Source organism: Polypterus senegalus, chromosome 6 (assembly GCF_016835505.1).
Source record: "Polypterus senegalus isolate Bchr_013 chromosome 6, ASM1683550v1, whole genome shotgun sequence".
Lineage (NCBI taxonomy): Eukaryota > Metazoa > Chordata > Cladistia > Polypteriformes > Polypteridae > Polypterus > Polypterus senegalus.
Window position 1 is genome coordinate 126,436,990 of NC_053159.1, and position 144,179 is coordinate 126,581,168.

The following is a 144,179-nucleotide window of genomic DNA, read 5'->3' on the forward strand; positions in this document are numbered from 1 at the left end:
TGCCTCCCCGTCCAGGATTTCTACTTGCTTTGCTTCTGATACTGCCAGTTGAGATTCAGTCTACCGCCGCAAAAGTATAAAGCAGTTTCGGTCGTTAGTGGCTGGGTGAATACTTTAACTTTTTGAAATCGTGACCTCCCCGCTGTGAACCGCAAAGGCATCGTGAGCTCCCCCGCAATCTGCGCCACACGGGATTAGGCTCACGCGAAATCCGTGATTTGAAGTCCTGAGTTAAAGTCACGTTCGTGACTCATCCCGCCGAGCAGCCGCTGTTCGTGAAATGCCGTAGGCGTGCGCCTGTGATCGTGGACTACTTGAAGCATGCGCTACCTAGCGCGTGACTATTAAGTTTTCATGAATTTAGTTTGTAAGAATAGCTAATATAATTATGTGGTTTCCTTTTTTTTTGAAGGTAGGAACCATTTACAAGAGAGGCAAAGGTAGGGGTGGACCGTATTGTCTGGTTGCACCAACGAGAAGCAGCATGGAAGTGTGAGTGTATTGCTTTTATTCATCTAGTTGGGGGGTGTTTTCGTTCAGCTAAAACCTGCGACTCTTACTGTATTTTGTTGTTAGATTTCTGATAAAAGAACTGACAGCTGATGCAAGTCCACCGCCTCTAAGCGAAAAATTGATGGGTTTGTAGAAACCAGAAAGTAGGACAAGAAGCGACTGCCAGCGATATTGAAAAGCAGTATAGATCAATTTTTTTAACCCATTTGTCCATTATAAGGATGACTGAACATGGGACATGAACCATTTCTCCAGGGCACATTAACTGCAGAGACGTTCTAGTGTTGTAAGAGATGTGAAAATAAACCGGGGAAAAATATCACACAGACAAGGAATGTGTGAGCAAACTCCACACATGTAGTGCTGGGGCTCGACCTGCAAAGCCGTGAATCAGTAGCTGTACTAACTGCTCAGATGTTTAGCAATACTGTATGATGGAATTCATGAGGTTTGAAGAGATCTTTTTAAAACGTGTTGCAAATCTCGCCCCCTAAAGTACTGCACTTCGCCAATCATTCATTCCCAAAATCACTTATTGCAATACAGGATATGTATAATAGAGTGGTGCCTTGCTACTGGCTAGTGAGTACTCCCTCAACTAAATTACTATGGCTCAGTTGTTTATATATATATATCACTGGTTCTGGTAGCCTGATATATAATATTTTACAGCTGAATTACAGATCAAACGCTTTACACAACATGACACAATAAATTACTGGAAGAAACCGAATTGGCATCCTTGCAGTTTACAACCCAGCAGTGGCGTTGATAGTGGGGATGCCGGGCGACACTCAAGTGACCGCCTATACATTTTTGTGCAGTGTTTCGGGCTGAAAAGACCAAGAGGGAAGGTCGATGAAACGATCGCGTGTCCGCGGGTTCAAATAACCAAAGGGGACGTCTAAACCCCCAAGCCCCCAGAATGAAAAGGCTGAGCACTATAATTTAATAATGAGGTATTAAAGCGCTTCGTTAAATGGTCGCAATGCTTAAAATGCGACAAACTCCCCGTTAAGGAGCACTGTTCATCAAATTGCCCAGGGGGTAATGTGGGGGTCTTTAATCCGCCCGAGATTAGCGTGAACTGGGTGACATACCTTGTTATGGCACAACAACACAGTATGAAAAATATTGTTTTTTAAATCAAAAATGTTTTTTTTACATCTACGGGTTTATAACGTCTGATCATTATTATTAAAATCTTTTTCTTATATATTGTTTTTCATGGTAATAGAGAGTGGCGTGTTACGTGATATTTGGACATTAAAAGTGCGAGTTACTCTCTAAATGTAATGCCACTGAAAAGCAATGGTGCAAAATACAGAGCTACTCTGCCTCTGCTGAATGAGCTCCTTTGAAAGGATCATTTTATGGGGGTGGGGGGTGGAGAATCACAAAAAATACTGTTAAGTGATCGTTTAAATTGTCACGATTAAAAAATAAAGATACACAATCAACTCTTTTTTTCATATGTCAATGTAGGCTACAATTTAGAGTGACAATATTCCGTTTTTCAAAAAATGAACTGGGGATGAACACTCACATTTTCTAATCAAAAATTCAATCAATAATCTCATAGTGTTCATTACACCTCTCTTCCACTGTGGCAAGAAAGGAAAAGAATAGCCTTCTGTTAAACTTATTTTTTTTCTCCTTTTCTCACAAGTTAACACAGCTCTCCTTCTAGTTGTCAAGTGACTAATGGCATCTCTGTCTTAAGGGTGAGGTGGGGCTCGGTTCAGCTTGCAAAATGGGGAGAAGATGGATGTTTGGGGAGGAGCAGAATGTTTGTGACGCACCATCACAAACCATTTTCATTGGTCATTCCTTTGCAGATTATCTTGTAGCACATATTTAACAGTGTTTTATGCTAAGATCCGTACACCTTTTGTAATTTATAATGCTGATAAACAATCAGTTTCTTATAACATTATATGCTTCATCGTTTCACATCCTTCCCTTCCTTTACACTGTCATTCACCCAATGTAACTTCACCAATTCAAATATTATTTCTAGAAAGTTTTCAAATCAATGTCAAATTACTCTCTAAATAAGTTCCCCAGGCAGTGTATCACATACATGCCATGCTGTGTCAAGATCTGTTTGAAATATACACTTAGCCACAAAAATGCAACATACAGTTTGAAGATTGTCATATATTACAAAACCTGTTAAATCCCAAAGGTGTCAGGAAGGAAAAAAAAAATATGTCTGAATGGATTATTAATTTGTCAGAACATTATTTTTATTTTTCATTCTTGACACCTAACAAGCCCCATAGAAAGCATTTAAATGTGGTTTATTTGTGTTTTACACTTAAGGCAATAGAGTTAGAATGGTTCAAACTGATCAAATAAACTGCTCAAAAAAATTAAAGGAACACTTTGAAAACACATCAGATCTCAATGGGGAAAAAAGAAATCCTCCTGGATATCTATACTGATATAGACTGGGTAATGTGTTAGGAACGAAAGGATGCCACATCGTTTGATGGAAATGAAAATGATCAACCTACAGAGCCCTGAATTCAAAGACGCCCCAAAAATCAGAGTGAAAAAATTATGTGGCAGGCTAGTCCATTTTGCCAAAATTTAATTGCAGCAACTCAAAATTGTACGCAGCACTTTGTATGGCCCCTGTGTTCTTGTATACATGCCTGACAACATCGGTGCATGCTTCTAATGAGATGACAGATGGTGTTGTGGGGGATCTCCTCCCAGATCTGGACCAGTGCATCACTGAGCTCCTGGACAGTCTGAGGTGCAACCTGGTGGCATTGGATGGACCAAAACATAATGTCTCAGAGGTGTTCTATTGGATTTAGGTCAGGAAAGTGTGGTGGCCAGTCAATGGTATCAATTCCTTCATCCTCCAGGAACTGCCTGCATACTCTCACCACATGAGGCCAGGAATTGTCGTGCACCAGGAGCCACTGTACCAGCATAGGGTCTGACAATGGGTCCAAGGATTTCATCCTGATACCTAATGGCAGCCAAGGTGCCTTTGTCAAGCCTGTAGCGGTCTGTGTGACCCTCCATGGATATGCCTCCCCAGACAAACATTAACCCACCACCAAACTGCTCATGCTGAATGATGTTACAGGCAGCATAATGTTCTCCATGGCTTCTCCAGACCCTTTCACTTCTGTCACGTGCTCAGGGTGAACCTGCTGTCATCTGTAAAAAGCACAGGGCACCAGTGGTGCATCTGCCAATTCTGGTATTCTATGGCGAATGCCAATCGAGCTGCATGCTGCTGGGCAGTGAGCTCAGGGCCCATTAGAGGACATTAGGCCCTTGGGTCACCCTCATGAAGTCTTTCTGGTTGTTTGGTCAGAGACATTCACACCAGTGGCCTGCTGGAGGTCATTTTGTAGGGCTCTGGCAGTGCTCATCCTGTTCTTCCTTGCCCAAAGGAGCAGATACTGGTCCTGCTGATGGGTTATGGACCTTCTATGGCCCTCTCCAGCTCTCCTAGAGTAACTGCTTGTCTCCTAGAATCTCCTCCATGCCCTTGAGACTGTGCAGGGAGACACAACAAACCTTCTGGCAATGACACGTATTGATGTGCCTTCCTGGAGAAGTTGGACTACCTGTGCAACCTCTGTAGGGTCCAGGTATCGCCTCATGCTACCAGTAGTGACACTGACTGTAGCCAAATACAAAACTAGTGAAGAAACAGTCAGAAAAGATGAGGAGGGAAAAATGTCAGTGGCCTCCACCTGTTAAACCATTCCTGTTTTGGGGGTCATCTCATTGTTGCCCCTCTAGTGCATCTGTTGTTAATTTCATTAACACCACAGCAGCTGAAACTGATTAACAACCCCCTCTGCTACTTAACTGACCAGATTAATATCCCATAAGTTTCATTGACTTTATGCTATACTCTGATTAAAAAGTGTTCCTTTAATTCTTTTGAGCAGTATATAATATATGTACTGTGATTCTATCCGCCTTGTTCAATATTCACTTCGTCCAAATGTTCATTAATAATGAGTTTACCTGTCACCTAATATTTATTGCTTAATTTATAAGACATTAAATGTCTTCTCTGCTGTGAGACATAAACGTTTCTTATTGTAAAGTTAATCATAATATTTTAGCAAAAATATAAAGCATACGCTTAAAAACATTCATAATTACAATTGTATCACTGGTCTCTTATAAACTATCAGGATGGTTGACGAGTTTACAAATTAATTTTTATAAAGTAAGGAACTTTGGTTCTCTACGTTTACTTAAAGATAATTCAAATAACTTTCTGTACTGTATGGAGCCAACATCAGGCACATTACAAGTTTGGGGCTGTTTAGGGTGAAGCCCATGGAACACAATCATCAACTGCAAAGTAATTTTTATATTGATTTAAACGGCATAAAGATCACTCTCTTCATTTGTAATATGGCTAGTGGTATAATTTGTAGAATGCTGTTTACTTAATTATTTGTGGCTTCTTTCCAGACTTTAACACTGTTACTTGATTCAATTAAAAAAAAAACACACAGACATTATAAGATTATAAGATTTCTGATGACAAACGACAGTAGCCAAATGCTTTTTTTACAGCAGCTTTGTAGATATAATTCAGCATAATTACTGTAGTGGTTTTAAAGTTACCTGATAGCTACATTATTTTCTTTCTCAATACAACAGCTTTTCAGTTGATGCTTTAGCTTTTGTTTTCTGTAGTAGGTAGACAGTGATATGGTAGTTCTGTAGGTTAGATATGCAATCAGAAAAGAGTGTCCTGCAAGCAATCCAGTGGCAAAACCTATGAATAGATCATTTGTTTAGTTTTAATCCAGTTATTTGCCAATAGATATTTTGAAACCTTGGGATCTGGTGGTGCATACCCTGAACCTTTGGAGACTCAGGTTGGGGGACTGAAAAAGGAAATGGGTGTAATTTACTTCATAGCACATGAAGGACTAAACTTCTTTTCTTAATTGAGAAGTATTACTGATCCATTTCCAGTGTTTAGTATTAAAACAAGTAATCATACACGGAACATAATAGAACATTTTTATATAGCACCTTTCCCATGCTCAAAGTGCTTCACAGAAATTTTGAAAGATCAGCAGGTATACACACTTACTAATAATGATCAAACCAGAAATTCATGGGGAGAACATGCAAAATCAATGCAGACCCTGGCACTGTGAGGCAGGAATGCTAGCTCTGTGCTGTTACTCTGTTGGTGTTAAAACACCTGCACTGACCTTGCTAAACTTTAATATGATTAAAACTAAATGTATACCTGCAATGTTTGTTTAGTTTTTGTAAATTGATTGTAAGCTACATACACCCTTAATCTCTCCATCAATATCTGTCACTAGATGACTGAAACATGCATGTGCACGATAAAGGCAGCAGCAAGTGAGAAGATGTTTGCGAGATCATGCAATGCTATTTATCTTCTGAGTGGCAGGTAATAGCTTGAGTAGATATGTTCAATGCAGTTTCATTTCTAGATAAATATTTCTTTTTGAAGTATGTGAAATTTTCTTTATAATTGATGCTAGTATCCTATTTCTGCTTTGCTTGGGCAAGCCCTCGGCCCTTGCACTTCAAGACATATTTTTGCTGAAGTGTGCACATGTGCTGCCTGAACTATTCAGTTCCACTTGAAGGTAACAGCACTTTTTAGCAACCCACTGATTAGGTGTGTGAACTTAGAAATTTTGCTGTTTGGGTGCAGTTGCTCTTGTTATTATGAATGACATTATTTACCTATATACAACACAATTTAGAACTTTTCTGAATGGAAAAATAATGCAAATGTATTATTTTGCACTAGTGCGTTTTGTTTGAGTATTAGATTTAGATGTTGAAATATTTTAATGCTGTCCTTTGGTGGTTGTCCGTCAGCAGGTCATTGTCCAATCCGCTATATCCTAACACTTGGTCACGGAGGCCTGCTGGAGCCAATCCCAGCCAAAACAGGGTGCAAGGCAGAAATAAATCCTTGGGCAGGGCACACACACACAAAGCACACACTAGGGACAATTTAGGATCGCCAATGCACCTAACCTGCATGTGTTTGGACTGTGGAAGGAAACCGGAGCACCCAGAAGAAACCCACGCAGACACAGGGAGAACATGCAAACTCCACCCAGGGAGGTCCCAGGAAGTGAACCCAGGTCTCTTTACTGCGCCACCGTGCCACCTTTGGTGGTTGTACTATTTGTTAAAGTAATATGGTGATAGATCTTTAGCTTGTGTATCTTTTTAGGGTGTTAATGGCTGAGATTTTACCATCACTGGTTCTGGTAGCCTGATACATTATGAAACACCACGTCTCCTCTCATTCCCTCACGTTAGAATTCCTTTCCTTGGCCATCCTCCAACAGTGCTGCCTCCACTCTGATCTTCCATGGCTCCTTCCATTAGTCTTCAGTGATATTTTTTTTCTGCTGCAGTCATTGCGTATTTATGCTCCTGCCTTTGCTTCTCACCATCTGCACTTCCCCAAATCCATGTACCAATCCAGACCAGTTTTTTTTTTTTTTTGTTCCCGGCAACGAAGTACCCAAGCATAAGGATTTAAGCAGAAGGACGGCTCTTGTTATTGCATCTCTACAAGTACTTGATCTTCTCTCTTTCTCTGTCCCCCTCCAACACTCATTCTCTCACACACCTCTTCTGCACAGGCCAATTTTATAGCTGGCTTCCCCTGTTTGGTAGCTCACTGACCTATTGGTAGTGTCTGTCTCTCTCCTCTTTCTCTTTCTCTCCCAGGTCCATGTGCTGCCCCAAGAGATTTTATGCCAAACACACTACTTCAACCAAGACAAACTGCCATGCAGGCTTTTCTTTACACAAACCACTCTGTGATTTCTTTCAGCATCTAAATGTATGGAATGAAGGAATATATAGACTTGTGATTGTTTACACAGTCTGTGTATTGAGCAATACAAGAATCATTCTCGGTTTTAATAATCCTGACTGGTTCAATTTTTTAAGCTTCAAGAAGAGGACATCTGCATCTTCTTTCAGTTCAATTTACTGCAGTTATACCTGATATGACATTCTCAAACTTGCCTGATCATCTTCAGACTCTTGGGTTACCATACCTTATCCCAGCAACACTGGGCACAAAGCAAGAAGCGAACCTGGGCGGAGTACCAGTACATTTCAGGGCACACTTATGCATATGCCCACATAAACACAGGGATTAATTTGGAAAAAGAAAAAAAACTTAACCTAGACTACAGTAATCCCTCCTCGATCACGGGGGTTGTGTTCCAAAACCCCCCGCGATAGGTGAAAATCCGCAAAGTAGAAACCATATGTTTGTATGGTTATTTTTATATATTTTAAGCCCTTGTAAACTCTCCCACACTGTTTATAAATATTCCCCGCACAGTTATACAGCATAAACCCTTTGTATTCTCTTAGATATTAGGTAAGATTCATTGAAATTATGTATGTAAATACCCTGTTTATATACAGTAAAACCTAAATATTATTTTATAGATATCGAGCGTCTCCGATATCAGAAATGTTACAGCCATTACGATAGACGGACCACCAGCAATAAATACGTACAATGCAAGAAAAATTGTATACAGTAAATGTGTGTACAGTGACACTAAACGTACGTACATGTACTAAGTACTGTAATGGTTACTCACCAACAATGACACGACGACTTGTCCGATAACGATGAGTTTAGTTTTACTGCACAACAAAGGACAGCATTACAGCTCTTCTAAAGGAGCCTCTTCAGGCGACTGTGTAGCAGCGCTGTTGTTCTTCTTCCGGCAACCTTCAATCCAAATCCCTAAAGTAGATTCCATCCGTACTACTGCCTTATTACGTCCACTTACAACTCGTTTTGCACACTGGTAAAAGGACACTGCGGCCATAAATCTTATATTCTTTTCCTCCTTTTTAAATAAAAAGAATCATGGACTCATTGATGCCATAATGGCGTCCTACAGCGGTGTAGCTTTTCCCTTCCTTCAACATATCCAAAACTTTTACCTTTTCGGCAATCGTTAACGTCTTCCATTGGTGCTTGGGCACGGCCCCTGAAGCAGTAGCAGGAGCAGATCATTTTGGAGCCATAACGAAGGGCTTGACTACGCACAAAGATAAGCACAAAAGAGCAGAAAAGTTAAATCTTTACACAGCGAAACACGTTGATGCTGAATGAGCGAGACGAGACTTCCTGGTTAACGCTGCGGAATCGAATTCGGCGCTCCTTCGAGGAACTTAACTGCGTGTTCTGATTGGTTAGCTTCTCGGCCATCCACCAATCGTCCCTTGTATGAAATCAACTGGGCAAACCAACTGAGGAAGCATGTACCGGAAGTAAAAAGACCCATTGTCCGCAGAAACCCGCGAAGCAGCGAAAAATCCGTTTTATAAATTTAAATATGCTTACATATAAAATCTGCGATAGAGTGAAGCCGCGAAAGTTGAAGCACGATATAGCGAGGGATTACTGTACACATTTTTGAGAATGGGAGGTTAACTTGCAAAGACTCAGAGAACAACAGAAACATTTATTAATAGACATGCTTACTGGAGTAGTTTGAATTGCTTGGGTTGGAATTCACAATACAATACAATACAATTTATTTTTGTATAGCCCAAAATCACACAAGAAGTGTTGCAATGGGCTGTAACAGGCCCTGCCTCTTGACAGCCCACCAGCCTTGACTCTCTAAGAAGACAAGGGAAAAACTCCTAAAAAAAACCCTTGTAGGGATAAATGGAAGAAACCTTGGGAAAAGTAGTTCAAAAAGAGACCTCTTTCCAGGTAGGTTGGGCTTGCAGTGGGTGTCAAAAAGAAGGGGGTCAATACAATACAAAACAATACACAGAACAAAACAAATCCCCAATACAGTATAAAAATAAAAAAATTACAAGTATGGAGCAGAATTTAACAGTAGATGATATCACATAATATGATTTGTAAAGTGTATAAAGTGCAGGTGCAGTCACTAAAGAAATTCCCTTTGTGGAGAAACAAAGTTTGGCTCCAAACCGAAATTTCACTGACTAAACCCACCGTAGGCAGAAACTTTGCATACCTGTGCCATGCTCTAAAAATCCCTCCTAGTGACACCTCCCTTGGTGGGTGCAGTTACTGCATAAATGTTTCCCATAAACTAAATACAGCCTAGTGTCTTCCTCTCTACAAATGGGAAATATGTGCACATTATTATTGATAGGTTCAACAGTATGGATTTGTATATCGGACCATTAGACATGCATTCAGCTTTATATATTATAGCCAAAGTACCCAGATTTGTCTGATTTTATGTGCATAACTGGTTAAGGTTAGAAAGCAAATATGTGTTTTTAAACCCATAAACAATAGGTGCTGACCCTTTTGTAATTTCTGACTGAAATGCTAGTGTCCCATCCATCATCTACACTACCTCTTTATCAGTTTGTCTGCATTAATGAGTCAAGAGTTTCTTCTTTTTGTATATGATTGTCTCATGAAATTCTGAAATCTCGCTTGAAGCTCTGCCAAGACGTGGTGAGAGCAGAATAATCAAATTATCTATCGGATTTAATTGCAAATGCTGCCTCGAGACCTAGTGTGCTTTCTAACACCATCAACACTTTCTTAAACCGCTTCCCTGTGAGCTCACCTGAGACCTGTGAGTTATTCTTAAACTTTTTTTATAAATAAAATTCATGTTATTTGTTCTGATATTATTCATCCAGCTTTGGATAATAGTATGTGAAATTCCAGCTCCCCTTGGCCAGTGCATAGCCAGTTTACACTGTTTCAACCAGTTTCCTTCTACCACCTAGCCAATATAGTCATGCATTTGAAACCTTCTCACTATCTTCATGTTATTTTACCTGCATGCCTGTTTAAATATTCTTTTGGAGTCATCAGTTCACTTCTTTTGGCCATAATTAATAACTGTTTAAAAGTGGGAGAAATGCCTGACAATTTCAAACATACAATTGTTCAGCCACTACTGAAGAAGACTACTCTGGAGTCCCCAGTGCTGTCAAATTACAGGCCTATCTCCAAGTTCCCCTTCCTGTCCAGAATTCTGGAAAATGTTGTTTATGTGCAATTACTTTCATATTTGAAGGAAAACAATTTATGTGATCTGTTTCAATCTGGTTTTAAAAAACTTCATAGTACAGAAGCTGTTTTGTTGAAGGTGAATAATGATATTTTATTAACATTGGACTCTAGTTCTTGTGTTTATTTTAGTGCTTCTGGACCTTAGTGCAGCTTTTGATACTGTGGACCATGGCGTTCTGTTAAAATGGATGGGGTTCAGCATTCAAGGATATGCACTGAAATGGTTTGTGTCCTGCTTAAAAGAAAGATCTATGTCGGTTAATATAGGTGATGATTTCTCTGAGCCAGCACAATTCATACAAGGTGTACCACAAGGCTAAGTTCTGGCCCTCTCATTATTTGCCTTATGTCGGCTCTATCTGGTGTTGATTACCATTGTTATGCTAATGATACCTAGCTTTATCTTAAAGTTAGCCCTGACATTGCTTAATCTGTAAGAAAGCTGATGTAGTATATTGATGACATTAAACTTTGGATGGTGCAAAATTTCCTCCAACTGAATGAAAATAAAACAGAGATCATTATCTTTGGCCCTACTTGCTTTCGGTAATGAAATTGGTACTCACTTAGGCTCCACTGACAGCAAAAAATTCAAATGATGTCAGGAACCTGGGTACCATCTTTGAGTCGTCACTACGTTCCAACAAACAAATCGCCATGGTGGTAAAGTCCAGTTTTTACCAAATTAAGCAAATCTCAAAATTAAAATCCTTTCTTTCACAGAAGGATTTGGAAATAGTGATTAATGCTTTTATTACATCTCATCTAGATTGTTTCAATTCTGTATGTGTGGTATTGTCCAAATCTGCTCTGTTGGGCCATCAACTGGTTCAAAATGCAGCAGATGGATTTCTAACCACCACTAGAAAAGAGAGCATATCTCACCTGTACTGGCCTCTGTCCACTATGTACCAATGAGATTTTGGATGATTTTAAAATGTTATAGTTTGTTTTTAAGGCCTTGCATAGTTTTACCCCAAAATACATATGCAGTCTCCTTCATCCCCTCTCGGGAAATATGCCTTTGAGGTCATTTGCTCAACTAGTTCCAAGTTCCAAAATCACAACTGAAGTCTAGGTGTGACAGGGCTTTTCAGTTGTTGCTCCTTCTATTAAGGTTTTAAACACTCGGGTAAAATCCCTGTTTTTGTCTCTCGCCTTTCACTGTGAGTTAGGTAGTAAGGAGGGGTAGGATGGAAATTAAATAATCATTAACAAACTGTTTTACATAACTGTTTGCTTTACAGTAGTCTTACATGTTCTTTTGTACAGCACTTTGGTACAACTTCTGTTGTTTTTAAATGTGCTTTTATAAATAAATTTGACTTGACTTAATTATTGTATTCCAAAATTGCGGTAACTTCTTTCTGGGTTGGAGGTATGAATGCTACTTTTTATATTTGTTTAGTGTGATTTGACAAGAGTGATTTAATCCTGCATTATCAAATGGAAGTCTTGTCAGATCAAAGATTCAGTTTTTCAAAATGTAAACACCAAAACTTCACCTTTTTTGATCCCTCTATTACGATGTTTGCAATGAAACCTTTAAAACTTCATAATGACTCTAGTTTAATTTAAGGTAACTGTGATAAACATGCAAAGTTACATGAAATCTACTCGGCTGTTTTGGCCCTCCTATTATGACTCCCTGTGAAACCCTATGAAGTCTATATTTTAACCTGCATGAATAACAGTCTCTCTATTATAAAAAAAAAATATCTTGTAAAGGAATAGCTGGGCGACGAGACGTGATCTTCTAGGAAGACACTTAAAAGACCCGCGAGACGCAAACTATATCAAATAAGAGCATGGTCAGCAAAACACTCAGTCGTGTAAAGGCACGTAGCACACATAGATCCTGTGCTCTCAGCACATATTAAGCGTATAAGGACAATATGTTATAGATGAAACGTCAACAACTAAGCAAAGAAGAAAGAGCAGTGTGGAGAAAAGAGACGTTTGTTCAAGTAAAACTTTTTTGACACTTTATTATGTCAGTTGCTACAGTATAAAAAAAAATATAGAAAAGATTGCATTACCGCAAACAAAAGGAAATTAATCATCAGGACCAGGTGTATTTGAAAAAATAGCAGGGCAAAGCGAGGTCAGAAATAAAAGGCAAAAAGCTGAAAACAAAGTCTTTTCTCCTTCAGTGCACAAAACGTAGATTTACACAATAATGGACCATACGCTATGAGAATCTGTGGTCCCACAACAGTTAAAGCAATAAGTTTAATTTCAAAGAAAACACAATTCGGTCAGGTGTATATTTATTATCACGGAGAAGCGATGCAAATTTTAACAGGCGACTAGAAAGGTAATGTATATATTCTGCGAATAACATTAGACACCAAAGGAGATCTTGATATGCCATTCGTATTAAAATGTTTACAGTTTCCTGTGAGAAATGCTTTTGCTATGACAATTAACAAATCACAGAGACAAACATTAGAATAAAGTTGGATTATTTATTAGAGAAACAAACAATAGTCACTCACGGGCAGTTATACGTTGCGTTGTCACAATGTGTCTCAAAAAATGGAATCAAAACTCAATGCGATCTTGAAGAAAAGGTAATTCCAAATATTGTTTTTAATGAAGCTTTAAAGTAAAATTGCAAATAATGAAATTGAAACAATTCCAAAGGAAAAAAAAAGCTTTTAAAATTGTCTATCTGATTACCCGTGAGAGACACTTTAACTTGCTCCTGCTCTTAAAACAATGACAAGCAAAACATGTAGCTCGCAGGAGATGATCCGACCCCTTCTCCTTACATGCGTTCTGCCAGCCTAACCCCCTCTCTTCACAACGTGAGTAGCAGAGACACGAAGTGGCCAAAAGGACAGCGGCTGTACAGGCTTTAAAATGATCGATGGGCAGCACGACAGCAGCTGCCCCCACTTCACAACGCAAGCAGCGTTCTACTTCCTGCGAGAAAGAGATTTAACTATGCCCGGGGCCGGAAATAAAGGACAAGTATTGCTTTTACAACGTCACGCAAGACAAGGCAGTGAGCCATCATTTAAAACAAGTCCACAGACATCTAACCTAGCAGTTGTTGGATTGTTTTTGGCAGACACAAATCATGTGCTCCCAGCTCTTAAAACAACGACATGCATCAAGCAGAACAGGCAGCTCGCCAGCAGCTGAAAGACAGCAGATGATCCGACGGCATCTCCTTAGCGTGCGTTTAGCCGCCCCCGCCTTCAACGTGAGCAGCGTTATACGTCCTGCGAGAAAGAGATGTAACCACGCCCGGTGCCAGAAATAAAGGACAAGTATTGTTTTTACAAAACTTTTTAAAGTAAAAGTGAAATTATTGCATATGTAACAATTCCCATGAAAATAACAATCTCTTTAAATTGTATATCCGGTGAACCAAACACGGGTGTGGGCGAGCAAAGCGAGCTGAGGGCAAAGCCCCCTAGTAAATACAAACTTTTGTGAATTATACATGGCCATTTTTGAGAGATGTATGAGTTAGCGTTGGTTTCCCATGTGGAAGGTAGCTTTCACTTTTAAGTAGGGACAAAACTAAACAATATGCCAAATCCGTTACCATCCTCTGAACGATTTTGTTGTAAACCCTTGGAACAATATTTCTTGAAGGAACTTTTGAAGGGCCCTAAAGTCTAGATTTTAAGTTGTATCAACTGTAATATGTATATAAAATTTCATTAACTTTGTTTCAGTCATTTTGGAATGATGCATTTTTTTTACGCCAAGCCAGTGAAATTTTTGAAACAGTATAGCCTGGATTTTAAGTTGGTTCAGCTTTATTTTCTATGTCAGTGGGCCTCAGTTATAGTGCTGCTGTTTAATCAGATGTATCAGAAGTACCAACAGTAAGTACATGTAAGTACATGTTTACAATATTTGCATTTTTTTTTTTTTTGAAACCAAAGGCTTATATTATTAGTACACGTGAGTTGGTTACAGCCAATAAGTGTTGGTATACAGGGGACTGCAGCAGAACACCATAATAAAGGAGTATTTGATAATGTTACAAAGGGAATTTAAAGCTGATGCATTCAAAGCTAAAAACCTTGATGCTCCATTAGCATCAAAGCCTACAATTAGTACTGCTTCAGTGTACAGTGGGTTTGAATAAAAGTCTATCAGTAAAAAAAAAATAAATAAATAAAAGTTAATTAGTTTGTTCACTCAAAAACACCATCCTGTTCTCATATCACATTCTGGAAAAGACCATCTCCATCAGCTATAGAAAAAAAAATCACTTCATTCAGTTCAATCGTGAATTGGCTTCTTCAGTTAATTTTCAGTGTTTTTTTTATTTTCTGTATTTTATTTTCATAAAGCTCTGATCATTTATTGGTGTTGAGAACTTAACAACAATACGCAGGGGGCAACAGTGTTGGCTTTTTCAAAAACGCAAAGCTATGCAGTGACAATGTAGTGTAATCGATTCTTCTCTGATTTATTGTTGCATATGGCGGACATAATAAAATGAAGTGCGCACATTGGCCAGTTGCATCATGCTGCCACTGTCTGTTTGCCCAAATCTTGATTCGTAGCTTATGTTAAATATAATGTCACAATAGGTAACAAAAACAAAACTGCTGAGTTTACTTTTGAATACATTAAGTTTCGCATGCAAGGTTGAAATAGCTAAACTTAATGAAAACAGGTGTTTGGGTTTGGGAGGTTTCACTTTTTTTATACAAAGGAAGAAAGGCAGTTAGCTCTTTAAGGGTTTGGCCACAATGCGTAAACTGCTTTTGGAAATGCATTTTTCAGAAGAGAGTCAGGGCTAAAATACACGTGAGAAAAGTGTCTTTTGTAAATGCATCATGTCTAAACACAATCCAAAGTGAGATAAAAAGACAAACTCCAAATGCTATAATCTATGATGAAATTATTATCCCAAAGTGACTTAGAAAAGCAGCACAATGGCTGATGGGAACTGTAGTTCCCACATCAGCATTTTCTACAAGGTTGCAGATGAGATTAGGGGAGGAGGGGGGTGTTAAATACCATTCTTTCTGAATCAGTTACATGAAGTTGACTACACTCACAGCCACAGCATCTGGCAAGCACTGGAGCTCTATAGCATGCTTGTTAAAAGTGTTTTCTTCAAGCTTTGCTGAGTTTTGCTCATTTCACTTTGCTTCTGCAGACAGCCTTCATTTACACAAACCAGCATTCCCCATTTATCCGTGTGATTGCTGTCAGCACGTGTGGCAAAAAAGGGGACATGGTGCATTAGAATGTCCCACTGAATAGTGATCTAATAATGAAAGATATCAACAAATTTTAATCGAATCCATCAAAGCATTTTTGAGATTTTGGGGTATTTGGTATTTCTATTGGGGATGGGGGTAACTCCTGAATAGTGATATATTCTTTCTTGGTGCATACATTTGATGTAGGTTACTATCCTACCAAATTTCAGCTTTTCAGTTAGATAGTTTTGGTTGATGTTTGAGTGAGTGAGCCAGTCATTCAGCTTTGCATTTTATATTACACACAGAATTTCATTAAGATCAGCTAAGCCATTTTGGATTAATGCACATTATTAGGTTGCCTCCCTATTACAACTCCTCTCCTCTCCTCCGATGAGGTTTTTAAATGCCATTTAGCCTGTGTTTTAAGTTGGAGCAATGGTAATTTACTTGGAACATTTCATAATGATTGTTTTAGACGTTTTAATGTTTTTGGCAAACAGACAAGATTCAGTCTGAGGATTGAAGTCAGGCCATTAATGTGCAAAATGGATAGTAATATGAGAAGCCCAAAAATTCAAAAGATAAATATTTACAATTTTACAATTGTTTTTCAATTTTATTTATGTAGATTTTCAAAGAGGAAGTGTAGCGCAAAATGTTTTATAAATAATAATTAGGTAACCTAAATTGGTTTTAGTTTTTAAATCATGTCTTAAAGTGTATTTATATAGACTCGCTTTTGTATTCCTAATGTTTTATTTCCTCATTTCAGTTCTTGATTTTAAGTTAGGTTTTACAACTTTTAGTTTTGTATGCATTTTATGTTTGGGTATGAGAAGTCCAGGTTACCCTCAGCTGGCATACTTGTCCTTGACCTGCACATAAACAGTAAAAAACCCAGATGGAATAGGTCAAATAAGAACACAGAACAACAAGATTGGTGCAAAAGTGCTCATTAGCTTTATTTTCCAAACAATCCCAAACAGTGTGCAAAACCAAAGTACAATGCTGATATTCAAACCAATAAATAATCCAAAATCAACAATAAATAATCCATCCAAAAATATCTTAATTAGGTTAAAACTAAGGAGTAAAATACAGTCAGATCCATTTAAAACAAATTATTAACTGCCGTCTGTGCCTCCTTTTAAACAATGTCTCCTCTGCTCACTTTCCAAGGTCTGCTCAGTGAGGAGAGATGTCCTCCGGCAAGAGCAGTCAACCATTATCTGGCTCATGTCCCTGCCGCCATCCCTCAGTATCTGCGGAGACCCTGCAAGCCCTGCTGTCCTCTCCCACCACCATCCCTTGCCATATGTGGGATCTGACAGAATGCACTGTTTTTAACTAAAACCTGAACCCTGCCATGGACTCCCACCACACATCACTTCAGGGCACACTGTGCTTTTGTATAGTTAATCATTTTTTATTTTTCTTAATTGAAAAAATGCATTTTGTTTGAAAGATCAGTACTGACAACTTAAAACGGTTTTGAAATTGACTAGTAGAAACAGAATGAATGTGAATATGAAACTATAAGGTGACTATAAGGACATGCAGGTTAGGTGCATTGGTGATTCTAAATTATCCCTAGTGTGTGCTTGGTGTGTGTGTGCCCTGCGGTGGGCTGGCGCCCTGCCCGGGGTTTGTTTCCTACCTTGCGCCCTGTGTTGGCTGGGATTGGCTCAAGCAGACCCCCGTGACCCTGTAGTTAGGATATAGTGGGTTGGATGATAGATAGATGGATGGAAGAAGTAAAACAGAAAACAAAAGTGAACAGAGGAGAAATTAGAAATCTAAACCCATTATAGTAATTGTACAAGGCTGGCAAGGTTGCAGAAACAATATAAAGTGTTCTTTCTTTTACAGCAGCTTCTTACATGAATTTATAAGAAGTAAATTTTTAATTGTAAAAGAGATGGGCTGTGTTCGGTGATACAAGGTCAAGTTTTGAAGGGGAATTTTAAATTATAATCCCGGCAGCATTTTAATACAACAACACATGGAATCCTCACAGTGTCTCCAAGCCACGATAGTAAGCCAAAGTTATGGATGTTTTATACCTTATCTCATTTTACTGGTGAATATTATTTTGCCATATAATACAAGTTTATAATACTGAAATATTGTTGAGGATTAAAATAGCAACCATGTTATTTATATGCATTTATCTTTTTTAATAAGGTTTCATATAGTAGTTGCATCCCAGCAAGCTGGTGATATCAGTTTTTTGCTTTTTGGCAGATGTCCTGTTAAAGACTTCCAGATAAACTGATGGAAACTGAGCTGGACGAGATACACATTTGTTAAGCTGTTTCCATAAAACTGCTTTCATTCTTGTTTCTAATTTATTTCACTGGTTACAGCATCTGTGGAAACATATTTACATAGCCAAATTTCTTATTTATTAGTTTTCCTTTTAGTTTTAAGCAAGCCAGGCTTTGACAAAAAAAAAACGTGAAATTTGTCATTCACACAAATCATTTAGTTTTTTTGTTAATAAAATTTGTTGTGCATATCACAATGATCCTTAATTCATATTTAACATTTTTCTATTAGTCTTTCTTGAGTTGTTTCTGCTATTATTAGTTCCACAAGGGTCTCTTATACGTCAGTCTATGCCAAAGGAAGATCTTCATTTTAATTTTTTTAGGTTAGTGTTTTAGTGGCAGCATACCAAGCTGCAAAGACCAGGGGCCTCATGTATAAACGGTGCGTACACTCAGAAATGTTGGGTAAGAACTTTTCCACGTTCAAATCGCAATGTATAAAACCTAAACTTGCCATAAAGCCACGCACTTTTCCACAGTAGCTCATACCTTGTTGTACGCAAGCTCTCCACTCGGTTTTGCCGACTGGCGGCACCCAGCGTCAAAGCAGTGCTACTGTTCCTGTGTGATTACTCATTATTTTCCTGACGCGGCTTTATAAATACACTGAAACTGACCACATATTGTTTATTAGTGTAACGCATCTGATTGTAATTAACTTGTAACAATATAATGGTCCAGGGAATAGCCATAGTATTCCAAATACCATAACTGCTTTAGCATTGTTACTCTCACTGTATCTTCTTCTTCTTCTTCTTCTACTTCGTCTTTCAGTTCCTCCTGTTAGGAGTTGCCACAGCGTATCATCTTTTTCCATATTACTCTCACTGCACCACTCGGAGTATTTATATCACTGTATATTTATATCACTGTATCTGAGTGTGAATCACAGCAGCAGCTGATCGGAAAGAGAATTATCAGTATACAGCTTCAAGGACGCGCTGTCTCAGCCACGGCAAAACGTTTTAAAGCCTTTCCTGTACAGACCTTGCAGTTCAGAAACAGTTTAGCCCCAAGAACTTTAAATGCACTTAATCAATTGCTCCTTGTAGAACTGTTTGTACTTATAAGTACAATCACCCCACTGTAAACTTGCACTACAGTTATATCGCACAACCTGAGCCACTTTATAAAGCGCGTATTTGCATATGATAACGATATCATACTTAAGGTGAAATGCAGCAAAATATGTTTATTATATTATACAGATAAAACTTTAACTTCATTTAAATAATCTATATTCCTCACTGGGAGTGTCGTGAAGGATAGAATAATTAAACATGTACTACGAAGATATTTCAATGTTCCTTAAACGTTTTGAAGAATTGGCGCTCTAAACTTATAGATGGCTTAACTTCTATTACAGAGCTGATTGTGTGGTGATTGGGTATTTGGGGAAAGAAAAGCAAGGACTGCTGTGGCGGCTACACCAATATATATTGAATATAAAACAGAAAGAGAAAATAAAAACACAGCTAAAACCGCAACGACAAATTTCGGCAAAAGTTAAATGCTTGTGTCTGCAACGGACGTGGCCATCCATCGTGCATAAGATACCTTACTGACATTGGCGGGTGAAGGAGCCACCGATTCTCTCTCTGCCCAGTGCCACCACAAGCCTAGAGCCGCCCCTGAGTACTGCTGCAATAAATTATTTCATCGAAGGTCGCACACAATCACTGCACCGTGAAACTCATGTTTAATAACATGCTTTAACTCCTATCATCATAAAAATGATATCATGTATACATCTCAGTATTTTAGTTATTCAGAGAGCTGTAATATCACAAATGTAATGGGCTCTGTGTCCAGATGGAGGAAGAGAGCCGGTTTAAGAAGCAAGTAGTGATTCACACACACAGAGCACATAGAAGAAAAATACAAAACAAAGCATTTAATGTGCTACTTTAATTACGATGTGATCTGAGAAACTAGTAAATTAAACAATTTTAAGGTGAAGTTTATGATGTTCTACTTTAATGACAAAATAAACTACGTGATTAAAGTGGAAATGTCGAGATTGAAGTTGACATTTCGTGCTTTTTCCCCACTGTGTGCCTTTTTTTCTCTGTACCCTAATAAGCTTTCATATTACACTCAGACAGTGGGCTACAACTCGCCTTTTCACGGCAACTTTGATATGTGACTTCTTTTTTATTTCAGGCACTGTGTGATTTGGTGAACGTGAGCTTTCAAGTTTCACCAACACGCTATGTCACTCGATCATCTTCCTTTTGTTGATTATACCACGGTTTATTTGAACAAATAGTATGTTTTTTCTTTGCCTCCACTTGGCATTCACTGAAATTCTTATATTTTCCCCCATGCTTTTCCCATTGTCTTTTCACAGAAGGCTGAATTTAAGGGCGATTTATATTCATTTGCATATTCAAAGAGGCGTAATTCTGGGAGGAGTTGTGGCGTTACATAAACCGCGTGCACGAGCGTTACTTTTCACGCTGATTGGGATTTATGTAGCGGAAGAACGTGGAAGTTGGAGTACACACAGATTCCTGCATCTGGATTTTTCTGTGCGTAAGCACATTTCGGCTTTTGTGCTTTCGCCATGTTATAGTGCGAGTTCTATGCACGGCGTTATACATGAGCCCCCAGGCCTCCCTGTCCTCCGCCATAAGCTCAGACTTCTAATGGCGAATTTCCAGAGACTTCTAGGCCGGTTTAGTGATATCATCTCTCTAGTGTCCTCTGTGTCTTCTGCTAATGTCCATGCTTTTACACCACTTGTGGGAGCTGCCCAGGGTACATCCTAACTACTTGCTGAACCCACCTCAGCTAACTTATCTTGATTCAGAGAAGAAATAATTTTCTATATAACAGAGCGTGAGTCCAGCAACCATGCACAGGAACCTCATTTCAGCTATTTCTACTCATAATTCCATTTTTTTCAGTCATTATCCATAGCTCATTAACAAAGATGAGGATGGAAATATTGTCTGGCTGGTAAACTTAAAGCTTTGTCCAAGGTTATATTTCCTGCTTCATCACCGTGGTCTGGTACAATTAGGTTAGGAAGTATTTTTTCGGGGACAAATTTTGCCTTCACTAATTGAAATCCAGAAGTATTAAAAAAAAAAATTGGTGGCATTTTTCAAAATAAATTAACATTTTATCCCATCAGTATACTGAATAGTGACTTATTTAGTTTTACCATAGCAGAAAAAGTTACAAATTAAGTAGTGTATTGATTCCTTTCTTTTTTTTATATAGAAAATGATAAATATAAGCAATCTATTGATTCAAGCAAAAGAAAAATTAGTAAGTGCATTTTTCAATTTGGGAAATTTTGAGTTTACCACTTATGCACAAAGTGTCCCGCTGTATTTCAAAGCTGTTTGTGTATATTGCAATAAACCCCTACGTCAAATCAAAAGCAGTAATGTCATGCCATTTTCTGATACACTTAAAGCTGACCAGGGTCACAGGGAGGTACTGGAGGCTATCCCAGATAGGACAGGGTGCAAGACGGGAACAAACCCTGGACAGGGCACCAGTCCATCGCAGGGTGAACACACACTGGCCAATTTAGTGTCACCAATTCACATAACCTGTATGCCTTTGGACTGTGGAAGTAAACTGGTCCATCCAGAGGAAACCCATGCAGACATGGAGAAAACATGCAAAATTCACAAGTGAGGACCCGGAATGTGAACCCTGTTCTTCATAGCGCGAGGCAGAAGTGCTACCATTACGTCTCTGTGCTGCCTCAAAAGCAATGCCGGTATATTTATGTACCCAAGGGTGTTGTCCTTCAAATAAATCAAAAGTTCCCATGTTGTCTGTGCAATTTGCACACATATATGCCAAAGTGAGCAGCATGTCACTGCTGAAAGAATCTCTTTTTATTAAAGAACAACATCAAGCCAAATACAGTGAGACTCATTACCAATGGATAGCTGAGTTTCAGACCTTTCCAATATTTTATAGTTGTCTGTGATTGGTAATTTGCACTACATGTCACAGCTGTGCATCAAAGACGGGAAATAAATTGCATATGTACATCTTATCTTTCTGCACAAGCATCTATGAGAGTGCATGCAGATTGTTTGGTTAACCTGCGATAAGACTTGAAGATTGTACTAGGTCAATGTCGTCTTGCAAAAAAAAAAAAAATCTATGGTGGAGAAAGGTCGGCACGGTGGCGTAGTGGGTAGTGCAGCTGCCTCGCAGTTAGGAGACCCGGGTTCGCTTCCTGCGAGGAGTGTGCATGTTCTCCCCGTGTCTGCGTGGGTTTCCTCCCACAGTCCAAAGACATACAGGTTAGGTGCATTGGCAATTCTAAATTGTCCCTAGTATGTGCATGGTGTGTGTGTGTGCCCTGCGGTGGGCTGCCACCCTGCCCGGGGTTTGTTTCCTGTCTTGCGCCCTGTGTTGGCTAGGATTGGCTCCAGCAGACCCCAGTGACCCTGTGTTAGGATATAGCAGGTTGGGTGATGGATGGATGGATGGTTGAGAAAGTCCTAGAAAAGTTACAAAATACTAGTGATGAAGAATATGAAGACCTTTCTACTGAGAATAACGTGTTTGCTGAAGGACTCAATGCTATGCTTGATTTGTCCGTCCTGCTGCATGTTCTCTCTGTGTTATTTTCTGATCAGTGCTCTTCCAGTTTCATCTTTTTAGCATACTGGTAAAGTACCGTTATGCTGTCCCCGCTTGAAGTTTCACATGAGGAATCATCCCTCTTTTGTTTGGCTGAGCAAACATTCACAGGTGGCCGGCCTTCGATAGAATGTTTTGGTGTTGCACCATTCCTCACTACCATAGTTTTATGTGGGCATTCGCAACCCAATTAAAAAAACACAAATTAAAACAAAAAACACACTAAACTTTTGTGGGGCAACTAGAAGACAGGAGAAGAAGTGTGAAATGCAGCGCAAAAACCCCAATCTGTTGTCTCTCTGTGTCTAGTGGTAAACAGAAATTGTTTCAAGGACTGGCATGAAAAATAATTTTGAAATTAAAGGTTTGGATGAATACATAACTACAAGTACATAGTTAAAAAATGTAATTGTGTGTTATATATATATATATATATATATATTTTTTTTTTTTTTTTAATTATTATTTATTTATTTATATATTTTTTTCTCTCTTAAAAATATAAATGCACAGACATTGTTTAGTTGCAAGAGACAGAATGTTACCAAAAAAAGGTACCCTATGCTTCCAAACATGGGGATAACTTGTACCAAACATTGTAACTTTGCAGTGCTGTGGGTTATGCAATTTAAAATTGCTACAGTGATAGCGGATAGATTGGAGCACAAAAGAAAATTGTTGCCAGGGTTGTGCGTCATAAAATTTGGGAGTGAATGAAAGTTGCTGTAAAAAAAAAAAGAAAAAAGTTGCAGGCCTTTATTGATTTGTAGCCATTTACATATAAAAATAATGGAAAAAATCAGTGCATGTGGTTCTTTTTTCTTGTGTGTTGCTGTTAAAAGTGGGACTGTCAGTCCTCATTATTTTTTATTCTTGTGTCCCATGAACTTTAAAACATTACTTTGATAGTTACAAGAGAGACATTTCTGTCCTCAAGTTGTCCATGTGTACCCATACAAAAAGTAGAGTTGTTAAGATCCCACAAACCTCAAACACACAATGGCATGTCCGTCCCCCATTTCCAGCAACTTAAACAGGACTCCTTGTCTTTTTCACTCTGGTCAGTATTCAATTAATGTTTGCTTGGACATATTTAATTTCTAAAAATTGGCTATGAAATTGTGCAGCAGTAAATCCCTGAATGTAAGTGGCTGCTAGAACTTTTGACCCTGACTCTTTCAAGATTTGTATAACAGTGTGACACATTTCACATTGCACATATCTTAGAATAACTGAAATAACTGCCTATATGCCAAATATATGCATTAAAAGGTTACTCAGCACTTCTAAATTTGTCCAGTTTGGGTTTGTGCAGGAGTGTGTCCTATGATGGACTGGTGCTTCATACAGGACTGGCCTGATGCTATCACTGTAGCCACATTAAGTAGATTCAAAACATGGATGGATGAATTAACTCGAAACTATCCTTTGACTGCAGGCTATTTTAAATTGGTCCACATTAAAAACAAAAAAAGTCCCTTCCTCCTGAATTGTGTATGTGTAACAAGAAAAGGGGGAGTGGAGCACAGGGGGGTTTTAAGCATAGGATTCAATGAATAATGGCACATACTGAATTTATTCATTGACATTTCTGTTCCTTAACTGAAAGTTAAATAGTGCTCAAAATCAATACTAAACAATATAAATTCAAGCAGTATTATAATAGTGTTACATTAATTAATGAATAATCAATTTTTACAATATTTTCATTGACACAAACTCTTTAGATTTGCTTTTGTAACACTAGTGAAAACATGTTTGACAGCAAGTCACTTTTTCAAGTTCATGACATTAGCAAATTTCAAATATCATAAACTACTGAAACTTTAATTTTTCAAATCTCTCCATCTGTTTTTTACTGTTGTCTCAATGTTAAGGATACCTTTATGAAATCAAATTTGTCAAGTGAAGTTTTTACATTTTTTTCCAGAATTTACATTAGACAGCCTTTGTTATGTAAGTTTAAAGATGCCTCATAAAAGTGATCAGATTTTGTTATTGCTTTTAACTTTTTTGTATATTTTATGTCATCTATACTAATAAAAGGCAAAGCCCTCACTCACTCAATCACTCATCACTAATTCTCCAACTTCCCGTGTAGGTAGAAGGCTGAAATTTGGCAGACTCGTTCCTTACAACTTACTTACAAAAGTTGGGCAGGTTTTATATCGAAATTCTACGTGTAACGGTCATAACTGAATCCTACCTATGTACATATATACGTCCATAGCCTGCAGCTCAGTCGCCGTGTGAGGCGGTGTTGCGTCCCCCATCCCCACGCCACCCACGTAGTTGGCTACCTGCCCATATAAGGCCGTCTGTCACTCCAGTCTCTTCATTCCCTTCCTTGCTTTGCCACAGTATTTATGTCTCCCTGCTGATAACTGCAGCCTTTTTATTTAATCCACAGCTTCTCCGCTGTTTTATTGTTCGTTTATTACAATTATAGTTATTGTGTAGGTATTTTAGACTTAGTTTACTGTTCAGGTACCCATTTCCTTTACAGTTCCAACCGTAACCCCATTATCATGTCTATCAAGGTGATCACCATCAATCAAAGAACTGTCACTTACCGAGTGGTTTCCATGCCCGGAGATGCCGCCTGCCTTTTCCATTCTCTGTGTTACATATTGCACGGCCATATCAGGCATACTCTTGATATCCGGAGGAACATTGTGTCTTATGTATTGAATGACTGGGACAGGTTCAAGGTGTGGACTGATGACGGTATAGGAGATATATATACTACACAGGAGCACTATAAGAGTGAAATGCTTAAGCCCTTCACCTATGGTTCTGTATGTGACTTGATGGCTGCCGCTGAATTGTTCGGTTGTCGCTTTCAACTTTACCAAAATGGCCAAATATTTTACTCCTTTGGAGAACTGCCAATGCCTCTTAAACATCTTAGATTCACAGGTGACGATTTGAGTAGTGGACACTTTGATGTTTATGAATGTTTCAACTCTCAAAAGCTGGATGCGAAGTTATCGATGAAACCAGTTGTATGCTTACAACGCTTGACAGGTGCCGAATGTCATTTCAACACAACACGTAATTGAAACAAACCATGAAACTAAAACCGATTATGACAACAGCAATCCAAGCTGTGAGAAAACAGTAAAAAGGAGGCATGTCAGACATCGTGGTACATTTTCTGATGCAGCTAGACGTAAACAACTTCGTGATGCTGCCGCCAAATACTCGCAGAAAAATCCACAAGTTAATAGACACACTATTGCTAAATACTCACAGGCAAATCTACAAGCTCATAGAGACGCTGTCGCTAAATACTCGCAGGCAAATCCACAAGTTCATAGAGACGCTACCGCTAAATACTCGCAGGCAGATCCACAAGCTGATAGACACGCTGCCGCTAAATATTCGCAGGCAAATCCACAAGTTAATACCGGGAATGCCTGTTAAACATCTCGAGTACCGATTTGGGTAGTGAACACATTGATGAGTGAAACCTGTTATCTTTACAACGGTTGACAAACACGGAGTGTATCTTGAACACAACATGTCCTTCAGATACGAACCTGATTGAAAGAAATAATGATAATCAAATCCTTGATGACAGCAACACTCATAACGGTGACAAAACAATTACATTGACAATCATGTTACGTTATTTTTAAAGGGTTTCCTTTTCTTTTTCATAACTTCTTTAACACACTACTTCTCCGCTGCGAAAGGCGGGTATTTTGCTAGTTGATTATAATTGTGAACAAATCCAGAATTGACCTTTGACCTGGACTGACTATAACCACAGTAGTTAGTATTAATTGGACAGTGCATCCCATTCTCTCCTGTGCCTCTATGTTCATTACATTTTAGTTGTTATATTAATGAACATTACATTGGCAACAAAAATCACACTAATGATATAAATGTAATATTTGCTAACTGTTCCCCCCACCCCCAACGGTGGCTTCTATACCTGTTAACTGTGCAGTCAATATAGGCACTTACTTCCTGTGGTCACGACCCAGATAAGACTGTTACAAAGTGGATGGATTGTTGGACAGACAACTATTGCCATATCCATCACATTCAGAGGGTGAATAAGAAATAATTCTGGCCTTAATTTCTGACTCTGCCCTTTAAATGCATGATCCTGCAATTTAAAGTGATTACAACCCACAAATCATGCACAAATCGTGTATTTTTACTTCAGAAACTAACTCCATAATGGGATAAAAATGGAAATGACAAAAGCTTTTTTTGCATTGAAAGAGCTGCATCAAATTAAACCTTGCTGGACTTTTAAGTAATTGGCACAATTTCTGCAGTCTAACTCTGTAATTCAAGCCATGTGTTTCTTTTTTTTCTGACAAAAACAATAACACCAATATGAAACATTTCTATTACTTTTTATCCTTAAATTATCACATTGTGAATATCAAAGTTGAGGATATCATATTGCCTTCCTTAATGATTTTTTATTGAAAAAATTGAGTTCAGGTTTTCTAGTTATACAAGTATCTATAGTATATATCTATAGTTAATATTTGTTTTGCTCATTATTGTTGATGACAGTGTTTGTCTATGAACTCTTATTTTGCTCATTATTATATAGTAATCATTACAATGCAACACTAGAAATCCTTTGGTTCAGAATGTCTAATTATTGGTACTTTTATTGTTAATGCCTCTTTATATTTTTTATAAGTCTGAAAAAAACAGAGCTGTAAATCAACAGTTTTACTAACCAGCTGTTTATAAGTAGCCACCCATCACTAATTTTCTTAGTCATTCTGATGCTAAGTCAACCTTGGGGCAAAAGTTACATTTATCATATAACCTGAGTTAGTGTGGAGCTATAGTGCCAAACATGGTTTTGTAGGCTTTAACAAGTTTCTGCAGCAGTGCATCCATCTCTAAACTTAAAGAGATACTACTCAAGCCCTTAAGAAAACTTGTTTTTAATGCAGCACATTACTTGACAAATACATAACATCTGTTCAACACATTCTTTCACAGGCATTTGATGTATTTCCAACTTACTAGCCCATAGTGCATTCATATTTGTGTTTAGGCATATGCATGTCGAGTCTAGATTGTGTCAAAAAAATAGGGTTAAGTTTGGTGACTGATACATTGGCCTTTACAGAGAATTCCCTTGAGAAAATGCAGCTGTGGATTGGGTTTACCTCCAAAAATGAAATATCTGAATACTCAAATTTCTTTCCCATTTTGTTAATAGAATATACTGTATTTCTTTATCTTCTCAGAAAATAAAAATCAGTTTCAACGATTCAGTTATTGTTCAGTGGAACAATTAACCTAAAGCAAAGAATATTAATAACGACTGTAGCCGAGTTTGGTGAAGGTGTCCAAATGGTTCATATGGCTACTAGATAGGCATTCTGGCACTAGTATGACTTGCTATGCATAAAAAGAACTCCTCAGTCCAAGTGTCTTTGTTTTTCAAGATTTTAATGAAATTCAGTGCAAACAATTCAAAATGTTCATGTGTCTTTCTAGCTGTTTAACTTCTGCTTTCACAAAGAATTAAAATTAACATTCCATTTTCTGTAACTTATAGAGGGTTAAACTGGATTTTCCACTGTCTATGTTAACCTATATTATATTCAAGTTCAAGTAATTCACTCTAAGGAAAATTTACCATTAACATTAACTTAAAGGATTTGGCTCTTACAACTACAAATACTGATATTCCCAGGTCGTATATTAAATATAATACTGACTTCTTGGTGCCTCAAAACACAATGAGATTCCAGTTACATCAAAAAGGTGTGTTTGTTTTTATGAAACATTCACAGAACATGCAAAGTATAAAAGTAAATTACCATATATACTTGCGTATAAATGACTTTTAATTTAAAACCAGCTTTGTATTTTCTTCTGATCGAATGCTCCATTGTAGATAAGCGATGCTCTTATGATAAAGGTGTATGAGGGTGTGAGATATAAAAAAATACTAAACAGTGCAAATGTCACTTCTGAATAGTTTGGGTATTACCGTGTGGTCACGTAGGCACAATACATAGAAAAAAAGGCAGTGTGCTCTGTGGTTACTCTCTCAGGCATGGAAGCGTATTAGGGCCACGGAGAAGACAAAAAATACAGACGCAGTGAAGGAAAAAAAGTATATGTCGAGAACAAAGTCAAGGAGAGCATGTCAGTTTAAGAAGCATGTACCAAGTAACATGGGCCAGGGAACACTTAACACAAAGCATTTAATGTGCTACATTACTTATGACGGGGTTTGAGAAAATCTAGTAAATTAAACATTGATTTTAAAATGACGCTTACAACTTTCTACTTTAATGACCTAATAAACTACAAGAATATAGTGAACATGTCAACGTTAATCTAGACATAAACTTTGAGATTAAAGTGGAAATGTCGAGAATAAAGTTAACATGTCGAATTTATTCTCAACATACACTTTTTTTTTCTTCACTGTGTTCGTATTTTTTTTTTTTCTTTTCCATGGCCCTAACGCTTCCGTACTCAGTTGGGCGTTAGCATATCATAATCTCTTGGACCAGCAGCGTGAGTTTTCCACATTTAATTTATAGGACCGACATTATAAAATACTGGAAATTATAATGTAAAATCAAGCCCTGACTTATCTGTGGGTAAGCTTAAATGCGAGCATATACAGTAATATAAATTTAAAAATTCTATCCCTGTGGATTTGCCTTTACTTTGTGTTTAGTTGGTTGGCTCATCAATTTGCCCACATCTCAAGAAAATTTCCCTTTCAGTTCCTATGCATCTGTCTCTTTCTCTCACTCTCTGCACACCCATGACCATGGCGGCTTCCTTCCATTAGTGAGTGTACTCCCCAGTCTATGTGAGAGGGGACCATGCGAGAGTTCAGCTTTTGACTTTTAATAAACTTGCAAACCTTTTTAAAAACATGATTTCACCTTGTCATTATGGGTTATTGAGTGTAGATTGATGGGCAAAATAGCACATGTATCTAATTAAAATTAATTCACAACACATGAAAGTGTGTGGAATGTGAAGGGGTCTGAATACTTTTAGTATACACTGTAGATAATGGTTTGCCTCATTGGCAAGGAGATGCTCTATCTTTTTATTAACCTTTTTGGTCGCATCATTTTTCTAGAGGTACTTGATAAAATGACATTTGGACGCACACTATATGTGCAAGATCTCTCTTGTTAAGTTAGTGCCCCACACATCTGACATACAGAGATACATTCCTGTTCCCAGTATTTGTATTGCTGATTTTCTTGGGACCCTTGTTTGTCCCTTCCATTATTCTGTGCCCTCCTGGTATTTTAAGCAAACATGGCACATCTCCTTTCCAATTTCAAGACCCTTTATTATGTCCAGTTGCTACCATGGCTTTGTTCTGTCCACACTCCTCACACACTTGGACTATGCCAACTTGTTCTCTGGCATTTCCCAGTATTAACTCTTAAGTTTAATGATGGTGCGTTTTGGGTGGTTTGCAAAGCAATGCCTCTTAAAGTTTGTCCACTTTTGTCCACAAGACAACATTGAACAAATTATTTTCATATATCCATTTTTGAATGCATAGTAGTGCTGGGAGGTATGACCAAGATTCTTTATCACAGCATTTTTCAAAATTATACCGGTTTCCCAATATTCAACTGTATTTTTTTCCCATGGCTAAGAATAACCTATTCCACTGTCATAAGAATTGTACATTGTACAAAAATTTTTTTTTAATGTGCACACAAGTATTAACACAGGTTTGCATGGCCCATAAAGTGATAGTTTTCAAGGGGGTGACACTAAGGAAGAGAAGGAATCACATTGCATGACAGTTGCAGTCAAAATATAGAACCTTTTTATTGAACAAATTTTGCAAACAACTTAAACTAAAATTTTTGACAACATATTTTCAACCATCCAAAGAGGCATTTAGACAGTAAAATATCCGGAGGTGCTTGTCAAAAGTTGTATTGCACTGAACATGTCTTAGAAAAGGAATAAATAGTGAATAAACCAATTACACCTTGTTAATGTTAACAATCTCTGTCCACTGACATGTTAAAGTGACTTTTTAAACAACTTTACCATCATTAAACTGCATAATATTTAAACTAATAAAATAAATAGTACAACTTGAAGTAATAGTATTATTACTAGAAGACTTCAAGCCCAGGTGCATTACACAGTACAGTATTCACCAAATAAAATAAAATAAAACAAGTGCAACTTGGTGATGACATGTTTACCAACTGAACCATCATTAAGGCAAATTGCATAATATGGACCTTGCTTCAAGCTAAGCTATATACATAAATAATACAACTACAACTTGCATTTATAATGCTATTTGTGATATAGCCCTACGGAATGGGGCCACAGTGAAGAAAAAAAAAATACTATATGTCAAGATTAAAGTCGACATTTCCACTTTATTCTCATAGTTTATTTTGTAATTAAAGTAGAATGTTGTAAACTGAACTTCATCCTATAATCAATGTTTAATTTACTAGATTTAATGTAGCACATTAAATGCTTTGTGTCAAGTGTTCCCTGACCCAGTTGTTAAACGCTACGCGCTTCTTAAACTGACTTCCTCTACACTAAGAGGAGGCACAGGCAGCGATCACTGCACAGAATCCATTCACTTCATGATATTCCTGCTCTCTGAAAATTTAGAATGCTAAGATAAATACTTGATATCATTTTCAGGATGAAATGCATTAAAGCAGGTATTGAACATGCACGGTAGTGTGGCGGTAGTGCTGCTTAGACCACGGAGTGTTCAGAACTTTAAAAAAAAAAAACTTCCTTAAACAGTACATGTTTAATTATGCCATCCTTTCAGGGTTGCGTCCATTCCAGCAAGCATTGTGTGAGAGGCAGGAGCAAATCCTGAATGGGGTGCCAGCACATCGCAGGGTGATTACGAGCAATACATACACTAGCATGGTTAATATAGCTTAACAAAACCCGCCATCCTAAATGGCTTTGAAAGGAAACTGAAGCACGCAGAGTAAACCCACCAGAAAAACATGCAAATTCAAAGCAGGGAACACCCGGGACCCCATTGCTGCGAGGCAGCAGTGCAACCTCCACGCCACCGTGCCCCCACATGATTAATACATGCTTTAATGCATTTCATTATCAAGTATTTATCTTAGCATTCTAAATGTTCAGGGAGTAGGAATATCATGAAATTAATGTATTCTGTGTGCTGCCTGCGCTTCCTCTTAGTGCAAGAGGAAGTCAGTTTAAGAAGAATGTAGCGATTAACATGGCTCCGGGAACGCTTAACACAAAGCATTTAATGTCCTACATAACTTATGACAGGATTTGAGAAATTCAAGTAAATTAAATATTCATTTTAAGATGAAGTATAGTTTACAATGTTCTACTTTAATAACAAATTACGAGAATAAAGTCAACATGTCGACTTTAATCTCGACAAACAGCGAGAATAAAGTAGAAATGTCGAGAATAAAGTCAACATGTCGTCACACTATTACACAGTACCCAGGTACATTACACAGTATTGAAAAAAATACTGTCAAGTTCAACTTGACTTACAGTATTATCCAGTAGTATAGAAACAGTATTCACACATTTGAACATAATGGTCCAGATCCAACCTTTTGAATACAAAGTATCTCCAAACAACAGACGTGACTCCTTTTTCCAGCAAAAGTTCTTCTGTGTCATCATGTTCAACTTTATCGTCTGCTACAGCTTCAGTTTCGGAATGTTCCCTGTCCATTTTCACCGCACAATACCTCCACTACTACAAGTACTCCATTGTATGTGTGTTTAGCAGTGTAGCAATGAAAAAGAGCCTCCGCACAACACCTCCACTAACGCATGTACTCCATTGCATAGACATAGAATTATTAGACGCCGCATGACCAGTAGCATCGTACGTCAACGTCGCTGCCATATTGCGTGTGGCACTGCTGTGGAGTGAAGTAATTGATAAAGATGCCTCATGCATGTGCTGTTTGGGATTTTACAAACCGCTGTACACTCCAAACCAGATCCCAGGGGATTACATTTCATAGGTAAGGCTGAACAATTGTTTTGATTATATTTGGCCATTAGAAAATCCCGTTTTATAATCTTAATTTTAGCTACTCCAGGCTAAGATAGCAAAGCTATGCATTCATGTGCTCAAGTGAGCCTCCAAACAACGTTTTGGCTAAATGTATTTAGTCACTAACTATGTAGATTATATAAATACATTTTATTTAATAGGCGCCTTTCTTAGCACTCAAGGTCACCTTACAGTAAAATTAAGCAACATTAGTAAAATTAAAACAAGAGAATGATAAATCAAAAAGCAATAATTAGCAAATAAACAAAGATAACTGGCAGTAACAGTGCAAAATTCACAATTGGTTTGCCAGTTTGAAAACATAAGTTTTGAGGTAGTTTTAAAATGTGTTATTGAATCGAGCTGACGTATATGACAGGGAAGAGAATTCCCGAGTTGAGGAGCACCATGAGAGACGCTCGAGCTCCCATAGAACAGAGTTTGATGTGTGGTACAGAAAGTCGAGCAGCAGATGAGAATCTGAGTGAGCGAGACGAGTGTCAGTCTGTAGGAGATCAGTGAGGTTGTGGAGAGCTTTAAATGTTAAGAGCGGTATTTAGTATTGTATTCTGTAGTTAACAGGGAGCCAGTGAAGCTGAGAGAGAGTAGATGTGATATATTCAGTGGATTTAGAACAGCAGGTTATTATCCTGGCAGCAGAATTCTGAAGAAGTTGTAAGTGATGGATAAGGTTTTTTTTTTTTTTTTAAACAGTAATCTGTAAGTGAGGTAACTAGGGCATTAACCAATACTTCAGTACTGTGTTGCGTAAGAACAGGACAAAGTCTAGAAATGTTTCAGAGATGGAAGAAGGCAGTCTGAGAAATGTTACTTATATGGGAGGAATTATTTAATAATAATAATTATTATTATTATTTAATAATTGCCATTATTAGTGTATAAATGGATATAAATAGTTGCATTGAAATGATTCGCAAAATCTGTTGAATGTAAACCATACTATTTTAAACGTTATTGTTTTTTCATCAGAAAGCCCGGTTTCTATGTCTACCTGTATTAGTTTAAAAGGCACTTTTGCCACTTGCAATATGGTGGATGCGCTGACATATCGTGTCGACTGGGCAACACAGTGAATGTGGCGTCTACCTTTATATAGCTATGCTCTGTTGCATGTGCTTAGCAGTGTAGCAGTGAAAAAGGTCCCCCTTAAACAGTTTCCCGCTGCGCCAGGTTCTGAATGTTGTTTAGGCAATTTAAACTGGTGTTTTGCGGTATAAGAAAAATCCATATCATAACAAAAATAAAAAACAGTTTTCAGTATGAACCGGTATACCGCCCAGCACAATGCATAGCATTTTTAGTTATGCCACCTTCATAATCACCTCTGAGAGCAGTTAGGTTTGTTGCTTAGGCAGCTCCTGAAAAACAGTTTATTACTTTGTAAAAGTCACCTTATGTTGTTCTATTGGCATTTTGTAACTGTAAAAAGAACGTGAAAATTCTTCTCTTTTCTAGGAAAGATGCCAATTCTGCCATGCTCAGCAATTATGAAGTAAGTTTATATTTTTGTCTTTTTTATTTTTAAACACTGAATCAAGAATGGCACATAATTCTAATGTCTTACTTATTGCTTTTTAAGAAACCATATCAGGCATAGCAGAATGTATATATCTATGTTTACAGTGTCCAATATACTAAGCTCACTAATGCATACTATAGGGATACAACACCAGCTAGGAAACTGATATCCATCCATCCATCCATTTTCCAACCCGCTGAATCCGAACACAGGGTCACGGGGGTCTGCTGGAGCCAATCCCAGCCAACACAGGGCACAAGGCAGGAACCAATCCCGGGCAGAGTGCCAACCCACCACAGGACACACACAAACACACCCACACACCAAGCACACATTAGGGCCAATTTAGAATCGTCAATCCACCTAACCTGCATGTCTTTGGACTGTGGGAGGAAACCCACAACTGATATTTTACATTATTTTAATGTGGCATTCCTAGCTCGTTAAAAGCAAAGAACTAATCATTTTATGGTTGCATTATTAAGCAGGTAAAAACTTGCATCTAATACATCTTGTAATCTACAGTTCATATATTTTACACTTTATACTGGTTTTATGAATTTACTTTGTTTTTTAGGTCTATCAGCTGTTAATGGACTTGAAGGAGCAAAAGAAAGAGAGTGGAAAAAACAAACACAGTGCTGGTCAGCAGAACCTCAATACAATCATGTATGAAGTAAGCAAATAAACTTTTGTTGATGTCTTGAAGAGTGGTTTTCGTAACTAGGTTGCATCCTAGCAGCCAGTATAAACAGTGTGTTAGGTAAAAATTCAGACATGATTATTGTAAACCTGTTTGTCTTGAAGTACATGTACTAGGTGATTTCTGCTATGGTACAAATATAACAAAGTAGTATATCTTTTGTTATTGAAGTTATTCATTTGTTAATTTAACATATTAGGCCTTACTAGTGAAAATGCAGCCGCACATATTTAACCATTTATACTCAGCATATGTATGTATGTCTTTACATGGCACCCAGTAAATCGTAAATTTTCAAGATAGCCCAGACTCTTCAACTCACACCTCCAACCACAAGCCCCTGAATTATGCCACTGGGTCCAGGGGACTACCACTGGTATACCATTCAGTTTGCAATTCTTCTTTGTGAATTTTAACCTCACTTTCAGGATATTAGGTGCCTCAACATATACTATATTTGCAAATATTTACAGCGGGAAGTGATTGAACTCCATTGCAATAGTAAATTAAAAAATAAGTTTACCAAAGTGTCTTTGCTTGATTTTCACAGACTGTAAATGGCCATGTTGTGCTCATGATATTTCTTTTTGGTAGTACTTATAGTTGAAAGTAGGACTTCTTACAAATGAAAATTTCTAAAAGCAGGTATAGAACCACAGTAACAGGTACAAACCTTTGCAATTAATTAACTTTTGTGATGTTCAGCATCACAGTTGAAATTAGCAAACACAAGCAGAAGAACAATACTATATACTGTATAATATCTCACACCAAAATGGATTATATTGTAAAGAATATTAGTACAAATAATAGTAAAATTAAAATGATAAAACCATGTTAACATATGATCATGACCAGCTACAGGATTTAAAAACAACAAAGTAATAGATCTCTAACAAATGGCTGGTCACTATTTTTCCTCCACAACAAGGTGAGATATGTGAAAAATAACCTCTCAGTATTATATTTCTAAATATAATTTGCTGTTTACATAGCATGAAGCTAATATTTTCTTACTCCGCAAAATGATTTCTCTGCTTAGTGGCTATCCTTTATTAATCAAACATAGTAAAACGGTCTGACAGGCAAGTAAGAATTTTACTGTAATCTGTACACATGACAATAAACTTAATCTGTTGTTCATGGTCCATTTTTATGCCTTCAAGTCCTATGTTAGTTATTGTTGTGAAGTGCCTGGAATGTCCACAGTAGAGTATGTATTTCCTAAAAACGGTTTATTGTGTGGATTAATGGTTACCACCCACTAGGGATGTCATGATACCAGACGTTTTGTATTTAATACAGATACCAGTGAAATTACTTATTTGATACGACAGCAAAAACAGAAATCCCTTTCCTCAGCTTTTAAACTAAACATGCCTCCCTTATTCGAGTAGACAATATTGTGCCTTTTCCTGTAATAGAATATTTAATATATAAAAACTAGTAGGAACCTAAAATTTAAAATAGTATTTTGTCCGTCAAGTAGTTCCCAAGGTATCATTTAATTAAACTATTATTGGCATTCATAAATATCAAATTGCAATTCAAGACTTCATTTTATTTTGTGATAGACAAGGGGATTTCTCCAGTGTAACAGGGAATGTTATAATCTTGGGGGATTTCAGCATAGGATTTATAAAGAATGATATCACCATGGAGTACCTGATTTATCTTACCATGTGCACATTCTAATTTTATTCTCTGAAATTTTCTCTTCAGTAACTAAGAATACTGTTTAAAATCAATACTAAAAATATAAATTCAAACGTCTTTTCTGTTTAATTGGTGAATTCCAAGATAATATAGAATATTTTCATTTAAACTTTTTAACTGCTTGCTTTTAAAATCTAATATATCATACATAGAGTTACTTTTTTAGGAATGTAATTTACATTTGCATCATTAGCTGGTAAATAAAACTTACTGATAGAGTAATTAGGGATGTTCCAATTAGTTGTTTTAATCAGTTTCATGTTACTGAATTGGTCAATTCCAATTTTTTTTCTTTAACCCTTTGAAAAACTTCACTAACCTCCTGTATAACCCTGTATAAGGCCTTATGTTCTTGAAGTGTTAACTTTGACATTTTTGCAATAAACTATAGACCAGTATTGTTATTTTATTAACAACATCTACTATATTTATACAGTTTATTTTTATTTGTGTTTTTCTTTTACAGAGTACCAGCAAGAGATTCATAATTCTTGTGGTGTAATTATAAATATAAATTAACATTTTAACTATGCAGTACTTGTTTCTTACCCAAACATATCTTATATGATACACAAACAGAAAATAAACACAGTATAAATCTTTTAAAAAGTCTCAAATCTATCAAATGTTCATAAAATGTTTATCTAGAAGATACAAGGCTAACATGCTTAACAAGTTTACAAGTAAAATAGACAAATGTTGTTAAGCTAACAAATCACTTAAAAGCTGCATTTTGTGTTTACTTGGGTTATCTTTGTCTAATATTTAAATTTGTTTCATGATCTAAAATAAAAAAATAAGAAATCAGGAAGGGGGCAAATACTTTTTCACAGCACTGTACAGTATGTCATATTACTAGAGAGACATGCTTTGTGCTTTGAAGCATTGAAACACTAAATAAATTTTACTTTTGTGTTTAAAAGTAGAGCAGGTAATTTCATTGGTGGTGTAGACAAGTCAAACAGCTAGTTTGTTTGAATTTGTCTCAATTTTTATTTACTACAACTGTTGTTAGTACTGCAGGTGTGCAGTTTCCTCCTATATCCCAGAATCCTATTTGCATATCTGTGCATGTGTGTGAGTGCTTGGACGGACATCTGTAAATGTCCAATCAGAGAATGAATACAAAGTCTTTGTTCCTTATGGGAACTGTGTAGGACATGCTATTAAAAAGCAATTAATCTCAGCATCTTCAAGTTAAACAGTTACAACTCACATCTAGTTGGTCATGCCATTGCTGTAAAGCACACACTAATTTACTTCTGAGCTAGCTCCATAATGGGATAGAAATGGCAATAACAAAAGCCTGTATGAGTGTGTTTTCACTTTTTTTTTTTTAATGACAAGCATAATTTTGGCAGTCTTACACTGACATTCTCCTATATCAAACTCAAAGCATTTCCAGACACAACCTCTGTGGTATTTCAGTTGTATTCATGTGGTGCTGAAACACTGTGAGCCATTTTCATATGTTGTTTTTATTCACAGTTTTATCACGTATTATTGTACCTTCCAAACTAATGCATCTACTTCCTGTCATTCAACAGTGCAGTACTGACTTTTATTCAGTACTACTAATACTGTAAAAAAGCTAGTACTGATTACATTTTTGGCATTTTTGTATCAACTTGGTACTGAAGTATGGGTTCTTGTGACATCCTCCATAAATTTAATAAGTGTGTTTTTGACATTTTATCTGTAAAGACTTGTGATATCTTTCTGTGATGGTCCATTTAATTAAGCATCCAAACCAGGCAAAAGTCTGACTGTGAAACTTGTTCCGTCTTTTCATTTTAATAGCTGTAGCTATTTATACGCTCATTCAATACAGGATTTTTTGTATACTATAATGTGCATTTTTAGTGTTCCTTAGGTTAATGCAAATGCTGAACTTTAGTGTAAAATGCACACTTCTTTCTATTTTTCAGACTTTAAAGTATCTATCAAAGACACCTTGTAAGCTCCAATCCCCTGTTGTAGTGAGAGACTTTCTGAATGCTATGCTTTCTCACAAGCTTACAAAGTAAGTGGGTTAGTAGTTTTAGATGCTTACCTCTATGTTTCCTGTCTCTCTTTTTGTAGAATTATGCTGTAATTGCATGTTATGACAATATTTTAGCACAGCAGTAAAATTAAATATTGATTAAATATTACCAACTTTTATAGTCTACTAATTACTGTGTATCTTTAAAAATTCTTCAAAATTGATGGGTTGTTTTTCTTTTTATTTGCAACAATATTCTATAGGGTGTTCCAGATCTAATTATGCATTTTTCATTACGCTATAACTTAAGTTTATTACATAGAAAGTCACCCGAAAAATCCCAGACCATCGAGAAGTGTGCAAACTGACGACATGAAGAATCGCCTTTGTGCCGAACTGGAATCGTCCCCGCATAAATCAAAGTCATCCACACGATCTGGATCTGCATAATTACATCTGGACCTTCCTGTACTATATGGCACCTATCTTTTACACTTCTAAAATTATGGAATATAGGCAACTGTATCAGAAAGGATTACTTGTGTATATACACACTGTTTTAGATTTCAGGCTTTTACATTTAATTCATGTTACAATGTTTTTTTAAACGTCTACAATATTCCGGACTTTACAAGTTAACAGACAGTAGAGTGTATAATTTATAGCAGAGTACAATTCTTTATTCTAGGAATAAATAATAAGCTAGAATAATAGCTGAGTGTTGGAAAAGAACAAAAAATGTAGTATTCAGGAGGAGAGCAGCTTCCCATGTAGCTAGCGGGGTGTGTAAAATGTTAGAATTTCTTAGGTTATTTTTGGAAGAGGTTCAGGCACATCTTGAAGGTTCAAAACAGTACACACTCAACCAAACCATTTAAGATGGCTGTGGAGACCTCACGAATAGAATATATATTTAGTTCTTTTGGTAAGAGGAGGAACCTTTTCTAGTCAGGCTGAAGTAAAACAAATATCATGAAGGTAATATGAAGCTACCAGAGAGAGTGAAGAAGAAGAGCAGTGTGGCTCTCGCAAGGGGCAGATTACTCTATTCAAGCAGCATGTGGGTATGAGCTCTGCCTGCAGAAAAATGTAGTAGTTTAAATTTGCACAAGAGTATGAACCAGAAGTCGAGTCATAAGCAGTGCAGAAAATTTAAATCGTATAGAATAAGATTAGAAAGAAAGGCCTGAATCTGGTTAGTGAAGGCATGCTATATGTTGTTTAAACAAATTTGTCAACCAGTATCACACACTCATTTTCTGGGAGTAGCTAATGGTGGGGGAGTACAATGTTTAAAGAAAAATCTGTGTAGTAGAAGATAAGTAGCTACTAGTTGTTGAATTTGAGTGTTTTTCATTAAGATGATGTTCTTTCATTTGCCGGAGCATCACAACAAGGTAGTTTGAGCATTGAGAGACTGAACTGAAATGTGGGAATTGAAATCAAGTAATGGAATGAGATCTTACTGTAATCTGCATTGAGAGATGATACGAAAAGTCTTAGGAAAATATTAATGTGATAAGAAGGAAGGATCTTTCCCTTGGCTATAGCTATAGAGAGTTACCAGGAAGAGAAAGGCAAGTTTTGCCTGGAGACCAAAGAACTAGGAAAGAGTTGGCATTTTAACTAGTCCCAGTACAGAATGCATTTTTCAAGTTTACATAGGGAAAATATATTTGCTATTAAAAGCAGGACAATCTCATTAAAATGACCTCTGTGGAAACCAAAGTGTAGAGGATCTTTCCATCCATCCATCCATCCATTTTCCAACCCGCTGAATCCGAATACAGGGTCACGGGGGTCTGCTGGAGCCAATCCCAGCCAACACAGGGCACAAGGCAGGAACCAATCCTGGGCAGGGTGCCAACCCACTACAGGACACACACAAACACACCCACACACCAAGCACACACTACGGCCAATTTAGAATCGCCAAGCCACCTAACCTGCATGTCTTTGGATTGTGGGAGGAAACCCACGCAGACACGGGGAGAACATGCAAACTCCACGCAGGGAGGACCCGGGAAGCGAACCCGGGTCTCCTAACTGCGAGGCAGCAGCGCTACCACCGCGCCACCGTGCCGCCCCAGAGGATCTTTCCATTAATTTTAATTGAAACAATGATTTCTTTGACAGAGAGGAGGGAGAGACATACATTTCATGGTGGAAGGGTTTTCCCTTTGTTGCAGACTTTCAGTTTGCATATCAGTTCTCTGCTGAAGAAAAAACAGATATTAGACAGTGCTGAGCAAGAGTTGAAAGATTAGAGGTCAGCATCATTGTAAAGAGAAAAGGAGGTGTAACAAACGCTAGTCATAGATTGTGCAGTGTGCATGGCCAAGAGTCCTGAGGAGGAGAGATTAAAAAGAACTGAAGCAAGAAAGGCAACAAGACACAAGGAAGAAACATTACATCAAAATAGGAAGCTTTTGCCAGAATTTTCTATGTACTGCTGAAACAAAAAAGTGTTTTGGCATAAAAGTGAACATTTAAGCTTACCAAAAAAGAATTACTGCATTTTAATAACAATCTCCTCCCAAATGTGAAACGTGGCAGTGGGAATATTATGGTTTCAGAGTTTTTGAACACCTCAGGAATTGGACAACTTGCAGTTATTGAGTGAATATTGAATTCTTGACAGCACTATCTAAATCATGCAGGCAAAGGAATGGGCATCCATCTGTATGCTTAATTGTGTCTATTAACCAAAAAACAGACAGAAAAGAAACATAAAGGACAAAACTTGTGCTGCCTCTAGCCATACAGAATCCCCCCAAACTGCACAACCTGCCACTCCCTGTATCCACTACATAAGTAGCAACAGCTTTAATCTGAACAATAAATATATTAAAAAAATAAATAAAATACATCACAAACTTAAGTATAAATTTTAAACATCAAATAAAAATACTTTTTTTAAATAATCAAAACTTGAAAGTGAATGTTTTGGGGTTTCTTCAGTCTCTTTGTTAAATATCACATCTATTAAGTCATCTATTAGGTCAACACATAACAGCGTATGTGCAAGGTCTGAGTTGAAGCTTGTGACGTATTACAAAACCAATAATTTTAATACTACTATTACAACTACTCCTAATAGTAATATAATATAAAATTCAAACTAGAACTACTACTGAACATGCTTAATAAACTTACTTGTGCAATAAATACAGAGTCTAAATGAAACTGAAAGTTTACATATTTTAAAAAAATTGAATGAATCATCTACACTTATCAATTTATGTAAACTTAATTTTGTCCATCCATTGACAACGGATTGCAATAAGGCATTAATTAAATCAATAATGTTAGCTACTCATATAATCATCAACTGAAGTTAATATGAGCTTATTATTCCTTTTGTATGTCAAAGTTGCTTGCATGGTGCTTTTCCACAATTCAACTAGTAAGCAAGAGAGTCCATGGGTTGGTGAAATTTATAAGTGTCCTCAATTCAACAGTACTCGGAGAACTTCATATGTCGACTAACGTTAGCAGCCTTTAACAATGTGTTGGGGTCCTGAGTTCTATATGGCAGTAATAAATAATCATCAACCCTGTGTCAGCTAGGTACTGTAACATCAGATAATATCTGTTAAGCACTCGATATCAAAATTATTACACATAATGCTATTGTTCCTGTACTGTTACTCCTGGGAACTGCTAGCATTAGTGTAGTGCCGATTGATGTAATGTGATTTCTAGATATACCTACAAGTGTAGCACAAGCTGCTTCTTCATGCTTTCATTTTTTCTTTTCTGTGTTCCTGACTGGTGTTGACCTGAAGCCATCTTTCTGGTGGATGATGGTAAATTATCACAACAGGTGACTGTCAAAAGTGTTAAATAGATGATTCATGAAACAACAATAACCTCAAAAGACTCTTGTTGTGGAACTACCCCCAAGCCCCCCCATACCGCCACCCCCATCCTTCTATTGTGGTCTGTGGTATACTTATAGGAGGGGGAACCTCTGGACAAAACTTACTGTGTGAAAATTTATCCAAACTGAAAAAAGTTATGACTTATTGAAAATGATAAAGGGAAGTAAAATGTCAGCATCTATACATCTTTCAAGAATGATAGACAAGATAGACAGTAGAGGAAAGGGTGAAACTATTTGTTAAGTTTATGAATATATTGTCATGCATTGTTTCATGTTTGCAAGTACATACTTGGATCCAGTTTTGAAAGGACAGTAAAATGTTGGTTAGAGCAAATGACTTCTTCCTTTCCCTATTTGACTCAAACTCAAAGCTGGATGATAAATTATTGAAATGTTTTTCTAACAACAAAGACTGTGTAAGATAAATAGAAATAGGAATGACTGATTCTCTAAACAGCAGTGATCACAGTATTATTACATATAAAATACTATTTGCTACTCAACATATTATGACCAAAGTACAGACATTATTTGTGAAAAACAAATTTGGAATTAAGCAACTAGAAGATGGTAAAATTGAAGAGAGGCAATTCTGTAATAGGCAGTAGATAGTGTCATTTCAGAGACATTGTGATTTATTCACAGAATAAATACATGTCAAAATTTATGATATTGAAAACCTTGCAGTTAAGTTAAACTGCATTGTTCCCATTTAATGATCATATATATATATATATATATATATATATATATATATATATATATATATACACATACATACATATACAGTGCATCCGGAAAGTATTCACAGCGCATCACTTTTTCCACATCTTGTTATGTTACAGCCTTATTCCAAAATGGATTAAATTAATTTTTTTTCAGAATTCTACACACAACACCCCATAATGACAACGTGAAAAAAGTTTACTTGAGATTTTTGCAAATTTATTTAAAATAAAAAAAAATGAGAAATCACATGTACATAAATATTCACAGCCTTTGCCTTGAAACTCAAAATTGAGCTCAGGTGCATCCTGTTTCCCCTGATCATCCTTGAGATGTTTCTGCAGCTTAATTGGAGTCCACCTGTGGTAAATTCAGTTGATTGGACATGATTTGGAAAGGCACACACCTGTCTATATAAGGTCTCACAGTTGACAGTTCATGTCAGAGCACAAACCAAGCATGAAGTCAAATGAATTGTCTGTAGACCTCTGAGACAGGTTTGTTTCGAGGCACAAATCTGGGGAAGGTTACAGAAAAAAGTCTGCTGCTTTGAAGGTCCCAATGAGCACAGTGGCCTCCATCATCCATAAGTGGAAGAAGTTTGAAACCACCAGGACTCTTCCTAGAGCTGGCCGGCCATCTAAACTGAGCGATCGGGGGGAGAAGGGCCTTAGTCAAGGAGGTGACCAAGAACCCGATGGTTACTCTCCAGAGGTCCTCTGTGAAGAGAGAAGAACCTTCCAGAAGGACAACCATCTCTGCAGCAATCCACCAATCAGGCCTTTATGGTAGAGTGGCCAGACGGAAGCCACTCCGTAGTAAAAGGCACATGGCAGGCCGCTTGGAGTTTGCCAAAAGGCACCTGAAGGACTCTCAGACCATGAGAAACAAAATTCTCTGGTCTGATGAGACAAAGATTGAACTCTTTGGTGTGAATGCCAGGCATCACGTTTGGAGAAAACCAGGCACCGCTCATCACCAGGCCAATACCATCCCTACAGTGAAGCATGGTGGTGGCAGCATCATGCTGTGGGGATGTTTTTCAGCGGCAGGAACTGGGAGACTAGTCAGGATAAGGGAAAGATGACTGCAGCAATGTACAGAGACATCCTGGATGAAAACCTGCTCCAGAGCGCTCTTGACCTCAGACTGGAGCGATGGTTCGTCTTTCAGCAGGACAACGACCCTAAGCACACAGCCAAGATATTAAATGAGTGGCTTCAGGACAACTCTGTGAATGTCCTTGAGTGGCCCAACCAGAGCCCAGACTTGAATCCGATTGAACATCTCTGGAGAGATCTTAAAATGGCTGTGCACCGACGCTTCCCATCCAACCTGATGGAGCTTGAGAGGTGCTGCAAAGAGGAATGGACGAAACTGGCCAAGGATAGGTGTGCCAAGCTTGTGGCATCATATTCAAAAAGACTTGAGGCTGTATTTGCTGCCAAAGGTGCTTCGACGAAGTATTGAGCAAAGGCTGTGAATACTTATGTACATGTGATTTCTCAGTTTTTTATTTTTAATAAATTTGCAAAAACCTCAAGTAAACTTTTTTCACGTTGTTATTATGGGGTGTTGTGTGTAGAATTCTGAGGAAAAAAATTAATTTAATCCATTTTGGAATAAGGCTGTAACATAACAAAATGTGGAAAAGTGATGCGCTGTGAATACTTTCTGGATGCACTGTGCGTGTGTATATATATATATAGATATATATATATATATTACAATTTACATGAAAAATATTGATATCCTGTTGAACAGATCATGTTGTAGCAAGTAAAAGATTATAAATGCAAAGCAGAAGTGTCCTCAATGCCATTAGCAGAGTTGTTGCATTCAGTACACCCTAATACTTCATACTACATTAAAAAGGCAAAAAAGCAAATATAAAGTCAATGCAAAATAATATTAAAATAAACGAACCGGTTTTTCTTTAAAAAAAAAAACAAAAAAACTTTGCTTTGTTTTTTTTATTTATTTGAGCTCTGTATTTGTCTCAAAGCCCTAGGTAGTCACAAACACTTAGTCTAGTCAATTGACCCTTTACCATTCAGTTTGCCTTCTTTATAGCAAAATTGTGCCAAAGTCACTCCTCACACCACACTGCTTAGGTAACTATGCTTGACTTTATCATTTTAATACAACCTCTTTCTTAATATGTCTAAGAAAGACTTTATTATGAAATGTGAGGTCATTTAGCCATACATTTATCTGCCAGATATTTATTGTCACTATATATCTGTAATAGAGTATGTATCCACTAGTCCTCTTTACACTGTATGTTCTCTCATAACTATAGTCATTACCAGTTAGTGCTAAAGGATATGTCGTTATGCTTACTACACAAAAGGTTTCCTAAACTGCAGTGAGCTGGATATGTATCACATTTAAAAGTATTTTTTGTATCCAATGCAAGTTCCTTTCTTCAGCTTAAGCTTTATACCCTTAACACAAATACTGAGGCTTCCACCTTTTTGCTTTCTTGTCACATACAGTATATAACTTAGCTGAGGGAGATGCTTCCCCTGACTTTGTGGAATGCATGATTTATTTCAAGTTGGATGTGACATCCCAGCCTGTCCTTGAGCTCTATAAAGCAGGTATTTTATTGACCGAAGTCTGTCTAGTTGCAAGAAAGCTCTGCAAGAACTCTTTAAACAAATACCCTCAGGGGAATGTCAAAGAAGACAGACTGTTATGTATTAGTTTTGTGATAGTTAACTGTGCAGATGAATGCAGAATAAACTCCAGTTATGTTTTTAAATGAGGAATAAAAAGCCTCACTGTTTCACATTATGCTTTCTCAAAACCTGTGTTGCCCATGCATTTAAACTTAATTTTTCTGGGAAAGGCAAAATATTTTTTCAATCCATGTCTACATATAGTTTACATCAGTAATGATTGTAAATATATACTGTGACAGATAGGGATTGCTATCGCTCCCTTGAACCCTTGTCCACGACTCCAGACACCAGGTAAAAGTCCACAAGTTGACTTTATTTAAATGCCGCAGTGCACAAAGCACCCTCTCCTCCACTATACTCATATAAATCACCAATAAACACAATAATGCAATCCTCCAACTCCCAAACGCGTTGCCACCCTTCCACCCAGCTCAGCTCGCCGTCTGGGAGCTCCCACAGTCCTTTTAAATACCCTGACCCGGAAGTGTTCCCAATCCCCAGGCCATGTGATCTTGTATCACTTCAGGGTCAGGTAGAAAGTCCTTTTCTTCACCCATGAAGCACGTCATTCCCCTTGTCCATGTGACTTGGACGTACTTCCAGGGCGTATGGTAAATACTCGTTCCCCCCTGCAGCGTCTCCTAGTGGCCCCCACGGCATCCAGCAGGGCTGCGTATAAAAACTGCAATGTCCATGATGCCCTTCTGGTCTTCGGGGAACCTCCATACTGCAGGGAGGGCTCCACCTGGCGGCTTGGGGGTATTGGCCAGGATAAACGGTCGGCCATACACCACAATACATATACAGCGCATCCGGAAAGTATTCACAGCGCATCACTTTTTCCACATTTTATGTTACAGCCTTATTGCAAAATGGATTAAATAAATTTTTTTCCTCAGAATTCTGCACATAATACCCCATAATGACAATATGGAAAAAGTTTACTTGAGGTTTTTGCAAATTTATTAAAAATAAAAAAAACTGAGAAATCACACGTACATAAGTATTCACAGGCTTTGCTCAATACTTTGTCGATGCACCTTTGGCAGCAATTACAGCCTCAAGTCTTTTTGAATATGATGCCACAAGCTTGGCACACCTATCCTTGGCCAGTTTCGCCCATTCCTCTTTGCAGCACAGCTCAAGCTCCATCAGGTTGGATGGGAAGCATCGGTGCACAGCCATTTTAAGATCTCTCCAGATATGTTCAATCAGATTCAAGTCTGGGCTCTGGCTGGGCCACTCAAGGACATTCACAGAGTTGTCCTGAAGCCACTCCTTTGATATCTTGGCTGTGTGCTTAGGGTCGTTGTCCTGCTGAAAGATGAACCATCGCTCCAGTCTGAGGTCAAGAGCGCTCTGGAGCAGGTTTTCATCCAGGATGTCTCTGTACATTGCTGCAGTCATCTTTCCCTTATCCTGACTAGTCTCCCAGTTCCTGCCGCTGAAAAACATCCCCACAGCATGATGCCACCACCATACTTCACTGTAGGGATGGTATTGGCCTGGTGATGAGCGGTGCCTGGTTTCCTCCAAACATGATGCCTGGCATTCACACCAAAGAGTTCAATCTTTGTCTCATCAGACCAGAGAATTTTGTTTCTCATGGTCTGAGAGTCCTTCAGGTGCCTTTTGGCAAACACCAAGGGGGCTGCCATGTGCCTTTTACCACAGAGTGGCTTCCGTCTGGCCACTCTACCATAAAAGCCTGATTGGTGGATTGTTGCAGAGATGGTTGTCCTTCTGGAAGGTTCTCCTCTCTTCACAGAGGACCTCTGGAGAGTAACCATCGGGTTCTTGGTCACCTCCTTGACTAAGGCCCTTCTCCCCCCAATCGCTCAGTTTAGATGGCCGGCCAGCTTTAGGAAAAGTCCTGGTGGTTTCGAACTTCTTCCACTTACAGATGATGAAGGCCACTGTGCTCATTGGGACCTTCAAATCGGGCAGAATTTTTTCTGTAACCTTCCCCAGATTTGTGCCTCGAGACAATCCTATCTCGGAGGTCTACAGACAATTCATTTGACTTCATGCTTGGCTTGTGCTCTGACATGAACTGTCAACTGTGAGACCTTATATAGACAGGTGTGTATCCTTTCCAAATCACGTCCAATCAACTGAATTTACCACAGGTGGACTCCAATTAAGCTGCAGAAACATCTCAAGGATGATCAGGGGAAACAGGATGCACCTGAGCTCAATTTTGAACTTCATGGCAAAGGCTGTGAATACTTATGTACATGTGCTTTCTCAATTTTTTTATTTTTAATAAATTTGCAAAAATCTCAAGTAAACTTTTTTCACATTGTCATTATGGGGTGTTGTGTGTAGAATTCTGAAAAAAAATTAATTTAATCCATTTTGGAATAAGGCTGTAACAAAATGTGGAAAAAGTGATGCGCTGTGAATACTTTCCGGATGCACTGTACTTAAGTTTTCTTTTTGTTATACACGTGACCTGTAGGCTCACTTGTCAAGAAGTATAGCTTCTCTTTTCACTGCCATGCTGATGACACTCAAATTTATTTTCCATTAAAATCAAAGCTGAGTGAGACACTACAGACCCTGCCCATGCGTGCTTGAAGAAAAATAAATTATTCTGTATGAGCAGATGGCATTTATTTGTCAGCAATGAGGGCTGATGAGTAACCTGATGACTTGTGGATGTGAATTTATGGGTGTGACTGCTGTTTGTCAAGTGACTTTACATCATGAGAAGAATTTTATGGTTGGAAGCTGGTGTAACAATTTAAAAACTGGAGTTCTATGGCTCTTGCTTGTTTTGAATTAACAGTTGAGAAGTGAATGATTTGAGCAAACATAACAATAAATTCTTACAATAGTTAATTGTACAGTGGCCCTGTAGTGCAAGGTGCAAAAACAAATTGGAAACACAAAATCAAATCAGAATATGCAAAAGCAAATAAGAAAACACAAAAAAGAATTAAATGTACAAAAACAAATGAGAAAATACAAAACAAATTGGAAATGGAAAACAAATCAAAATATGCAAAAGCAAACGAACAAATGCAAAAATGAATTGAATACACAAAAGCAAATTGAATACAGAAAAATAAATGTGAAAACACAAAAACAAATTGAATACGCAGTAACAAATCAGAAACAGCAAATGCAAATGGAGCAGCATGCAAACAAATCGAGAAGCATGAATGCAAAAAGAGCAGCACATAACCCAAATCAAACAGAAAAACCAGTGAAAGCTAAACGTACATCAAAAATCAATCCCAGGTTTTCAACGAGTGGTGTGGTGGGATCTAAGTTTGTTGTTTACACAGTCGTTGTTTTGTTTACATTTTGCTCCATTTGCATTTGTTGTTTCTGATTTGTTTTTGTGTATTCAGTTTTTTGTGTCCTCACATTTGTTTTTGTGTATTCATTTCGTATTTGCAGTTTCTGGTCTGTTTTTATGCTATCTTATTTTTTTATTATTTTGATTTGTTTTTGCATTCCCAATTTGTTTTTGTGTATTCAATTTTTTCTGCATTTTTGATTTGTTGCTGCATTTTCTGCTTTGCTTTTGTATATGCAATTTGTTTTTGTGTTTTCTGATTTGCATTTGTGTTTCCAGTTTGTTTTTCTGTTTTCTGATTTGTTTTTGCATGATATTAGTTGTTTTAGCTCATTACACCTCAGGCCTACCATATAGTTGTCCTTGAAATAAACAGACCAATAAGCAGACAGTAGACACATTGGTGCACGGATAAGAACATCTGATTAACAACTCTGGGAGACAAAGTCGAATTTTCACTTTGCCACTGCGCATGTGTAGTTTTCACATTCCCGTTGTGTTTGTGGGTTTTTCTCAAAAAACTCCTGGTTTCTTCCTACGTCCCAAAGATGTACATGTTAGCATAGCTGACATTTCTTAAATTGGACTTTGGTGAGGGTTGCTGTGAATATGAGTTGGCACAATGGCAGGGTTGGTTCCTGCTTTGCACCTGATGCAATTTTATTGTATATATTTATGAATGCTGTCATGATAATTGCAGAATATTAAACCTTAACAGACTTTGTCTACTTGTTGTTGATTAAACAATCAAAGATTGCATCTTTAAATCCCTGTTGCTGTGCTCCACTATATAATCAGTTTTGCCAGTTTATATTTGGGAGATTAAGGTCCCAAATTTGTGCTTTACTTGAGATCATTCTGTACTCCTGTCCTTAAAGGTTGTGCACTTACTTTGAATTGGTAATTGCTAAAGCATTGTATGAGGAATTAATTTATGTTTTAATGTAACATTTGGAGCAGTTTTTTACTTTTTACTTGTTTGTTTTCTTTTTTATGCAGGGCTGAGAAACTGCAACTTCTGAATCACAGACCCCAGACAGCTGTTGAGATTCAACTGGTGAGCTGTTTTTAAAATTTGACCTCTGTATACTGTTGTCATTTTAAAGCTCTGTTAATTCTGAATCCCAGTAGTGCCAGGATATTGGGGGACGGGGGGGATTCTGGGGTTCAATATTAGACAACAGTAAGAAAGATTTGCAAAAGTATTGACTTCTCATAAACACTGCTTACAAGCTGTGTTTCAAGAAATTTGGTGCATCTTCTCACCACTTTGTGATGCTTTCATGTGATCAAGTCTTTTCTGTTCTTATCGTGCTCCCAGGCGAAATATTTCTTGCTCTGCTCATAATTAGTAATTATAATAATTATAATAAATAATAATAATTATAACTATAATAATTATCATAATTAGCCTTAAACCCATTTCTTTCCTCAGGCTACTTGGGACAGAATTGATTAAGAAAATAGATGTTTTTGTCTCTGCTCTGCAATTACCCAGAAGGATTATTTTTAAGGTTTTTCTCCACACAAAAATTGCCACAGAGACTTTTAATTATTCCTACATGCCATAGTTCCATGAACAAAATGATAGCACTTTTTTTCGTTTACAAATATTATATAATTGAAAACAAAATGTATGAAATTCAACCGAGCACATACAAAAATGAACTGAATGCAAAGCACCATTGAATGTGTTCGTAAAAACAAAGGAATATATGCATGTCTATTTGCTTCAGAAAATTAATTAGGTTCTTAATGCATCTAAACAGCTAGCAGTATCTATTAACTAGATAGATAGATAGATAGATAGATGCTTTATTAATCCCAAGGGGAAATTCACAAACTAAACCTGTTTATTCCATTCAATTGTTGCTTTTGCATAATTATTAATATTTGAATGAAAATTAATATGAAAAACAACTGCCTTTCAACATAAAAGACAAAAGCAAATAGATCTCTTAGAGAAACTATTTTGGCATTCCATCCAGGTCTGGTTATTGCCCTGTGGCTGATAAAGTCAAGATAGACTTGGCTTCCTGCAGTGCTGTAATGCGCACAAGAAGCTGGTATGGATGGAAAATGAAAATGTTCATTACAGTATACATTTTAAACAGTGGTACTTTATAATTTTCTGCTGCAATTCTGTTTAACTTTCTCACACCCCCTGTGACTATGTATCAATTCTGACATTTATAATGTGTTTTTCTTTTAATTTGTTTTGTGTTATATACAGTATGTAGTCATGTATTTGAAGGCCGTCATTTAAATATCAATATATATAGACAGTAGTGTTACTGATGGGATAGATTTAATTTATAGCAACCCTGAATTGAAATAAATGTGTTTAGAAAATGGATGAATTATTAGATTCAAAAACTGATAGCTGTTACAGCTGCGATTCTCTATGAAATCTCTTTTTCCAAGTTCTGATTGTTTTAAAACTCTTATTTGATTAAGTCTTGTGCATTGTCCAACATGAGCCCCTATGACCTTCACAATATTATTTATACAAAGTCCTTAATTAGAAGGGTTTACTCACTACACCATCGTGAATTTCACACAGATTGAGTATTCTTCTCTGAAGTGTTGTGGAATCTGGTGAAAGCGCTTAGAGTGAAACTAGAAAGAAGACCCTGTGTACCGCTGTCACGGTGTATTTTGTGGACCCCTACTCCACATCTAATGAATACTCTTTCATTTGTATTAAGTGAAACTAGCCGAAGCCAGCCATAGCATACGGCGGTGTAAGAACAGGAACGGAAAACGGTGAGAAAGGAATTCAGTATAACAAAGGAATCCACTGTCGCAGTATAACGAAAATAGCAAGGAGCGAAACCAATGCCAGTGGTCGAGAGAGTACCTTTCTGTAGCAGGCTACAGGAAACATAGACATTCACTGTGTTGCCCAGTTGACACGATAAGTCGCCGCATCCGCCTTATTGCGAGTGGTAAAAGTGCCATTTAAACTAATATGGGTAGACATGGAAACCGAGTTTTCTGATGAAAAAACAATAACGTTTTAAACAGTATCGTTTACATACAACAGATTTTGGAGAATCGTTTACATGCAAGTATTTATATCCATTTATACACTAAATGCGTGCGTATCCCATGGTCTTAGAGTTGGTGGGCAGGGCTCTGTGAGTTGGCGGACGTGGCTCTCTGTCTGGTTTGCCCTTAGTTAGAGTTGGCGGGCGGGGCTCTGTGAGTTGGTGATGGTGGCTCTCTGTCTTGCGTGCAGTGTAAAATCAACGTGGCTCAGAGGTGCATGTGGACTTTTGCACAGATGAAAGCGACTGAGGCTGTGTTTGGTGAGTTGTTGCGTGCCTTGAGAGTGACACTGGACTTGGGAGGACGGTTACAATTGGCGTACGTATCCCATGACGCGGTAGGAGGGTTAGAGTTGGCGGGCGAGACTCTGTCTTGCTTGCCCTCACTGTCTTGCGTGCCCTTAGTGAATTATATATATAGATACTTGTGGAGTAATTGATGATAGGTATTTGTTGGATGCAATGTGGAGCAACTCAGCACAGTTCATAGAGTTTGGTTTGCATTAGCTCCACTTCTGGCTGCACTTCCAGGTGTGGTGAAAAAAACTGCCAACACGGGCTCAGGAACACCTGCAGCATGCCCTGGCAGCACCTCCGGTTCCCAACAGGGTTGTAGAGAACTTCCTCTCCCATGAAGTTCCGTGGGATTCCAAGCCATGACTGCAACCCATGGGGGCTGCCAGCTAGCATCCCAGGGGAGGTACTGTTCTGGATCGGCTGGCTCCCCCAGTCCTCCCAGCATGGAGGCGTCCTGACCATCCGCCACAATATATATTGATTATTTTTAGCCCGTCTACAGAACTGGACAAATGTTTCCTGTTTTAGTTGAGCCAGTATAGCACAGCTGTTTTCCTAGTGTAGATCTAAATAACAAGATGAGCAGCCAATAGAAAAGCGTAAAATGCATTATATTTACAGTAATGTGTTAAGCCAACAGTATTTTATAAAGTGTCTTATACATTTTAGTTATTTTACATGTTTCTATGATGCATCGACAGTATTGTTTACCCTCCAGCTGAGTCTTAATTACAAAACCACACTTTGCCTTAACGTTAGCTTAATCTCTAGTTAGCTTCTGTTGATTTTTAACAATGCTGTCCTTGTGTTTAGATGGTGGAAGAGAGCGAAGAACGTCTGACAGAGGAACAAATAGAGCAACTCATTGAAACAGTAACAACAATTCTGCCAAGTGATCCTGAAGAGGAACAGTTAACTGCTGCAAAGGAGGACGAGGAAGAAGTTGTGGAGGAACAGCATTAGACCCAAAAAGATACTTAAGCTGAAAGAGATAAAATTGGACCAATGGAACTTCCTTCATTTGCTGTCCGAGCATGACCTTGTTGAGAAGAGATTACTTGCCAACTTAAGTCAAAGTGTGATCATACGCAAGTTAACCTTGCCTAAATTTAACTGTTTGGCACAAAGCTTTAATATAATAGTTTAGTACAGCAAAGATTGGCAGTGAAGGAGTTTTGTAATTCTTTCCTGGAGAATATACACTGCCAGGCCTCAAGAAAAATAAAAGCTAAATATTATTAAAGTGAATATGTTTCTGGGGTGAAGAAGAGCCAAGGAGGCAGAGCTTATAACTCAGTTATCTATATTGTTTTTCTCATGCTATTATTTTTATTCTGTTTGGAGCCCCATCTGATATAGTAGTACATTGCCACCCATTTTGCTTTATATAGCTAAAATCAATTAAACATTCAAGGTGTATGTTGAGAGAAACAGAACTATCTTGGCTTAAGGATTAATATTATACAGAATTTGATACAGATGCACTGCTGTTTGGATCTTATTTATTCTGCAGGTTGTTAGGCCATGAGTTATGTTAACACCATGCTAAGCTCCGTTTAGGACAAAGAAAATTGAAAAAGGCTGAGAGTGCTTTTATTTCCAGAGATGTTTTTTTTTCTTTATAATTTATATATATGTACTTATCAAAGAGCACTGGGAGATTTTTTTTTTTTTAATGTAACCAGAATGCAAGTATGGATCCATCTGGATTTGAAAACCTTAGTCAAGGGAGGGACTTGAAGGACTGTGAACAACGAAGTGATATAATTTAATAGGCTATCACTCACACTTTAAATAAAGCATAGGAGAAAGAATAATTCAGCTTACTGGATCTTGTATTTTAATTTTCGAAGATAATTTTATGTTCCAAAAGATGTGTGTAAGTGTCCAGCAGTAACATGTCTCTGGTATTTCTGTAACATCATCCGTTTATCTGTCTACTGGCATATAATAATAATAATAATAATAATACATTTGTTTTTATACAAGGCACCTTTCTAAACACTCAAGGATACCGAACAAACAATAAATAAAAAAGCACATTATAAACAATACGTAAAACATCAGAAAATATAAAAACTAAAACCAAACAAAGCCACTATAATCATAAAGAAAAAGACATTTTAATATATAGAAACGTCCGTATCACCTTGTTCATTTCATTACATGAGCACCTTGCTAATTTGCACCTTACTGCGTGCATGTGCTACTGTTATTGGTGGCTGGATTGTTTTAAAATCACTTTTAAAATACCATGTAACCCAGTACCTTGGCCTCATTGAGCTGTTGTGTCTCTAGGGGTCTGAATCACCAAACCTTATTCACAGATCAATGCTAATTGACGCAGTACTTGTGCTGCAGAGTAATTAGATGAAAGAGATGAGGAATCCGTCCGCCAAGTCATAACTTCTGTACTTGAGAGTCTTACTGTTTGATGTTTGTGCTCGTGTGTTAGGTTTGCATCATGTGAGGTCTGGCAGTCTAAGGAGAATCAGTGGGTGTTTTTTTGTGTTGACAAATATGTTTTATTGTCTTAGAGAATGAAAAGTAAAATGTGGAAGTCAGATGTTCGTGGTCAAGTAACAGGTGTGAACAGAAGTCCTTTACTACTATGTTGCGTGCTTTTGTTTATTGTCTTAACTTGATTTTTTTTTTTATATATATACATGCTTTCAGTTACACAGTTTGCACTTAAAAACTGAACCTACAGAAGTGACTTGACATTTGCAGAGAAATATTAATAGCCATTAAAAAAGGGAACATTCAGTTTCCAATCCATCCACTTCAACCAGTACATGTTTCATCTATTTGTGTATAGCACAACTTTACACACAGGGAATCGATGACATCGATGGAATGTGAAATGTTTTCCTTGAAAAACCTTCTTTGCATGAACTTCACGCCAGCTAGAATGACCATAAACTATTTTTGCTTCATCATTATAATTATAAATATTGTATGATGGTAAATGAGCAATGCGCCTTTTTATTATCATGAAATTCTAATTATGAAAGTTAATTATATTAATCAAAATGTTATATATTGTCTTGTATCATGTTGGTAGGTGACTTGCCAAGGATGTGCTGAACTAAATCCATAATACTGTACCTTGATAGTTGATAGCCATCACGCTGTGCCTTGGCATGGTTGGCAATGTGGCTCAATTACTGTAACTTCAGCTAGTAAAAGCAATGGAGCAAGGGCTCTCACGTACGTTGTGAAAATGGCAGGTCCAGATAAACCACAGACTTGGTGATATCTAGCTTTATTTGTGGAAATCTTCAACAGGGCCTTTAAGACATGGAGTAGATGGCTGGTGGCTGCTTCTAGATTTTCACAAGTCATTACAGCTTAAGCTGATGTTAACATAACTTGTGTGGAGAAGTTGGTAACATTGCACACCATAAACACTTATTAATCTGCACTTTTTTATGACAAAGTAAAATAATTCACCTCCAAAGAAGTCTAAAGGTCAGCACATTTGGATTATTATTAATATATTGCAGTATTTTATTTTAAAGTTGAATGGTTAGATACAGCTGAAAAGATGGACTGGACATTGTAATCGATTTACATGTCACACCTTTCTACTGTGTCTTATGTAGCAACACACATTAAAAAATGTAAAATTCCATATTTAGTGTTTAAGGGTAAATCTTTCAAGTGTAGCCGTAATATTTGAGCTTCCCTAATTTTGAGTTCACAGAGCATCTTTAACATACCAATGCAGTCTGCTAGACATCTTGCTATGTTTGGCATGTTGTCAGCTAAGCAAAGTGAAGGGCAGCATTTACTGGTGACCAATGTTGGCCACCCCATTACTATGTTTGTAACAACCATTTACACAGAAGCAATTTCCGGTCTCCACCATTGCTTTCCAGGATAACTTTGCAGGCTTTTGGCAGCAATATCTAGAACAAAGAGCTCCCAGGGTTTATACCCTGTAATTACTGGCAAAAGGCCCAGTGGAAAGATTATGACCTAAACCAAGAAGAAAGGAGAGCTGTGAGGCCCAGCTGTACAGAGAAGGCTACCAACAAAGAGGTTTCCTTAGCTGCCAACCCCCAACTACACCATGAGTCACAAATTTGGAATACAGACTGCGATGGTATAATCAGGGGTGTCCAACGCCAGACCTGGAGGGCCGCAGCGGCTACAGGTTTTTATTCTGACCCTTTTCCTAATCAGTGACCAGTTTTCACTGCTAATGAACTCCTTTTTCCTTCATTTTAATAGCCCTATTTATAAAGATTCAGTCATCTGAATTGATTTGTTTCTTCATTAAATGGCAGCCAAATAGAAGTGAAATGTGAAACGAGCCAACAGATGACCAACTAAACTAGGATTTCAAACTCCAACCAATTTCACTTCAACCAGTTTCTTAATGAGAAGCTGATTCTTGCTGTTAATTAAACCTGTTATTTAACTCCATGGCTCGCTGATGTTTTGGTGACCTGAGAGATCAACCTTACCGAGATTTTCATATTTCTTTATTTTCAGATATTGTGTGATGGGCACAGATGAGCAGGTCATATGGCAGCTTGTTTTGTGTCTCATTATTGTTTGGTGGTAATTAAGGAAAAAGAGACAACTAAGGGACCTGAGTTAAGTTAATTAAAGCTTAAGGCAAAAGAAGTTAATTAACAGCAAAAACTGGTCACTAATGAAGAAGATGGTTAGAATGAAAACCTGCAGCCACTACGGCCCTCCAGGACCGGATTTCGACACCCGTGGTGTTATGGCTTTGAAAAATTATTTAAACAGTCATATGTTTTCTTGTCAATCCATCCATCCATTTTTGTGAGCCACTTATTCCATTAGATCATGGAGAGTCAGAATAGTGTTGGGCTTTAAACAGGATCAGTCAATAGTATTTTTCACTAGAAGTGGACAAAAAGAAAATATGGTACAGGTTATGCAGTCACTTATGGTGGACATCTCAGAGCTATGAAAGCCACTAGCCGGCATCTTGAGCAGCTTTATAAGAAAACAGGCCTCGTAATTCACTCACAGCTTTACACTGAGCACATACTCACATATAGGGATGCCCTTAACACTGCTCACTCCAACTATTACTCCTCTGTTCATAAATGGTGCTACGTCTAGGCCTAGAACTCTTTTTTGGACTGTTAATAAACTCTTCCAATGATGCCCCAATACAGTCAAACAGTGTCAGGTTTTTTTACATTTCTTTAATACACAAATTGATCAAAACTATCACAGTTTCCCCCTCCACACCTCAATCACTCACTCATTACAATCTGCCATCTCCATCATCGAGACTCACTTGTTTCTCCCCTGTTGACTCTCTTGCCATCTCTGAACCCATTAATAAGTCGAATTTCTCCTCCTGTCCGCTTGATCCTGCCCCCACTTCTCTGCTTAAGACACGCTCATCCATAATTAGTATTCCTTTTTCCTCTTTGATAAATGGCATGTTTCATTTCAGGTTCTGTTCCTACTGCCCTCAAAACTGCTACAGTTACCCCAATCCTTAAAAAACCTAACCTGGATCCTTCTTCTCTCTCCAGTTATAGGCCCATCTCTAAATATCCTTTTTTGGCTAAGGTGATGGAACGTGTGGTTGCGACACGATATGCAGACGATATACAGTTATATCTTAGTACAGATTCTCCTACAGATTCACCTCCCAGCACACTCACTGACTGCATCACTGATCTTAAGCTATAGATGGTAAATAACTTTCTCAAACTTAATGCCAAAAAAATTGAAGTGTTACTGGTAGGTCCAAACTCCCAACTTTCTAAGGCACAGGTTTCAAACTCCAGGCCTGGAGGGCTGCAGTGGTTGCAGGTTTTCATTCCAACTCATTTCCTAATCAGTGTCCAGTTTTCACTGCTAATTAACTCCTTTTCCCTCTATTTTAATAGCCCTGTTTTTAAGGATTAAGTCTTCTGAATTGCTTCTTTGCTCCATTAAATGACAGCCAAACAGAAATGAGACGTGAAACGAGCCAACAGATGACCAGGTAAATTGGGGCTTCAAATTCCAACCAGTTCCTTAATGAGAAGCTGATTCTTGCTGTTAATTAAACCCGTTATTCAATTCCATGGCTTGTCGCTGCTCTCTTTTTGCCACAGCAGACATTTCCAAAACTGTTGATATTCTGTTTTTTTTCCAAGAACTCCTAAAATGTTTTGGTAACCTGAGGGATCAACTTTACTGAGACCACCTTCTTTATTTTCAGATTTTGTTTGATGAGTACAGGTGAGCTGGTCATGTCCTGCTTGTTTTATCTCTCATTACTGTCTGGCTGCTAATTAAAGAAAAAGCAACTAAGGGGCCTGAGTCAAGCTAAATAAAGCTAAGGCTAAAAAAGTTGATTAGCATCAAAAACTGGTCAGTAATGAAGATGGTTAGAATGAAAACCTGCAGCCCTCCAGGACTGGAGTTCGACACCCCAGTTCTAAGGCATCCAATTTTTCTGTCTCTGTTGATGGTACACTTGTCAAATCTGCTCCTGTTGTCAGAAATCATAGTGTTTTGTTTGATTCATCACTTAACTTTGAGCTACATATTAGGTCTCTTTCCAAAATTTCATTGTATCATCTCCGTAACATTGCCCACCTCCGTCCACTTCTGTCCTTTAATGATGCTAAAACTCTGGCTCATTGTTTTATAATGTCTTGGGTGGATTACTGTAATTCCCTCTTCATCGGCCTCCCTGCAAAATCTATACAGAAGCTACAGTACAGTATATTCAGAACTCCGCAGCCAGAGTCCTCACCCACACAAAGCGTTTTGCTCACATCTCCCCTGTTCTCTCCCAGCTCCACTTACCGGTTACCGATTCCATCAAGGATTACATTCAAGATTCTGCTTCTCACCTTTAAAGCCCTACATAACCTTACCCCCTCTTACTCAGCTCTTAACTCCTTACGCTCCTTGTCGCTCTCTCAGGTCCTCGAGCAGTAATCTCCTTACTGTCCCACGCTCCAGACTCTCCACCTTGGGAGGCAGGTCCTTCAGTGCTATAGCCCCTCAACTCTGGAACTCTCTTCCTCAGTCTCTCCAAGGCTACACCATCTGCACCTTTAAATCTCAGCTGAAAACTTTCCTCTTCTATGAACTTGTCTTCTGTGTCATTTTTTTTTCTCTGTATGTAAAGCGACCTAGGGTTTGTGAAAGGCGCTCTATAAATGTAACTTCTTCTTCTTCTTCTTATCTGACGTGTAGTAAATAACAGTTGAAATACATTCTTGTAAGCAGGCAGAGGCTGAATTTAAACTGATTGAGGAATTCCTGGTTATAATAGAGAATCTGCAATAACACCCTCGGAGTTGTAAGCCAAGAATCCTAATGAGAGTTTTTTTTTTTTCCCCCCTGTAAGTAAGAGGGTGTGGGTAGGGTGGTCTGATTTGCTTTTAGAATTTAATTACCTTTCTGACATATGTTTCAATCTCCAATCTTTGCATTTGGTGTATTCTTCCTCAGAGATTTGTTTGTGGCTGTCTGGCAGGCAGAGAAAATTTGATTTGCTTTGGTAGACGTCTCAAAGCAAATTCGATCAGCGGAACATATGAGCCAACTTACACAAATTAAACTGGAAAAATAAAAATGTAACAGATTATGTTAAATTGCAGGTATTGATGTTTAAGTGGGATAAATGCAAGTCCAGATAGATCCTATTGGGTAAGTAAGCCTGTGACGAGAACCTCCAAGGACTTTGCCCCTCACATTTAAACGCTTAGTGCCCTGTTTTATTTGCTTAGTCTATGATAAGTTAGCTGTTTGTTTTTATGTATCATTTGATCCCCGTAAACCAACATATGGCTCAATGACTTATGTGCAATCCTTATTGAGAAAAACCCATCAGGTGACCTTTCAATTCCTTTTTTTTTTTTTTTGCTTATCTGTGCTGAGTTCTTCCACTCAAGATAAATCTGTACTAATGGACAAATCAATACCCCACTGAAACATGAAATGCACTTTCTGATAGACCCACAGACTTAAGCTCCCTTCTAACTATTATTTCTGCTTATAATAAACAAGCTCTACATTTTCTGAGCTTTTGTATTATTTCAAATGTTTTTTCAATGTTACTCTTCCTCTGCTTTCTGCTTGTCCTTTGTTATTTTAATGCATCTCCTGTTACTTGTTGCATACATCTGTGTTCTTGCTTTTTTATTCATGTTCAGAGTCATTTATTCACATGTGTAACTGCTCAAACTACGGCTGAATGTTTACCAGTCTTCAGATTTTTCACACCATCATTGTTTTAAAATGAAAGGCCTTAAAGTTCTAATGTTTCTATATCCACCTTGGCACACTGTACTGTAGCAAGTAGTCGGAGAATGTCTCAGGTGTGGGGCGGGATGCCTGTTTGATGCGGAGTCCACTCGTCCACCTACCAGTTGAGAGTCACCAGTTAACCAGTTAACGGGCTTCTGGGAAATGGAGAGGATTATGCAGACACTGGGAGAACATGCAACCTCCACATACTGTAATAAAAGAATGAATGTAAAAATGGCATACAGTGCAGTGAAAAAGCATTTTCCCCTTCCAAATAGCCTTCCTTTTACACAACCAATGGCATTGGTCCTTTACACAAAATACGGTATTAGAGAACCTTAGTGAATACATAATACAGTTTTTAAATCATTTTGTTAGTTAAGGAATACAGTTACCCAACATCACAATTACCAATTAAAACAATAATCGACTGCATAGCTTCAGCACTTGGATGAAGCACCTTGAGCAGCAGTAATCACATCAAAACTCTTCCTGTAATTTCATGTCAGTCTGTCACATCACTGCTGAGGAATCTGAGTCCACCATGCTTTGCAGAACTTCTTCCATTCAGACTCGTTGACAGGTTTGAGTTTTGACTGCTTGTTTCAGTTCCTGCCACAACATCTCTATTGGGTTCAAATTAGGACTTGACTTGGCCGAACCTTCATTAGAGTCTTCTTCTGAGCCATTCATTTGTAGGCTCCATTATGTGATTTGGGTCATTGTCCTGCTGCGTAACCCAATTATGCTTCACTTCCACATTATGTACAGATGACCAGATGTTCTCCTTAAAAATATTCTGGTAAATTACACAATTCATAGTTCCTTGGAATTTGTGAAGCAGAAAAGCCTCTGCATACCTTCACACTATCGAACCCTCTTTTTATTGTAGGTATAATAGTCTCAAAGTTAAATAAATTTTTTACTTAGCCAAAAATATTGGAGCCTGTGTTGACTTCCATATAATATTATTCCAAAAAAGCTTGGGGATCATCCAAGTGTTTTTTGCAAATGCAAAACGAGCACTGATTTTACTCTTGGATAGCAGAGATGTCTGCCGTGCTACTCCCCCACGAATTCCCTTTTTACTCCCGTCTCTTTCTTATGCTGAAGTTAGGAATGTTGACTTCACTCAAGGCTTCTGTGACCTCTTCAATGAGTCATCACTCTGTCATTGGCAGGTCTGCCTTTCCTGGGAAGATCCACCACTGTTCCAAAGAAAATTCTGGCTTTATAACCTTTTTCCTGACTGGTAAGTTTTAACAACCGTTTTCCTTACTCCATTATTAAATTTCCTTTGATTGAGGCATAATGTTCTTCTAGAAAGCTTGTGGTGACTATGCTCACTCTCAAGTAAGGGCCCATATATAAAATCATCTGAGTGCATATTTAAGAGTGTAATTACCTTTTCACATGGACCAAACGACTGTTGGCTAGCTTTATTATTTAATAGCAATCTTAAAATGGTGTTAAATGTTTACACTGATGCCTTCTATCCAGTATTACATTTTGTGTAAAGATCTGAAATCATTGATTGTCACAGATACACAACAATAGAGAATATCAGGAAGTGAGCAAATTCCTTTTCACAGCACTGTAACTTTAAAATGTCAAGACTGTAGCCATCTTTCTAGGTATCTGTCCGTCCATCATCTAAATTAATTATTCAGTTCAGTATCATGGTTAACTGATACCCTTCCCTGCCACCCTGAGTGCAAGGCTCATTGTAGGGCACACTCGTGTACAGTTGAAGATTCCATACACTTAGGATGAATTCTTTAAAACTCACTTTCTAACCCCTCCATAGATTTTATACTAACAAACTATAAAATTGGCATATCATTTAAGACATCTACTTTGTGGAGGGCAAAAGTTATTTTTTCCAACAATGTTCACAGATTAATTCACTTTTTATTGAATATATCAAAATTCCAAGAATTCACCTTAAGTGTATGGAAACTTCTGAGTTCAACTGCACACCCAAACACAGGGGATTTGGTAGGAAAGGCAGAGCACTGGAGTACCCAGATAAGAACCATAGCGGGCAGAATACACAAACGCTGCAGGCAGTGTCCAGGCCCACTTTCAAACCCTGGATTCTGGAGCTGTGAGCGTGAGTGGGAAATCACTACAACAGTTTTTTGTTGTGAATGCCGTTCCCGAACACTTTTTTGCTAGTGTAAAGCTGAATTAAATGCTGGTTGTACAGTGGTGTGAAAAACTATTTGCCCCCTTCCTGATTTCTTATTCTTTTGCATGTTTGTCACACAAAATGTTTCTGATCATCAAACACATTTAACCATTAGTCAAATATAACACAAGTAAACACAAAATGCAGTTTTTAAATGATGGTTTTTATTATTTAGGGAGAAAAAAAAATCCAAACCTACATGGCCCTGTGTGAAAAGTAATTGCCCCTTGTTAAAAAATAACCTAACTGTGGTGTATCACACCTGAGTTCAATTTCCGTAGCCACCCCCAGGCCTGATTACTGCCACACCTGTTTCAATCATCAAGAAATCACTTAAACAGGAGCTGCCTGACACAGAGAAGTTGACCAAAAGCACCTCAAAAGCTAGACATCATGCCAAGATCCAAAGAAATTCAGGAACAAATGAGAACAGAAGTAATTGAGATCTATCAGTCTAGTAAAGGTTATAAAGCCATTTCTAAAGCTTTGGGACTCCAGCGAACCACAGTGAGAGCCATTATCCACAAAAGGCAAAACCATGGAATAGTGGTGAACCTTCCCAGGAGTGGCCGGCCGACCAAAATTACCCCAAGAGCGCAGAGACGACTCATCCGAGGTGTCACAAAAGACCCCAGGACAACGTCTAAAGAACTGCAGGCCTCACTTGCCTCAATTAAGGTCAGTGTTCACGACTCCACCATAAGGAAGAGACTGGGCAAAAACGGCCTGTATGGCAGATTTCCAAGACGCAAACCACTGTTAGGCAAAAAGAACATTAGGGCTCGTCTCAATTTTGCTAAGAAACATCTCAATGATTGCAAAGACTTTTGGGAAAATACCTTGTGGACTGATGAGACAAAAGTTGAACTTTTTGGAAGGCAAATGTCCCGTTACATCTGGCGTAAAAGGAACACAGCATTTCAGAAAAAGAACATCATACCAACAGTAAAATATGGTGGTGGTAGTGTGATGGTCTGGGGTTGTTTTGCTGCTTCAGGACCTGGAAGGCTAGCTGTGATAGATGGAACTATGAATTCTACTGTCTACCAAAAAATCCTGAAGGAGAATGTCCGACCATCTGTTCGTCAACTCAAGCTGAAGCGGTCTTGGGTGCTGCAACAGGACAATGACCCAAAACACACCAGCAAATCCACCTCTGAATGGCTGAAGAAAAACAAAATGAAGACTTTGAAGTGGCCTAGTCAAAGTCCTGACCTGAATCCAATTGAGATGCTATGGCATGACCTTAAAAAGGCGGTTCATGCTAGAAAACCCTCAAATAAAGCTGAATTACAACAATTCTGCAAAGATGAGTGGGCCAAAATTCCTCCAGAGCGCTGTAAAAGACTCATTGCAAGTTATCACAAACGCTTGATTGCAGTTATTGCTGCTAAGGGTGGCCCAACCAGTTATTAGGTTCAGGGGGCAATTACCTTTTCACACAGGGCCATGTAGGTTTGGATTTTTTTTCTCCCTAAATAATAAAAACCATCATTTAAAAACTGCATTTTGTGTTTACTTGTGTTATATTTGACTAATGGTTAAATGTGTTTGATGATCAGAAACATTTTGTGTGACAAACATGCAAAAGAATAAGAAATCAGGAAGGGGGCAAATAGTTTTTCACACCACTGTAGCTTGAGTCGATTCAGAGATGGGAGTTGAACCTCCGACCTTGTGGTTTTCAGTTCTGCAAGCTTCTTTACAGAGGGATTCTTATAAATGGGCATTCACTGCATTGAATGCATCATAATTCTCAAAGCCGCCCATAACGTTTGGCGGCCACAACACTAAGCACAAGACAGGCAGCAGCCTAGAACCGTCTTGCTTATTTTTTTACCACCTCATTTCAGATCCCCCCTTACACTCACGTGGGCCTGAGTTACCAATCCTCAGCTGATCTAACTGGCACATCTTTTGGGCATGTGAGGGAAACTGTCACAGACATGCGGAAAACATGCAAATGCCACAATGGCGGACTAACTGTGACAAATCTTTGGGATGCTCAGGGTTTAAAGGAAACTCCTGGAATGGTCTGTAAGACCTGATTTTTTTTCCACATTTCCCTGCATTGCAAGAAACTATTTTAGGAGCCCAAGGGACCATCTCTAGTAAATTGAAACTGTTCTGGATTTCCCCGATGAACCCAAAGAAAACATTACACGTGTGTACTTAATCTCTATCCTGACCATTTGTGATAAATGATTAGTCTGACCAGACATCCCCAGGCGCCATATTAATCTCCAACTATGCTTTGGTATTTTCCTTGGATTTGTTGAAGAATTATAAAAATAAAGCACCAATCTGGAGAAAAAATGATTGCAGTACTGTTTCTTACAACATGCTGGTGCTAGTAGTAGAGAAGTAAGCATTTTGTTAATTTTTGGTTGCATTGTATGTGTTTCATGGTTGACGTTCTTTATTTTGCTTCAGGACCATTCTGAGTTGGTGTGTGAACATCACGCGTCTGTGTGTGATGTGCTTTTTAAGTTATTTATTTTGGTGGTACAGGTAGTTGTGTCTGAGGGTTGATTCTCTTGGTCCTGTTTTACGATTTTGGTGAGGCATCATGCTAATCAAGTATGTGAGCACAGTATTCTTTTCAATTATTTTGTTTTATGCTAGAGCATTAATGTTTAATTGCAGGTTCATTTTGGAGCCGAATGCACAGAGCAAGAAGTAGAAGGAAATATTAAAATATGACAAAAACATTTTCCATTTGGAGGATGTAGGAGTGGATAACTTCACCGTGCGTTTTCTTTGCTTCCAGACATCTGGAGTGGAGTGGTTACCTTCAGCGGGAGACTCCCTGCATCTGCAGGAAACGTGTAGCATGCAAATAGCTGAGAGTTGGGATGTTCCGGTAGGTTCTATAAAGTTAATTCCATTTGACTACCATAAAACATCTAATAGTAAAAAAAAAAAAACCACGGGCCTACTGAAGTGCAGTTTTTCTCAAACACAGAAGTGGAAATTGGTGTAGTATCACCACATCTGGCTACCTTGCAGCACCATGTTGTGCGCTCAGAAGAGTTTCTTGTTGAGTGGGAGCGAGGAGCTGCTTGGCAGTTGCCACTCCCTCTATCAGTTTTTCTTTCTGATGACACAACATTTCTCAGAAACTGTTGGCTTAAACAAATAACAAAAATCTCAGCTCTTCTATATCTCTGCTTCAGAGTTAAAACCAAATGGGTCATTTGCGGTCGGAAACTTTAAAATGTAAAACTTGGCTCTGCTGAGCTGGAAAGCAACTGAGGTTAAATGCAGAAACTGCCAAATACACTGTGGACACGAGAAAGGGAAGGCAGCAATTGTGTGCAGCACACAGGAGGCAAACGGCTTGTTGTCACAGTACCCATTGGTGGCAAACCATATCAACTCGTGAACCTGTTTGTGTGTCTGTTCACTGATTTTACGTGCTGGCTTTCAGTTGGTTTGGCTGACTCATAGAGTACTTAGAGATCTGCCAAGATGTCCTTAAACTGCCAAGGACTTTTGCTCACTCATCTAGAAACTTCACATTTGGCTTTGGGGCCCCCACAGAAATCATCTAATCAAGTTTTTTCAACAAGAAAGTGTGTTTTTCTCTTGATAGGATTTTACTTTCCAAGATGGCTTCTGATTGTGACATGATAGTGCAGTGGTTAGTGCAGCTGCTGCACACCTACGTATGCCATTCCGGTTTCAAATCTGGGGTTTGTTTCTGTCTTTTTAGATTTTGTGTGTTTCTTCCCCGGACATTCTAATTTTTTCCTGCCTAGCTGAGACGTATATGTGAAGTTCATTGGTGATTCTAAATTGGTCCTATGTGAGTGGGCTTAGTCCAGGTTTGAGTCCTTTCTTGGGTCCAACAATGGCCTTGAACTTGATTAAACACCTTCAGAAATGGTTAGGTGGATGAAAACCACATCCTTTACTGTAGAAATGTCTGTTTTTAATGTAATAAGGAGTTGTAATAGTTGAGTTCTGTACCTTATTGTAAAGTGGGTAACTCCATTTGGATGCGGGATTGAATTTATTTTTTATTCTTTGCCACATGACAGGGTAAACCAGCTACAGATATGACAAATTCTTGTCTACAGTGGAAGCTTTCAAACTATTAATTGGGCTCATGAAAAAAGTCAGGGATTAAAGGGGACACAGCGGCCCTCCTCTGCTCATGTCAGCATGTGTCATCACAACCCTGCAGTGCTCCAGTGATTCCACTGACTTCCTTATTTCACAGTTGTGACTCCTCTTCCTTGACAGACCTGTTTCCAAGCACTCCACACTCCTTATATTTCAGCCTGTTGACTCACTCTGTCTGCTCCATGAACAACAGGAAATTTTGAAATGATTCATCTGTAAAGTGTGCTTTGCTACTCTAAGTAACATGTCCCATCCATCCATTTCAAACACAGTTAACCAGTTCAAAGTTGTGGGTGGCCACTACTTATTCCAACAGCCATGTGAATCAACTCTAGATCAGACTCTAAACATCAGATGCCCACACACACTATGTCCTATTTGGTGGAATGTTTGAGCCCAACAAAGTATGTTTTTGGGGTGTGGGGAGACACTGACCTTGGGAGTTTGTTCAAACTTCACATAGGATGTACACAGAGATACGTGTCAAAGCAACATCAACATGATGGCCAGGACCCAAGGTTTCCCAGCAGAATGTTGCCCAGAGCATCATGCTGTCTCCACTGGTTTGCTGCCTTCCCATAGTGCACCCTGCTGCCATCTCTTCCCCAGGGAAATGACACACACTCATCAGTTCATTTGATCTAAAAGAAAATGATTAACCAAAAAGGACCACCTTCTTCTGTTTCTCCAGGGCACTCTGACATGTCTGTGACTACACAGTTCCATAGAAACCAAGCTGCGATGCACTGTGTGTTCTGACACCTTTGTCTCATGTCCAGGATTACATTTGTTAACAGTCTGTGCTACAGTAGGCCTTCTCTGTGATCATATCAGATGGAATAGCCTTGGCTCCTCATTGCACATCAATTAGCCTTAGGCCCCCATGACCCTTTTGCCGGTTCACCAGTTGTCCTTCCTTGGACCAATTTTGTCAAGTGCAAACCTTTGCATACCGGGAACACCCCACAAGACACGCCATTTTGGTGATGTTCTGATCCAGTTTTCTAGCCATCACAGTTTGACCCTGGCCAGTCTGTCTGTGGAGCAAGACAGTGACAGCAGTCTGTCGCTGAAGCTGCTCCTCTGTCTGGAGATGATCCTGTTCAGTGGATGCAGTGGATTCTTCATGATTGACAAGAGCCTGCTCAGTGCCCGTTGCTCTGCCACGAATGTCAAACTGTCCAGTTCCGAGCCTACAACAGAGCCTGCCATCCTCAACAGTTTGTCCAGGTGTGAGGCGTCCCGCTTCTTTATGCTGCCTCCCCAGCACACCACCGCGTAAAAGAGGGTGCTCGCCACAACCGTCTGATAGAACATCTGCAGCATCTTATTGCAGATATTGAAGCATGCCAGCCTTCTAAGGAAGTATAGTTGGCTCTGTCCTTTCTTACACAGAGCATCAGTATTGGCAGTCCAGTCAAATATATCATCCAGCTGCACTCCCAGGTATTTATAGGTCTGTACCCTCTGCACACGGTTACCTCTGATAATCACGGGGTCCATGAGGGGTCTGGGCCTCCTAAAATCCACCACCATCTCCTTGGTTTTGCTGGTGTTCAGATGTATGTGGTTTGAGTCACACCATTTAACAATGTCTTTGATTAGCTTCCTGTACTCCTCCTCCTGCCCACTCTTGATGCAGCCCATGATAGCAGTGTCATCAGCGAACTTGGCAGGACTCAGAGTTGTATTGGAAATCCGATGTGTATGGTCTGAACAGAAAGTACAGTCCCCTGCGGCGCTCCTGTGTTGCTGACCACAATGTCAGACCTGCAGTTCCCAAGACACACATATTAAGGTCTGTCTGTAAGATAGTCCATGATCCATGCCACCAGGTATGAATCTACTCCCATCTCTATCAGCTTGTCCCTAAGGAGCAGAGGTTGGATGGTGTTGAAGGTGCTAGAGAAGTCCAGAAACATAATTCTTACAGCATCACTGCCCCTGTCCAAGTGGGAGAGGGATCGGTGCAGCATATAGATGATGGCAACCTCCGCTCCCACCTTCTCCTGGTATGCAAACTGCAGAGGTCGAGGGCATGGCGGACCTGTGTCCTCAGGTGGTGAAGCAGCAGCCGCTCCATGGTCTTCATCACATGTGACATCAGAGCAACAGGCCGGATGTCGTTCAGCTCACTAGGACGTGATACCTTTGGGACTTGGGTGATGCAAGATGTTTTCGAAAGCCTCGGGACTCTCCCGTTCCAGGCTCAGGTTGAAGATGCGCTGTAGAGGACTCCCCAGCTCCAACGCACAGGCCTTCAGCAGTCGTGTCGATACACCATCTGGACCTGATGCTTTGCTGGCACAAAGTCTCCTCAGCTCTCTGCTTACCTGGGCTGCTGTAATTGTGGGTTGGGGGAAACTCTCTCCTATGCTGGTATCAGCAGAACAATGGGTGGAGGGTGCAGTACTCTGAGGTGAGAGTGGGTTAGGGTGGTCAAACCTGTTGAAGAAGTTGTTCATCTGTTTGCTCTCTCCACGTCTCTCTCGATGGTGGCACCCCGCTTCGTGCTGCAGCCAGTGATGATCTTCATCCCATCAAACACTTCCTTCATGCTGTTATTCTGCAACTTCTGCTCTAGCTTTCTCCTGTACTGCTCCTTCGCCACCCTGAGCTGGACTCGGAGTTCCTTCTGCACCACGTGGGTTCTTATATATATATATATATATATATATATATATATATATATATCAGCCACAACATTAACATCACTGCTAGGTGATGTGAATAACATGGATTATCTCATTATGGAATATGTTAGGCAGCATGTGAACAGTAAGTTCTTGAAGGTGATGTGTTGGAAACAGGAAAAAAGTGTAAGGATCTGCGTGACTCTGAGGAGATCGTTCCTCCCCCACATTATGTGACTCTTCAATTCCACCCGGGGGGTAAACGTTAAAATTATACAAAGTTATTGTCTGTTATACCTTCATTGTTACCACTCTTTTTAATTTAATATTGTTTTTTATCAGTATGCTACTGCTGGAGTATGTGAATTTCCCCTTGGGATTAATAAAGTATCTATCTATCTATCCACTGTATTTATGTATTTATATCGTCATGCATGTGCATCAGAGGATCACATGATGGGCTCAACTCAGGTATACAATACCACTCTGGGATGAGAGGGGGTACTGTCATTGTCTTCTGTCTTATTCTCTCTTCCCTTCACAACTCAAAGAAAGATGCCCAATGAAAGCAACTGAGCCCCCGTCATTGCCCAGAGAAGGCCAGGACCTAATAAAGCTAGATGTCCCTGGAAGAAGGCATCTTATTCATGGAATGAAGCCCAAATTGGGTGGAGCTCCGAATTGACCTGCTCTTTCAGCTGTTTATTTGAGAAAGCCCAATGTGCTTGAAGGCTCTTGAGAGCCTGTATTTGTGTTGCACCATCATACACCTATTTATTTATTTTTTTTTATTTTCATACTTTGCATTAAACAGGGTAGCCTGATTGGCTCTCCACCTATTATTTTGGTGTCTTCATATCATAAGTTTTGAGCCTTAGCCCTACCTGAAAAAAGAAATCTTCCAAACCCTAAACCACTGCACCACAAGTGATGCTTGTCCAACACAACCTCTCAGACTACTCATTAAACTGCAGTGAATCACACAAATCCAACAGAATTAAGGACAAACAAAAAGTCCCAATAGAAGACTCTGCCTTGAAGCAACAAACTGCAGAAAGCAAAAAATGTGGAGTCTTTTTCTAAATCACAATTCATCAGTATTGTCATAAAAAATAATCAACCCAAGGAAAGGCCTGGCCTATAAGTCAGGACCCATGATAAGAACAATGTCCGTACAAAGCAAACATCAATGGGTGAACTATCAGTTGATGTCTCTACAATCTTGGTCTTTGTTAGTTGACTAACTAAAGACATAACCATAATGTAGCCAACGTGAACCAGCAGGGTGGGCAACTCCCACTCGTTAATAAGCAAGTAGTCTGTGGAAGTTATCTTTTTACTCAGCAGATTTTAATCGGGCATCTGATCAGGATGCCTCCTGGATGCCTCCCTGGTGAGGTGTTCCGGGCACGTCCAACCGGGAGGAGGCCCCAGGGAAGACCCAGGACATGCTGGAGGGACTATGTCTCCCGGCTGGCCTGGCAACACCTTGGGATTCTCCCGGAAGAGCTGGAAGAAGTGGCCGGGGAGAGGGAAGTCTGGGCCTCTCTGCTTAAGCTGCTGCCCCCGCGACCCGACCTCGGATAAGCGGAAGAGGATGGATGGATGGATGGAGATTTTAATTAGAGGATTTTAACACAAAATAACACAAACTCTTGGAGAAGCCTTGTGGGCATTATGGATAAACTTAATTCTGTCCTTTTTTTGAAGGGGCATATTTGCTGTATTGGCCATTCGACATGTTCTCTGAGTTTTCTTGTACTTTTGTCAATTACTTTGTAATAATTAAGAAGGGAGCAGACCAATGCTGTAGCACATTGGTTAGTTTTGCTACTTCATAGCTGCATGAAACTGAACTTGAAAGTTAGCCCAGAGGCAGCCTGTGTCCAGTTTGCACCTTTTCTTCCTGTTTACAGGTTTTACTCAGGTATTTTGATTTTGTCCCATTCAAATGCAGTGTCTGTTAGACTATCTGGTGAATCTAAAGTTGTTCTGTTTAGTGGAGTTAGAGTGTTATATTGGCAAAGTGCTGAGCAGATCAGTTTTCCTGGTTTGAGTTCTGTGCTTGTTCTTTATTATTATGGAATCTGCATGTCTCTCTATGAATGTGTTTACATGCACACACATAACTGGATTAAGGTGAATAACCTGGTTCAGGCTGAAACCTGTTTTTTATTAAATCTGCATTTATATGGGCAAGTAAAGTGGAGTTCTCCTTTGTCAAAACACTATAGGTCATGTCAGGTTGGGTAGCATACAGGGCATTGCTAGACCCACCATACAATGAAGCAACTCGGGATTCCAGTTGGCAACCCCCCAGGCAGACATTCAGTCTATTCCAACCCTCTGGAAATGACCATCTATCTGCCACAGCCAGTTGTTTCCAACATGTGTTTCCCCTTGGCCTGGTTCAGCTGCTCGGTCCTGAACAATGAGGATCCTGCGAGCTGAATTACCCTCAGAGAGAACTGCACCACATGGCCATAGTGCTGAAACTGATACGTCCTTGCATTGCAAGTAAAACTGAAAGACTTGGACTCTCATTCTTTTGCAAAGATATCGGAAACGCCACATATACATTTCCAGCGACCTCATGACCCCACCATGCTCTCCCATTCCATCTACTGACTTCATAGGAAGAGTCACCAGAGACATGAATGTCACTGCCAAGGTAAGTAAACAAGAACAAAAACCTCTCTGCAGACAGACACTGCTGATGGCTGGGCCTAAGAAGTCATTAAAGGCCTGCGTCTTGGTTTTTATCCAGGACACTCGCAAGCCCAGATACTCAGACTCCTCTCACAGTCTCTCAAGAGCTCCAATCAGAGCCTCCATTGACTCAGCGAAGATCATGGCATTGTTGGCAAAGTCCAGATTGAACTATGTAATACTCATTACTTTTAATGTGTTTCCCTACTCCACTCAAGATTGTGTTGCTGAGTATAACACTGTATGTTCAGCACATCAACTTAAATTTAGTGATTTTCTGAAATATTGAGACAGATTATTCCAATCAATAGAAGGACTAATGCGATCAGCCAAACATTTGCCTCTAGAACTTTATTTTGTGGATGCTTCTATCCATGGCTGCTGAAAGCACGTGTGAAACAAATACATGCACAGTTTGATAGAGTGCAACAGACATTCACAGAGTACAAAATCCTTAACAGTAACCCAGTTATATGTTTACATGACCATTTAATCAGGTTATTTGTGGAGAAATCTAACCTCTGTTAACCAGGTTTTTTAGAGGCCAATAACTCAATTTCTCTAACCAGAACAACAGCAATTTATTTCTTGTGTAGCCTAAAATCACACATGGAATGCTTTGACAGGTTTTAATAGGCCCTGCTTTTTGACAACCCCCCACGGCCAAAAAAATCTTGTAGGAAAAGAAAAAATGGAAGAAATCTTTGGGGAGGGCAATTCAACAAGAGACCCCTGTCCAGGAAGGTTGGGCTTTAAGCCCCAAATAAGGATTTACATGGCATCTTAGAAACAGGTTTCTGTGAATTAGCCATTTCATTGTAAATTAATGCATGAATGAACCATGTGATGTCCTGGCAGCCTTTTCATTTCTGTCTGATGTCTTGTGCCTGAGGCTGCCAGGATAGGCTCCAGTTTCCTGTGATCCTGAACTACGTTAAGTGTGTCTGAGGATGTCATGTAATGTGTTAAGCTGATATAAGCATGAGTGTACCCCCTGCAGCAGACTGCCGTCTTATTTTGAGCTGGCTCATGACGTCCACAATTGTGTTATATTAAAAGGAGGTTTCGAAAATCGATACAATAATACTGTTTTATAAGCTAGGTGAAATTCTTACTTTCATGTCCGACCAATGTCCACACAGACTCAGATCTAAGGTGTTATGCCTGAAACACAATGATTCTGTAGTGCAGAGCTGATAACATTTACAAATGCTAGTTCTCCACTAAAAGTTCCTGTTACTTTTCCCCCTAATGTTACAGGATTCAGACATGAAATTTAGTGTTCTGTTTTTGGAATGTGGACAGAGTCCATGGTGGTTGGTCATTATTGTTTGATATGCTTGTATTTGTTTAGTTTTTAAACAGCCAGTTACGTTATTTTGATTTGCTTTTGTGGTGCACTCACACTCACATTTTATGCAAAATGGAGTAACAAGTGTTCTAGAACAAGGATGTAAGCACTTACTGACAGTATTCAACGTAACATGGAAACTTAAATCCACCATGAACCACCAATTACAGGCAAACATCAAAGAAGCTGGAAGACATGTATCCAGTATAAAAATAGTACTGAGAAGAAAATAGAGAATTCAAACGAGAATGAAAAAACCAGCAGCTAAAAAGAACAAGTAGCGCCTCAGCAATTTCCTCCATAACTACTATGTGTGAAAAAAATATAAATAGTCATCACTTCTGTTAAATGTAATCAGTGTACAAACAAGTAAGGCCACCTTTTGAGTTCTTACGTGCAATTTTAAAACATCTGAAAGGGAGTGAAACTCATTCTGTTCTCTGCTGTTAGAGGGAAAGTCACCTATAATAACCCACATATGCACTAAGACAATCTTTTTCAAAACTCAGTTATTTAAAAAAAAAAATTAGATTCATATGTATTTTTTATAGGAGCAATAAAATAAAAACAAATAGTCTAAATTAGTGTAAGCTGCCCTAATTCAGGGTGTTAATACGAAATGTAATGATTTACTTCATGGGTTAGAAGTACATAATACGAACAATTGCGTCAGATATTTGAAATGTGTGCTTCAGTTTAAAACTTGTCATTTTTCACCTACTGATAGAGGTCCATCGAGGGCAAGAGCCCCATAAAAAATCAAAACTGAAAAATAATATCATATTCATAATCACTGATCATAAAGGTTGTCTGTTTATTGTCACATTTACAGTGTATAGTGAAATTCCTACTTGTAATAATATTCTTTGCAAACACAATAATAAACATAAACATCAGGAAAAGAATAAGCTCAAATTTAAATCTAATCTTAATAACAATCACAGTAAATAACACTAAACATAATATTACATATTAATAATATTAAGAATCATAGAGAATGTGGCACCTAATTCACTTAGATGACTACAGACCTTTTATCACATAATGACAGTTGAGCAGTGTTATTACCTGCAGGTGGAAACTCTTCTTAAATCCTTCTTGATTCCTTTTGTTTTTCCTAGACAGCACTTGGGAAATATTTGCTGCAGAGATGGCATTCATGTGGCAGTGATGATCAGTGGTGTTTTCATCACCCTCTGCAATGCCTTATGGTCCTTCACAAAACTCTTGCCAACACACCATGTAACCTGTGAGGATTGAGACTACATCATACTTATAAAAGTTAGTGAGGAGCCTGGAGACATTCAAGCCTTCCTCAAATGTCTTGAGAAAATACAGTCACTGGTGGACCTTCTTCATGACTGCTGTAGTGTGTTCTATCTACCCAGTATCATTGGTGATGGTAACCCCCAGGAATTTAAAATTGTAGACAGCTTTGCCACCATTGCAAACAGGGGTGCGATTTACCTGCTGAAATCATTGATCATCTCCTTAATCTAGCTGACACTGAGAGAGAAGTAATTGTCCTGACACCACTCTGGCTGGAGCCTAATCTCCTCTCAGTAGGTTCTATCAGTGTCTATGATCAAGCCATGATGGTGGAATTGTTAGTAAAGTTTATGATGGTATTTGAGCCATATCTGGCCAATAAAGCAATTGGTGAACAGGGAGTACAGCAGGGGATTTAGTACACTGCCCTGTGGAGTGCCAGTGTTCAGAATCAGTGTTAGTGGAGGTGTGTCTACCAATCAGTACGTGCTGGGGTCTGCCAGTCAGAAAATCTAGGATCCAGTTGCACAAGGCAGGACTGAGGCTCTGGTCAAAGAGCTTGGTGAGCAGTCTGGACAGAATTGCAGTGTTGAAGACATAGCTGCAATCTACAAATAGCAGTCTGACATAAAAGCTCTTTTTATCCAGGTGTTTTAAGGTGCTATGCAGTGCAAGGACTACTGCATCCTCTGTAGACCTGTTGTGATTATAAGCAAACTTCAGGAGATCTAAGCTGTCTGGAATAACATTCTTAATGTGTCCCAGCACCAGGCTTGCAGTAATAACTGGACAATAGTAATTAAGGCATTCCACATTGTTTTTCTTGGTTACTATAATAATAGCCATATTCTTAAACAATATTGGAAGTACTGATTTATTCAGGAAAAGGTTAAATACATCCTGAAAAGCATCCTCTAACTGGTTACTACACATTTTAAAGCTAATTTGATTGAGCCCAGTTGCCTTTCTTGGAATTTGTAGTTTTTAACCTTCTGGGAGTGGCTCTTAGACTAAGATCACTGGCGAAGAATCAAACATCAAAAATATTATCATATTTGTAATCAACAACTTTGAAATAGCACAAAACAGCACTTCACATGACTATATTACTGATCACAATTTTTTCAAAGTTTTATGAAAAGGAATATCTTTTACCCAATTTGGGGTAAATCCCTGGAACCAGTTGATGATGCATGCACAACTTCAAGTCATTATGATGATTTTTGTTGAAGAACACCTCTGATTTACTCTTTATCATAAAGGTGCAATTTCTTCCACAAACTATGGTCCAAAAATGGCTTAAAATGGGAGTATTTTGGGTGTAGAGATATAAAAATATGGACAAAACCCAAAAAATTGACATTTTGCATAACCAGACATCAAGACATGTCAAACGGTATATCATAAATTGAGGTTTTCTTGTACCGGTGAGTCAAGAAGTACCAGACAAAAACAAAATTGAAATGAATTCAAACCGTTCCTAAGTAATTCTTATGAACACAAAAAACAGATCCACACTGCAACAACTAAGTTTAGGACACCACACATTTATTGATTGTGCCACTTTCAAGGGCAGCCTTCTTAGGTATGAAGAAGTTTTACTTGGGTTATAGAATACCATCACTTTGTGCCAAATGTGGTCCTATTTAGCTGAGACTTTTATCCAAAAAATCTATGGTATAATAGGCTGTATGGTGCAATTGCAACACAGCATTTTAAATTCCGCTTCTTACTTTATAGGGTGGAGTCGTGGCTCTGAGCCTAGGGCTCTGCACCGGCAATCCAAAGGTTGCTGGTTTGAATCCCGTAAATGGCAGAAGTGACTCTACTCTTTTGGACCCTTGAGCAAGGCCCTTTACTTTATCCTGGCATGACATTAATCTGTATCTAGCCCTGGTTGCTCCTCCAACCTGGTTTGGTGACAGGATTGGTACTCCACACACCATAAAAACATCACATTTTACTAGTGAGGTACTGAGGTCTCACCCTCTGTACTTGGATCCAAATCTAGGTGGTTTGTTGTGTGGTAGGTGTGGTAATGCGCTATCAGTAATTCACTTAACCCAACTGTGTGCCAACTATAAATTTATCTATACATACTGTAACAGTAACATATCTTGTTATTTGCCTTCAATAATGGTGTTAGTTAAATATACAATCATGACATTTTCTGTAATGGCATTTTAAATAGCACACTCAGGGGTCACAAACTGCTTTGAACTGAACCAAATACCCAATAGTTTACCGCCATTTCAGACTCATGGGATGGCAGATTCTTACCAGCCTCTAAGTTTCTTGTTTCGTTTGCCCCTGTTGTCAATTCTTGCACGGTATATGGTATGTGACTCACAGCTTTGGCCTGCATAAACTTTAAAGCTCTCCTGTGCCATCCTGGAATTGATCAGGATACCCAAAAGATGACCCTTGTAGAACTATCTAAAAGTTATCTTGGTCTGGCTGAGGCTAGATCAAAGGTCAGCAAATGAAATTAGATCTTCTCTTTAAATAGCTTTGATAAACTAACCTCAAGGTTGGAAATGGACATAGCAAGGCCTAATAAAGCTGCAGGCCCCAAGCAATTCTAAGCATACCGTTTGCATAGCTCTTCTGTGCACTTCAGGCTCTTCAAAGATGAGTAGAAAAAGCATTCTGGCATGGCCTGCATGGACATTATGAAAACAGAAAGTCGTTACGTCTATCATATCTAGTTGTTCTGTGACTAGCTTCGAATTCTCCAGTCTGAGCTGAAAAAAGATAAAACCAAAGACAAAAAGGAGCAGGATGGAGAACTTGCCTCTGCTTCTGTTCATTCAAAATGCTATGCCAAATGCTATTTCAAGTCTGAAGGCGAGAGAAGAGCCTCAGCAACTCTGCAGGACGCAGGGGGTGCATTATTTAGTGACTCTAGTGTGACTCTTACGTCTCTTTCTTACATAACAGCCATCCATTGTGTGGTCATGTACTTATGTATGTATATTCATCAATGCTCAAAGGAGACTTTTCCATCAAAATAATATTCTTGTTTCTCATGAGAATCAGAAAAAGACTTTTTCTATTTTTTTTCCTCATTTTCAACCAACGCAAGTTATTTTTTATCAAGATAGACTATTTGAAGTTGCCTTACTAACCAACACTGAGAGAGAAATGACATTTCATTATAGAAGGTTGCTGACTCACTCTACCTCTGACTCTGAATCTCGTAAGTGGGACTAAAGGGTTAGCTCTGCCGTTAAAAGGTATTTGTTCACAATTCTCAGAACATTTCAGGGCCAACAACTTACAATAACAGTTGTATACTTACTTTAATATATAGTATACCTATAATATTTATAATATACTCCATTCCTTTTGACTATTTCTGAATGTAAAAATAAGGCAGCAGTAGCTCAGTCGGTAGAGCGGGTGGTCCAGCAATCGGAGGGTCGCAGGTTCGATCCTGGCTCCCGGCATGAGAATGCAGCTGTTGTGTCCTTGGGCAAGACACTTAACCTACCTTGCCTGCTGGTGGTGGTCGGAAGGATTGGTGGCGCCAGTGTTCGGCAGCCTCACTTCTGTCAGTGTGCCCCAGGGCAGCTGTGGCTACATAGTAGCTTATCATCACCAGCGTATGAATGTGTGTGTGAATGGGTGAATGACTGTTGTGTTGTAAAGCGCCTAGGGGGGTTCTTGAACTCTAGTTAGGCGCTATATCAAATACAGGCCCTTTACCATTTATTTCTGGTTTCCTTTTCACAGCGGTTTCTTGACTATGGCACTCTACATGCAGACTCTTCTACTACACTATTCTGTATGAGTGACAATTAAGAAAATATAATCTGGAAATTAGTCAAATGTAAATCAATAAAATAATACTGTGAAGATAACATTGTGATGGTTTTTGACTTGTACATGATACCTTCAGGATATGCTACTGGCTTTCAGAGCAATGAAACAGAGTAAGTGGTCCTGAAAATGGATGGAGCCAAATATAGAGATAACAATGATGACTGCAGAAACAATAAAAGGGAAGCATACATAAATCAAATAATGAAAGGGGGTTGACATGAACAATGAGCATTTAAAGGAAACTCTACATTGTCTAAAATTAGGCAGCATTTTATTTTTTTGGGTCTGTTTTTTGTGTCCATTACAGAACGCTCACACACAATGGACAAATTAGAATGGTCAGTCATTCTGGCAACATGTCTTTTGAATATGAAAAGCTGAAAGAAATCAATATGGACATGAAAGAAACATGCAGACTCCACAAAGATTACACTGCAATTGTCAAATGAACCAGGTTACAAGAGCTTTATGGTGGCAGTGCTATTTAAACAGAACTATTGATAAGGGCAAATTCTAGCAGCATGGAAAAGGTCAATGAATAGACTTTATCCTCTTATGTGTTTCTCGATTATCTTTTTAATCACTTCCAATTCAACGTGTCAGCTTTAAACATTTTTCATTGGTCATTTATACTTCAGGTCAAAGGTGACCTTTACCCTTGCATCTCTAATACTCCGTCTGTTTTTCTGTTTTTGGCCCAGACCCTAAGTTATAGAATGTCTGACTGGACCATCCAGTGAATAACTTGGGAGGCCAATTGCCACGTAACTCCTGGAATTTTACCTTATGTAAAACGCATGGCGATCTACAGTAGGTTTTACTTTTCCATTCATCCATTTTCTGCTGCTTGTCCAGGTGCAAGTCGTGGAGACAGCAGTCTAACCACAATGTCCAGGAATCCCTTTTTCACGCCACCTCCGCCAATGGTATATACCATGGGGTTCCAAGGCCAGCTGAGAGATATAATCTCACCAGAGTCTCCTGGATCTGCCCTGAGGCCTCCTCCTGATTGGTCATGCCTGAAACATCTCCCTAGAGAGGCATTCAGGAGACATCCAAATCAGATGCCAAAACCACCTCAACTGGCTCCTTTTATTACAGAGAAGAGCAGCTCTACTTTGAGCTCCTACTGAATGTCTACATGGCTCACACCATTTTTTCTAAGGTTGAGTCCAGTCACTCTGCAAAGCAAACTAATTTCTGCAGAGACCTAGTTCTTTCAATCACTACCCCTAGTTTGTGATCATATGTGAGGGTAGGAATGTAGATCAACCTTTAAATTGAGAGCTCTCTTCACCACAACTGACTGGTACAGTGTCTGCAGCACTTTGGACCCTGCTCCATTCTGCCTATTGATCTACCACTCGCTTCTTCCTTCACTTGTAAACAATATCTTAAGATACCTAAACTCCTCTGCTTGAGGCAGAACATCATCTTCAACTTCTTCAGAGAGGGCACTCCACCCTTTTTCTGTCTAGGAAGAATCACCTCAGACTTGAAGGTGTTGATCCTCATCCCGGCTGCTTCATACTTGACTGCAAACTGTCCCTGTGCATGTCTAAGGTCACAGCCAGATAAAGCCAGCAGGACAACATCATGTGCAAAAAGCAGAGATATGATTCTGAGGTCACCAAACATGGGCACCCTCCGCTCCTATGCTATGCCTAGAAATTTAGTTTATAAAAATAATGAATAGAATTGGTGGCACAGTGCAGCCCTGGTGGAGTCCCACATCCACCAAGAATGAGTCTAACTTACTGCCGGCAATGTGAACCAAACTTTTGCTCTGGTTGTTCAGGGACAAAAATGCCCACAACTTAATAGCCTCACAAAGCATCCACAACAAGTCCACAAAACACAGATAGACTTGTTGGGAATACTTCCTTGAACGCTGCAGAATCCTTTTGAAGGTAAAAAGTTGGTTAAGTGATCTGAAACTGAGATATCTGCATTGTTTCTATTGAATCTGAGGATCAACCAACAGCCAGATCCTCCTATCCAGAACCCTGGTATAACCCTTCTCTGGGAAGCTGAGGAGTGTGATCCCCCTTAAGTTGGAACACACCCTCCAGTCCCCTTTCTTAAAGATGGAGACCGCCACCCTAGTTTGCCCAGTTTACTTTTCCTACTTTTCTTTTCTCCCTGGTTACCATTGATGTGAAGCATTTGATAATTTTGTGTTTAATGCAATTCTCATATTGGTTGATTCTCTTTAGTGCCTCATGCAGCTCCCTGAATGTTACGCTATATAGGTCTATTAATCTAGTTTTTAAACTTGCTTATTTTGTAGAGAGTTACTGGGGATGGAAACCTTAGCAAACAGCAATGGGTTCTAAGCAGGATCACCTCTGGGTAAGATGCCGGTCTCTCTCAGTGCATCCACATGCATACACACTGGATCAGTTTACATTTTTGGACCCTCAACTGCACTGCCAGAGTTTGGACTGTTGGAGAAAGTTAGGACACCTAGACAACACTCATTAGAACACTGGGAGAACAGAAAACTCTGCACAAGAGACACTCATTAGCAAAAAACTGACCTGGGGTACTTGCCTTGTGACACAGTCAAAATTCCCTGCTGAGCCAAAGTGAAATAATATTAAATAAAATTTGTACAAATATCAATTTCCTCATTAAGTTTATTAATCTACTTGATTTTAATTCAGGATTGCAGTGTCTTAATTCCATTAGATAGTTGTAAATGGTTTTGTATTTGAGAGCAAATCAATTATTCGAGTTCCACCTAACATCTAAAACTCCATTGAAGGTTAAGCTTCTAAGCACAATATGGTTAATAATAATTTATGATGGGATGTGGACAAAAAATTGTAATTTGCTTGTGCTGTAGAAGAAACTATAAAGATAGTTAAAAGAATAAAAAGAAATATGCTTCAAAGTGGAGAATTAGTGCTTTAAATACTGTACGAAATATTGACTGACTAAAAAGAAATGATTTAGTGTTCAGTGTGGAAACCAATCAATCAATTTTTATTATACAATAAAACAAAATTGTCAAAAAGTGCCTTCTTACTATAAATACAACTTGCACATTTCCATCACTTCTGGGCAAAAACAAAAATTGGTCCACTGCTCTAGGACCCAGAAGGAGTCTGCATTGTTCCTCCAGAATCCAAGGTTTTAGTTCTGGATAGAATCTTCATTACACAGTCATGAGGAAGTCATTCCAAGAGAGACAAACAAGTGTAATTTATCAGTAACTAGAACATACCCTTTTGAAAATGGTGATGACTTCACCATATGATAATATGATAATAAACATGTATAATTAACCAAGATAACCCTAAAATTCCAGCACCTTTAATATTTCTAGCCAAATGTCAGTCATTCCACAGCTTTGCCACAGTGTAGTGTCTCATCCAAATGCAGTAACTACAGCCAGAGAAATTAAACCACCTCCAAGAGATGTTTATGGAACCACCTCAACTGAGAGTTTACAAGCTCATTGAAATGCTTCTTCAATGTCTTACCAACATATACAGTTAAGGTCAATGTATCTCCACCCTTGCTGAGAGACGTCTCAGCAGCTTCTCATCATGAGTCATAAAGTGATTCACCAGATTCTCTTTTGAGACTGCCTAAAAATCCTTCAGGTCACATTCTTTAACTAGAGTGCATATCTCACTGTTCATATCCACTACTGGAATCTAAATGTACAGCAATGGCTACCAAGGGTCTCCCATTTTACCTTTTTCGATGTGACCGCAAAAGTACATATTCCCAAATAAGAATTTAACAGTTTCACAAAACCCTCACTACACAGTCATGTTTTGTGTATCTGCTTAGTCAATTCAATTCCCCAGACATGACATCTAATCCAACTTTAAAAGTAGTGATCAGTTGATATTGCATGGGTACTTCATTTTATGCATACATCTAGAGTATACAGCCTGAGCTCAGGTGGCATCAGTGCAAAGACAAATCATAGGACTCTGACCAGGTCTGATCTGAAAGCACAGCAATTCAATAATAATTTCCCCCTGCTTTATCCATTAATTCCTACGAAAGGGATGGAATCTCTCAGTACATAAATATTCAAATATTACATCCACTGTCTTTTAGCAAGGCTAAAAACTCAAAATAGTTGTTAAAACCATACACAGAAACAAAACTTTCCTTTTGCTAAGGTACAGTTCATCAGTCTTTCACCTCTCATGCTGCATGTGGCAAGACCACACAGTGGCTCTTTGTAAGTTTTTGGGCTATTCATGACAAGACTACATGAAGTATTTGGCCATCTGCTGCTTGTTGATGAATCCCATCTCAGGACCAGGCCCTGGAGCAAGTTTGAGAATCTCCATCACACTTGAGCTTCTACAAGTTTTTTGGTGGAACGATCACAGGAATTCTTTTTGGTTGATTTTATTGTTGCATCCTCCTCTAGGTTGGTTTTCCAAAGGTAACACTACTATGAGTAAAATATTTATAGCTGAAAGGCCTCCTAGGGTAGGGAAATAAAAACAGAACACAACGCTTATTTGCCAGATAGTCATCTTGGAAAATATGCTATAGCTAGTATTGGCCAAAAATATTTCACAGAATGTAGAAGTAGTAGTGGCAGAATTAGTAGTAATAGTACTAGAAATTGTATGGTTTTGTGTACAAATTCCACTGAAATTGCCTACTTGCCTGTCTGACCAACATGACACAATATTGCCATGATGAACAAGATTGTATTAAAATGCATATTTGGGTCACTATTTTGTGAAATCTTCAATACAGAGAACACAAATCAGCTCATCTCGGGCATTTCTTATTCCTGTTTTCATACTACTTTCTGGGTTATGCTATCATTCCCTGAATCTTTATGGAGAAAATCCTGGAAAAAAACATCACAGTTGCCAAATACATATTATATTATAACCAGTCTAAATATCCTCCAGTTTACTTACTGCTGATGTCTTTTTTTCATATAAAAAGGTGGTCTACATGACTTAATGTTAGAGCATAGTATATGCATTTATTATTATAATTATTAAACTACGGTATTCAAGAATTAATAGCCCATTCTTTACTATTTTTATCACAGATGGGAGTTTTGGAAATGGCAACTTACAGATGAAACTTTCTAAACTGGGAAAGCATCTAAGTTCAGCTACTGCTGCTTTATAAAAAGAGCAAGCTTGTAAATTTTGTAAAAATGCTTTCTTAGCTTCTTCCATTGGAAGTCAAAATATTTTTAGCCTTTCATTTGTAAAATTGTAAGTTGCAGAATGTTGCTTTTTAACATAATCTAACTGAAACAAAGCTATGTCAGTAAGGGGATTTATAAAACCACGCCCTCTGTGCTGAAGTGAATGTTCTTTGTCTTCTTCTTCATCTTTTCCCACTTCTTTGTAGAGTTGATGTGCTTGATCAAAGCCACTTCAAACTGCACAGTACTGCACCTCCTCACCAGTCAAGCCTTTTTACTTCAGATATTCTTTTACTTTATATATCCACCCCTGTTTTGGCCTCTCTCTCTCTTTCCCTTCCCCTGTACTTCCATTTACCTTTGCCTTAATTTTGCAACCACACAATACTCCTGATACCTTCTTCCAATTGTTCCATCCACATTGTGCTCTATGGGTTACCTCTGCATCTAGTTTTACATCTTAGGCTACCACTAATCTTAGATATTTAAATGTATCCACTCTTTTCAATAGCTGTCCCTGCAGGCTAACTTCAGAATTCTGACTTCATCCTATTTATTTTCAAACTTCTATGTGCCAAAACCCTTCTCCATTCTTCCAACTTACTCTTTTCTGGTGTTACAAAACTCAATGTTTATCAGAACAAAGCATGCCATACAGACATACACCAGCTGGGATCCTGTTACCTCAACGCTGCTTTTAACTTGGAGTCCTCACTCCCTCAAACATATCTTGGACAATTCTTACATACTTCTCTAGTACTCCTCTCTCTCTCTCTCATGCACATCCAACACCTCTTGACATGGTACTCTACTCTATCATAAGGGTTCTCCATGTGGCGATCCCGCCACCAGGGGGCCAAACCACCCCAACTTTGTGCTAGTCCGAAGTGCGGGTCAATAGGGAGGGTTAGCATCAGGACACTGCACAGTGTCATGACACACCAAAGAGAGTGGCCTTTAAAGGGGACACTGTTTGCTGGATCTACACAAGTAAACCTACCTCATTTGGTTATTATTTTCTTAAAGATCCACTAACCCATCCAGCTGTTCCTTTAAAGCCAAAATAATAAAATATACAACCGTAAAATCATGTCACCACAAACACTCAATAAAAATACTATCGCCTGCTCAATGTATGTCACTATCCAAACCATTTTTGTTAAAAAAAAAAAAAAGTTTGGCATCAATATTTAACAAAGCATTGTAAATCTCAGACTGCTTTGCCATACGTTTTTTTTTCTTTTTATCCGGTCCAATACCTTTAAGTCATGAAATCCATTTTAAGGTTATAGACATTCAAGGTCGATACAAACAGCTGTCACGTCTCAAGTATCTTAAGATACTAGCTTAGAGAGATAATGATAATCTTATACGATCCTAATTCCTGTAACAAGCAGGCCCAATTCATGTCGTAAGTAGAGTGACCAACCGCGAAAGCTCCGGTTCCTTTAAGAATCTGCCGCGTTCTGTTTACCTCTTATATTTGCCCGCCCCTTTTCAATTTCCAGACCCAAGGGAAAGCTTCAAGACATGAAAACATTGGACGTTTGGCCAATGAAAAAGTGTCTTTCATCTGAGGCGCAGCTAGAGGTTGACGTGTGTGTGCTTCTGCCTGCGTGTGGCTAAGGAGAAACCGCCGTTTTTCCAGTTCAGACTTCGGCGCGTGCCCTGGAATACGACTGGCTTAGGCGCAGCATGTATCCAATAGTGTTGAAGGACTGCGCATCTCCACGCATACTCTGTTGGAAGGGGGTGGCAGCAACCACATCGCGCGTATCTGTCGCCTGGAGGGGGGCTCCTGGTCTGTGAAAAAAGAGACTCGGACAAGAAGTGGCAAGCGAGCGTGCTCGCGTGTGTGCGGTCCCCAAATATCATCACCCGCTCGGAACGAGCGAATCTGGAGCGGGTACGCGAGTGAGGAACCACTTCAGCGACGCTACATGTCATCCTTTAGAAATAGAGGTTTCGCAACGTTAGGTAAGTGACAGTGCCGTTAATGAATTATCGCGTTAATCGGCGTTCAGGAGATTCATCTTCATGAAAGAGGCTGTGGAAGTAAGGAGACTTGGGGTACGTCGGGCTTGTCTGGATAGAAATGCATAAGAACATCACCGACCGCTTACAGCTATAATCGCGCACATTTAGTTCTTTGTCTGTATCGTATGAGAAATAAATAGTTTATCGGGCTCAGATGAGACGGGTTGGTAGACGTCTGTGAACTTGTGTAAGATTATACATTTTTTAGTCGTATGCGAGCACTGTCGCGAGCCCTGTTGGTGCGCCCCCTTTTCTGTATGCTAGCTACCGATCGAGTCATTTTAATTGGGATTGCAGACCGCGTCAGCTTAGGTTCAGTATGAAAGTATGATTGCTAATAGTTGTCTACTACCTAAAAACTGCAAATGGTTTTACTCCTCCTTCTGCCTCATACACCATTAAGGTGTCGTTTTGTATCAGAAGACAATAGCGCCTCTCCCTTGGCACGACACAATCTTAACGTTGAGAAAGCTAGATGTGACATACGTGGAGGGTATACAAAATTCCGAATTGCCGACCATAGCAACCCTCACCATTTTAGCTTTTTTTTCCGAAAAGCAGTCACTTGATGCATTCGGCCATCCCTTTGATATAGAAATGGGGTTATAGATACTTAAAAGGTAAAAAGAATGGGGATAAAACCAGTGAATGGCATAGTGTATTCAGAAGACTGTCAGACTGACATGGTCAGTTGGTGATAATGCAGTTTGTGGACGATTCAGCTAAAAAATGCACAATCACTCATACTTTGGAGGGCTAAAGGTAGTAATGGTGATAATAAAGGAGAAGTGGGATCTAGAAGTCTTCCTTCAGTGCTGGTATTGTCAGATACATATCGTTTGTAATGTTGATAGTATTACTGGAGACAGAAAGCTGGTAACATAAGCGTCCAACTGATGCTGCCCATACTAGCCCACATGACCCTGAATTGGATCAAACAGGAGGGAAAGATGGATGGAAGAATGTGATGGTAATGGTGACCAACGCTTGATGAGAGAACAATGTAGAGAATTAAATTGCTGAAGCTTTCTTGTTTTATTACCAGTGTTTTCAGAACCAGTCATTGTTTCACTTATTGGGAGAGAAATTCTTCACATTAATGACTTTACAAGTAGTATCTGTGTGGAATACCTAGTACTGTATTATCTATGAGTTTATTTATACCTCTGACCAGTTGCTTGTTTTATTAGAGTGCTTTATTGTCATGTTCAGTATAAAAGATGGGCAGCGGTACAACAGATATTTGGAAATGGAATAATAATTAATGTGACAGTTGAACCTCACAGTCATGGCTTGGTCTGGCTTAAAGTGCTGCTGGACGTAACAGACTAGAGGGACCTTTCAGACTGATGAGTATGTTAGACAGAAATCAGAGTGAATGTGCTGCCATAGAAAGGAGCTTGAGACAGGCTGAGGAAGTGACCAAAGCAGGTAAGTAACAACAAAAGATGTAGTTTTGTAGTTCACATCAGGTGTAGTCACGACTGGGAGAGCTTTTGATTTATCTGAGTACAGAGATAATATTTTGTTTGGAAATCATCCTATATGTCATAAGTGAGCTGAGAAAGGCAATCAGAGTGTGACTATTAATAGGAAGACTGAAGTCTTTGGATTTTAGTCTAATGTCCATATGTCAAATGCAAATTGTTAATTAGCTAATCAGATGAATTTGACATGCTTGGTGACTTTCATATGATTTTTAAAGTTTTTTGACTCTGTGATGCAATATAGCAAAATTACATTTCTAGTTTGCCTCAAAATGAGTGCATATGCACTTTGTTTGTGTGCCTTGCGCTGAAATGACATTCCATCCATGAAGTGGTCATACCTTGAACCTTTTGTTGTTGAAATTAACAGGTGAAAAGAGCTGATACCTATTCACGATGTTCCATCAAGGACAGTGTTCAGGACATGGGATGAGAAAACCTTTTACATGAATTTTGATTAATGACATTTGCAAAATACACAGTAGTATTTTGCTAATTTTTCCACCATTCTTGTTCGAACATTGTATTCTGTGTTTACTGCCTTGACCTGTTTTGTTCTGTAATATTGGCATTTGGTTAGTTCTCTACAGGGAAAACTTTTGAGTTTGTGGCAGGATTGGCACTCTAGCCACCATAAAAAACTTCACATTGTTCCAGTGTGGTGCTGAGGTGTCATGTGCTGCGCCCAGGTCTCAACCCAGGTGTTTGTTGTGTGGTGGGTGCAGCAGCATGCTGTCAGCACATGTTCACAACTTTGCTAATTTTGATTGAAACCTGTGTTACTTAATTTGTAGCTGAAGTATATCATTGATTTGCCATTTATTCTGACATTTAAGAAATGTTCACAATATTGCTTGAATTACTGTATGTTACACATCACCCTTGCTAGCCACGGTGCATGATACAATTAATAGTCAGACCAGCTAGTTTTATAACTTGTTCCTTCACTTTGAGGGTAGTTTGGCTCTGTGCTAAACCAGGATTAATTCACTGGAGGTAAAATTATTCAGGGTGAAATGCACTATATAAAATGTTCTCTTGGCAGCGAGAAGGACACAATGATAAAAATATTGATGATACCTGTATTCTGAGAATGCATTCAGTCTCTTGTTCCCATTTATCACTTTGTAATCTCTCTTGATTTTTCACACATCATTTCCTATTACATTTAACATTTTTTGCTTTGTCCTTGCTATGCCATTTCTACCCTTCTTCTTTGTGGCTGCTTTTTATCACTTTTATATCCATAATCTTGCTCAGAGCAATCTGTGCATTACTAAATTTTTTTTGGTAACATTAATCTTGGATTTGTGAAGTGTTTTTATGTTCTACTGAATTTTAAAGCCTTTTTCTCCATTTTATAGTGTTAAAAATTGTAACTCATAAGATCTAGGTCTAAATCATTTCTCTCTGAATCAGAATAATTTCCTGTAAAATGTTTTCAGTGACATAAAGACTGAACTGTAAAGTCTTTAGTTTTCTAGTCAGCCACTCATTTAAAATTTCCAAAGCTGCAGACTTGAATGTCCAGAGACAATGCCAAAATACAGACGGTTGGTAATGTGTTAAAGATGTTTTCTTTTCATGCCCTAGGGTGCTTATACGCAATTACTTTTTGTGTCTATTCACAGTCGTGCCTTCTGGGCTATAATATGCTGGACAGCCTGAGCTTATTCTATATGTTGTAGTCAGGCCACAGAGAAAAGTGTAAAGACCTTTATTCTTCTTATTCTCACTTGGCCCAGACTTTATTCATATGAAAAAAATCTATAATGGGGGACTGAGTTTACTAACATCTTAAGACTCATGCATCTGGAATCTGACATGGAAGTACCAAATGCATGGACTGCAGCATGTGCACTCTTGACAAGCTCTTTTGGTTTCATCTTCCTAATTTCTATAGATTGCCATCAAGAAACAGTTCTTCACCATGTCCATTATGTATCATTTATGCTCTTGCCTTTGTAACTGATTCTAAATTATAGACTTGGCTCCCCAAAATCAAGTAATGGTGAAAAAAAGTCCAGAGAAGGAATGCTTGGAAATATAGTATATAACTCAGTATATGTCAACCTGACCATACTGAAGGACAAGAATAGCAGGCCACTGTGAGTAAGGTATCTAATACTGTTAGCTAGAAATGAGTGATTCCTTGTGATGTTAATTGTGCCTAGTAAAAAAAGAGAGATAGATTCAGTGGCTCTTACTCTAATGGCTTATGTACGTGCAGTTTTCAAAAGTTTATCAGACTGCCCATGACATGAAATGATTGATTGTTTTTTTCGTTATTTGGCACTGGTTTAGATTTAGCTGGTTAAATAATTGATAGATAGATCATTCCTCTATTAAAGAGAAAATAGTTATGTATAGTGATCTTGTGTATTTTTAGGGACTTAAAACACCACTTAGTGTCTATAATAAGCAAGAACTTTGCTCATTTGAAAGTTTTCTTTAATGTCTTTGTTAGAGAAAAAAAGGTCAGAGATCTTTATTGTCACATACACTGGAAGAGCATAGGGAAATTCATGTGTCACTGTTGCAGTGATGTATGAATACAGTAAATAATCAAGAATAGTCGAATATAATACATAATACTTACTAGTTGTTTTGGTTCTCACCTTAAAGCTGTTTAGCTTCCTCAGGAAAACAGCCTTTGCTGAGACTTTTTGTATATGCAGGTGGTGTTGACTGACCACGAAAGGCAATTAGTGATCCAGACACTAAGGAACCTTAAGCTGCTAACTCTATGGACATGTAAGCTATTGATGTGAGTGGAGTGTGATGGCCTTTGTTCTTTCCAAAGTCAGCAATGACCTCCTTTGTTTTGTTGATATTCAAGTAGAGGGTGTTGTTATGGCACCCTATATTCAGGTGTTTAACTCCCTCCTGTAGCTAACCTAATCATTGTTACTGATGAGGCCAATCACAACGGTGTTGTACACTAACGTGATGATGCTTTTGCTCTCATGCTTTGCTGTACAAGTTATATAGGTGAATAGACTGTAGAGCAGTGGGCTGAGACAACAACCTTGTGGAATGCCAATGTTCGTGAATTGCATGGAGGAATTATTTTTGCCAGTCCTCACTGACTGGAATCTTTTTGTTTGGAAGTCAAAACCCAGAAATAGATAGAACTGCTTAGACCACAGTCTCTTAAGATTTAGCACTAGTCTGGAGGGCACTATGTGCAACTTTGTTGGGTTTAACCTCATCAGCTGCAGGATGGCTTTGCATGCCAGTAGTGTTGGAAACATTGCGGCACTTACCAAGTCAGAGTTGCAAGTGGGCACAAACATTTTGGCCACTTTGCAGGTTTATATTAGTGAGTTTTGAATCTGATGTAGAGAAAGTACTCATAGCAGAGCTTATTTATACTATGTAATGGTTGTTAAAAGTTAAATCAAGTCAAGCTGGGGAGCATGCACTGGTACAGTGCGTTGCCGCTCCCACTACATGGCGAAACAACTCGAGATCACGGTTTGCAACCCCCTAAGCAGACATGCGGTCAAGTCCCACCCTACGGAAATGACCCTCTATCTGCCACAGCCAGGTTTTACGTGAGCGACCCCTTGGCCTGGTCCAGCCACTCGGGTCCCCAACAATGAGGATCTTACGAGCCGGATCACCCTCGGGGGGGAAACGTGCCACATGGCTGTAGTTCCGTAATTGACGCTCCCTTACAATGCAGGTAATGTGCCTCATTCGGGACTCTATGAGCAACAGCTCATTCGACACAAAGTCAAACCAACGGTACCCAAGGATTTTCTGGAGAGACACAGTACCAAAGGAGTCCAGTCTTCGTCTCAGGTCACTGGAGAGCGTCCATGTCTCTCAACCATATAGCAAGACAGGAAGCACCAGGACTCTAAAGACTTGGACCTTTGTCCTTTTGCATAGATATCGGGAGCGCCATACACTCCTTTCCAGCGACCTCATGACCCCCCATGCTCTCCCAATCTGTCTACAGACTTTACAGGAAGAATCACCAGAGACATGAATGTCACTGCCAAGGTAAGTAAACCTCTCAACAAAGTCAATACTCTCTCCGCAAACAAACACACTGCTGATGGCTATGCCCAAGAGGTCATTAAAGGCCTGGATCTTGGTTTTTATCCAGGACACTTGCAAGCCCAGATGCTCAGACTCCTCACTCAGTCTCTCGATTTATTTATACTATGTAATAGTTGTTGAAAAACAGTCCAAAAATAATACAGTGAGATTTTACAATTTAGCATGCAAGTATTTGTAAGAGAGTATAATTTCACCTGTCTTTGTAATTAGACAGGACTTAAGGTAGGAGGGAAAATGTCTGAAGTGCATTACTGGGTGACCTATTCGTATGTGGTTTGCTTGACTTACCTGAAATACTGGGCCTGTGGACAGCAGCACCAATTAGTATTTTCTGAGCTGGTAAACCAGCCAACAAGAGAAGATGTTTAGCTAATAAGACTCTTAAAATGTAACCAGAAGTTATGAATGAATAGATCTTCAACACCATTTAGATCATCTGAATTAAAAAATCTGTGAACTTCTGAGAATTTCAGACCACTTGAGAAAGGGTACAGACGTTTTGAAGAGGTTATACTCAAGAGGCTTTAACCTTGTGTACTGTATTATTTTTTTTCTCCTGCTTTTGGAGTTTTTTTTTGTTTTTTCTGTCCACCCTGGCCATCGGACCTTACTTATTCTATGTTAATTAATGTTGACTTATGTTTATTTTTTATTGTGTCTTCTATTTTTCTATTCATTTTGTAAAGCACTTTGAGCTACATTTTTTGTATGAATATGTGCTATATAAATAAATGTTGATTGATTGATTGATTGATTCTTAGTGTAATATCTTGTGCTAACATCTTGGCTTGTGTTCTATTTAGTTTTTATGATTTGATCCTTTAGAAAGGTCAGATTTAATTGAAGTACCAAAAACATTTAATATATTGGTCAAGTTAAATTGAGTATGAAGATAGTGTAGCCTGTAGTTTGTAATGCACAATTTTCTTCTTTTTGTCTGTTGATAAGGAAGCATGTCTAGAAGACTGTGGTCTTGAACTGACAAAAAGATAGTGTGGTTGAAAGAAACATCCTCTAACAGGACAATTCAGTAATCAGGCAGGCGAAAAGCTGTTCATTGTATCTTTTAATTACTTCTCAGCAAAATGCCTTGGAGGGAGCATTCATTAGAAGCAGTCTGTTACAGCCTGGTCAGAATGATCAGAATGGTCAGAGAAACAAAGAATAGAGGTTCATTTTATAAACTGTTGAATTTACATACTGTGTCAATAAGTGCATACATTTTACTCCAGTTGGTTCGTTGGTTTACACGCAAATGATTTATATAAAATAAAAGTCTATTATATTATATTCTGGTTCTTCTTAAACCTTTTGAGATGAGCCATCACCCTTGAAATTTCTGTGCATATAACAACTGTCCATTCTTGTTTATAGGACATCTGCTGATTTCTTAGTCATCTCTTAGTCATCCTTCAGTACATCTATAGTACTAAACGAATGTCGTATATATGCACAAATGCCAGAAGCAAGCCGTGCACAATACAACTGCTGCCCGAACGCAAACGCGCATACCACCGTATATACAATCTTCATTTAGTAATGTAGATCTACAAAGTAGGATCCGCTGCCATGGTCACTTCAGCACGTGAATCCGCCGCTGTCACCATCAGGGAACTAGGTGGCGCCCAAAGAGCACGCGCACAGCGCCTTAGCGCCCCAGAGTCAAACCCAGCGGCGTCCCAGAGCCAGTAGGTGGTGCCCAAACAACACAACACAACCTGTAAAGTAAACTTGAGGTAAAGCATGCACGCCAACAAGTTGCCATGGTGACATATTTAAACTTGAGGTAGTAGTGACTACTGACAGTGCCAACAGTCAGGTACTCCACAGTGCCAGCAGTCAGTGTTCTCCACACCACAGTGCCAGCAGTCAGTGTTCTCCACTCCAAAGTGCCAGCAGCTACTCCACTCCACAGTGCCAGCAGTTACTCCACTACACAGTGCTAGCAGCTACTCCACTACACAATGCCAGCAGTCAGTGTGCTCTAATCCACTGTGCCAGCAGTCAGTGTGGCAGCTGTCAGTGTGGCTTATTTGAATCACATTAGGGTAATTCAGTGTTAAAAGTAAGTTCAAGTATGATTTCTAACAGCAAACGACTTCTAGCTAACGACACAGGCACGGAAAAACAAAAACGAGACTGCATGGATAAAAACAATGAACGAAGGCTCCTACAACGCGCTTCAGACACAAATGAGTCATGGCTCCAAAAAGAAAGAACTCAACGATCGGAAATACAAAAACAAGCCGGCATTGATAAAAACAATGAACGAAGGCGCCTACTACGTGCTTCTGAAACGCCAGAAGCAAAAGAGGCACGGCTCCAAAAAGAAAGAGCTCAGGTATCAGTTGTGCAAACGAGACAACAGAACAACGAGAGAAGTGTTTGGAAGGCTTGCGCAATTGTTCATCACAAAGAATATCAGAGGAAACTCCAAGGACAAACCATGTACAAAGTAGGGATTTACCTATCTGAGGCTGTATTTGGACATGGACAACTTTATGTTGCCTTTTCAAGAGTCCGGCGTTCGTGTGACGTTAAAGTGAAGGCTTTAACTACTCCATACCAGGCAGAGCTGATCCAAGGACAGGAAACCATCTTTACCAAAAATGTTGTTTATAAGGAAATTTTTGATTAACTATTTTGAATTTACCATTTTATTAATTTTTTGTTTCCAATTTACTTCATTTAAACCTTTGCACTCCGATATTTTTTTTACTTATGAGTGCAGCCACTCAAAGACATTTTGGACATAAATGATATAAAAATTAAATTTCAATTTTAGCTTTAATAAATTGGTTAATTTTAGTACAAATATATTTATTTAATTAAATGAAAACCTTCCCAGGACGCTCCCATCCTCCATGATTTTTCATCCTTCCAAAAATCGGAGGGAACAGAAAGTGATTGCCATTCATGGATTTGCGATTCTTTACAGAATCGGGGGTTTACTGGTTTTGTATAATACATCAACCTTTCTTCTGGTACATTCTTTATTTACTTGACCGTCTCAGTATTTTTCCTAAACCGATTGTTGTATTTCAGTGTACATTTTGTGGTTCACTTGTTTCCGACATTTATTAACCCTTTATGCTATTTCTTAAAGATGAATGCAATGTTACCCTAAAATTATTCTTCCACAATAGATTAAAACACTGCCTACTGTCTACATGAATGAATATGTTCCTCTGTGAAGCTGCTATACTGTGTCTGTAAATACACCACATTATTACTTTTTTAAGAAAATATTGAATTAAAAAAAAGACCTCTAGCTTCCAAAGACTCACATGCTAGATTAATTAGTGTCTCTAACCTGGTCTGCTGTGATAATACTCCATCCATGGTTTGTTCCAGCCTTGTGCCATGATAGGTCAAAGCCTCCATCACCTTAAATTATATTAGGCAGATTCTGAAAAGGGAAGGTTGGATAATTTAGGTGGCATTAGTGTTTGTTAATATGACTATGGCAGGCTATGATAAAAGCAGGTTGTATCTTCCTGCCTTTTTTGATGTATGCTTTAACATGAAAACTAAATAATATGGGCAAGTTTATAGCTCTGGAATAGCGAGATACTTCAGATTTGTGAATTGCTAAGCAGTGTACAGAGGTGACACAAAGTTCATACCTTGATTTTTTACACTAACTTACACTCATGGACTACCCTTGCAAGATCATTCTCCATATAAGTAAAATGGGGACCCAAAGCACATAGTAAGGAAGGAGGCAGTGGTGTTTCTTTTTATCCATTTCTTAACGCAACAAATACTGTAAAGGCTTCTAAGGAGCCAGACCTTCTTATGGTACATTTAGAAAAATTATCTTGTTAAGCCAGTTTATAGAAGAGAGATAACCCAACAAAAATGTCTTTGAGGTTTGTACATTGACTTCTGATTCTGATTCATTATTACTAGAAATAAGTTTACTAAGAAATGCAAAATTTGATATCTTAGAGTATAATATGTTCTACAAAAGAGTAAAGTGGGACAAGTGAGTGGTTTAATGTCACAGTTAAGGCATGTGTTACAGAAAGATTACTTATCCCTGAAATTATTGTCTTAGTAGACAGGACAACATAATATCAAGGCTGTAAGTGATATGTAAGTTTTCATTTCATTAAACAGACATTAGTCTTCTGTTTGATTTAGCTGTCAAAATTTTAAGACATTAGTACTTCCTCTGTTCTGTTTGATTTAGCTGTCAAAATTTTAACAGTTGCACTATAGGCTAGTTCACTAATTATACTTTGATGCCGTTTATAAAAAGTTATTGACTTCTGTAACTGCACATTAAAAGCTGCCCAGAACTTTTCTACAAATGAGAAAGTATTATTTATCTCAGTATAACACAACCAGTCAAAAAAGAAATGATAAAAGCTGGTTGAAAAGATAAGGATCAAGGTTTGATAGTGTTTGAAAGTGACCAAAAATTGTATATGAAAACCATTGCAAGCTGTCATGGCAAACATTAATTCTTTATAGAATTTAAATGTTTGATGAATTATTGTGATAAAGTATTTGAAACATGTGAATAAGAGTTGTCAGTAAATGAGCATTTTCCTAAAATGATGACACATAGTATTTTAGATAAGTAAACAAAGATACTTATGTGTTGACTTGTGAGTAAATTAAGGTTTAAACAAAAATAGATTTTAAAACATTATTTCTTCCATCCATCCATTATCCAACCCGCTATATCCTAACTACAGGGTCACGGGGGTCTGCTGGAGACAATCCCAGGCAACGCTGGACGCAAGGCAGGAAACAAACCAAGGGTAGGGCACCAGCCCACTGCAGGGCACACACACACACACCCACACACCAGGCACACACTGGGGAGAATTTAGGATCGCCAGTGCACCTAACCTGCATATCTTTGGACTGTGGGAGGAAACTGGAGCACCTGGAGGAAACCCACGCAGACATGGGGAGAACATGCAAACTCCACTCAGGTAGGACACATTAGTTCATTTTGGACAAAAATATTTGCACGCCTGTCAGACAACCTTGGTGTCACAATCACTCCTAATCCATTAACAGCTGTGTTTGGTGTACCTCCAGACGACCTTAAAGTGGAGAAGGACAAACAAAGTGTTTACTACACTACTAGCACATACACATATATTACTCAGCTGGAAGAATCGCACCCCACCACTCTTAAGTAAGTGGGTAACCAATGTTCTATACTACTTGAAATTGGAAAAAATCTAATTCTCACTTAGAGGATGTGTTCAAAACTTTTTTAATATGACAGGATCTAATCAATAACACTTTAGAATAAGATTCCATTTCGGGGAAAAGGTTACCCTTTGTATTTTGCTCCTTTTATAGAGTAGCTTCAGTTGCTGGCTCCTCTCTGTTTTCTTGGGTGGGGGATTAATTTTGCTTTGGTTTGTATTTATCTGTTTCTAACTAAAATCAATAAAAATATAAAAAAAAAAGAAATACCCTTAAGATAAAGTTTTAACTTGTTATGGAGCATTTTCTTTTTAACTGGATCAAGGATCAAGAGTGAGGTCCTTCATGATGATGGGTGTCATGGTAACTTCTAAGGAACAGTGAATTGTTAATACATGCTTACTCCACCATGCACACTTTTAGGTGTATCACAAAAGTATATCACAAAAAACAAGACCATAAGGAGACAGTTAACACATTTCAACAATCACCAGAAGGAGTATACAGCTTTCAGACTAGCTGTGTTTTTAAGAGTTCACAATAGGAACAAAACTATTGAAAGAGGAAAACCAAAGAGCCTTTGTCTTGTTCTCCTCTTCATTCAGTTTAAAGTAATTTTGTGGTGTGGAAAAAAGGTTTTTCAATAGGATTTGTGCAATTTGAATGCTCTCTTGTGAGACTTTTTGTAAATTATTTTCACATGCTATTAATAGAATGGATAGCTAATGTGCACATCAGAGTTAAAAAATACAGCTTTAGGGCTTTGTTTGGTGGCTCTGCTCTTTTTTCTGAGTCAATGAAATTGAAGAATATAATGCCTTTTATTGCATCAATTTACATTTTATCCAAACTAAAGACTTATGTGAGCCATCTTTCCTGCTGAATATGAATTCCACTAAGGGTTATAGATGTAAGAAAATGTACCCCTGTTGTTTAAATGGTAACCTATAGTACATTCTATGTGAAAGTGATCCGTACTACTAAAGCTGGTTGAACAAGGGAAGATAATGAGAATAATTTATCATCTGGCACTGGTTCACCATTTAGGCGTTCATCATAAAATGTGTCCATTCCTTCATATGTTTTCAATAACCAAATGATCTTTAGCCTGGTGATGAAAATGTGTGCTGTCTTTCTGAATAAGCTGCATTGTGAGCACAGGAGTATTCTGCGGTTTGTTTCCATTTATTTATTAATTGATGTATTGATTTGTTTTAAGCTGCTGCCTTTGAGCACAAGCCAGGATTTATGTAGTAATGCTTGAGTCTTTCATTTATGTATGCAGTGCTATCTACACACACAAAAGGCCCAGTTACATAAACCTTGCAGAAGAGAAGAAGACTATAAGAACAGATTATGAAAAAGGAAGCACTGTAATGGAAGAATAAAAAATACTGCAACAGATATACAAATACATAAAATATATCTCCTTGAAATGTGGAGTATAACTTGAAAATTGTGTTTTGTGTATGATTTGTCATGAGCTTATCTCTTGTCTTATTTTTGGTTGATGGAGATGATTTAATTAACTCCTATGGTCCTAAGGCTTAAATAACAGTAGACACCCCAGAAGCAAAGGAATTAATAAAGAATGAGACATTTCAAATAATGAAGTCTTCATATTTTCTAAACACATATTTTTGTATTACTTGAAGAGTGGGCTTCTACTTACCATATGACATTTCAGGTAACAGTTATTTCCTATGTATTTCTTTATAATAAAATAGTCACTAGTTTTGGTGACACTAGAGGTTGATAGTGACAGAACATGTTAGGGCACTAAGAAAGAGGAAAAATCCCATAATAGTAGTAGTGATGTAAACTAATATGCTAGTGTGGAAAGAAAGGTATTTAAAAAGGGCAGTAAATCAGATACTTGTTCTGGGCACTCCAGAAGGGCAATATGTAGGGAAAGCAGAGCAGGAGGGACAGAGCCACTGCCTGGTAGAAACTATGTCATGTCCCCCTGGGACAGTAGAAGGCAGGTGACTTAACAAATACCAGATTTTTATGAGATGGATGCCACAGAGAGTTGGCAGAATGACAGAGTAACTTTTGGGTAAACAGCGTAGTGCATTATCTCAGGACAATAGAACTGGCAGTGTGTTGCCCTTTTAGATATGACATCCAAGAGGAAGAAACAGGTTACAAGCCTCCCATCACTTTAGGTGGTAGCATACTGTCCCCATGTAAAGGTGTGGGGTCTTGTTGCCTTTTTAAGTCAGACAGTACCAAAGCTACCTTAGATACTGCCCTTTAAGTGCTGCAGAGCACACAAGTTTTCAGGATTCCAGGATTCACTAGGGGGATTTCTAGCCAATGAAAGATCATTCCTATCTGTGGAAAATTCATTTTAAATATAATATGCATGAGCCTGACATGTACAGTTCTTTCATAAAATATTAAGACCCCTTCACTTTTTTCAAAGTTTGTTAAGTTGCAACATTATGCTAAAATCAGTCAGTCATTGTCCATCATGCTATATCCTAACACAGGGTCATGTGGGTCTGCTGGAGCCAATCCGAGGCAACATTGGGCGCAAGGCAGCAAAAAACCCTAGGCAGGGTGCCAGCCCACCGCAGGGCACACACACACACCCACACACCAATATGCTAAGATCATTTAAATTCATTATTCCTTTCATCAGACTACACTCAATACCCCAGTATACAAAAGCCTTATTTGGAGTCCACTTATGGTCAATTCAGTTAATTCAATGGGATTAGGAAAGGCACATGCCTGTCTGTATAAGGTCCCATAGTTGACAATGTGAGTGCAAACACCAAGCCATGAGGTCAAAGGAATTGCCTACAGAGCTTAGAGACAGGATTGTGTCGAGTTACAGACCTGGGGAAGGCTACAAAAATATTTATGCAGTACTGAATGTTTTCAGGGTAGTGCAGTGGGTAGCGTTGCTACCTTGCAGTTAGGAGACCCGGGCTCGCTTCCCAGGTCCTCTGTGCATGGAGTTTGCATGTTCTCCCCATGTCTGCATGGGTTTCCTCTGGGTACTCTGGTTTCCTCCCACAGTCCAAAGACATGCAGGTTAGGTGCATTGGTGATTCTAAATTGTCCCTTGTGTGTGCCCTGTGATGGGGTGGCGCCCTGCCCGGGGTTGTTTCCTGTGTTGGCTGGGATTGGCTCCAGCAGACCCCCGTGACCCTGTGGTTAGGATATAGCATGATGGATGAATGTTTTCAAAAGTGCAGTGGCCTCCATAATTCTTAAATTGTAGAGGTTTACAGCTCCTAGAGCTGGCTGCCTGGGCAAACTGAGCAGTCGTGGATGAGAAGTGACCAAGAACCAGTTGGTCATACTGAGCTCCAGAGAATCTTTGTGGAGACAGGAAAAATTTCCAGAAAGACAAAATTCACTGCAACAGTCCACTAGTCTGGGCTTAATGGCAGAATTTCTAAATGGAAGCCTTTCATCAGTAAAATACACATGAAAACCCTCTTTGGAGTTTGCAAGTATGGCAGACAAATCCCCAAACCCAAGTTTGTTGCATTATACACAAGAAGACTCCAGACTGTTATCTCTGCCAAAGGTGCTTCAACGACATACTGAGTAAAAGTTCTGAATACCACAGTATCAGTGTGATATATCAGTTTTTTAATTTTAGTATATTTGGAAAAAAATCCTAAATTTTGTTTTCACTTTGTCATTCTGGGGTATTGGGTGTTGCTTGATGAAGAAAAAAAATAGTAATTTTCACACAAGGCTGCAATATAAAGTAAAAATGAAATTGTCTGTATACTTTCTGAAGGCATTGTAGAGAAAACTCTATAGATAAAACTTCACAGTTTATGTTGATGGAACTTTTTATCCTCCAGGCAATGCCCAAAGTCAGTTAGAAAAATTAATAACATTTTTGATTACATCATAAAACTGTTTAATAAAAATCAGTGCACTACACAGAACTTCTGTAATTAGCTAGTGAAACTTCTTTTAAAGTACTGTGTAGGGTTTTGGTCACCACAGTCCATGCTGATGACAGAAGAGCAACTAAGCCTAAAGGGCAAGTTGGACTCCTGATCATATAGGGAAACTGAACATCCACATCAATGAATCAATCCACATCATCAGAATGATCAGAGATTACCAAAACTGATCCAGTAGAACTTATTCAGTTAGATATTAAATTTTATACTCAAGTACATTTGAGAAGAAAGCAGTTCTTAACACTAAAGTTCATTTTAACCTAAAATAGACCATCAAGTAATTAGGTCAAAACTAATACCTTGATGACTGTAAAAATATGCTTGGATAAGTTATTGAAACGACTTAGCTAATCGCTAAGACTGAATGGGTTCCTCTATTTATGATGTTGCATCTGTACTTTATTTACTGATGGATCTGGTTACATTTAATGTTAGGATATAGCAGGTTGGATAATGGATGGATGGATGAAATCATAACATGCTAAAATGAGGAAAATGACTACATGTAGTGACAGACCAGGTTATGAGTCAATCAAAAGCAAGTCTGAAAACTGCAATGAGATGTAACATAAATGTAGTGTTTTGTAGACTTGGTTTTGTGTGGTATTATGGGGCTGTGACATAGATGCCTGTCACATTTTTACGTGAGTTTTAAAAGGGCAGCTTTTGACTTTAACCAGACATTTTGCTTGTCTAATCCCTGTTTCTAATGCATTGCATTACCTTGGAAAAAATGAACCTGTCTGTGCTCAAATTATGAAAAATATACGCTATATGTACACATTTGTATCTTGATCCTGTGAGTGGCCTGAAGGAGAGACATCTGCCTAGACTACAATAACCTGAATATTTTCAAATGCTGTGTGGCTCTTTTACTTTATGTGCCGCATCCAAGTTACTATGTAATGTCAATGACAGCTGTAAACCACCTCACACATCCCTTTAGCCTTGAGTGAACAACAAGAATTAAACTGTTCTTCAGTGGGCATTTCATGAAGGGAACAGGCAATTTGCCAGCATAAACTGCAGAATTAGTCGGAGACTGTAACACAACAGAAGTAGAAGTGCAGTTTAAAAGCAACATTGTTTTCACAGTTAATTTGTGAATAATGATTTGATATGCATTTGAAGAACAAAGTATGCTTTGCAGTTTTTGTTGATCTCTTCTTTGTAATAGAGAGGTTTAATTGTGGAACTGAGAATTATTTCTTTTATCATGTTGTTTGTATTCTGTCTAGCAACACTCAGTCACTTAACTAGTGCAGAAACAAAATAATGTTGAGGAAATGCAAGGTCATCAAGGATTTGACTAAGGTTTTTTATGACAAGATATGCATGTCTATTTTATAGACTTCTTTTCAACCCCAAGTACTCTGCTTATTGTTTTAAATTTACATTGCATTTTAGTTTTTTATGAGTGTCAGTCCAAGTAGTGGAAACAGAGAATCTCGAGTTTAGCTTGTATACCTTTTGTGCATTGTAGAACGATTCCTGGTGAATAGCAGAGATAGCAAGATTCCAGCATCAAAGGATAGGCTAGCCCCTGGCCTACCGGTCTTTCTGAAGGAACTGGAGGTGACCCTAGAAGTACTTGCAGGTTGGGACTTAAGGAGTCTGTCAGCCTAAAGGCCATTTAATTTAGAGTATTGAGGAGAGCTAATGAACTTTTCAAATTGTGGGAGGTAGAAAGGCCAGATTCATTTGAGAGAATGTGTTGGAGGTGAGAAAATTTAGTGTTTTTTTCTTGGTTTGAGGTAGGTAAGTGCTGCAGGCACATCATCTCTTTGAAAGGCTTTACTTGTTTATCAGGCAGGTTTGTTGTTTTGTCACTTTGTTGATAATTTGAGATGTCATTGTATTATTACTCCTTGTGTGTTTTGTTTGTTTATAAACCCCTTATTTTAATTATATGGCAGCTTTAGAGTCTTACAAATATTACCCTCTCTTGTTGACACAATGGAACATGTCGCTTAGAAAGGGGATATTTATACTTACTCAAAATGATAAAAACGTATATTGTAAAATTCAGAAATCATCAGAGACTGTTGCAGTTGGTTCAGATTTTTGTTTAATTTAATTGAGAAAAGTTTGTTTTACAATAGTAGAGTCAAACTGTGACCCAGTTATTACTTCTCTTTATTACGTAGCCTGATTTGAGTGTCCCAAATCCTAACCATAGCCCATGTATGTTTACTATCACTAGCCTGGTCACTGTCAGGGTTGACTGCCACTATAGGTAAATACTTCGCCCTTTCTTTTATATCTGTGTCTTATGGCAACAAGATAGAGTGCCAAAGCAAGCAGGAGAGTGTGCTTACTTTTTCATTCATGCATAGATTAATTTAAGGTTCATAAATATGTCCAAAAAGAAGCAAATGAGTGTGTCAGAGACAGCACTGGACAATTACAACTTGAGTAGACAGTAGTTTGTCTTATGAGGAGGCTAAACATTCAATATTCTTAGACTTGTTTTAGTAAAACTAAACTGGCATGGTCTCTAAATGGATGGAATGGCAGAGACACTGAATTTCTTTGTTAGCCTGAACGTATGCAGTTCTTGTGCTTCCTTGACACTCCTCTTGGATCAGTGGGGGTTATTTTTATATTTTGTCTTTTTTCTCTTTCTTCATCCTGTAAAGCACTTTAAGCTACATTATTTGGATGAAAATGTGCTATATAAATAAATATTGTTGTTATTTTTGTTATAGGGTATTTACCCATGACCCAGCTTTTCCACTTAGTCCCCAGCTAGGACAAATGGGCTTGTTTACAACTTACATGTAGAGATTACTAGTTCTTAGTTTATTCGTGTTCTTTTCTGCTATTTCCTAGGTAGTACAGAACACACTTATACTGTATCTGAGGTTCTGCTGATGGGTAACAAGATCTTTTTCTTTTCTGTGTGGAAGAGGTTTTACTTAAGATCTTAACTATACTAGTTATGCCCTGGCATGTGGTAATTACCAGAACTGGTTTAAAGTTTTTTTTTCTTCTAAGTATTCATTTTTATCATATTACAGTATTAAATTATACCATCAGAATTTTCACTTATAGGCTGAGCTATGTACAGTATATGTGTATTTTAAATATAGCCCAGGTGCTATACCTTTTTTATAATTTGTAACTAAAGCAATGTGATTATTCCCAGGACAAAAACTTAAAACCATATAACCCCCCTCACCAAAACAAAAAACAACTACAAATATCTAAACTGGATCTATTTAATAATAAATATATTAAAATCATAAGAACAAAATAGGACAGGAGCTTAATTGAACTAAAGAAGCAAAGGAACACAGAAAAGATCAACATGCAGCCCACAAATCAGAATGATAAAGTAAAAATAAGAAAAAGTCTTCAGGTTGAATTTAACAGTAATTCCAAACTCTAATGTGCTAAAGCTATAACTTAATCCAAGCAATTATAAATCAATAAATACAGGAAAGCTAAACAAACATTTGAGATTTGTTTACTGTAAACAGCATAAAAGAGCTTACTAATATCAAAGCAATTCCTGGCACCAAGTAAGAGTTTTATATACAGTAGTCCTTTCATGTAACACCAGTATAACACCTGAGAGTTCTAAAACAGTTGTGGTTAAATGACTATGAGAAAAGTTAAAAACACAAAACAAAATGAAAACAGGGACTGGGTAAATAAAAAATACCCATTTAAATGAAATCATATACAAAGAGCTGATGAAATCCTAGTACAATGGCTATTAATCTTAATACCGGTGAGTCACTGTGGGTGCTTCTTAATTTTCCCCAACTATTTTTTTAATTAGAATCCATTTCTTGCCCTAATGCAAACAGCACTTTATAATGGAGTTAAAAATGGAGCACAAATAGACTTGTAGCTCAGTAGCCTTTATACATAGCAGATTCTAATTCAGTTGATGTATAAATGGCATTGACGGATGTGTGTTAGTTGTAGTGTCTCTAACTAATTGTTACATTTAATTAAACATAAATGATTAAAAAATTATATCCAGTAGAGTAATACCCAATAATTAACAAATGAAAAATATTTAATAAAAAAAACAACATAAAATCACTATCAATATCTCTTCTATAATACGCTACCATGGCTGTTCGTTTGTCTGTCCAGGATTTTAAATCACCTGTAGCTTGCAAACCATTTTACCTATTGACCTGACATTTGGTACACATATACTATGTGTCGTCTACTATCCGCTTTCGGGGTGATTATTTTTATTACTCTTCTTATTTTTATTTTATTGTAGAGTCAACTCTCGGCAGCGTGCAGCAGTTCGGCCGTGTGGCGCATGCGTATGGGCGCCGTTCTCATTCCCTACCACCTTCGCAGTCACTTCCTACCTCTTCATATCTTAAATCATTTTTGAGGCAGATTGAAGACTTAAGTGAAAAATTAAAGAAAATGTACTAAGTAATTGCAACACAAACACTTACTCAATACACTTTTAACGCAAAAAGATGCAGACGGAAGAAGAGAAGAAGCGGATGTAGAAAAGAAGAGCTGCTCAGGAAACAGAAAGTAAATCAACCTCTGAGCAAACAAATGGTAAACATACAGAGAAAGAAAGAGGATGAAAACAAGGAACGCTCAAGTCAAGTGGATTCACGTGCAGTGCGCCGTTACTGGTTACCCAATAATAGTAGAAAAACAACTAAAATAAACTTACCATCTAGCTATCAATATTAGTCAAAACAGTTATTTGTTAAAATTGTATAAATAGGTCAGAATTTTTAAAAGAACTGATTTATTTTAAAAGAGGAGTACAAAAAGTCACAATTGTCGTAAAGATTTTAATTTCTGCCTGAAGATACATGGAAGCAACAGCGGCTTTTGGGTATGGATAAACCGTAACTCACAATCAGTCTTTGTATATAATACCGGTAAGTAAGCAGCATGGCATAAACTAATCCTGCCATGTCCATGCTGTTAGTGGCCAGCAAGATCTGTGCCGCATGCGAAGCGACTTCTGTCTTCTGCCTGCAGTTCCATTTCTTAACCTGTCCAATGTTTATATCACTTAGGGAGCTTCTCCTTTCATGTGTGGTTACTTAGTTCAAACACTGTTTAGCAGCAAATCGATAACATCATTTTTTTACAATAATAATCTGCAGATAACATTAATTCAGTCAATTCAATCTTATATTTGCTTAAATAACTGCTTTACCCATCAAATTATTTCCAGAGAAGTGAGTTTTTTTTGTTCTTCTACGGTTAACTTACCTAGGAGCAGGGTTCTAGCTACATGAGCAGTTTGGACACACAAGGTCTTCTTGGCGTCTGACTCACATCATTAGGCATTTGAGAGGCTCTCAAATGAGTAAGAATAAAATATTCAAAATATACAAGTTTAAGTAACTGCTGTCAAGGTAAAATTGAAACAGTAAACCAGTTTGTAGTTGAAATCACAAAGAACGTGTCTCTGTTTTAAGACAGATGAGACCACCAGTGGTTTTCAATGGAAGATTTTGAAATTTCAAAACTTTGTACATCACAATCTATTTGAAATATCACAATGAAAATTGAATTGTCTTGACAAGATTCTTTGGAAAATAAGTGTAACACATTTTAACAAAATTGAAAACTGAAACAGAGTGTTAAGCTTATGCTGACAGATGGACAGACACACAGACAGACATGCATGGCTATCACAATAGGTGCTTTGTGCATTATATGCAAACCACCTAAAAGAGGTGAACTGGGACAAACTTTGAACCGTGGAGACAGTCAAGGACTAGTGGAGAAGGTTTCAAAGCATTGCACATTATATACAATGCAAGAAGAAGTAAGAAGTTAAAAAGAACTGAACAGTGGATACATAAGGACCTGACTACTGTCTAGTGCATGTAAGAAAAAATAACTCCAGTGCTGACTGTAGGGCTTATGAGAGTGTGACTACATGAGTTAAAAAGGAAAGCTAAAAGGCATTTGGAGAGAATTATTGCAGAAAATGATAAAGATGACCAAAAGAGATTCTTTTAGTATTTTATTAATAAAAGAATGGTAAATGAGTATATTAAGTATTTTAAGAAAAGTAAGAGCGTGCTAAAATATACAGAACATGAAATAGCAAGTCGACTGAACTTTCAATATTCATGACTTTTTTACATTTGAAACAGTTGATAACCTCTCAGTTGTTGCAGGGACTATTAAGGAGGAACTCAGATTTGGGAATGGATAAACTGTTGACCATTTGCTGCCTCCTTTCCACTCAAAGATCTTGTGATATATGATAGTTTATTTCTGAAATGCACCACAGGGTTCTCCATAACAATATTTTCAAGGTTTGCAAGTATTACCATTGTAAGGTTTTTGTGAGCAACCTTAAGTCTTGTTCTTTAACCATAATTAAGCAAATTGGACATGAACATCTCTATAGATTGATGATTTACTTTTATAATGAAGACTACTAATTATGCAAAAAAATACTGTTTCATCTCACTGCTTATGGAATGTCTGTTCATGCAGACATTTGTGATTATTCAATGATCTAAAAGCTGCCATCGAGCCTTCAAAGTTGCTGTGTTTTTAACAGGTTAAAACACTATTCCCCTTTTTAAAAAATACACTACACTCAAATACAAGCAACTTGAGACTGTAAAATACAGTAAGATTCAGGTGCAGAAATTAGTTTGAGTTCCAATTTCCAAACACCTGAAAGGATGGTGGAAACCTAACAAAGCACAATTAACTTTTCAAATATTTTAGGGTCTTGGGAAACATTTTGTTATTATTGGTGTGTGTTTATATTGCTTGATAATGTAAAAAGAAAGAACAGTAACTTAAGCTAAATTATGATCTTGAATAGATTTAGGGTTTAGCAGGAGTTATATAGTTACCAAAATCAAAGTGACATGTGTCACATTTTACATGATATATAGTCAGTATGAGTAATTTCTGTCAGTCATCCAGTTTGTTTGTACATCCCACTGACTTAAAAGAGCGTAAATGGATAAGTATAAAACACAGTGCCATTTCATACTGATTTATGATGGCCAAAGTAAAATGTTGTATCTTTAACTTCCATAATATTTTACAAGTGGAAATACAAAATGGTACAGTTATCATTTTGCATGAGCACTCAGATTATCATTTTGCTGGGACCTATGTTGTATATCAAGCATTAACAGCCACCCAAAAGTGTTTTCCTTTCTGGCTTTGGGTACTTTCTTGAGTTCTTAGCACATTTTAACATCATAATTGTTTGTGAGGTAAAAGGACAATGACCCTGGGGTTGCTTTTGCTACTGTTGTAATCATTCAAATGATTTTTCTGCCTGTACAACAGTGCATTATGCATTCTTACACTGTGGTAATCCAGTCTCTGTATGGAACACAAAGACATGTTTTTGAAGAAGTTGTATAAACCATTACAATACTGATGCAAAAAAAAAAATCAATGCTTAATCCTGTTCAGGGTTTTGGAGACCTAGAGCTTATTCTGGCCACATTGAATGCAAGCCAAAGACTGGGGATGGACAGGGTACAGTCCAATGCATGGCCAACTTAGGGAACACTGACATTCATGTAGGACACATTTGGAGTTCTTTGTTGTCCTAATGTAACATACATCTTTGGGGATTTAATGTATTTGGGACCTATAGTGTGGAATAGTGTGGCTGCTTTGATCCTGGTTCAGTTTTTGGCTAGGAGACTTCTTTGTATAGTTTACATGCTCTCTTTGGGTTACTTTAGGTTTCCTCAGGCACTCTGAATGTTGTCAGTTTGATTAGCATCTGTTTATTGGCCAGATTTTGCATGGGTTTGTCCTGTGGTGAGCTAATATTTCTTCCATTATACCTTACACCCATAGCTCTAGCTCTCAATAGATTTTCTTTGTAAAAGCAAGTTCATAAAATACTTGGATGAATTTACAATATGTCTGTAATGGTTAGATTCTAAACTCTCTTTGTATTTGTCAGTTGTCTACAGCATCCATTTTATATTTATATGTAATTTTACATAATAAAATCCAAAATTTCTATACAGCTACAGAAATTTAGAAGTACAATGACTGGAGTCATGCAGAAGGATGTGTACGCAAAATCAAAATCTGTGGAGCATGTGAACCCATATCTGTGCCTTCTGTCCTTTTTTAACTAGCAGGAGGTCAGCAGCAAATTGTGTGTAACAGTAATCACTTTGAGCTAAATGTGGCAAAAACTGAGTAGAGTTATTTGAGGTTACTGCAGATGAGAGTATTTGGCAAAATGCCCTTTCTGAATGGATTTTTGATGGGCAAGGGATTTAATTTCTGATCCATCTTGCTACTTAAGTCTTTTATTGTTCTGTGCCTATATTTTTGTACTTTGTAAATATGAGTTCAATTCTTCATCCACAGCTTTAATTGACAGTCCTTTTTTTAGCTTCGATTCCTGTACTAATTAAAGATTTTCCTTGTAGTATTGATGTAAGAAATGATTACAAGGTTGACTTTTTTGTTACATTTAGTTGAACACAGTAAATTGCCACGTGTCTACAATACTGATTAACTATTCGGCACAGTACCTTTACAGTCTTACTCTTTGGCAAAAGTATAGCAGTGAATTGCTGCAGGGATTGCAGGCAGGCAGATTCCACATTGCTGGCATTTCACCCAAAGCTGCAGAATTAGCATTGATCCTTTAAAGCTGTTCTAAAGGTCATTATTTGGAGATTTTATTTTTCATCTCCTTAGTGTGTTTCTTGTTTGAATCTCTTGGTGGTGATTCTATGTCACTGCCCTTATTGTTTTGTGCAGTATTTTTTTACACTAATCACAAAGTAAATAATAGTGTAATGCATCACAATTACAAATGGAGTTTAGAGAAGTAATTATAATAGCAAAATTAAAAACTACTTAAACTACAACATAAATCAAAACAAAATTCAGATATTATAAGAAGATTTTACAAATTGCTTAACATTCACTCAATGTACAAAAAAGCTGCTATAAATAAACACAATAAGCTAATTAACATTATAAACTAAGATTTGGTATACAGTAAAGGTAAATTATCAGCTGTGATATGACACTTTAGACCTGTGTTTCCTCAATCACGGTCCTGGAGGGCCACAGTGGCTATTGTTTTTCATTCCAGCCAGTGTCCTAATTAGAACTTGGTCCTTGCTGATAATGAAAGTTGGTGTTTAACTAAATGCGTTGTTAGAGCCTTTATTCATCAAAGATAAACTTTTGTTACTTTGTAGATCAGAGGCCCTCAGTTACAGACCTGGAGGTCTGCTATGGCTGCAGGTTTTTACTTTAACCAGTTTCTTCATTAGAACCCTTTTATTAACTACTAAAGCAATACGTTTTTTGGGCTTAATTTTAGTTCTCTTTCCTGTTACCATTCAGAACCCTTAATTTCCTATTTTAGATTTTAGCAGCTGCATTTAAGTTTTAATTGTTGCCTGTTTTCTTAATCAGACGTCTTATATAATATGCTACTGTGACTGTCCATTTGTCTGTCCAGGATTTTAAATCACCTGTAGCTCACAAACCGTTTGAACTATTGACCTGAAATGTGGTACACATATACTACGTGACGTTTACTATCCACTTTCGGGGTGATGATTGACCTCCAAGGTTATTCCTCTTTTTATTTTTATTTTATTGTAGAATCAACCGTGTGGCACATGTGTACGGGCGCTGTTCTCATTCCCTACCACTTTCACCGTCACTTCCCCTACCTCTTCATATCTTAAATCATTCTTGAGGCAGATTGAAGACTTAAGTGCTAGCTTAAGTGAAAAAGTAAAGAAAACTTAATAACTTAATTGCAACACAAACACTGACTTAATCAGTTTTAACGTGAAAAGATGCTGATGGAAGAAGAGAAGAGCCACTAGGGTGGAGAAAAGAAAAGCTGTTCAGGAAGCAGCAAGCACATCAACCTCTGAGCAAGCTAAATGTACAGAGAAAGAGGATGAAAACTATGAACGCTCAAGTCAAGTGTATGCACTGTTACTGAGTAGTTAATAATGAGATGCAGATAACCAATAAACCAGCAGCTCTCTAGCTAACGTGCTTACCATGAAGTATCTGTGATAAAAAAAAATACTCAGAAATGAATGAGAAGGGAATTGGAAGGACCATAAAGTTTAAATCTATTCTGGTCCACAAAACACATGGATAATTTTCTCACAAAAGGAAACTCTACAGTGAAATTAAAATTGCTCTTGAATAAATGGAAGCATTAACAAGCTAAATAGTTCAATGCCAAGTTTCATTATCAGCATGGAGTGCTTTCTAATTAGGAAACTAGTTGGAATAAAAACCTGCAGCCACTGCAGCTCTCCTGGACTGTGATTCAGGACCTGTGCTTTAGGCTGATGATGCAACTTAGACATGCATGTGGAAAAGGTAGAATGAAAAACACAAAGCTGAGCAGATTCTAGTCAGCATCTTCTTGCTTTTTATCCATTTGAAATGTTTCTCCAAATAGAATTTCTGTAGATTTTTCTTTCTGCGTCACTAAAGGCATGAGATGTGGGAATGCACTATGTTTGACCCTTTTCAAATTTAAACTGCTATGTATTGCAAATTAATCTTAGAGACTTCACATTTCCTGCCGGACCCTTTTTAATATATGAGTCATTTTTATAAATAAGCTAAATGTTTGGCTATAGCTGCAGCTGTGTCTTATTCTTAAAATCATAATAATCTGAAACAAATTTATTTAACTGACATTTTTGACTGAAGATTTAGCTTAATAAACCCATTATATAAAACCAAACAGAGTGAAATAAAGGTAACATGTACGTATTTTAAAAGTATTGAAACAGTTTTTACTGAATAACATGTCCTACACTGAATTTGGTTCTCTGATTATAAACTGCTCAAAAAAATTAAAGGAACACTTTGAAAACACATCAGATCTCAATGGGAAAAAGAAATCCTCCTGGATATCTATACTGATATAGACTGGGTAATGTGTTAGGAACGAAAGGATGCCACATCGTTTGATGGAAATGAAAATGATCAACCTACAGAGCCCTGAATTCAAAGACGCCCCAAAAATCAGAGTGAAAAAATTATGTGGCAGGCTAGTCCATTTTGCCAAAATTTAATTGCAGCAACTCAAAATTGTACGCAGCACTTTGTATGGCCCCTGTGTTCTTGTATACATGCCTGACAACATCGGTGCATGCTTCTAATGAGATGACAGATGGTGTTGTGGGGGATCTCCTCCCAGATCTGGACCAGGGCATCACTGAGCTCCTGGACAGTCTGAGGTGCAACCTGGTGGCATTGGATGGACCAAAACATAATGTCCCAGAGGTGTTCTATTGGATTTAGGTCAGGAAAGTGTGGTGGCCAGTCAATGGTATCAATTCCTTCATCCTCCAGGAACTGCCTGCATACTCTCACCACATGAGGCCAGGAATTGTCGTGCACCAGGAGCCACTGTACCAGCATAGGGTCTGACAATGGGTCCAAGGATTTCATCCTGATACCTAATGGCAGCCAAGGTGCCTTTGTCAAGCCTGTAGCGGTCTGTGGACCCTCCATGGATGTGCCTCCCCAGACAATCATTAACCCACCACCAAACTGCTCATGCTGAATGATGTTACAGGCAGCATAATGTTCTCCATGGCTTCTCCAGACCCTTTCACTTCTGTCACGTGCTCAGGGTGAACCTGCTCTCATCTGTAAAAGCACAGGGCACCAGTGGTGCATCTGCCAATTCTGGTATTCTATGGCGAATGCCAATCGAGCTGCATGCTGCTGGGCAGTGAGCTCAGGGCCCATTAGAGGACATGGGGCCCTTGGGTCACCCTCATGAAGTCTTTCTGGTTGTTTGGTCAGAGACATTCACACCAGTGGCCTGCTGGAGGTCATTTTGTAGGGCTCTGGCAGTGCTCATCCTGTTCCTCCTTGCCCAAAGGAGCAGATACTGGTCCTGCTGATGGGTTAAGGACCTTCTGTGGCCCTCTCCAGCTCTCCTAGAGTAACTGCTTGTCTCCTAGAATCTCCTCCATGCCCTTGAGACTGTGCAGGGAGACACAGCAAACCTTCTGGCAATGACACGTATTGATGTGCCATCCTGGAGAAGTTGGACTACCTGTGCAACCTCTGTAGGGTCCAGGTATCGCCTCATGCTACCAGTAGTGACACTGACTGTAGCCAAATGCAAAACTAGTGAAGAAACAGTCAGAAAAGATGAGGAGGGAAAAATGTCAGTGGCCTCCACCTGTTAAACCATTCCTGTTTTGGGGGTCATCTCATTGTTGCCCCTCTAGTGTATCTGTTGTTAATTTCATTAACACCACAGCAGCTGAAACTGATTAACAACCCCCTCTGCTACTTAACTGACCAGATTAATATCCCATAAGTTTCATTGACTTTATGCTATACTCTGATTAAAAAGTGTTCCTTTAATTCTTTTGAGCAGTATAGTTTTATTTCAACAAACTAAAAGTCAAAGTTGTCTTCTTTTAAGTGGAATTTGGATGTTCTCCCTATGTCTGCAAGGGTTTCTTCCTGGTGCTCCTGTTTCCTCCCACAGTCTAAAGGCTTGTAGGTCGGGTGAATTGGCGATGCTAAATTGGCCCAAGTGTGTGTTTGGTGTGTGTGTGTTTGCTCTGCAATGGACTGGTGCCCTGGTCTGGATTAAGTGGGTTAAAAAACTTTATTTTCACTGTTCTTCAGATTTGCAGGATGAATAGTGATCCCTTAACTGTTGGGTTTTTATCCAGAAATGTGGTAGTTATTTAATGATTCACTGGTAGAGGCCAATTATAAGGTAGTTTAATCCACATTATTGACAGATGATACTCACCTATAGATCTTCCACAGCACAGGGATTGATTTCTTATTTAAACAGCATATTTTCTTTCTTTCTGTTTTTCTTTATTTGTAAAAATTGGGACTAGCAAGGGACTAATATATACAGGCAGTCCCGGGGTTACGTGCAAGATGGGGACTGTAGGTTTGTACTTAAGTTGAATTTGTATGTAAGTCAGAACAGGTACATTATTTTAATAAATGCTATTGTTGACTGACTGTAACCAAGTGCTCTGCCAGTGAATGATGGAGTTTCACCTTTCTCTGACCTTTTTATTATTTCTACTTTATTTTCAATGGAGATGGGTTTTCTCTTCTTTACTATATCACCAGCACTTGCATCAGATTTGTGTTTCAGAGACATTCTTGAAGGGTGATTAAGATGAGCTCTTCTGCACAGCACTGTACACACTATCACAGCAGGAAGGCACCCGTCGTCAAAATGTGTGATGTACTGACAAGAGACAACTTCCTGCTATGTGCATAACAGAACAAGCAGGCTTGCTATTAAGAATGAATGGGGGCGGCGAGGGGTGGTTCATCACCAGCTCACCTCACGGTCACTTCCACTACAGTATGCTGCCTGCAGTGTCCGAAAACCAAGAACAAAGATGGTGCAGCCAAACGCTGGTAGTGAATCGCCCACCACCGCCCCCATTCAACAGGCAGCCATCCGAGGCACACTACAATGCTACCCACTGCCACCCCGTTCTCCCTCAATGGCCTCCATTCAGCCACAACCAGGTCACCGCTTGCAGCATTACCATCTGCCCACCAAGAACAAACGGGCAGCCGTGAAGCAGTGAAACCACTTGCTGCCGGGTGCCACCCGACAGACACTACACTGTGCGAGCAGCGGAATCGCCCCCCTCCAGCCTCCGACCAGCCACCGATTACAGCGTCCCCAGGCCGAAGATGACGGAGTGGCAGTTACTGAGGCGCATGTGTTGCAGCCGCAGCCCCGTTCGTAAGTCGTAGGTCGGATGTCCGTAACCTGGGGACTACCTGTATATACTGTACTGTATATATATATATATATATATATATATATATACTGTATATATATATATATACAGTATATATATGCACACATATACACACATATACTGTATATACTGGTACATCTCAATAAATTAGAATATCATTGAAAAGTTAATTTATTTCAGTAATTCAATTCAAAAAGGGAAACTTGCATATTATGTGGATTCATTACAAACAGAGTGATGTATTTCAAGCGTTCATTTCTTTTCATTTTGCTGATTATGGGTTACAGGTAATGAAAACTCAAAATTCAGTGTCTCAGAAAATTAGAATGTTACATAAGACCAATAAAAAATTATTTTTAATACAGAAATGTTGGTCTACTGAAAGGTATATCCATGTACGGACTCAATACTTGGTCGGGGCTCCTTTTGCGTGAATTACTGCATAAATGCGGCATGGCATGGAGGCGATCAGCCCAGGATATGGAAGCCCAGGATGCTTTGAAGGTGTCCTTCAGCTTGTTTACATTGTTGGTTCTGGTGTCTCTCATTTTCCTCTTGACAATAGATTCTCTGTGTGGTTTAGGTCAGGTGAGTTTGCTGGCCAAATTTCCTGGTAGACGGATATGCTGACTTTGAACTTGATAAAACGCAGTGGACCAACACCAGCAGATGACAAGGGTCCCCAAATCGTCACTGACTGGAAACTTCACACTGGACCTCAAGCAGCTTGGGCTCTGTGCCACTCCACTCTTCCTCCAGACTCTGGGACCTTGATTTCTAAATGAAATGAAAAACTGACTTTCATCTGAAAAGAAGACTTTGGACCACTGAGCAACAGTCCAGTCCGTTTTCTCCTTAGCCCAGGTAAGATGGTTCTGATGTGGTCTCTGGCTCAGGAGTGGCTTGACACAAGGAATGCTGTGACAGTTGTAACCCATGTCCCAGATACACATGTCTTAAGTGTGGTGCCTTTTAAAGCTGTGCTTCACAATCCTCTCAAGGCTGCGGTTATCCCTGTTGCTTGTGCACCTTTTTCTGCTGTCACATTTTTTCCTTCCACTCAACCTTCAATTAATCTGCTTGAATGCAGCACTCTGTGAACAGCCAGTTTCTTTAGCAATGACTTTTTGTGTCTTCCCATCCTTGTGGAGGGTCTCAATGTCTGTCTTCTGGACAACTGTCAATGTTCATTTCTAATACTGAATTAAAGCTGAAAGCCTGCACTTCAACTGCATCTGAGTTGTTTCATTTAAAATTCATTGTGGTATTGTACAGAACCAAAATTAGAAAAAGTTGTCTCTGTCCAAATATTTATGGGCCTAACTGTACATATACATATGCATATACATTCATGTACCAACTTATTTGGTACAGGCCATTTGGCTATATGTCAAAATGGCTTCTGTCTGTTACAAAGTGTACAGGTCATTGCAATTGAGGTTTTGTGCATGTGATGTAAATTTAGTTAGGAGTTCTGGTGCATGGCCCCTACTGTCTTCGGCCATGTGCCTCTAGAATTTCGTGACCATGCAGTCCTGGGCGTGTCATTTCATATCAACTGTGCACATACTAGAAAAGAAAATAGATTAATTTGATTAACTGTTGTGGGAAGTAATTTGTTGTTACCAGCACCTATAAAATCCAACAATTAAAGAACACAGAGATAGCCAAATGTGCACAAATTAATTGTGAGAAATCATCAGGACCCTAAGCAAATAGGAAAGTTTGTGCAAGGTGAAATCGAATCTTCTGCAAGAGTGATACAAAAAGTCAAAGAAAAAGCTTTGTAGGAAAAGTTGGGGGATTTTGTAGCCACACTTGAACTATGAAGGCATATCAATTATGTATACGCTAGACAAGAAAACATCCATCATTGGAGGAACAGTTTTATAAAATGTAGCTACCCTCACCTACAGAATCCAACATTAAAAGCACATAGCAACAGCCAAATGTGCAGGCGTAAATGGAAATATTGGCTAGATTGATATGTAAAGGCAAACAAAGAACTTTGGTGGAAAAGTCTGGGATTCTACTAATGTGCAGTATTGAGCAATGCTGTGCACTGAACGCTTGAATAACAAACAGACCATATTGTGCATCTTCTGTGTGTGTCTGTGTCTGTGTCTGCCTTTATCTGAGTATTAAAGGGCCTTAAACAGACCAGGGTATGCATCCTTTGCGCACATCTATGTCTGCCTGTGCCTGAATACAAATGTGCTTTCAGAACAGCTTTTTTTGGTAATTTCTCGAACGGTATTACCCAATTGTTTTCCTATTGCACTCGGCAGTGAGTAGAAATGGCCTCAACTCTGTTGGTTGTAAGTTGGTTCACGACTGCATATTACATTACCAGTCAAAAGACTGGACATACCCCAACATTTTCATGGTTTTGATTGAAAATATCTTTTTTTCATCAAGGTACCATTAAACCGATTTAAAATACACCCAATGCATTATTAGTGTTGCTAATGGCTAATGGTTGATAATAATCATTCTTCTGTATTTAGATCATCCCTAGTTCTTTGCAGGAGTCAGTTTCCAAAACTTACTGTGAAAAAGTGATATCTGTAAACATCAGACGTTTCCCAAAGATACAAGAGTCTTTCCATTGAAAAAAATCCACATATTACATTTAATATGCACTGTGGTCCAGTGGTTAGCCTTGCCTTCTAACTCATGGACATACTTAACAAATGTCTTACTCAATAAAATTAAAATAAAAGTATGGCTTAGGTATACTTACTAAAAGTCTTGCTTAATAAGTCATTTGAATGTTCAATAAAAGTCTCATAAAAATTTTTAACCAACATCTTACATGTTATCTAAGTAAGATATTAGCTTTGTACCACAATAGGTATCATGGTTCAAGTGTGGGGCTAAGTCACTATGAAATTTGCACATTTTCATTATGTCTGTATGTGCTTTCTTTGTGCACTCCATTTACCTTTATCATTCAGGTTACCCATGACTTCCTTCAGGATTAAGTGGGTTTGGAAAAGGGTAGGGGCTTAATGTTATTTTGCAACTGGTTTGTGTTTTTGCTAGGTTGTTAGTCTAAATGTTGAGGCTCATTTCATTTGAACCTTACCATGCACTCATGAGTCCATCTTCACAGCTTTTGATGTACCAGCATGAATTTCATTAATTTTTTTCTCTTTCCAATAAATATATTTAACTGTGGACTTGTTCACTTCATATCTGCTGTCCACAATTGTGAAGAAATATCTTGGTTTTATTACATCCAGAAATTATACTTTCTCTGACAAATTCATCCATCTTCCTGTCTATTTTACATGCAAGCTCATTTGTACTTGAACTGGGAATATTAAGCCCTTTACTGAATAAAAATCTCATGTAAGCGAAATTAAAAAAACACTACAAAATGTGGAATGCTCAACAGCCAGAGTAAAAACTGGATGCTGAGAATAATGGGAATAGGGCATGAACCATGGAATCAGGAGGCATTTGGGCCAAGTCTGCTTTTGGTCTGTTATATTCTGTGTTGTATTTTATATAACCTTTGGAGTGATATTAGCGCTGCCAGAGAATGGAGGCATGTTGGTCAAGCATGCCAATAAGAATTGCATTGTAATCTATGCATATAAGCATACATGTGATCAGCACTGACTATATATAGTACATTACATTTTCTTGTCAAATCAAAACCTTTCATGTTTAAAGAGCCAGCACCATCAATCAGCTCTAGGTGGTTGCTGAATTCACAGTGCCAAACAATACTCGTCATTATGCTTTCTGTGGTGTGTGCACAGAAATATAACTGAGGGTAGACACCATGTTTGATGTTAGGTCGTATATTTAAATATGGTAAATAAAAGCTGAATAGTATCATACCAGCTTTATTCAAGTTTTTTCACACATATAAACTGAGTTTAGTTCAAGAAATAAAGCAAGATCAAATTCCTGCTTTGTAATTATTTTACCTGTTTACACTTGGCATTATAACTAAAATTAAATGGCAGTGGGCTAATTTTTCCTCCGTATGTCTTGGGTCTTGGCTAGAGTAAAGATGTGAAATAAGATAAAGGTCCCTTTTCAACCAGAATACTCTTTGTAGACAGATTATTTTTTCATTTATATATTATAGCACAGCAGCTAAAGACTGCATGCTGAAGGCATGATATTGCTGATTCATTTCTTTACCCAAACGCACTATGTAAACTCAAGCAAGTAAATCAGTCTACAGCAGTAAGAAAACATTTTGTGTGTGAACATATTATGTTTTTGCATTTTTAAAATTGCTTGTGATTGTTTTTACTTTAGAAAGGTACTATAATAAATGTATCTTTAAACTTTGTTCCGTGCTTTGTGAAGCCTTGTTGTTGACTATGTATTTAATAAAAAACACTGAACATCTACTGTGGAAGAGAAATTGTGTACACAAGTAAATGAGTGCCTTAGTGTACCTGTATATATAAACTTATTGAATTCCTATTTGTAATGCTATGGTAAATACTTTAAATTTGGTAAATTTGGAAATTTTGATATTGCAGCTAGATCTCTTTTTTAGCAGAACATAATGCTCCATTTCTTGCTTGTCTGAACAAATACTCTTTTGTATCACAAGTATATTACCCTTTGTATTGTGGCCTGCTAGAAACAATAGCTTGAACAGATGATTTATTCATTCAGTATAATAGCAGCTCTTCAGGAGACAATTGTAGGCTCCTGGAATAATGCATGTGATATAAAGACAAAAATGTTACTTTGGCAGAAATGGAAAACTTGAAACTCATTATATAACCATCAGTTTAACCCCTCACCCTACACACCATTCTTGTAAACTGATCCAGTTTAATAAGGATGTAAATACTTTCAGGGATTACAGATATAAACAGGTCAATAAAAATGTAGCACAATTGGTAATGGGATATGTCCATTTACTTAAAACAATCAAATTTGTTACTTGTGCTGAGCAAGAAACAAAACAGATATGCCTGTATTCTGCTGTGCATATTATTAAATTCTGTACATATTTTCCCTTTCTTTTAGTGCATACTTTTTATTATAATTTGTTCTTGATAATGAGTTTGGAGAAGAATTGCCAGTTCTTTGCCACTATTGCAAAATCATTCTGGTCTCTTTATTTTGATTTGCACTCCAGCATGCTCTTCATTGCTTTTCCTCACATTTTTGCCATTGTTTCAAAAAAAACATCTGCTATATTCCTGTCATGTAAAATTTCCAGTGCCACCAAAAAGCCTTCAAACCAAGTAATATCATCACCACATATGTACTACATAATACACTTGATTCATGAGATTGGCATTGCCCAGGTGGATACAGTATGTGTCCGTTGACAGTTGGTCTAGGGATTCTTTCATGTGAGAGTGCTTCGAATTTGGATTCTTCACAAATGGAATCAAGTGTTGTAATGAGGATACAATTTTTACAGTTTGCTTAATAACGCTTGTGATTTGTTTTTTATTTTAGTGTTTTTATCTAGGATTATTTGTAGTAGATGTACATTTTAGGTGAGTAATCTGTGTCCTCAAGAGTTCTTAAAGAAATGCTCTATAATCATAACAGCAGGCAGGTGCAGTTGAGCTCATTAGATCACAGGGACTGATGATTTATGTATTTTTCAAGAGAGATACAATAAAGGACAGACAAGTGTGTTTTAAAAGAGTTGGATTCTGGGAGATATCCATCCATCCATCCATTCTCTTCCGCTTATCCGAGGTCGGGTCGCGGGGGCAGCAGCTTAAGCAGAGAGGCCCAGACTTCCCTTTCCCCGGCCACTTCTTCCAGCTCTTCCGGGAGAATCCCAAGGCGTTCCCAGGCCAGCCGGGAGACATAGTCCCTCCAGCGTGTCCTGGGTCTTCCCCGGGGCCTCCTCCCGGTTGGACGTGCCCGGAACACCTCACCAGGGAGGCGTCCAGGAGGCATCCTGATCAGATGCCCGAGCCACCTCATCTGACTCCTCTCGATGCGGAGGAGCAGCGGCTCTACTCTGAGCCCCTCCCGGATGACTGAGCTTCTCACCCTATCTTTAAGGGAAAGCCCAGACACCCTGCGGAGGAAACTCATTTCAGCCGCTTGTATTCGCGATCTCGTTCTTTCGGTCACTACCCATAGCTCATGACCATAGGTGAGGGTAGGAAGGTAGATCGACTGGTAAATTGAGAGCTTTGCCTTACGGCTCAGCTCCTTTTTCACCACGACAGACCGATGCAGAGCCCGCATCACTGCGGATGCCGCACCGATCCGCCTGTCGATCTCACGCTCCATTCTTCCCTCACTCGTGAACAAGACCCCGAGATACTTGAACTCCTCCACTTGGGGCAGGATCTCTCCCCCAACCCTGAGAGGGCACTCCACCCTTTTCCGGCTGAGGACCATGCTCTCGGATTTGGAGGTGCTGATTCTCATCCCAGCCGCTTCACACTCAGCTGCGAACCGATCCAGAGAGAGCTGAAGATCACGGCCTGATGAAGCAAACAGGACAACATCATCTGCAAAAAGCAGTGACCCAATCCTGAGTCCACCAAACCGGACCCCTTCAACACCCTGGCTGCATCTAGAAATTCTGTCCATAAAAGTTATGAACAGAATCGGTGACAAAGGGCAGCCCTGGCGGAGTCCAACTCTCACTGGAAACGGGCTCGACTTACTGCCGACAATGCGGACCAAGCTCTGACACCGGTTGTACAGAGACCGAGCAGCTCTTATCAGGGGTCCGGTACCCCATACTCCCGAGCACCCCCACAGGATTCCCGAGGGACACGGTCGAATGCCTTTTCCAAGTCCACAAAACACATGTAGACCGGTCGGGCAAACTCCCATGCACCCTCCAGAACTCTGCTAAGGGTGAAGAGCTGGTCCACTGTTCCGCGACCAGGACGAAAACCACACTGTTCCTCCTGAATCCGAGGTTCACTATCGGACGGACCCTCCTCTCCAGAACCCCGAATAGACTTTTCCAGGGAGGCTGAGGAGTGTGATCCCTCTATAGTTGGAACACACCCTCCGTCCCCTTTTAAAGAGGGGACCACCACCCCGGTCTGCCAATCCAGAGGCACTGTCCCGATGTCCATGCGATGTTGCAGAGACGTGTCAACCAAGACAGTCCTACAACATCCAGAGCCTTAAGGAACTCCGGGCGTATCTCATCCACCCCCGGGGCCCTGCCACCAAGGAGTTTTTTGACCACCTCGGTGACTTCAGTCCCAGAGATGGGAGAGCCCACCTCAGAGTCCCCAGGCTCAGGCACGGAACATGGCCCATTCGGACTCAATGTCCCCCACCTCCCTCGGGACGTGGTTGAAGTTCTCCCGGAGGTGGGAGTTGAAGCTACTTCTGACAGGGGACTCTGCCAGCCGCTCCCAGCAGACCCTCACAACACGCTTGGGCCTACCAGGTCTGACCGCATCTTCCCCACCATCGAAGCCAACTCACCACCAGGTGGTGATCAGTTGACAGCTCGCCTCTCTTCACCCGAGTGTCCAAGACATATGGCCGCAAGTCCGACGACACAACCACAAAGTCGATCATCGACCTGAGGCCTAGGGTGTCCTGGTGCCAAGTGCACATATGAACACCCTTATGCTTGAACATGGTGTTCGTTATGGACAATCCGTGACGAGCACAGAAGTCCAATAACAAAACACCGCTGGGTTCAGATCGGGGCCATTCCTCCCAATCACGCCTTCCAGGTCTCACTGTCATTGCCCACGGAGCATTGAAGTCTCCCAGCAAAACGAGGGAATCCCCAGAAGGTATGCCCTCTAGCAACCCCTCCAGAGACTCCAAAAAGGGTGGATACTCCAAACTGCTGTTCGGCGCATACGCACAAACAACAGTCAGGACCCTTCCCCACCCGGCGGAGGGAGGCCACCCTCTCGTCCACCGGGGTAAACCCCAATGTACAGGCTCCGAGTCGGGGCAATAAGTATGCCCACACCTGCTCGGCGCCTCTCACCGGGGGCAACTCCAGAGTGGTAGAGAGTCTAGCCCCTCTCAAGGAGATTGGTTCCAGAGTCCAAGCTGTGCGTCGAGGTGAGTCCGACTATATCTAGCCGGAACCTCTCGACCTCGCGCACTAGCTCAGGCTCCTTCCCCTTCAGAGACGTGACATTCCACGCCCCAAGAGCCAGTTTCTGTAGCCGAGGATCAGACCGCCAAGGTCCCCGCCTTCGGCCACCACCCAACTCACATTGCACCCAACCTCCTTGGCCCCTCCCATAGGTGGTGAGCCCATGGGGAGGAGGACCCACGTTACCTCTTCGGCTGTGCCCGCCGAGCCCCATGGGTGCAGGCCTGGCCACCAGGCGCTCGCCATCGAGCCCCACCTCCAGGCCTGGCTCCAGAGGGGGCCCGTGACCCGCGTCCGGGCAAGGGAAAACGTTGTCCGCAGTTTTTATTTTTCATTGGAGGTTTATTGAACCGCTCTTTGTCTCATCCCTCACCCAGGACCAGTTTGCCTTGGTGGCTACCAGGGGCATAAAGCCCCGGACAACATAGCTCCTAGGATCATTGGGACACGCAAACCCCTCCACCACGATAAGGTGACGGTTCAAGGAGGGGTTCTGGGAGATATGAAATTGTAAAAGAAAATGCAAGAAAATGTATTATTTATTAACATATATATGTTTATCTCAGATAAACTAATGAGGGTATGTATACTTGTAAGAAGATGTTTCTTGTAGATAGGAACGTTTGAAGTCAAAATATTCCTTAAGTAGCTTAAAGAAACCTTGCTAAAAAGCAACAAGATCATGGGAACTTATCAGTTGTCTAATTTTCGACAAGATCATAGAACAGCTATCAAAAGCACCCTATAAAAGACAGGATTTTAAAAAGCATGTTTGGAGGGACATTCTCACAGCCAGACAGAGAACAATAATGCGGTCATATTTGACATCTAAGACATCCCTTCACTCCCAAGCATTACATAAGTAATGATTGAAATAAAGTTTTAGTATTACTTTGCTGAAGCTGTTGTGTTATTTACTAACATTTAGCATTGGCTGATTAGTATTAATATAACAAACTGTGTTCATTTAAGTTACAGTCTTTCAGGGGTAGAAATTTGAGTAAGGACAGCCATTCCCATAACTCGGTAATGGAACTTTCCATAAAGGCATTTGGCTTCTGTTAAAATATTTGTGCAGCCCATTCAAAGGTAGTTATCTGAATATGGAGGGCCAAAACTGAAAATCATGGCAAGAATAGTCTTTGAGGTTGCTTTTGGCCTTTGTAAGGCATTCAGAAGTGTAGCCCTTTCAAAGGAAGTGATCTAGAGATGGCCTGAGATGTCCGTGAATCCCAGCAGGAGTAGAGCTTGTGAGCTGAGTGGTGTCTAGCCCCACTTAAGGTACTGAAGCTGAGGTAGCCAGCCCTGGCCATGATAATGTGTTGCAGTCACACACTGTGAGAATAAAGCACTATTGAGCATAAAGTGCGTTGGGTTGAGTGCAATGTCTCTGTGATGAGTAAATGTTTAATAGGTTAGTATTGCAGGAGATACATGTCTATCAAGGTTAATAATTTAGGCATTTCCAGTATTAACTTGTCCACCAATATTAAAAGTACCTTAGAGTTTGAAATGCCTTTCGTGAACACTTTTTCATGATAAAATAAATGTAAAAGTGGAAAGGTAAAGATTTTGCTCAGAAATTCTAATGGTGTTTGAGCATGGTTATAAACAAATGCAACTTATGCCTGGAATTTACCAAAAATAAAAGGTGTGTTTTTAAGTGTTTTCATACAGGTGATTTCATAACGAAGACCTCTTTCTGTGTATGATAAAAATCATTCATATGTAATTAATATTTATGTAATGTTTTTTCTTCAGTGACAAGCCCTGTAGGTCAGCAAAATACAGAATGGTTAATTTATTAGAAAGGTTTAATTTCTGATTTAGTTGCTAATAGTCACCATGTCTGTAGTCATAAAGTTAAGTAGAATGAAAACAGATTTTAGGGATTTGGAATAAACTGACAAGTATTGAACTTTTTAAAAAGAGTTAAATAATAATTTTTAATTAGCCAATTGTTATCTAAACAAACTGGCCAGATGTGATTGGCCCTCCCATCACTAATATACAGCATATGTTTTTTTGAAAAGCATGCAATAGCATAGTCTATCTTTTTTTCTACATATGTCTGACAAATGCATGTTGATTTTAAGGAATCTGTATAACCTTTCAGATTTATAGGGTACACCAGGCAGACACACAGACTTATTACTACTTTGTCTGGTCTGTGTCTCTTGTTAAAACACAAAAGCTACTGGACATCAATCAACACCATTTGCTGCCAGAAAGCACTTAACATTATGCAGTAAATAATCATCAAACAAGCAGTTCTGCTTGTGTTGTCTTTATGTGTTGTTTCTTCATTGATTATTTCTTTAGCCAGGCTACTATGAGAAACTCAAGATTTTTTCCTTCTTTTTTTTGCTAAAGTCATAGTCACTCTCAGAAGAGTAATGAATTTGACAGTATATGTGCTGCTGGGGTGTGGCTCAGGTGTGTTTTCATGGCAGCTTTTCACATTTCATCATCTTGCAGTAGATTATTTTTGATGACATCCTGAATTTTCTTTTACTGATATATATTTTAGATTGTTCTAATCTCTGTATATTGATTTTGTAACTTCTAAATCCGTGAACTCCTCAGATATGTGTACCCTGCTAGTGTTTACACGCCATCCTGAAATTTTAATAAGTTCACTTTGGGCACTGATTGTAACTGACATGGCAAAAAGTATTAATTTGTCTATCCTTGTTTGTACCCACTTTTTAAAATTTAGGTTGTGGGAGCTGGAGCCTAGGGATTAATAATGATTATGATTTTTATTAGAAATAAGGATGTGTTGAGCATCGAGTTGACTGGCAGTTTGATACTGCCTCCAAGAATTGTATGTCTTAGCTCTAGAGAAAATAGCAAATGCCTTCCAATTGTTCTTTCAAAAGACCATTCAGTTTAAATATACACACTTTATGAAGAGGAAATGTTCACACTCCAAACTCAAATACCAGCTTGTAACATAACAAAAAAGAGTAAATATTTCCCAGTTCATCAAATAATTGACAGGCCATGCTAGATAAAGAAGGAAACTGTGGAAGAAAATGACTCTCACCTCTGCCATTTTTATGGTGAACCATTTCAATTCTTGCCAGAACTATAACACTTGGAGAAGAAGACAAGAAACTAGAGCTAAAAGGAAGACTACTATGTTAAATGTATCCCAGGTGTATGTCTTTCACACTAATCAGCACTGCTGATGTGTAGAATTAAGGGGAGAGCAACTCTACAAGCAACATGTTCAGACCAAGTGAAATGAGAGCAGATATATAAGGTGAAGAATATATTTACATTTTTAAAGTCAAGTACCAAGATAGAAAATGAAATACTACAACAAAATGAAGAAAGTGGCCTTTTGAGGCAGTGGAGTACAGCAGACTACATTTTTATTTAGATGACTTGGTTTGTTTATTTGCTGGTGATCTTTTCTGAAACGTTAATCATAGACAAAGAAGGAATAATCTCTGAATATGTGTTTATTCAGCTGCATCGTTATCTATAGCATTTACACAGAGGAGACTTTTGATTGTTTTATTCTAATCTCTTATGTGACATGGTTTGTCTACTGGATTTTCTAAGCTTGCATCAATGTCAATGGACTTAAAACAGATATCCAAATTGAAAATACACTACACATTCAAAGCAAGAGATTTAAAGATTTTTGAAGAAATCTCATCAGTGCTCAGATTTTCTTTATTGAGCAGTGTTCAGAAATGGAATTTCTTTGTGGCTGTGGTGAACTTTAGCATGTTGAAGCCAAGATACTAAAGGTCTCTGTTAAAAATCACAAAAGACAAATATTTGCATTTATAGTATATTTTCCCTACAAACAATCAGATATAAAAGAAAATTGCCAGAGAGGAGAATGATGATGATTTGGGAGACATGAGTGGCTAGCTCCTTCAATAACTCATCCATATATTACATGCATGCCTAGTTTGAATAATACTGATAATTTACTTCTTATGGAGCCTAGTGACCAGCAGTTTATTAGTTCTCCAAGAGTGTTTTTTCAGAAAATTTTTCATAAACAATATCTAACACAGAAATATGTTCCAGCCATAATATAATATGTTTAAAATGTTGTGGCAGACAACATATTTGATTTAATTATAGTTAAAAATAGCAGTATTATAGCCTACTTTTTAGATGTAGTTTGGTGTAACTCCAAAATGCAAGATGGAATAAATAAAGCCTTTGTCTTGCAATTGGTTGGCACCGCATATGTTACAGATCAGTTCACCCTGCAGTACCACAGAGTAGCAAAATGAGTGATATAATGAGCTGAACCATGCTTTCCAACTCACAGGTGCCCATCTGTTATAACATCACTGACAGAGTTAACTATCTCCTGGATCCTGTATATAGCATGTACTGTATGTAAGAGGTGAATCAGAGTCACAAACCTCAGACCCAACTGAACCAAAGACAGTCATGGGATCAAAGGGCTTGTTTATTTAACAAAACTAGGGGGCTCTGCCCCTTGCTAACTTTGCTCACCCACCCCCCTGTTTGGTTTACCGGATATACAATTTAAAGAGATTGTGGCTAAACGTACGCTAAGGAGAAGCAGTCGGATCATCTGCTGGCTTTCTGCTGCTGGCGATCTGCGTGTTTTGCTTGTCGCTTGTCGATGTTTTAAGAGCTGGGAGCAAGTTAAAGTGTCTCTTGCGGGGCTTCAGATTGTCTTCTGAGAAGATCACGTCTCGTCTCCCTAGTCTGCCTCCCCAAGATTTTTTTTCATAATAGAGAGATACCTTCTTACAAGTCTCAGTTTCACACAGACACACATTCTCATTTTTTCTCCTTCTCCTTCTTTCAAACCTCCTCTCCTTCCCAGACAAGCACTGTCCTTCTTCCTTTCTGATTCAGACTCTCCTGAGTAAGTCGAAGTAGCTGCTTTTATGTTGGACCCGGGAGTACTTCAGAACATTGCAATCAGGAATCACATACGACTCAAGCCAAACTGCCATAAAGTAAGGGAGTCCTCAACTGACTGTGCTGTCTTGTGGAGCCTGAAGAACCCAACAGGGCTCATTTCTAGAACTATAGGTTGAACACAGCCTTGTGGGTATCCAAAGTGCAATCACACCAGAGGAGCACTGCACTTAGAGTATGGGGGTAACAAATGTCTTTGTGAGGCAGCCTACCTCTGTCCATTCACTAATCTTGCTTCCTTTTGAGGCAGGGAGCAGCACCCATTCAGGTCAAGATACAACCCCGAATTGGTGTTGAATCTCTTTCAATATGACAACCCAGCCAGACAAGGGGCATTATGCAACCCGAAAAGGATGCCTGCCCATTCATTATTTTGTCCTTCCATACAAGTCTTCTTATTGTGAGGAAGAATATTGAACCCCGTCTCGGGAAATAGTTCCATCCTGTATAGTCATCTTTCTTCATGCCCTTCTAGTTGGATTTGGGATTACTACCTGTGATTCCAGCCAAGATGACACACAATCAATGACAGTACACATATTGACATTTTAAGCAAGTATATCTTCAATAGCTAAAATAATGCGAAATACCATAAATGAAAGAGATTTATCCTTAGCACCCACCCCAACTTGACTTTTAGTTTTCATGTTAACAGTCCCTATACAAACCAAGAAGCAAATTAACCAGCAGAACAAAAGGTCAATAGCATTCTTTTATTGTAGGAACAATGCATGATAATGCATATGTGTGTATTGCATAATGTATATGCATACTGAAGATTTGTTAGCTTATAGATTTTTTTTACATTGTAATCAGTTCCATGTACCAAATTTTGTAAAATATGGCTTTGTGTACAGATAGAGTATTTATTCTTCATCTTTTCTAGCAGAATGCAGGAGAGAGATGAATGGCACTACCAGCATCCAGTTTTCACTCATGGCCACATTTGTATATAACTGACAGGATAAGATTTAGGACTTAACACATTAATGGATAAATTTTATCTTTTTCAAGGAGAACTTGTTTCTTCACAAACATGGTATACATGCACTTTGCCATCGAAATTGTATCTAAAGGTGTTTTATATAAATTTTTAGAAATACATAGCTACTCCTGGCATTTTATAATTACCACCCCACCTCAATCTTCTGCCTCTAACTTGAACTTTACCGGGCTTGGAAAGTGTAGCCTGAATGTTCCAGGTTTAGTAAAATGCAGAACTTAGCATATCTGTGTGACATTTTGTTGTCAATCATCCATCCGGCCTCACCTTTCTTCATGGTAATATGCTGGCTATTACAGTACAGTTTGCATCCATGACCACTTGTGTTTTGATACTGTGATATTGCTTGCAATTCTAACATGTATACTCATCCACACTTGGGGTAATGATCTTTATGTCTGTGTTATTTTGCATGAAGGAAGCATTGCTTTGACATTACATCACGTGGAGCTGTGGGGAAATATCTTCATATTACCTCATGCATTATAAGGGTGTTCAAAGTTTGGTGCAAAATTCAAGAAATAGTTGGTTGTAGCATACCCAAATTAATGCCATTACAAAGTTGCAGTTTTTCTGTGGCCAAAAAACATAAGAGTGCCACCACTTTAATTTTGGATGACAGCATATGGCTTATCCACATAGATGGATCGATCACATAATGTATAGGATTTGTTACAAAGATTATTCCATCTCTGTCAGATTGATACCTTTTTACAAGTTCAGTGTTGTCCAGCATTTCAAAAACATTGAGACTTTCCTGGGAAGTGTGATCTCTGACTAAACGCCATCTTTTGCCAGCTCATGGCAGCTCACAAGCTCATCTAAATCCTGGTGAAGTTAGGAGTAGAATTCTGTATTCGGAAAATTATTTGAATACTTTTACTCCTACTCTTAAGAGTAGGACAAAAATTGATCTCTCTTGAGATTTTTGAGCCATTTAGGACTGTTTTCCTTCTCTGAGTAGCTTAATAAATACAGGCACAGATCTGTGTCACCTACAAGAGAAAAAATTAGATTTGAGCTGCAGTGAGAACATAGCCTTAGTGACACTATTACTTATAAACACATCAAATTAATTATGTTTCTGGACTTCTCTAGCGCCTTCAACACCATCCAGCCTCTGCTTCTTAGGGACAAGCTGACATAGATGGGAGTAGATTCATACCTGGTAGCATGGATCGTGGACTATCTTGAAGACAGACCTCAGTATGTGTGTCTCGGTAACTGCAGGTCTGACATTGTTGTCAGCAACACAGGAGCGCCGCAGGGGACTGTACTTTCTCCGTTCCTGTTCAGCCTATATACATCGAACTTCCAATACAACTTGGAGTCCTGCTAAATGCAAAAGTTTGCTGACGACACTGCTATTGTGGGCTGCATCAGGAGTGGGCAGGAGGAGAAGTATAGGAACCTAATCAAGGACTTTGTTAAATGGTGCGACTCAAACCACTTACAACTGAACACCAGCAAAACCAAGGAGCTGGTGGTGGATTTTAGGAGGACCAGGCCCCTCATGGACCCCGTGGTCATCAGAAGTGACTGTGTGCAGAGATTGCAGACCTATAAATACCTGGGAGTGCAGCTGGATGATAAATTGGACTGGACTGCCAATACTGATGCTCTGTCTAAGAAAGGACAGAGTCGACTATACTTCCTTAGAAGGCTGGCCTCCTTCAACATCTGCAATAAGATGCTGCTGATGTTCTATCAGATGGTTGTGGCGAGCACCCTCTTCTATGTGGTGGTGTGCTGGGGAGGCAGCATAAAGAAGGATGACGACTCACACCTTGACAAACTGGTGAGGAAGGCAGGCTCTATTGTAGGCATGGAGCTGGACAGTTTGACATCTGTGGCAGAGTGACGGGCGCTGAGCAGGCTCCTGTCAATAATGGAGAATCCACTGCATCCACTGAACAGTATCATCTCCAGACAGAGGAGTAGCTTCAGTGACAGACTGCTGTCACTGTCCTGCTCCACTGACAGACTGAGGAGATCGTTTCTCCCCCACACTATGCGACTCTTCAATTCCACCCGGGGGATAAATGTTAACATTGTACAAAGTTATTGTCTGTCTGTTATACCTTCATTGTTATCACTCTTTAATTTAATATTGTTCTTTATCAGTATGCTGCTGCTGGAGTATGTGAATTTCCCCTTGGGATTAATAAAGTATCTATCTATCTATCTATCTATCTATCTATCTATCTATCTATCTATCTATCTATCTATCTATCTATCTATCTATCTATCTATCTATCTATCTATCTATCTATCTATCCATCTTTTCTATATGTCTTTTTCTGCACTTTATAATGCATACTTTTTCTTATTTATTAAATTTGCTATACACTTTTAAAGACTCAAATCACCTCCCTGGCTCATTTGTTTTGACTTAAAATTATTTTAAAATTTGAGTTTGCTTTATAAATTTGTATGGATATTTTTCTCCTTGTCACCCCAATGCAAAACCTATTAGAGAATGCACCTAAAATGGTTTTTGTTCTTTAAAGAAAATAGAGAGTAAATGTACAGTTTAAAAAATATCAGTGCATTAGTAAAAGAAGAAGCAAATTTCTTTGAATTGAATTATCTGATCATATTTGCTCAGTGTCCTACACACAGAAATAGAGTACTGTATTTATAATTTCTGATTGAGGTATCACTTCAGAAAACATCTATCACAAAAGTCCACAAGTGCTTCTTCTGGCTCATGCGCATTATTAGAGATGAAAGAGGGTTAAATGTCAACTACAGTGGTGCCTTGTACTTCAGATTTGATTCATTTAAGGAGGCTGTTTGAACTCTAAGTTATTTGAAGTCCAAATTAATTTTCCCTATTAGAAATAACAGAAAGTGAATGAATCCATTCCCAGGTCCTGAACAATACCTATTTTGATAAATTTAAACAAATACACATAATTTAAGGTAAAAATAACATAATTAAATGCCCTAAATAATCCATCAATCCATCCATTATCCAACCCGCTATATCCTAACTACATGGTCACAGGGGTCTGCGCCCTAAATAATAAATTAAAAAATGAAAACAATAAATAAAATATGCAAATACTGTATAATAAAATACCTCATGCTTTGCGATAAGTTCCTTTTTCACCTCAGTGCATAATACTACAACCTTCCTCTTAGGCTTTGTTGCTTCCACACTCTTCTTGGATGCGATGGTTAATAGGTAGGGATTACATATACAAGCAAACACTGCAAAAATAAAGCAAAAAAGCACTTAAAACACATAACACAAGAGATGCTGTCACAGTGAGAGCGAGAGATGACTTGGGCACACAACAGAGGGCATTTACGCCATGGAGTGCATAACTGCCATATGTTGCTGCATTTTTTCACTGTGCATGCAGTTCGAACATAGAAGCATCATTTGAACTCCTAATCAAATTTCTCTCGAATTTAGCATTCAAACTCTGGAATGTTCGAAGTTAAAATTGTTCAATTGTTGTATGAGGTACTACTATATCTGCATTTTACTGTCTCTTGTGGGGGTTACAGAGCCCCATCCTCCATAAGCCTTAACCTGTCAAAGAATTTTTAAATTATCCTTTTTCTGTGAAAATACTTGTTTCTAAATATTGTTCTGTGTTATGTTTTTCAGGCCTCATGGAACTAGATACACTGCAACATTTGCTCTTGGCAGCTGGGTTTTCACGATGGGTCTCTGATGGCGAGCCCTACAAGGTTTGACCATCTGGTCAAAACTGGAGGTGCCCTATTAGTCTTCATTAATTTTTTCCACATTATTTGTTTTTTTCTGCCAAAATGGTAGGAAAACTAAAGCAAAATCTGCTTGTGGCATGTCTGGTCATCAGCTCAATTACTGTTTTTTACCTTGGGCACCATGCCATGGAGTGCCACCATCGAATAGAAGAACGCAGTCAACAGCCGATGGCAGGTGGTACTAGGGCCACTTTAAGAACTGACCTTAACCAAAATTCCAGTACGTTGTTGTACAACAAAGACATGCCCCTGATATTCATTGGTGGTGTTCCTAGGAGTGGCACCACTTTAATGAGGGCCATGTTGGATGCCCATCCAGATGTTAGATGTGGAGAGGAGACCAGAGTAATCCCTCGTATTTTGGCCATGAAACAGATGTGGAGCAAATCTGGAAGAGAGAAAATGCGCCTGGATGAGGCAGGTGTAACAGATGAAGTGCTGGACTCGGCTATGCAGGCATTCCTGTTAGAAATAATTGTGAAACATGGGGAACCTGCCACATACCTTTGCAACAAAGATCCTTTTGCCCTTAAGTCTTTGACTTACTTAGCTAAAATCTTTCCTCATGCTAAATTTATTCTGATGATCCGGGATGGCCGGGCTTCTGTACATTCCATGATCTCTCGCAAGGTCACCATTGCAGGTTTTGACCTAAATAGCTACCGGGACTGTTTGACCAAGTGGAATCGGGCCATTGAGACTATGTATACTCAGTGTGTGGAAGCTGCAGACAAATGTATGCCAATTCATTATGAACAGCTTGTCCTGCATCCCGAGAAGTGGATGAGGACCCTGCTGAAATTCCTTAACGTTCCCTGGAATGACGCAGTACTTCACCATGAAGAGCTCATTGGAAAAGTGGGGGGAGTATCACTGTCCAAGTAAGTACTTCATTGTAACCCAGATCATTCACTTTTATGTAAGGCACCAAGTGCTAATAGTTTTCTGATATCTATTATAAAAGCTGTTCATCTCATTGCATGGAGGTCTGCATTTGCTACCAATTTTAAGGACAACTAGTCTTTTATTCAGAGGATAATTAATGGTTGTTTCAGATCCCTTTGCTTAGCTGATATTATTCAGTTTATGCACATAGTGCCCAATTTTAGGATTTGTTTATGGTGTTCTGCAATATTGGTCCACAAGGGTGCAGTCACTCTGTAGATGACTTACTATATTTGTGCTTGGAATCCAATTTAACACAGCTGGGGGTTTGGCTAAAATATCTTTAGATGATAGAGACAATGAATGGGCAACTTATTTCCATGGTTCAATCTTTATAACTATATTCCACTGTTGGGTTTAAATACCTCTATTCTAAAAACTGTTTAGACATACACTCCATAAAATGTGCATTAGCCAAATGGAATTCAGTTCTGTAGTACAATTCAGACTCAACACAGAAAATCAGGCTTCTTAACTGGCAACAGTGCATATGATACCAGTTCTACTAATTATTTAGAGGTAAACTTTTCCACAACTTCATTAATTGTTTGAATTTAAATGCGTCTCCTCAATATATGTGTGTTAGAATGTTTACATATATACAAATTAAATAATGTTGTGTTAGAACGTTTACGTATATGCAAATTAAATAATGTTGGTAGAATATTAGTTTTAGGTCCATAGGAACTATTCAATTGTTGAAAATGTAAACAGATGGAGAGTACGCATCACAGAGATGTATATTTAGTAAAATACATTTTGAATGAGGAGGAGTCATTAATAAGAAATAGTAGTGTAAATTATTAACAGAAGAAGCCTGTAGCTCTTGGTCTTTAACTGATTTCATAGTTGGCTCAGTGAGAAACGGCCATCTGTCGAAGAGGAATTGGAGACTCACACATTTGTTGAGTGCTTTTCTCCTAGATGGAATGATAATATGTCACTGTCTTGTAGGCGATGTGCTATGTATTTGTCAATTAGCATAACAGTTATTAAATTTTATGTGTGCAGTGTTAAAATCTGTTCATATATTCATGAAATTCAGTCACAGTGTTGCTTATACTTTGTAATCGGATTTGCAGAAGCTTTACAAATTATACTTTTTGCCCATCAGTTATAAATGACTAATACAATTAAATGGGCAGGCTATTTCGTATCAGTGCAATACGCTGCTTATTAAAACGGATGACTTCCGCTCTTACGTGCACGTAGTGCTGCGTGGGCATTATGAACTATCGTATCTGTTCAAGTTCTGTTTAAATTTTAAATATAAGTAATTTTTATTTAGTCGACAGAAATATCTTTGGTAGGAATGTAAGTTAAATTTAGTCATCATTGCATAAATTTTTCTTCACCATAGAAATGTAAGGACTAAATTCAACTTACATTCCTACCAAAGATATTTCTGTTGACTAAATAGAACCTACTTATATCCAAATAGAACTTGAAAAGATATATTTTTTCGAATCTGAGCACACATTTTAGATCGACCTAACACGCAGTACATCGAGCCCCGTGTTATTGTGCTCTGGCCTGCCTGCCTCAATAAGTCACCGTGGCTTCGCTCTTACTTTTTTACCGTTCATTTAATCATGGACCTCTCTTCAGTTTTGTTTATCTTCGGGTTGTAATGTTCATTAAATTTACTTATCATCTGGTCCATTGGCGGACTGTGCATCTCACACCTTGGCCTTCAGTACTGCTCTGTCTGAATCAACCCGCCCCTCAAAAACTAATTTATGGTTATAAAAACCATCTTAATATGCAGAAATACAGTATAAAGAGCCGCTGCATCGCAGATAGATAACTCCTGTAGCCACAATAAACGCCTTTATTGAATAGACAAACCAGGGGCTAGCAAGTTCCTTTCTACTGCAGCCACAGCTGCGACACATATAAAAAACATCAATAATAACTCATAAACTTGCAATATTATTTAGGAAAATCGCAACATTTTACTCACCAAAAATTCTGATTATTTGTAAACAAAATCCATCCTCCTCTCTTTCCTCAAAAACAGTTCAATCACTCTGTCATACGGATTATCCGTGCGCCTCAGTTCCATCAAAAAGTCCCTTTCTATCACCATCGAAGCTAATGCTGAAAATCGAACCTGCGGCTTGTATCCAATCAATAGGTCTGAATATGGTGACGTCGCCGCACGCCTGCTAGAGGGCCGTACTGACACCAACTCAAAATCTGATTGGTTGAAGCAACAGGTTAATCGACATTTATTCTGTGTTAGAGTGCCCGCACAACAGATTGTGAAGTCCTCTCTGCCAGGCAACAAATGATGGCTGAAATGTGATTGGTTAAATGCTTTAATACGAAAATACATGCCTGGAAGCAGCACAACCATCAGAAAAGCTATGAAAGGAAGCGGACAGACTATTTGGAATTATTTAAGTATTTAAGTATTCATGGACAAAATATAATTAACATCAGTTTGTGATTCAGATATTTTTACTTATGAATATGCTAAGCACAGTCCTTCACCCACGAATATTTACCTTATATGGGCAGGCACTCAATTACGGGGAAGCGTAATGACGCGAGCTGCAACTCCGCCTCCCACGGCCATCGAGCTGCAGTCTATTACAGTATATGGATGAAACAATAGGTTCCAGTTATGACCATTACGCGTAGAATTTCGAAATGAAACCTGCCCAACTTTTGTAAGTAAACTGTAAGGAATGAGCCTGCCAAATTTCAGCCTTCTACCTACACCGGAAGTTGGAGAATTAGTGATGAGTGAGTTGGTCAGTCAGTGAGTGAGTGAGTGAGTCAGTCAGTCAGTCAGTGAGGGCTTTGCCTTTTATTAGTATAGATAATAAAACTACAACTTGCATTTATAATGCTATTTGTGGTATAGCCCTACAGATTATTCTCAACATTTCCACTTTAAGCGTCGAGATTAAAGTCGACATTTCCACTTTATTCTCGCCGTTTATATTGAGATTAAAGTTGATATTTCCACTTTATTTTCATAGTTTATTTTATAATTAAAGTAGAATGTTGTAAACTAAACTTCATCCTAAAATCAATGTTTAATTTGCTAGATTTTCTCAAATACCGTCATAAATTAATGTAGCACATTAATCACTACGCACTTCTTAAACTGACTTCCTCTACACTAAGACATAGACATAAACGGCAAGAATAAAGTAGAAATGTTGAGAATAAAGTCAACTTGTTGACTTTATTCTTATCGTAATCGTCAAGATTAAAGTGGAAATGTCGAGAATAAAGTCAACATGTCGTCACACTATTAGCCAGGTACATTACACAGTATTGAAAAAAAAATAAAACAAGTACAACTTGGCTTGCAGTATTATCCAGTAGTATAGAAACAGTATTTACAACCTTTAAAACCAAAGTATCTCCAGGCAACGGACGTCACTCCTTTTTCTTCTGTGTCATCATGTTCAACTTTATTGTCTGCTACAGGTTCAGTTTCGGAATGTTCTCTGTCCATTTTCACCGCGCAATACCTCCACTACCGCATGTTAGGGCTGTTCGATATAACGATATATATCGGATGACAATATGAAAACGTCTATCGCTGCACATTACGCTATCGTTTGTTTCGTGGTGTCACAAAATAAACTGTTTACGGCAATATTTTTTTCATTGTTTTGATGGCCACCACGTGGATGCAGACACACTAGCATGGCTGATGAAGACGAGGCAACACCAGGTAGCTCCACACAGAAGGACCTTGTTCCTAAACGAGGGGCTACCTCTGTAGTATGGAGATGGTTTGGATTTGGAAAGTCTGACACGGACCAGAAAAAGGTACTGTGCAAATTATGCTGCAAACCGATCGCTACCACAGACTCCAACACGACAAACTTCTTCTACACCTCCGCAAAAAGCACGTGAGCGAGCATGCAGAGAGTTTACAACTGAGAGGCAGGCCACGTAGGATATTACAGTTGTAAAGGTACTATTTAAACGAGCATGTTAAAAGCTTGGAAGATTAATTGCTACCAAAACAATTTGCTTAAGGCATAATTTTCCCTGCAGCGTTTGCTGTCAGCGTTAATCTTGTTAAAATTACGTTTACGCCACAACTGCATTAACACACCGCGGATCGCCCCGTGCTCGGGGCTGGACGGCATCAACACGCTAGCGCCGTCCAGTCCCACGCACGGGGCGATCAGCTGTAACTCATTAACGGAGATTTGCCACACTACGATGTGCAAATTAACATTTTACTAGAATGTAGCCTAAAAAATATTATATTTAATATTATATATTTAATATATTTTTGTCGTAAGCCTTATTGCTGCTACAGTTTGAAGTACAATGTTTACATTTGGTTTTGACAATTAATGTTAGACTTGTATTTATTTTGTTTAAAGGGTTTATTGGCCTTATATAGTTTAGTTGTTAGTGCTTTGATCCTTTTATATTTAATATATGTTGTGAGAGTTATTGCTGCTACAGTTCATATTTTGTTTATGTCAGGCATTTTATATAGCAGTATTTTATATTGGGCCTTTAGTAATTTGTTTTTGAAAAGTGTTTTATATTTGATACATTAACATTTTATGTTTACATTCTAAGTCAAACATTTGCTCAAATGTTCTAAATAAAAGAACAGAAATAATTAAAAGTTGAGTACTTCTCATTTTTAATTTTTTTAATTTAAATGAAAAAAAAGGAGTGGTGATTATATAAACTATTCACTGAATACAAAGAAAATGTACTATATCGTGATATCGGGATATGAAATGAAATATCGGGATATAAGATTTTGGTCATATCGCATAGCCCTACCGCATGTACTCCGTTGCATTACGTGTTTAGCAATGTAGCAGTGAAAAAGGGCCCCTGCGCAATACCTCCACTAATGCATGTACTCTGTTGCATGCGTCTGTAGCAGTGTAGCAGTGAAAAAGGTCCCCCCTTAAACATTATCCGCTGCGCCACATTCTGAACGTTGTTTAGGTAATTTAAACTGGTGTTGCGGTATAAGAATAATCCATTTCATAACAAAAATAAAAATCGGTTTTCTGTATGAACCGGTATACTGCCCAGCACTATTCATCAGTTTGGTAAGAGAGACAGAGGGTGAGGTAAAGCAAGCAAATTTATAGGTTTTCTGTCCAACCCCTAGAGCCAATAGGGTGTTGTGGTACTTAAAGGCTTTTAATACATGACAGTTCCAAACAGCCATATTTCAGACCAATGGGGGAACAGAATACCCTCACACCTGCCCCCAAAACCATATGTTAAGGTAAAGCTTGGCAGTTAGGCAGCCTGGCTTTCCTGTGGAGGTTGAAGGACTTCAGAGAAACATTTATTTACAAAACTTGTTGAAGGCACTTCCCCCAACCCTGTCATAAAATTCACTTTCTTTCTAGTCCTCGGGGGGTAAATATGAATGCTTCTCACTAATGTAACACTAATATTACATTGCTTTGTCTAAGTTACAAATAAAGACATACAAAATATTTAACAATGTATATGCAAAATTTCACATTACAACAGTAGGCTTCAGTGATTCTAGTGTTTAGCTAGAGAGGGGAATACCTGGTATGGAATCCATTTAAGTAATAGAAAATTTACCAGCATTTCAGTGGATAATGAGGTACTTACTTTTGTGAACACTTAATCATCAGTTCATGTGCTATTTAATAATAAAAAATAAATGATTTGGTCTGAAAAGTACATACAGATACATTAAATTGGTATCTAATGAAAATGTCAGAATCTTTAATTATACAGTGATTTAGATTGTTGGCCATAGCACCCACTCCAACCATCTACAGACTGCACTCCCAATTCCTTTACTTTGATCTTAAGTATATCATACAGCATATTAAGAAAAGCATTTTGTTGTTTTGTGTTAGAATTCCAGTGTATTAGATTCTCCTCTATCGCCCCTGTTTAAAGCCATGTTGACAACTTTTGCTATACAGTAATCCCTCCTTGATCGCGGGGGTTGCGTTCCAGAACCCCCCGCGATAGGTGAAAATTCGCGAAGTAGAAACCATATGTTTGTATGGTTATTTTTATATATTTTAAGCCCTTATAAACTCACCCACACTGTTAACATTATTAGAGCCCTCTAGACATGAAATAACACCCTTTAGTCAAAAGTTTAAACTGTGTTTCATGAAAAGACAGAGATGACAGTTCTTTCTCACAATTAAAAGAATGCAAACATATCTTCCTCTTCAAAGAATGCGTGTCAGGAGCAGAGAATGTGAGAGAGAGAGAGAGCGAGAGAAAAGAAAACAATCAAAAAATCAATACGTGCTTTTAGGCTTTTAAGTATGCCGAAGCACCGCGATAAAGCGGCATTTTTTAGAGGAGTGTCCGTATCCTCTAGGCAAACCAGCCTCTGTACAAACAGCCCCTCTGCTCACACCCCCTCCGTCAGGCAGAGAGAGTGAGGGAGACAGAGAAAAGCAAACAATCAAGCACCGCGCGGGAAGCATATCATATATCACTGAGGAGTTATAGTTAATACGTAATACATGCTCTGATTGGGTAGCTTCTAAGTCATCTGCCAATAGCGTCCCTTGTATGAAATCAACTGGGCAAACAAACTGAGGAAGCTTGTACTATAAATTAAAAGTCCCATTGTCCGCAGAAATCCACGAACCAGCGAAAAATCCGTGATATTTATTTAGATATGCTTACATTTAAAATCCGTGATGGAGTGAAGCCGTTTAAGTCGAAGCACGATATAGCGAGGGATCACTGTATTTCAATCTGTAGGAAATTCTCAATGTGCAATGATTTATAAAAATTCAGAAAGGGTTTCTATACTGTATGTACTCACTAACCTCCTTGAGCATGCAAGAATAAATGTTAACTGGTGAGATACATTTGTTTCATGATAGCCTTTTTCATCCAAGCCAAACTAGTTTCTATATAATTTTCAAATCACTGAATACTTCCATAATTAAATACTCCACACAAAAATGATATTTTTATATGTTAATTACTACATTTGCTTTGTTGTAGTGGTGTAAGTAAGAAATAAAAAATATAATTTTTGGGTTAAGCATTCTTTTAATAGTTCCTGAAACTGATGGAATATCATTGATTTCTTAGCAAAAAAGAGAATTTAGAGTCTTCACTATTTGAATGTTGTTGTGCTCTTGCTCAAAATGAGCAAGTGTCTAGGAAGTTTTTAAAGAAAAACATTACAGGAATGAATGTACCAGATTGGAGCAGGTCAGAGGTGGGTAGTAATGAGTTGGGCAACACTCGAATCGTTACTTTTTTTCCATTAGATACGCTATATTTTTGCCAGAGAGATGCCGCCAGTGGATCTACTGCATGACTGTTTCACCAATCTGACGTAGCCATAATAATCACATGGCTCCGTTTCACAAATCAGACGTAGCCATGCAGTCAAAGGACCACACACAAACTGTGGCAGCATAGCGGCACAAACTCCTAACAGACAGAGGACAGGGAAAGAAAGAATACAAGTGGAACCTTGGTTTGCGAGCATAATTCATTCCAGAAATGTACTCGCAATCCAAAGCACTCGTATATCAAAGCGAATTTGCCCATAAGAAATAATGGAAACTCAGATGATTCGTTCCACAACCCAAAACTATTCATATAAAAATGATTAATACAAAATCCACCCATTTTCTAACCCGCTGAATCCGAACACAGGGTCACGGGGGTCTGCTGGAGCCAATCCCAGCCAACACAGGGCACAAGGCAGGAACCAATCCAGGGCAGGGTGCCAACCCACTGCAGGACACACACAAACACCAAGCACACACTAGGGCCAATTTAAAATCGCCAATCCACCTAACCTGCATGTCTTTGGATTGTGGGAGGAAACCCACGCAGACACGGGGAAAACATGCAATCTCCACGCAGGGAGGACCCGGGAAGCGAACCCGGGTCCCCTAACTGCGAGGCAGCAGCACTACCACTGCACCACCATGCCGCCCTTAATACAAAATATAAAGTAAAAATACATAAAACAAATTAACCTGCACTTTACCTTTGAAAAGAATTGTGTCTGGTGTGAGTTTCTAAACTCTTGTGGGATTTCACCCAACGGGACTACATGCGGAAGAGTGTCCAGGAGCAACCGCAGGCACCCAGCGCTGTAGCAGTTCGCCGTAAAAACGAATTGCGGTCATACTGTAAGCGCCTGCTGTTGATTGGTGATACAAGGAACAAGGAACATTATAAATGCGCAGGGCACAGTATTACTTGGCCACTAAGCTGGGCATGACCCTGCCTGACTGCTGTGTCTGTGTATAGGAGAGTGGCAGATCCCGCTACAATAAATAACCAATGCTCTTCCTGTTTCAAGCTGAATAAAGATGGTGTCGCTAAAGTATTGAGACTCAGCTTCGTGTTTTGGGGTGCAAAATGGGGACTCACACATCAAAGCACACACACGTGGTCACAATGCTGTAGTAAACATTATACGCTCGTATGGATGTTGACTATATGAGTGAGGCATGCCGACTGATGATTGCCCACAATCCTGCAGCGAGAGAGAGAAGAACCATCAGCTCAGTTGTGATCATGTGATGCACGGCAGACAAAGCGTATACGGACTACTCGTATTGCAAGACCTCACTCGTTTATCAAGTCAAAATGTATTAAAAATTTTAGATTGTCTTGCAAAACACTCGCAAACCAATTTACTTGTAATCCAAGGTTCCACTGTACATGAAAAATGAGAGCCAACTCCTGCTGAAGCTTAACCATCACTTCACTGAGTGAAGAACAAGCATGGTTTAACAAAACATGCACAGACACAGACAGTCAAGGTAAAGTGAGACTTCTTGTACTTGCACAAGCTGCCTTGTTCTAATGTTATTTCTATCAGCTGTGCTATTTGGAGGGCAAGTGCATATGCAGTATTATACTGTCAGTGTACAGTATATTTTGTCACTGTTAAGTTGTTTGCACTGTTCAAACATGCATGTTACATACTGTAGGTATTGGCTTCAAAAGCTTTGTTGTGAAAACTGAGATTTGGAACTTTGTGTTACTTGTGCATCTTTATTTTGTAAACATGTTATTTATTTTTACTCATTTTTTATTTTATTATTTGGTAATTGCATAATTTGCACATTATTTTATATTTTGTCTGTCCTGTTACAACATTTCTAAAAAATAATTTATTATGATCAAACAGTTACTCAGTACTTGAGTAGTCTTTTCACCAAATACATTTTTGCTCTTACTTGAATAATTTTTTGGATGACTACTTTTTACTTCTACTTGAGTAATATTATTTTGAAGTAACACTACTCTTACTTGAGTACAATTTTTGGCTACTCTACCCACCTCTGGAGCAGGCAAACTCCTATTCAGGGAGCAGGCATAAGCTTAAATCACAAAGAGAAAGAAAAGAAAACAAAATGTCAAATCCTAATTAGCAACAGCACAAAACAAAGGTCAAGGAAAAATCTAAATCCTGACCACAAAGTCTTATTTTCAATGTCTTTTAACTTCATCTAGACTAACAAAGATGTAGAAAAATTATAAGAGATCCAAAACAAGGAGATAGAAGCTGTACATTGTCATCTTTTACAGGCGGAGTGAGACCTCTGTGTCTCATCATCAACAGTTGAACCTAGCAACACTAAACAACATGTCCAAGAAAGTGGAAACACCTATGCTAAACAAAATGACGCAAGTACAATACAATACAACATTTATTTATATAGCACATTTTCATACAAAAAATGTAGCTCAAAGTGCTTTACATAATGAATAATAAAAAAAAATAAAAGACATAGTAGGAAATTAAAATAAGTCAACATTAAATAACAGAATAAGTGTAAGGTCCGATTGCCAAGGAGGACAGAAAATACAAAAAAAACTCCAGACGGCTGGAGAAAAAAATAAAATCTGCAGGCATTCCAGACCATGAGACCGCCCAGTCCCTTCTGGGCATTCCACCTAGCATAAATGAAACAATCCTCTTTGTATTTAGGGTTCTCACGGAAGAACTCGATGATGACGGTCATGCAGACTTCTGGTTTTTAGTCCATCAATGTTGGAGCATCATTATGCTTTGAGTAGGTGGTGGTGGCGCAGAAACCGGAAAAAGAAACAGAAGGGAGAGTAGGGGTTAGTACGGATTTTAGAGCCACCATGAATAGTTATTAAAATGAATTGAACATACAGAATATCAGGATTAAATTAAAGTGAAGTTATGAGAAGGCCATGTTAAAGTAATGTGTTTTCAGCTGGTTTTTTAAAGTGCTCCACTGTATTAGCCTGGCGAATTTCTATTGGCAGACTATTCCAGATTTTACGTGCATAACAGCAGAAGGCCGCCTGACCACTTCTTTTAAGTTTTGCTCTTGGAATTCTAAGGAGACACTCATTTAACACTAGAATTACCAGAGCCTACGAAAAAACTCGTAAATCCATCCCACCTTAAATCGCTTCTTAAAATCGTTCACAGCTCTCCTCTAGCGTCTTTTGTCATCTAAATGTGCTGACAAAAATCAGGCTGTAAGCAGCTGGCTAATCCATCCCCCACCGACTTAGAACGTGCACAAACTTCTCCCAGCTCATGCCTTGATTGATTTTCTGGGAGTGAAGTGGAGTTTTAGAGTGGAAATAATAGATCGTTGTGTTCTCGTTGTTTGGAACACACGCATTTCATGTCTGTTAAGTTTCTACAGTAATCTGTGTAAACACATTGTTAAAACAGAAATGTTTTTTATATTCTACTAGTAGATGACAATATGTAGGCATAAACTATATAATGTATTAAGCCTGAAGTATCACACAAATACTTTCACAAAAGGTACAAGTCTAACACAGCAATTGCGTTTTTATTCAAAAATACAACTGCAGAAACAAAAAGCCTCCTTAACATGCGACATTGACACCTGTTTATTAC

At 38.6% G+C, this 144,179-nt stretch overlaps 2 protein-coding genes and 1 long non-coding RNA gene across 4 annotated transcripts in view; 2 read left to right on the forward strand and 1 right to left on the reverse strand.

Annotated features, from left to right (window-relative positions):
• The first annotated feature begins 281 nt into the window (after positions 1–281).
• Positions 282–54,481, forward strand: LOC120531573 (calcitonin gene-related peptide-receptor component protein). The gene is made up of 6 exons (XM_039757092.1): positions 282–492; positions 34,243–34,279; positions 34,884–34,982; positions 38,654–38,748; positions 50,315–50,372; positions 53,476–54,481. Exons 1-6 carry the CDS (start codon positions 389–391, stop codon positions 53,623–53,625), a joined length of 543 nt encoding a protein of 180 aa, XP_039613026.1. The 5' UTR covers positions 282–388; the 3' UTR covers positions 53,626–54,481.
• A 27,505-nt stretch (positions 54,482–81,986) lies between these two features.
• On the reverse strand, positions 81,987–85,575 carry LOC120531575. The gene is made up of 2 exons (XR_005634120.1): positions 85,433–85,575; positions 81,987–83,480 (listed from the first exon to the last, which is right to left on the reverse strand). It is a non-coding gene; the product is annotated as an uncharacterized LOC120531575 (long non-coding RNA).
• A 239-nt stretch (positions 85,576–85,814) lies between these two features.
• tpst1 (tyrosylprotein sulfotransferase 1) overlaps positions 85,815–144,179 on the forward strand; it is a 158,837-nt gene continuing 100,472 nt past the window's right edge. Inside the window, exons 1-2 of one of the 2 annotated variants that reach the window (XM_039757093.1) lie at positions 85,815–86,150; positions 132,246–133,248. In XM_039757093.1, coding sequence (XP_039613027.1) covers positions 132,410–133,248 — 839 coding nt within the window. In that variant the 5' untranslated portion in view covers positions 85,815–86,150; positions 132,246–132,409. The remainder of the gene's footprint in view (positions 86,151–132,245; positions 133,249–144,179) is intronic. The other variant, XM_039757094.1, reaches the window with a different exon arrangement.

Excerpts from the sequence above, each read along its gene's own strand:
- LOC120531573 (XM_039757092.1), top strand. The coding sequence starts at position 389 with ATGTGGTTTCCTTTTTTTTTGAAGGTAGGAACCATTTACAAGAGAGGC. Across the intron at positions 34,280-34,883 it reads CCATGCTCAGCAATTATGAA|GTCTATCAGCTGTTAATGGA; the intron begins GTAAGTTTATAT and ends TTTGTTTTTTAG. Across the intron at positions 34,983-38,653 it reads TCAATACAATCATGTATGAA|ACTTTAAAGTATCTATCAAA; the intron begins GTAAGCAAATAA and ends TCTATTTTTCAG.